Here is a 134,459-nt window from a genome sequence, read left to right on the forward strand (position 1 = left end):
GAAAGCTTGGATTTAGCCATTGGGTGTCACAAGGAGCAACATCAAAGGGATTTTCCAACATTGCTCCCCACATACAGCCTGGCCTGTCATTTGATCCTCAAGAATGCTGCAGCAGCCGGCGCTGAAGCACCCAGGCGGGGGAGCCACTGCACACATTCCAGTCAGCAGGGGAATGGGTACAAGCCAGACAAGGGAGGGGTGGCGCGCTCTAAGAGCAGACGGCCGCCTCCAGACAAAACTTGACGGCATAGCGTAGTGAATAATCCATAAGGGGGGGGATGCAATAAATAAAACCATTAATTTACAGAAATACCACAAAGCACCCAAAAGAGGCAATGACATAGATATATGCTTCTCTAACCCACTGGAAGTAGCATTTATTGCCTTCAGATGAAAGCCAGCTTCAGTGGTTCTCTGCTGTGCTGATGTTACAAAATATCATTTTGTATCTGTAGCGTGTCCTCCAGGCCTCTCCACAGCCCCCTGGTGAGCAGAGTGCCGCGCTCAGCGCACAGTGGGGTCATCAAGATCAGCAGTGTTGAGGCAACCCACTGAGGAAATGAATTTGTGGAGAAGGAATAGTATGTCTAGGGCAGAAATTCTTGGTTCTTGAATTTCAAATAGAACTGTTTCCTCACATCTGAGCTCACTTAGCCAGCAAAAGACCAAACATTCACCTCAGTTATGGGGAATTAAAAGCCTCTTGAAGGCTCATGGAATCACAGAAGGTTAGAAATGAAAGGTAGTTTAAAAATCTTCTAATATTCCATCACACGTAAGACACACATTCTTTATAAATGAGTAGACATAACAGAGAGGTTAGGAATTTTTCCTAGATCACACAGCCAGTAAATGGTAGAGTGGGGATTCAGACCCAGGTCTCCTGGCTGTCGGTTACCCTTGTTTCTATACTCCTCACACACCACAGTGTTTGCACGCTGCCAGGCCCTCACTACTACTGCTCCCCAGACATTCAAGAAGCAGTGCACATAACAGAAAGTGCTTTGGCGTCAGACGGGACTTTAAATCCTAACTGCATTCATTAGTGTGTGACCGCAGACAATACAGCTAATGTCTCTAAACTTTGGGCTCATCTGTAAAGCAAGATCCTAAACCCACCTCCACAGTGTGGTGGTAAGAATTAAATGAGATAACGCCCCTCAAGCACTGAACGGGGGCTGGTGTGCAATGAGAACTCAATGAGCCCTCTTTATTGTTACCGTCCTACCACTCAAAGCCCTGAGCTTTCCGCCTCAGCCTCGGAAGGAGAGTGCGGTCCAAAGACTTCATCCTTCCTCCCAAAAGCTGTATGGATGTCTCCGTCCTCAGCTCTGCCCAACCCAAATTAATCAAATCCAATCTGCACCACTTAGTGCTTGGCACCATTTTTAATACTAATCTCATGAGCATTCATTTTCACTTTCTAGTTTATCCACACAAGTCATTTTTAGAGGCTACTGACTTTAAACCAAAACTGGCAATAAAACAGGCTTATCTTGCAAACACCAGGACCCTTTTGAAGGGATGTAAATATAAACACATGCATTATTGGAAAATCTGATAGGAGTTCAGTCATTGGCTTGGATGCCAGCTCAACCCTAAACTTGGCCAGTACTATTTTGGGATATTAAAATCTATATGTGCTTCCTATCCCAGCCACACTGCCATCCATTAGGTTTGAATGTCCTTTATGGGATGAACTTGATCCTCCCTCCTTACTTTTGGTCGCTTTCCAGAGACACTAATGCGCTGGCATAGTTCTTCCATTTGTCAGCCAGAAGTCTGGTTACACATTTGCTCGTCAATCTAAACCTAACCTATTCTCATACGAGCACTTGGGGTTTCATGTAAATCAGCCAGACGCTCTGTCATTCACCAGCTATATCTCTCTATGGTATTCTACACCCATGCGCCTTCATGAAATATTTCACTAGGTTTGTGGAAGAAATATTCAAATGAATGTGCTTTTTCAGGAATGGTGACACCAGAATGTTATAAATCTGTTCGTTACCACAACAAGGATAAATGGTATTTCTGCCAAAGACTTTTGATAACGGGGGCAGTAATGCATCGCAGCACCTTCTGAAATTAAAGGTCTGCCCTGAAAGGTAAGTAGTATCATGCATGACTAACGAATGCAAACCCAAATTTTGGAGCTGCCTGTTTCCTTGTCAGTGTAATTGATCGTTCGGACAGATGCTGCCTTAGGAAGTTCGTCATGTATTTCTTCTGCTCTCTTGATATTAATGTCCAGGTGAGGCTGACCTCATGGTTTGTACAGGAGCAGTCCTTATTAACTTAGCATGCTTATTGGGATTTCTTATTTTGCATCCGAATTCACACATGCCTTTAACAGTTATACTTCAAAACTCTGCTATGGTTTAAGGACAATATTTCATTGAATCATTCATTATTCAGTAAAATACTTTAACATTCAGTTGAATCACCTCCTAAGAAGTTTTAAAGATATTTCTTTCTGGTTATCGTGATTAATTGTTGAATTTTTCTTAAAAAAGTGATTTGACTCTAGGCTTTACTAGCTCTTTTGGCCTTTGCAAGAGGCACAAAGGAACCAAGCAACTGGGAATTTAAACAAGAAGAATATCAATTCTCACTGACATGTGCCTGACACCGGGCCAGTTAACTTCAGTGTTTCTGGATTGTAAAATGGTGTTTTAATGTAGAACTAATTCATGAGAGCTATGGAGAAAATATACAGGGGAAGGTTTCCAATCTAGGATATCTGCAAAGCACACCTTTTATTCCTGCAAGTGTCTGAAAATGCCTAGTATAATTACTATTCCCTGGGTGCACTGGAAGTATGACTACCAGTGCTGTAGAGGAAAAAACAATGCACTATGTGCGACAGTTTGTTCATCCTAAGAATGTGTCCTCTAAAATTAAAGACTCACAGATAGAGTTATATCATGTTGACTCTCAAAATGCCTGAAGTTCTGGTCAGACAATAATGGTTTTCCTTTACTGTTTTGGATTCTAAACAGGCTCAGGAGATCATAGTTAAAGTTTTTTAATACTGGGTTTCAGACATAAAGTCACTTGGTCATAGCATAAAGATTAATGTCTGCCGCAGTAAAATTCTGTGCCTTAGGGAAGTGCGGAAATAGAAATGCTTTCCTCCCCGGCGTTCTCTCCGCGTTCCTTTTCCTTCTCGTGGTAACCCTTTTTCCTCCATCTGACTTACTCCCTCTAGTGCTTTCCTGGATGAAGTACAGGAACTAAAGCTCGATTTACAAATAAAAATTATTGTAGTCACATTATTTTCCCAATTAACCACATACAAAAGCAAATTTGCCACCAGATGAACTCTGACAAGCAAGAATTTTTTATCTGAGAGTCTCACACTTAAATTCTTCTGTTCCAACTTCAAACCCCAAAAGGAGGCATCGATTTCTAATCTGTTAGGATTAGATTCCTTCTCTGACTTTGAATCCTTATATTGTTATTTACTTTTATTGGGATATGCAGGAAGTGGAAAAGATTCCCTAATGAACCAAAGCATACAAGCAGGCAAATTTTCCAGGGGCAGAACTTAGACTTTGATTCTGCTTAAGGATACCCAAGAGGCTCAAGATATTTCGACCCGTAAGAAAAGTGATTGCTTTTTTCAATGGCCTTATGGAAACTGTTGGCATATTTTCTGCCATAGAAGCCCTCAATCAAACCAGGAAGAGTAGCTTCTTGGGAAATGTATTGTTTAGGGCACTTTCTCTTTACAAAGAATAAAACAAACTTCAAAGCTGTCAGCTGCCGTTGCTGCTACTTTGAAAACCAGCCAGAGCTGATTATGGGAGCTAACTATAGGCCAAGGCCATCTGGGGACCCACGGAGCCTGCTTACAGGGATGGCACCCCCACCCCGTTAGAGCACATGAGCTCGCCTGTCCCACCCGGAGAGCTATTTTCAGCTGGAGTTCCCACAGGAAGGTCCTTGACTGCCCTTCATGCTGTTGACATTCAGGTTTGTACTTAATCATTCAAACCACAACCTACTGTGTCCACGGACCACTTCTCTCCGTCACAGCAGCCTATGTAGCTATTTTGAGTCCCCTCTCCACGGGGGGTTGATAGATATGTCAAATTATAATATCAGAACCGATCTTTTAACCCAAAGCTCACCCACACATAAAGCTCTATGACATCTGGTTACTTCAACCATCTGAGCAGGAAACAGCAGGCTTATTTAGCTTTCTTCTTCACTATAGTCCTCCATCAACATCCAGTCCTGCCAGGCCTTGTCCATTCAGGTTCCTGAGGATCTATTATGGATCCCCGCCTCTCCCATGCCCACTGTTGTCACAGTGTATCCACTCTGCCATCTTAAACTGCTGTAACAACTTCCCAAGCAGTCTCCCTATCCCCGATTCACTGACATTCTGTCATTGGTTAGCTTACAAAATTGCGAACTGGAATGCATCACTCTCCCATTTAAAATCCTCCCATGGTGCCCATGACCTACAAGATACATTTCAAACTCCCTGGACTGTTAGTCAAGATTTTCAAGATCTGGAGACTCCTGCATAATTTTGCAGGCTCATGTCTTATCCTTCCCTTCCTGCCATCTTTTCATCCCTCCCTTCATCATGTAAATATACCATACACTTTGGCCAAACCAAGTATTTCACTCTGGCTAGCCTCCATATTGAAACTTCTCTTACTTTTGATCTCTACAGATTCCATTTTTTTACTGGTTCTTGAAAAAAGTTACTGAGCATTTATGTACCAGACCTGGTACATGCAGGCAGTGAATAAGACAAATACAGTCCTCCCCTTCCAAAGTTTCCCTTCTAGTTATCTACGTTGACCCTTGAAGCTGGCCTACACATAGCAACTTGTCTGTATGCATTGAATATGCTCCCACCTGCCATCCCTCTGCACCTCCTGGATTCTTATGTAGTTCATCAAGGTTCCATTCAAGTCTTCCTGTCAATGTCTGGTGTTGTCTCTCTCTTATAGCAAGGTGGATTATGGGCTGGTAAAGGACTATACCTAAGAATGCTGTGTAGAGAACCAATGCTGATTTTAAGGAGGCTTCTGGTAGTATGTGCAAAGGCTTTGTCATACCTACAACGTGACTCAATTGGAGGTCTTGATATACATAAAAAGGGCATGCTTAGTCCTTGTGTGAACATGAACCTGGATGGGCAAGAAAGAGAGCCAACCACAGAATCAGCTGTATTAGTTATCTCTTGCTATATAGCAAATCACACCAAAAATGAGTGGCTTAAAACAGTCAATGTTAATTATTTCACAGTATCTTTAGCTCAGAAACCCAGAAGCAGCTCAGCTGCATGCCTCTGGCTCAGGGACTCATGTAGTTGCAGTCAGTATGTGGGTCAGGGCTGCAGTCATCCGAAGGCTTGACTGGGGCTGGAGAATCCTCTTCAAATCTGGCTCACTTGCATGGCTGTGGGCAGGGACCTCAGTTCCTCGCCATGTGAACCTGTCCGTAGGCTGCATGCGCACAATCCAGTCATGGCAGCAGCCTCCCCCACAGAGAGCAGGCCAAGAGAGAGAAGAAAGTCACAGCACCTTTTATGTCCTTGTCTCTGAAATCACACATTCTCACTTCCATTTAACTCTGTCGGTTAGAAACAAGTTAGGGATCCAGTGCAGCAGGCATTGATTGGTAAGCCCCGATGTGCCATTGTTCTTCACTACCTGTATCATAGTTGCTAATATCTCAATGGTCAAAACAACTTTCATAGTCAAACTCAGAATCAAGGAGTGGAAAAATAGACTTTTTGATGGGAGGAATGGCAAAGAGGCCAGCACACAAGGAAAGAAGGTAGTTCTGGCCATTTTGCCATCTACTGCGGAGACCTTTCCCAGATTACCTGAATGATGTCTGGATGTCACTTTGGAGACCCTTATGCTCTCCCTGATAATCAAAACTCATGCATCGGCACATCACTCTACCTACCTTTGAGACGACTGCAGGAGGCTGTTCTTCCTGCCCTTGGTGAGCCCAGTGATGACACAGAGTAAGCGCTACCCAGCAGCCATGTGCAAAGAACTCAGTGCCCAAAAGAGGAAAAATCCTCAGCTTGCAGTGAGGAGCCTCCCATCCATTTGGGAGAAATGGGAGAACAAAACAAACCAAAAGAAATCTAAGAGACAGAAATGGCAACCTACTCACAACATGTTTGGAGAAGAGTGGTGTGTTTTAGAAGAATTTAAGGATATATTCTGGGCTCTCATTTTCACTCAGCAATAGGGCAACATGGCTCTTAGTAAGCAACTGTTCCCTTGTGAACACCTGCAAGCTCTCTCACTGGACACAGTCCCCACCCCTTCCTTGTAGTGCTTCTAAGTGTCTCAGCATGAACCCTGCATTGGTTGCCATTTGAATCGACGTTTTACCCTATTGTTGTCTCATAGAGGAATGACGAACACACCCTTGTCTCCATCAAAAATGTGAAAACTAAGGATAGACCAGCAAGGCTGTGATTTTGTGGAGGGAAGAATATCCCTGTGCATTAAAACCCAAAGAAAATGTATCTGGGTCAAAAAATAAATGAAAGAAAGAAAACAACCGTAAGATGCTATTATGAAACAGCCTCATTCCTTCACTCATTCATTCACATTGCCCACCTGCCCCCTGTAGCCACTTCAGTTTTCTGCTCTTGATGAACAAATAGTCACCTTATTTTTCAATCTGAGTCTTTAACAACTTATAAGATTTTACTTCTCACTACACCCTTCACTTGGTGCCAAATGGGATGCGGGAGATGCCAATAATAAGTATTTGATTAACTAATGGATAGCATGGGTCAAGTTTCTAGGAGAGGATAAATAGGAGGGAAAGGGACCCCCTTCCTCATTTAGATAGTGTTCTGTGGAACCCAAATGGCTGATTCATATTTAATCATTGTATTTTAAGCAAGGGCAGGTAGAGCTTACTGCTTGCATCCTGGCCGGTCTTTATTCTTAAATAAAGGCAGGAAACAGAAAGGTTCTGCGCAGAGCAGTCACGGGCACTCATCAGAAACAAACCACTGACATGCGAGCATAACAGAAAAAGGCTTGCTGGCCCAGCGTTGGGTTTCGGGAGCCCCATGCAGGCACAGGCGAAATAGCGCAGTCAGCAGCCATCTTCCTTCCTCCGTGGCGGGGGTGGGGCTGAAGAACAAGGGTCTCTCAGTTTTTCTAACAAATGACCTATTTCAGTGAAATAAGAAGGGGAGGGCAGTCATGCAGTCAGTCCATCAGTTATATGCCAAGTTGCAGCGATGCTAGCATTTCATGCCGGTCATTCTGTCTAACAGGAACTCACCCTGCCTCTTTTCCAGTCCTTGGAGTAAGAGGGCAGGCGTCAGTCAGCAGGCTGGCCTGGGGGCCGCCCCAGCTTGGCTGTCGGGAGCAGTCTGAGCAGAAGAGGCTTCAGAATAACTTAGAATATGAGTCGAGGAGGGAAGGTCAGTCTTGCTATTTAGAACAAGAGCACTATGCTAAACTTGGCTTTGAAGGGGTGCTCTAAATATCAGCCTTGGAATTTGAATTTAGAATATCTAAAAACACAATAATTCATACTTTTATCCCCAAAAGACTTAGGCTGGGTTCTCAGCTCTGGCCTCTGAGCATCCACTACCTTTGAGAGGCCACTTTAATAGTAATCCACTTTGGGCTCTAAGATCCCTTTTTTCTCATAAGAAGTTTCATCTGTAGTTTCAAGAGGATGATGGGGTGGGTGTTAGTCTGACCTGAAGAGTGTCAGGGACAGAAACTGGATTTGCTGGGAGCGTTCAGGTTCTGCTTTACCTATTCTTTTTTTACAACCTTCCCCTCTTTCCCTTACCCTCCTAGAAACCATTTTCTACTCTCTGTTTCTATGAGTTTCACTTTTTTTTTTTTAGATAAGTGCATGTAAGTGAAAGCACTGCATATAAGTGATACCATGTAGCATTTGTCTTTCTGTGTCTGGCTTATCTCACTTAGCTTCATGCCCCCAAGGTCCGTCCATGGGATCATCAATGGCAGGATGTCTTTCTTTCCCGTGGCTGAGTAGTATTCTGAAATACTATTTCAGACACACTTTCTTCGTTATCCATTCATCTACTGGTGGACAGTTAAGTAGTTTCCACATCATGGCTATTGTGAATAGTGCTGCAGTGGACACAAGAGTACAGAGGGCGCTTTCAGATCCCATTTTCATTTCCTTTGGATAAATACTCACAAGTGGGATTGCTGGATCACATGATAGTCCCATTTTTAATTTTGTGCTCCTAGTAGCTCTTAATAACAGTGTGCCCTTAGGCAAGTGCCTTGATCTCTCTGGACCTTTCCTTCTTTATCTCTAAAATTAAGAGACAGAGTTATTCAGAGGAATAAACGAGAAAGGCTTTTGTAACGCATGAGAAGGTTGAGTCAGAAACCATGGTGCAGGATGAAGAAAGGCCAGAGTCACTCAACCAGCAGCTGCCAGATCCAGGCTAGAACCTGTGTTTCATGGCTCAGTACTCAGCCTGTCACCAAGTGGCTTGTTAACTGAATGCATACATGTTTCCCTTCTGAACAAAGCATTGGATTGATATAAGCACAAATTCAAGAGAGCACAGCAGGTTGGACCTATCCATTTCCCAGGGCCTTGCTCTGTCTATACTGCAACATCTGTTGGATTTACCCAGCCCTCTGTCAAATCACAGACATCAGCAGGACTCTTCAGGCATTCTTTGAGGGAAAGAGTCTAGTGTAGGACTCAATTATGGCACCATTTTGGGGAACTATGTGTGAGAAGGACACAAAGGGATATGGCAACAATCCAGAGATGGGGACTTCACGGCGACCCCGGCCTACGGCGCTGAGCTCTGGCGCTCCCTGCATCCTCAACAGATCCACCTCTTCCTTGGGGGCCTGTGATGTCCCCCTCCTGCCCAGGAGAGTCACTGCTGCATTATGCCAAGGACACCTCTCACCCTATCATGATTTCTGCTGCACAATACCTCTAAAGGTTTAAAGAAGGACTCTCTCTGTGGACTTAAAGAGGAAGAACACAAACTCCTGGGAACTAACCCCCACCATAAGAACATTATTCTTGGCTAGTCCCTGTAGCTTCTCCTATCAGAAGCTGTTGGGAAAGAGAGAAACAGCTCAAGTAACATTGAACTCTGATCACACTGCTTTCTTTAATTATTAACATTTGGCAACCAAAGGAAACAACAGCCACTTAAGGAAAAAAAAGGAAGAGCTCATACCCTGGCCTTGTAAGGTACTTGAGCAGTCACTGGGGATGGGCACACGCAGTCTTCACACACACCAGCCAGCACTCCAAAGCGTGATATCTGAGTCACTCCCTCTGCAAATATTTATTGACCTGGCACAGTTCTAGGTGTTGGGAATACACCAGTGAAAGAAACAGGCAAGAATCCCTGTTCTTGTGGAGCTTATAGTCTAGTGGGAGGTGGAGGAGGCAAATATTTAACAATAAACATAAAAACTGAGGAGATCATATGGTGAGAGGGAGAAAAATCAGGGTAAGAGCAATGGAGAGTGTTGGGGGTGAGGGGTCCCATTCACGTGGGTGGTCAATGTCAGCCTCATTAAGAAGTTGACATTTTAGCAAAGTCCTAAAGGAAGAGAAGACAGGAACCAAGTGGATAACTGGAAAGTGGTGGTGGTGCTGTAGACGGAATAGCCAGTGCAAAGGTCCTGAGGTAGGAGCATGCCTGGAGTGTTGGTGGAACATCAAAGAAGCCAGAATGGAGTGGGTAAGGAGGAAAGTAGAGGAAATAAGGTCTTAACAGAAACAGTGACCAGATAGGTAGGACCCTGTAGGCTGATGTATAAACTTTGCTTTCCTTTAGCGCAGTGGAGCCAATGGAACCACCAGAGCAGAGGAGTAACATTTCTTACTAAGGTTCAATAGGATCCCATTCTGTCTTCTAGCTCTGGTTTCATTACATGCTCAGACGAGGCCACAGGGATGGGCCGACTGCCCTGAAAACAACCACTTCCCCTCCGTTTCCTCAAAGACGTTCAGAGTTGGTGGGCTTCCAGGCTGACACGTCAGCATCTCCCACTGAGCTGAATGAACTCCTCTGCGGCCCCGTAATGACTCTCTACCCCGGAAGCAGCGAAGCCCCATCCTGTTCCCTCCCAGCAACACAGGAGATGGACAGAGAAAGGGAAGACTCTTTCCTCTGTTTGCAGACTCTCCAATAATCCAGACTCCTCCTAGCAAGATCCATTAGAGCTAATTAACGACCCTCCTTTCGGTGTGTGTCTCTTCAGTATGATTAATTCTTGGTCAGAGACAGAAAGCCTGTTCCATTACAGTTCTTTAAAAAAATATATTATTATTCAGGCTTCCAATACTGGTATGAACTGTGGGTGAATTTCTGAAGTCAGGTTACTTAGCTATCACAAATGGTAATAGAAAAATTCAATTTATGAAGAATTAGGGGAGGCAAGAGAGGGTGCTCTTTGGTTTAGAACAAAGGAGATCAATCCTGACACAATGGCAGCATGACATTCGTGGACTTGGAAGATTCCAGGCTTCCTCTTCATTAATTAGAGAGAATCAAGAGTTCTGGTGGTTAATTATTTGCAGAAATTATACTCTGCCAAAAACAGATGCCGGTTCACTCTAGCCGCCTGCACCAGCGGCCCTTCGGGATAATTAAACTGTGTGTCAGTCCTAAGCTCCATCCGGGCTAGCAAATAAACCCTTGGAGAGCCACTGCCATCCGCCACCTCTCAGGTTTAGGCGGGGTCATGGGACTTCTTGCTCTGAATCAGCTGCCCTGGATAGGTAATGCTTTTAAAATCCACATCAAGAAGCGTAAGATCAAAGTCGCCAGCAGTCTGCTCTCACAAAGGGTCTGTTTGGTGAGGCTGGGGGTCTTTCTGGCAAGGTCAGTGGGTACTTGGGCTTTACTGCTACTCTTGTTGTTACAGCAGTAAGTAGTCAGTTTTCTTTAAAAACTTTGTTTTAACTGTTTTATTACAGAAGTAGTATATATCCTTTGTATCTAATTCAAGCAATGTAGAATAGGAGTGAAAACTAAAGGCTCCTCTGTGCCCCCTGCCAATCCCGCCCTCCTTCCAGACCCTTCCTACACTTCAGGTTGCCCTGTTTGGCTATTTTTCTGACCAGCCAGATATTGACCTTGTGACATGGCATCTGGGCATCCTGCTGCTTCTTCTGTGCACAGGAGATCCCCTGCTGCTCCTCTGCTCCCTTACCACTCAGGCCAGATTGAACCTAGGCCCTCCCCAGTTGGGGGGTCTTGCCTTTGGATTGGACCACAGAGCCTGGGACATTGCTCCTTAATTGTGTGATCCTGGCGTTGCCATACAGGAGACGAGGTTAATCTGACAACTGAGGTTAATCTGACAACTGCATTGTGGTGTCAGCCGTGCATTTGCAAGTAATGTTGAGCCCACTCTTTGATTTGACAACAGATATTGTTGGAAAGAAAGTAGAAGATCCTGCCCATTATAAAAGCCACCAGCTCTGTGGAAGTAAACAGATGCCTGTGGTCTGCTCACATCTGGGGGCCACAGGGGCCGGGAATAGGACTCAGCACTGCCCTTCCAGAAACAAGTGTTGCCGAAGTTAGCCCAGGGCCTCATGTACTGGAGGTAAGGCAGCAGACAGGTTGCACCTCTAACCTGCCCTCCCAACCATCAGTTTCTTCCAGGAGGTATCCAGATGACTTCAGATCTAAGGCAGAGCAGGCTGGGGGTATCTAACCTGCACTCAGGAAAAGCCCAGGGCGGCAGAACAAGAACGGCCACCTGGCAGGCCCTTCCCCAAATACCCAGGTCGCCTTGGGTGTTTTGACATTTGCTGACATTGAGACCCTGTGGCCACTTCAGTCCATTTATTTAAGGTATTTGAAACTCAGTGGAGCAGCTACGGTTGTAATATTAGCCTGGCAGACATGAAACCCTCTCTCTGATTACCAAGGTCATTCTGACCACTCAGAGGTTACCAACTGTAAGTAGTAATAAGCACCTTTTGTCCACATTTGATTAGAGTATTAATTATACCTGTTTGCAATTTTCTGTCTACCGGACCACCCCCCCACTCGAGAGTCATCTCCTTGAGGAGTGAATGTGTTAAGGATGTTGGTGCTGACGGTTCCACCTGGATGGAACTGGGGCACATGTTTTACTGGGCTTGAATTATGTCATATTCGCTTGGTGGCAGGTTTTTGTTGGTGGTGGCGGCTGTTCTATGAACAAAATTTGATACAGGATATGATGGTTGATTTCAACCCAGCTAGGCTATGGTACTTGTCTATTTAATCAAACACTAATCTAGGTGTTTCTGTGAAGGTATTTTGTAGATGTGGTTATTATCTACAATCAGTTGCCTTTAAATGAAGGAGATTACTTTCAATAATGTGGGTGGGCTTCATCCCATGGTTGAAGGCCCTAAATATAAAAACTGAAGTTTCCTGGAGAAGAAGAAGTTCTGACTCAAGACCTTAGCGTCATCTCCTACCTGAGTTCCCAGGTTGCTGGCCTGGCCTATAGATCCTGAAATTTCCTGCCCCTATAATTATGTGAGTCAGTTGCTTAATATATATACGTGGACTCTCCCACTGGCTCTGTTTCTCTGGTGAACACTGACTGATATACATAATATACATAAATCCATGTAAAATGCACCATTCATTCATTCACTCATTTATTCAGTTCACTTAACAATACTTTATGAGCGCCTGCCACATGCCAGGCATTGTACTAAGTGCCAGGAATAATGGTAGGAAGAGGGCAACCCCGATCGCCAAGGGAGGTTTGGTTCAGGGCAGGACCAGGGCAGTGCTGGAGGCTTTTTAAAGAAACAAATGCAGCCTAGACTCTGCAGGAACTAGACTTAGACATGAGTCACCTGCAGCTGCCTTGGCCTCAGGCAGGGGCAGCCCAGCTCGGCACCGAGCCAGGGCCAAGAGGGAATCAGACGCGCCCGCGCAGGCGTCCAGGCGGTGCGGGCTTCACAGCGCTGAACAAAAAGGGAAGAAAAAAGACAAAGTCTTGTGGGAGGGCAAGATGTTCAAGATGCTTTTTCTCACTTTAGGCAACCTAGAGGTTGAAAAAGCTTTTCCCCCCCAGATAACAGTTCCCAAGAATTCCCTTTCCTGGTGCGATGGGATGAACTCACGGTGACCTCATTTCCTCTCCAGGAGCCGTGGGGATTTCTCATCTGCCCAGAAGCTTCAGGGTGAGGCTGGCATTGGGCTTTGTCATTGCACTGCAAACCTTTGTCCCAGAAGCAAGGCATGTGGGAGGAGCAGGAAGAGCATTTGCTCTTTGCAGATTTAAAAGTGGGACTTTCTGACTCCACTTTTAAAGGCATATGTCATCCTGATGTTTGTAAATCTCAGTTGACTAGATGTAAGAGAAATTAGTGTGAAAACCAGACCGGAAGATTCAAAGACAAGGTGGTCAGAGGTTTGCCAGCTTCTGTATAAGCCCAATGCTGCCCTGAGCAGGGGACGGCCCTGCTGGCCCAGGGCTCCCTCCCTGAGCGACGCCCTGACCTCACCTTCCCTCCTTCAGGGCACACAGCACAGAGGCTCGCCCACCTACAGCCAAACCATTTTTTTACCTGACCCTCTCCCAGCGCATCCCCAAGAGTGTCCTGGTGACACCGACCCTGTGAGGGACTGTGAGGGAGAAAGGCCGCGGGTGTCAGGAAAAGCCAGGCTGGGAGGAACTTGGCGGAACTTGTTGGGAAGGACAAAAGTCGCATTGCACTGTATCAGCAGCACCCAAAGACAAAGCGGGCCATGGCTCAGCAGCCAGTGAGACCTCACAGTGAGGGGCACCAGAGGCCGAACTAGGGCCACTCAGCACTCGCTCCCAGCTCTGAGGCTGAGCACATACTGCACCCCGCACACCATCCCAGGCACGGAACGCCTGTGTGCCTGGGAGAGCCAGCATGCACACAGAGGGGCTCCCTGGGAAGGCCAAGGGAGAAGGAGCTTCAGGGGCCAGGGAGGGAAACGTGCTTCAGGCACAGAGGTGCTGGGGAAAGGCCTCAGGGAGGGTGCTCTTTGGGGTGAGCCTTGATGTATACGTCCAGTGGAGATGATGGGAAGCGCAGTCAGGTAGAAGATGTTCCCTGAGCACAAATGAAATAATACTACCTGGAGCTGGGGACAGGGGAACAGGGGATTTGATTAGAGTACCTGGGGACAGGTCAGGGACAGCCATGGGTTCAGGCTGGAGAGTATTGCCCAGACAAGACTGTGGGGAACCTTGAAGGCCACGTCTGCTAGCTTCATTCATTCATTTCATCAACAAATACACTGTAAGCACCCACTATACACCAGGCACTATTAAATTAGGGATGCTTAGGGATGAACAAGTGACAAAACAAAGCTCCCATCTTGTAGAGCTTATAATCCTGTAATGGAGAGAAGCAGCAAACAAATAAACATATAATACAACCTCAGGGAGCAATTGGTGCTATACAGCAAAGTACAGCAGTCTTGGAAAATAGAGAGCAAATGGGTGCTCTTTCAGATGAGGTGGCCAGGGGTGGGTGACAGGAGATGACACCTGAGCAGGGACCTGACCAAATTCCTGAATGAAGTGAGGGGTCAGCCGAGGTCATGTGCAGAGGCCCGTGTTCCCAGCAGAGAGTGTAGTCGGTGCCAAAGGCTGAGCCGGGGAGAGCGGCAGGGTGGGCTGTGCGAGGGCGACAGAGGGGCAGGGAAGTCAGAGAGGCACGGGGGACAGTGCCATGCCTTCGGGGCCACTGTAAGAACTCTGCATTTTATTCGAGGTGTAGTGGGAGTGTGGCAAAGAAGTGTTGGCTATTTGGCAGCAAGAAAGTGACAGAGCAACATGATGTGAGGTCTTATTTTAGGTCAGTGGTTTTCCAAGCTGAGGGGCCCAAAGAAGTCTTACATAGAGGCATACACTTAATTCTGAGAAACAAGGAATGCTCTGGCTGAAGTGGGGGTGTGAGTCCCGAGCCCCAGCCATTGCCTTCCTCCTCTCGCTTTCCCCAAGGCCCCCCCGGGGCCCTCAGAACCCTTGGTATCAGGGAGGGGGCAGGGCCAGGATGCCATATCTGAATGGGTGGTTTGCATGAAGATGTGAAATGCTGAAGAGTAACTTCTTCTTGACGGGAGAACGATATCAGCCGATTGGAAGGGACCCCTTTGCCCCGCCCCTCCACACAGTGCCCATGTAGCTGTGTCCCTGGGGGCACAATGACCACCATTTCCCCCTCACTCTACCAGTCTCACTGGCCTCCTGCATCTTCCTCACTACATCAGAAATGTTCTGGCCTCAGACCCTCGGCACCTGTTGTTGCTTCTGCCTTAAAGGCTCCCCTTCAGTTATCCACACGGCAGACCCTTCACTGCCCCAGGCCTTCTCGTGGTACCACCCCTCAGGGCTTCTGCAGCTGCCCACCTCCTTGTCAATTCTTAGCACCCTCCCTGATTTTTCTTTCCTCTTTAGCGCTATTTGCTACCTAATAAATTATATAGTTTTACTTTTTAATTATTGTTTATTGGCTCTCTCCTCCTCTTCATGATGTAAGCTCTTTGAGAGCAGGGACTTTGGCCTTTTTAATATCACCATCGCCTGCTGCAATAGTGCTTTTGGCTTGCTGGGGACCTCACAGGGCCTTGTGGAAGGAATGATGTTAGTTTTCCTTGCATGAGCAGCTATCACAGGGTCTAGGACCAGTTAAATAATTTAGTGCAGAGGATATGTTACACATAATTTTTAAAGCGGCAAAGCACATTTATTGTGGACCATGTGGTGATCTAAAAATAATTACTTTATGCCTTGATTTGTTAAAAACACAAAAGCATATGCTCAACAAGGAGTACTTTAGTCCACAAGAGGATATGAGATTCTTTTGACAAACATTTCTGCAGAAACTCCCAGTGACTGGTACTGTGCCAGGCACTGGGATGTGGCAATGGGTGAATTTGGTAAAACACGGCATTCCTGTCATCTTTTGCAATTTCTCGAAGCAACTCTAAGTTGCATAATCTACATCTGCAGCCCACTTCCCCAGTGTCACTGTCCTTACAGATGGCTGGCCCCCTGAACTGACAGCTTGTGTCCTTAAGACTCATTTTCAATTCAAGGAAACTTGGAACACCTTGTCTTATTCAAACTGCATGATAAATGCAGGAAAGTTTCTCTCAGGCTGGGCTACAAAAGTGCATGTAAGAATAATGCAATATCAACATACCACAACTTCAAGAGGAGAGACTGGAGGAAAGAATACTGTTGGACCACTGATACCCAACGAAATGGGAAATGAGTCAGAAAGTGTGTGTGTACCTCGGGTGACAAGCATTTGATGATGTTATGCAGGATCCTTCGATTCCTCAAGGGAAGCTGGAAATCTGGACCTCAAGCTGGTGACCTCCCAGTTAGTGTCCCATCCAGGCCAGCACCCTTACCAGCGTATCAGGAATTGTGGCAAATTCAGTACTCTTGGTTTTTGTTTGTTTTTGCTCATTTGATTTGTTTTTCAATGTTATAAAAATAATCCTTATGATTTAGGTCAGGGAGAAGGATCAGAATGGGTATGACGGTTTCTATCTGCTTTTGTCCACAGAATGTCTAAGGCAATGTAGAGATGTACTGTGCTTTGATGGGGGTCAACTCTTTTGGGGAATAGGAGCTAAAGATGTCTTAGATCCTCATTGCTTCAGATATAATAGAAAGAAACTTACATGGGGACCAGGAGGTACCTGTCATTACCAAGGTAAGTCATGGTGTCAGTCTCCTAGGGTTCCATGTCCTCCCCCTTAAAATGACAGTAAACCCATTCTTCCAATCTCCTTAGACTGTTGACAAAAACAAACTGCATGGTAAAAATGAAATTGCTCTTAAGACTTAAAACCCTAAAAGCCATGGTATTATATATTATTGAAAAGTTAACTCTGGCTGTTTCTGCCATGTTACCATGACCTGGATAATTTGGACAGCTCTGCCCTCTTCCTGCACCCAGGAAAGACCCAGGTTTTAAGTACGAAGGGTTGAAATCACTCAGAATCTGTTATTTGTTTTGGAACCATTGTCAATAACATAAGCAGGCAAGTGAAGTCTTAAGTGCTATAAAATGTATTTGCCAAAGGAGAGGCCAGAAGGAGCACAGCCGCACTGAGTATGCTAAATTGCAGACACACATTTTCCCTACTGACTGGGGCAGGCTGTTCACACTTTACAGTTGGGAAGAGGGTATAGGCATACTTGCAGAGTGTGACCCGGATGGAAATCTTTCTGCAGCAACTGCAGAATAAGGAACCTTTCTCTCTCTGGAGCCTGACTCAGGTGCCTAGAATGGACTTGGTTATAAATAACAGGACTATTCAGCATTGTGATTATTTTTCTCCACCTGGGTTGTTTGGGGATTTCAATGCTCCCCGGGTAAATGAGTAGTGTGTCCTTGTAGAATAATTGCTATGATGTGTGAGAGAGACTCACAAGGGACATTAACCATTTGTACTGTCCCCTTAGCCAGCCCGGAACCAGTGTGGGCACTGCATCTTTTGCTCGGAGACCCCCACACCTGGCAGTGTTTCCACCCATCAGGATCCTTTCTCAGAGGCAGACCCTGGGGCAGACAGAAGACACTGTCTGTTTTAACAGATTGGTGGGCAGAGAATCAGGTGCCCGACATTCTTGTCATGAGCAAGTGACAATGTGACTCTGTGTAAGCCACTTGTCCTCTTTGGGCATCAGTGTCCCAGGGAGAGGGCTCTTCAAACTCTACAAATGTTAAGAGACAAAGCCAATGTTATAAGCACTGCCTGTCCAGTTTGGCACCCATCTCACTAGGTGGGCCTCATACATAGGTAAATAAAGAGGTCCAAGTGGACCAAACAAAGCCCCAAATTTTATAGGGCCTTTATAATGTTTGTTAAAAGTTTTTATGTTGTTGCAAGTTTTGAAAATTGGGAGACATCATGTAAGAATCTAGATGGTTCTTGGAAAATCAAAAGTTCTGGCAACATTGGGCCCAATTTCCAATATAGCCACAATTAGTTAGAACTGGATGGTGGCTGTTCTCTGGATCAGGCATAGCTCTTCAATTCGCCACAATCCCCACCACTCCCAATTGCTACCTACACCCGGTCTACTGGTCTACTTTATGGTAGCCTCCTGATGCCTGGAGGTATTTGAAGTTATTATCCTTGCCCTAATATCTCTTTCCATCCCAGATGTATTAACCTTCACTTTCGGTACTTTTTCAAGTAGATTTTCTGCAGAGAGAGAGATCACTGACACTGTGACATGAGGTTGGTGAGCAGATCATTGCTCTCCAGACAGAAGGATCTCAGAAGCCTGGTGAGGAGGGAGGAGGGCTGAGAGGCCAGGAAACACCTGTGGAAGGGCACGGAGAGGTAGAGCCGCTCTGTACAACAGAAATATCATGCAAAGCACAAATGCGAGCCACACATGCAGCGCAAACATTTCTAGGAGCCACACTAGAAAGAACTGAAAAAAAAGGTGAACTACTTAATTAAACATACCCCCACAATTTTCCATTGTATCGTGTAATCAATTTAAAAATTATTAATGGGACACTTCATATTCCACACTAAGTCTCTGAAATCCAGCATGCATTTTATACTTGAAGAACTTCAACATTCAGTCCAGCCACTTTTCAAGAGCTCAAGCCACAGGTGGTGGTGGCCACCACAGGGGACAGCACAGGGGTAGAAAGCTAACTTAACAATGTCACCTAGAGTTCTTGCTACCTACCTAATAGGATTCCACAGGGAAGCACATTATTAGGGCTCGTGATACACTATATAAAATGCAAATACAATTTGTTTTCTTTTAGTTTGTGAGTCTCACAAAAAGATAGCTTAGGCAGAGGATAAAGACCATCAAAGCAGTATTTCACCTGGTGCCCCAACTATGTCCCTGGACTTAGTAGTCTTAAGCTATTGCTTTCTCATCTCCAAAGCTGGTAATGATTGTCTTTACTTTAAAAGGTATTAGAAATTTCTTGAGAATGCTTTGCAAACTATAAATAACAAAAAGAAAAATAGCTGTATTTTATTGAATGCCAGCCTCTGTGTTAGGCACTTTGCACATGTCTTAATCTTTATAATACCTCCACCAAGTGGTACTATTATGCAGATTTTAGAAGGAGAAAATGGAGGCTTGTATGAATTAAATGTCTGTGCAAAGTCACACAGGTGACAAATAGCAGAGCCAACCATGGTTTTGAAAATAGGTTGGATGATATCCATGACATTACTGTAGTTAGAGGGCAAATGAGAGAAAGAATGAATCTTACTTTTCACTTACTGAGACAATTTTGGTGACAGTTTTAAAGATGAAGAAACTGGGGCTTGATAATTATATCCAATCACATGAATAGCAAATTCATGGCCTGGTAAATTTAGAACTGGACCATCTCCAGAGTTGTTATTCTCGTTTAAGCCCATTGAACCCTCGGAGCCAAACAATCTCCTGACTCTTGAGATTATTTTTTAATTCCAAAAATGAAGAGCTAAACCTTCTGAGGTTGAACCTCTTCAATGCAGGGAATGAATGCACAGGCTCGGTAGGGAAATTCATTTCCATTTGGTGATTCTGCCCCCTCTTTGCTCAAGTAACTTCAATAAGTATTAGTTTATCCCAATTCTTCCTGTCTCCTGAAAGTGAGTTAGCACTTCTTTAATGAGATCATTTATCATCAACTTTTCTAGCTCCAGCCTGACTCATGCAAGTAGAGATAAGATTATTTGTGACCAAATTTCTCCACAGTTGCATGTAGACTCGGTGTGAGCTGCAGCATTACAGCTTCTAACAGGATATTGTTCCTATCGCAGTGACATTTTTTTCAGTGGTTCCCCGCCAAGCCTTCTCGTCGGGTGGGCCCCTCTCCTGCATGCACCCTAGACCTCCCAGGGCAGTGCCTCTGCATGTGCTGTCCCACTTCCTGGAGTGCCTTCCCCTCCCTTAGTCTCTCCCATCTAAATCATGTTTGACCTCCAAGGATCATTTCACTGAGGTCAGGACCTGACAATCTCAGGCTGCATAGTTTCCACCTCTTGACTTCCAAGCACATATTGTCTGTACCTCTCATGTTAGCCCATCTCAATGCTCCACCTTATTTTGTCATTGAACTAGTTCGTGTGTGTGTTTTTACCCAGTTAGATAAAGTTTCCTGGAATGTAGGGCCCTTGAATCTACAATGTTCTACACTTGAGCAGTACTTAAAATATTTTACTTACTAACTGCTTATATGTGCTTATTTTGTATAATGGGGATGTGTTTATAACAGGTGTGCATTAAATAAATATTAGATTTGACCATATAGAGTGGTTCTTCAAGAGGTAACAAAACTCTGCCATAATTTCAAGTTCTTAAATATCTCATTCTCCTTTTATCTCTGCCACATCTCCATCGACCTTGAATATGAGTCACTAAATCTTGCTGTATTTCCATTTTTACATACGTTTAAGAGTACTTTGATAATGCTACCCCCCACTTTTATTATGTGTTATTAATGTTCTCAAGCAAAAGACTGAATTCTCTTGTGAAACATGTGATCAGAGTAACATGGAAAGCAATAAAACTGGTCTGGATATAAAAACACTTTGCTTCAGGCAAAATTGAAAACTATGACTCAGCCATCTGTACTTTTCCTGGTGTAACAAGCAGCTCAAAATGTACAGTGGCCATGGATAAAATCTTACTGCTCTTCCAGGTAATGAGTAACTGTGTGTGACTAAGACAGAATTAGGGGAAAGTCTCAGACCTTGAAAAAGCAAAACAAAACCTCCCATGACTAGCTAGTCCTTGATACTCCCAGTTCTGGGAGAGGTTACTGTATCATAGGCTTGAGGGACATCATTTTTATTTGTCAATAAGAACCAGTAAGGAGCAGTTACTGTCTTTAATAAAAAAATAAGTACACTGATGAAATTCAGGGATCGGAAAATTCCTTGAGCTCCCAAAGGTCCCTAAATCACACATCTTCCCTTTTGCAGGGCTTTTCATATTGTGATCAGGATGTGTCTGTGAAGTCAGCAAACACCCGGATGCAGTGAATATCGGCAAGCAACATGTTTCCCTGGGGTGTGGGTTTTTGGGTGCCTGGAGACTAGATTGGACTGGCAGTTATCATGAGAACAGGCATTCAGGTTTACCTTTAAGTAAAACAAATTAAATTCCCATGTGAAGACTGTTATCACAAATCTCCAAGCCCAGCCCAGGTCCTGACCCCTCCCTCCCACTGCCATGGACATTTTAGCGGGTAAATATAACCACTGGCCACTGTAATGCACTCTACCTGCCTTGGGCTATTGTAAAGTTATTTGACTTTCTAGCCTGTGGAATTGACTATGGTTTAGTTTCAAATGCTGCTTTTAAAAAATACTTGAAACCAGTTGATTCCTCTAGCAGGCTTTCTGCATGTTTCTCCAGTAGCTGTACATGCGAGAGAGACAGAGAGAGGAGAGACAGAAAGGTGCCCCTTCCTCTTCTTGCAGAATAAGCCAGGATACTTTGATGACCACCTGCATTGAGGTCACCCACACTGTGAGCTGGTGAGGGGCTTGCTTTCCTCCCTTGCCAGTCAAGGAGTCCTTCTGGAGCCCCATTATTTCCCAACTTTCCACAGCCGATCAGTTACCCAGTCCCATCAGTTCTGCTTCCAAAGCCCCCCAATCTGGCTGTGCTCCCTGGGTCTGACACATTCACGTGATCACCATCCTGCTCTGTCTGTCCTGCTATATCAGACTCCTGCCTGGGGGTCCAGTGGCCTCTCTTGCCCCACTAAAATCTGTTCCTTCCACAGCAGCCTATGTTATCTTTTGAGAATGTAAATCAGAATATGTGGCTCCCCTGTTTCAACTCTAAATGCTTCCCATTATGCTTAAAGTGAAGAACCGGTACCTCTCCTGCCTTGCGAGCCCTCCGCCATGTGGGTGCTCTGGCGCCGACCCAGTGAGCTCTGCCCGCTGCCCTCCCCTTCCTGGACGCTCTGCGTTCCTCCCGTCAGCAGGGCACAGGGAGCTCACCCTGCCCCCTGCCTTTGCTCTTCCTCCGCCTGGAATCCTTTTTCCACCTGTCTTCACATGGATAACTCCTTCATTCCTACTTGAACTCGCTGTCACCTCCTCACAGAGGCCTTCCTTGGTGTCCCACTCCAAAGGTGCCGCCTCGTCACCCTCTACATCACCACCGATCAATTCTCTGCAGAAAACTTACTGCATTCTGCCATTTGCTTATTTCTTATTTTTAATTCATTTATTTAGCATTCATCTTTTCCCATTAGGGTATCTTTCTCTTACTAACCCAAATATCTCCAAAGTCCAGACCAGTGCCTGCCAAATAGTAGGTACTTAATGAATATTTTTTTAATGGTTGACCAGGCAAATAAGGAATGTCATGGTACGAGACATTCAGAAATGACATCTGTTGAGCATCCACAATATGCAGACTTCTAAACTTTTATTATAGGGACATGGCCAGTTTCAATTCAAGTATAACTGTCACCACATTTTCTCTTATGATCCTTGTGGGAAACTGGGAGGAAATTAAGGAAAAGGCACCAAAAGACTTTGCTGCTGAGCAGCTATAAGCTGCCTTCTGTCTAATGCCAGGAAAAAGGAATATGCGTGGTGGAGGCTTAATGCTTTTCTTGTAGGGAGACCAGCCGGGCACAAGCAGAGATCAGGCACATGAGGCCAGGGCCCGCCCATCGTTTCCAAGCATTTTTTCACATGGTTGATCTGCATCGTTTTTTCTGCAGAAGGAGCAAGGGAGACTTAAATGAATGGGGGATGGACACTAGGGGAGAAATGGAGTGGGTGCCCGGCGGGACGATGGAGGGAGGCCCGGCAGGGTTGAACGAGGCTGGAGCCAGAAGCTGAGGAGTGTGTGCCCAGGAGAATTTGGAGTCCCTGGGCACGAGCAGAGCAGCTCTGGGACTCAGAATACAGAAAACATCACTGGGTAGGCATGGGGAGGCTAGGGTCCCCACCTCTGCAGGGAGTGTGCTGTGGTCACAGCAAGTGAGGAGTGGCAGGGGACATGGGGCGCCCTGGCTCTGTGCAGGTGGCCGAGGGGCCACAGGGCAGCCCTGTAGTGCTGGAAGACAGGCCCCGCATGAGGGCAGCACCACCGTAAGAGCGTTTTCCGGGGAACATGGCAGGGCTCCACCTGAGCAGCACCCAAGTCCCAGGTCACAGCGCATCCCCAGGTGGCCAGACAGCTCCGCAGGGCCTCGGCACCGCAGCTCATGGAGGCTGGCCCGCTGCTCAGCCCCTGGGCCGCCGGAGCCAAGGCAGAGACTGGGGCCCGGCGCCCGGCAGCAGTTTCAAACGATCAACCAGCCGTGAACTTCCGAGACCGGCAAACTGTTTCTGAGCAGCCTTGACACCTCCTGAGGACTCACCCCAAGTAAGCAGAGAGCCTTTGAGAAGGGGGAGGCACGGAGGGCTAGTGTTACACAGGGGGAGCAATCAGCTCACAAACTGTGAGTGAAAATGTGATCTAATTGGCCTCCACAGGCTGGTGAGGCCTGGGGACATTTGGTTACAAGTGCCAAGGAGGCTCAGTAAACAGCCTCAGACCTACTCAGTTGGGAGGCAATTAAGTACCCATGCCAAGGGGGAGCCAGAGGTGTCAACGGTCAGAACAAGGGCCCTGGTGTGGCACCCAGCCTTCTGGGGGCTGCCGACAGTCTCACTTCTGAACTTAAATAGTCATAATTCACTGACAGGAGCTTATTGTAATTGCTTCTGCCCTATGGCCACAGTCTGCGTAAGTTTACAAAACATGGAACAGACTTTCCTTCCCTGTAATGACACTAACTCCAACAGGAAGTGGCCCTGAATTGCCGGAAGATCCATAGCAAAAGGGTTCCATTCAGATTGGGTCCATGAAGTTATCTATTTAGGAGTTAAATATAAACATATATACTTGTCTTCCATATCACTAGCAAAGACACTTAGTTTTGTTGCGGAACACAGACTGTAACTTATGCATTTCTTATATCCTCAAAAGTCTCTCTGGGATCTTGCACATAGTGGGTATTTAGCATCTGTTGCATCATTGAATTCGAACAAGAAATGAGGGTACTTTCTGACCTGGGAGCTCATCTCCAGAGGAAAAGCCCTGAAGTGTGGTAGGAAGGAGGCACGTTTCAAATGATCTGGAGAGAATCAGGGCTTTTCCCATTAACGCTCCTGGGAAAAAATGAAACAATTCTACCTAAATACAACAGAATTCAAGATAAAATAAGAAGTTAATGGAAAAATTCTACCCCTGTGGTAGTGTAGCCACCCTCACTCTAGAACAGAGTGGCACATTTGGTTTCATCCTGTTAATTGGAAATGTCTGTGTGTGTAAGTGTCGATATGGTCTGTGGGGTGTGTGCGCCCATGTGTGATTGTGGGATGTTAACAGAATGATGGAAAGGATCCAGTCTAAGGCAGCAATGGTGAGCAGTGAGGGTGCTACTGCTAAGCAGCTCATCAATGGGCAGAATGGAGACTTTGAAGCTGGCCTCAAAGCAGCGGGCTATTGCCCCTTGGGGCAGCTCAGTAAAAGAGCCAGTCCCACTGGTCCCACGTAGAGCCAGGCAGCATCACCACCAGCCCCGGGAAGCCTGCCTATCTCAGAGCTGACTTCACAAACATATCTCCCAGGGATTTCCAGGAGAGCCCAGAAGGCCCTGAGATGGCAGCCTCTCGGGGCCCTACGGTGTACTGTGACCATTACGGGTGCACCACTATGGCTGCCGTTACCAGGAAGACAACGTACCCTTTAGTAAAGGTATCAGTCCTTCAATGGTAGCTCCCCCTGTTAGAGGATTCAGGCTACCCCAAGGCCCTGACTTGAGGCTAACCCTAACCCTTCACATGGCATATGGCAGCTGTGCATGCAGGTTTCCTAGAATACCCTCCACCTCGGAGACCCCGCTCCCTGGTCCCATGAGGACCTTTCCGGGCAGCCCTTGTCGGGTTTAGTCTTGCTTTCAGCTGGGAATATGTAACGGCCCTAGTGAAGTAGCAAAACTGAGGTTCTTTCTGTCAACTGCTGCTTCTGAAATTGTGGTGACTCATTTGTCCCGCCCACCATCAGAGTGGAGGGTGAGTCACCAGGGGGGCCGGAGAAGGCTGTCCAGCCCCCGAGGGCCCGGGGTCGGGAGTGGAAGGGCCGAGTCAGACCTGACGGCAACCAGCCAGAAGTCCTTGACCACGCGCTCGGAGCTGAGCCATGTTGAGCTTTACATAAATTTAATCCAGTTTTTCTCCTACCACTTTTCATTTTTATTTATTACTGCCCATTGAGCCAGAAGCAAAACGGTCAAAACATTTCCAGTGAAGCCGAATTTTCAGGGTATTTACAGTCAGCCTGTAAGCAGCAGGAAGTGGGATTTATAGCTTTGTATTACCAGGCAGGCAATTTCCCAAGCCTCAGCATTTGGACTTGTTTTTAATTAAATAACTGTGAAGACTTTAACGGGACTAGATCTCTGGATCCCTGGAGGGTCTCCCAGTACATTGAGATGAGATCCTTAAACCAAAGGCATTTGCGTCCCTTACAGAACACGCAGTAGGTGGCCAGGGCCAGCGGGAAGGGTGATCCCGAGAGAAGTAAATCCCTGGGAGGCCAGAAGGTCTGGGCAGGTGTGCGGAGGACTGTTGCAGATACTGCTGGACGGGAAGGAGGTTCTCGCAGCAGGACGTGTCTGCTCGGCAGTGGAGGATCGGTAGTGAGAAAAAGCATGGCTCCCTGTGCTTGGGTTCCAGTCCCAGCTCCGGGTCCCCACTGGCTAACCCTAGGTAGGTTACTTGAACCCTCTGAGTGAAGCTCCCCTACTTTTAGGACAGGGATAACAATAGTTCCAGGGGCTGCTGTCTAAGAGCCTTTTTTGCATACATTAGACCCTTTGCTCGCAGCCCTGTACGGCTCCCATCTCAGTGAGAGGAAGGCCCAGATGCGCTCTGGGACCACAGGCCTCCCTTCGCTGCTGGCTCTCTCAGCCCGTCTGGTTCCCCCTGCTCACAGCTCCAGCCAGGGGCGGTGGGCAGGCCCCGGCACACACAGCAGCCTGACCTGCTCCGCCTTCAGGCCTTTGAACTTGAACTTGTTCCCTCCCCCTGAAGTGTCCCCTCACCCCACATCGGGATCCTCCTTTAGAGTCATTTGAAATACGATGTCACCTCCTTAGAGAGGACCGCCCTGACCACACTGGCTAAAACAGCCAACTACACTTTGCCCAACACTCCCTGAATATTTGGTGCATGAAAAAGAGGAGGATGCCCGCTTGCCCCAGATGTCTCCCAACTGTCTCTAGGTGGTTGTCTCCCAAGTCTTGGAGGTTTGTAGCTGTGCCTACAAGGAGTGGAGGGCTGCCACAGTCTCCAGTGAGGGTCTGTCAGCCTGCATGCCCACCAGTCCATGTTCCTCACTCACAATTTCCTTCTACAGAAGGGAAGAGGAGAAGCTCTTTGGCATCTAGTATGTATAGACACCAAGAGATGCAAACAGCAGTCAATAATGGGAGCATGTGCCTAAGGAAAGGGGGTCCACGTAGACTAGCAGTGCCCCTGTGGTGCCTTTATGCAAATAAGAAGACACTCCCTCTTCCAGACACTATCTCCATCTCCTAAAAATCTGTCATCATAAATAGACAAATCCACAATGTCAACAATGTGAACTGTGTTTACCCAAATGTCCTTCTATGCAAGTTATCAGAATTAAGTGGGTGGCTTCATTCTAGCACTTGGCACCGTGCAGGCAATCAGGAAACTTTGGCTTGTTCAATCAGTAACGTCTGTCAATATCAGGAGCACCCTGAGCCATCTGGCCCTTCCCCAATTCTTAGTCATTTGCAGTTGACCCTCCCAGCCTCTCTTTCTATGAAATCAGAGCAAGGACATTGTGAGTGACACGAGGATCCTGCCTGGTTCCCACACCACCCCAACCCCCCCTCGCCCAGAGCCAGCTGGAGTGGAAGGGGTGGGCATGAGGCAGAGGACAGGCCAGGGTAGGCCTGGTGCTGACCAAGGCTGGCAGCTTCCCTGTCTTCCACGCTCTGCTGAGGTACCAGCTCAGAGGGCTTAAGTCATGGTGCCCAGAATGCAGGGGGGGGAGCAGCCAGGCTGAAGGCGCCCTCCTCTCCCGTCCCACCAGGCCTAATCTCACCCAAGTGCAGGCCACCACTTTGGACCTGCAGAGAACCCCGAGGATGGACTATTGGCACTGTTGTGTTTGTTTTGTGTAAAGAAGGGCATTCCAGCTGTGGTGCTAAGCAAAACCACATGACACTGGGCAGGCTTTATTCATGGAGGGCCAAGGTTTACTACCTCTACTTCCTTCGAAACACAAACAGGCCCAAACACTGGGGAGCTCTGAGCAGATGCCGCTGCCTGCTGACTCCCACCAAGCCTGCTCTCCCCAGGCTGCCCTGCAGCCCCATCCCTGCCGCTGTCAGGAGAAGCTGAGTAAAGAGCTCTCAGCCAGGACTGCACCGCCCATGTGCAGGGCCTTCCACCCCGCACCCAGGGCATGGGGAGTCTGCCAAGAGGTGGCATACACTGAGACAAAGGAGAAGACCCTGACGGGGAGCACCGTCAGTGTGAGCCAGATCATGACTCAGAATGAAGTAGAGACGGGAGCAGCGGTGAGCCTGTCTGGAGTTAAAGGGGGAGGAATCGTGGCTTGAATGCACTCAGTGTCAGCATGACACTGGGCAAGTGGCTTAAGCTGTCTTGACCCTAAGCATCAGTCACCTTGTTTATGAAAAGAAAAGAATATCTACCTCACTGTACCGGTAATGGTCCCAGCAGGAGGCAGATATGACACCAGTTAGCTCAACAGAAAGAATTAAACACAGAGGATTGTTGACTGGGTACAAAGTTGTGAACTAGGCAACTGAAAGGGTGAAAAGATCCACCTAAGGTATCACTGAGGCCGCAGCTGCAGGAACAGCTACCGCCCTTAGGCCTGGGAGGGAAAAATGAAGGATCTGGAATGATAAACTCTCAGGAACTCCAGACGGGTTCCTGCAGGCCTGGGACGCAGACCTCTGAGGAGGGCACCGTTGGGCTGGCGCGGGGCTTTCTGAGTGGGCGTGAGGAGCCTGGCTCTGTGAGTGTCGGAAAAACAGCAAACTGGATTTGACTCTTGCTGCTGGAATGAACTCCGCAGCCAGGGTGAGGAGGCATTGCCCGGGAGACACCGGAACAGGAAGCAGGCAAGAAGCAGCAGGTCTCCAACCCCCGGCCCGATCCCTCAGCCCTACAGCCTCCCTCTCACCCCTGTTGGCAGAGCTTGACATGACACAGCTGGCAAATGCGGTCTGCAGAGTCCCAGCTTCAGCATCACGAAACAGGGTGCGGAGGGCTGGGCCTGGAGTTCAGAGGCTGTAACTTAACCAGCAGCCCATTCACAGCTGGGACTGGATGACCATCAGCTGCCGCTCCCTTTCATGTCCTACTGCACGTTCTCCTCAAGGTCAGGTGCAGCCAGGGGTCTGATGCTTGTATGCACAACCACACTGAGCGTCTACCCGTGTGCTCATCTTTGCTAGTGGTTCTTTTTGTCCACTCCCCGACTCTCTCTTTCTCAAGTTCAATTTCTTTACGAGTTGTCTCTGATAAGGAAAAATTCTGAAATGTCCTAAATTAAATGACATAAGGGCCAGAGAATGAGGGAGACAAGGGAAGGTGACCAGTCAATAGCCATGAGCCTTAGCCAACCAGAAACTCCACATTCCTGGATGGTCATTTCAACATTAAGCTAGAAGGTCCCCAGGACCATCATACCCCCTTGCTCATAACCAGTGTCTGACCATCACCAACAGCCATCCACGAGCCTTCACTAGGGACTAAACAGCCATTCCAGGGCTTACCCCACTTCGAGTTAGCCCGCCTTCCTTATCTGCAGCCAGTGTGAATTTAAAGAACTTTCTTTCCTTGAGGCCCCTCATAAATGTGCCCTATTTTTTGAGTCTGGCAGACAAGTTGCTGCTGTGAACTGGCCTTCCTGCTGGAGAAGCAGGAACTTCCTGTCCCAGAACTCAGTCCTTATCTGCCCAACATCTCTAAGGGCTCAATAAACCCTTTTATTTCAGCAATCTCTTGGTCCCTAGAATTTTTGATATGTCATCTCAGATCTCACCTTCACAAAAAATGTCCACGAATAACTTTCTTCTACTCTTTATGCTCCTGAAAATTCAGAATTATAGCTCTATGTTCTTGTTTTCTGTTTTCTGCTTCTAGAATCATTGCACATGACTGGGGGAAAACACCTTGGGGATTTTCTATTGTACACACACCACCTTCACTGGATTTAGGTTTGAGGAAATCTAGACCTAGGAAAAGAATGAGCAGAGAAGTCACTAATTTATTGAGAGACCAAGTTAGGAAGAGAATAAAGCATTCAGTCCTTGTTCTGATTCTTCCCCTGTATCAATTTGTCTCTTTTAATTTATATGTTTCTCCAAGTAGATGATAATCTGCTTCAGGATAGGGGTGCCTCATTATTATTATCTGTTACACAAGACCTTTGACATATATTATCTCTAATTCTAACAACCTTGCAAGGTAGCAATTATTCTTATTTTACCAACAAGAAAACTAAGGGTGAGATAAGTCATGTTATGGGCCCAAATAGTCAGTAAATGACAAAGCCAGGGTTTATTGAATGTCTACTGTGGGGCTGAAAATGTGCTAATTCTCACTTAAAAGAAATTAAAATACAGTTTACTTAAAAAATAAAAGCCTCAACTTTGACATTGTTCATGATAAATCCTAAGTGCATAATATATTCACAACTATAGAAATTCATGTAAAACAGGCATTGTGGCTGAGATACTGGGAAAGGCGGAACTTGAACTTAGCAATTAAGGATGCACAGGGTATGTATGGCCTAAGCAGATGTGGCGGGTGGTAGCAGGCATTTCTAACAAGGATAAGGGTTTGAGCAGAAACTGGTAAAAATGGGTCGTTGGTACGTGGGGGAAAACCTGTGCAGAAACCATAGTTTTCACAGGAGAGTTGTGCACTCTAAGTTGTAACAGTGGGTTGGGGCAAAGTCATGGGAGGCTTTGAATGCTGGGTTAAGCTTTTTGGATTTTGTTCCGCAGGTTATGGGGAATGGTCAGATGGTTGACTGATAAAAGACGTGGTTTAGCCAGTTGGGTAGCAGTGAGTGAAGGTAAAAGGACTGAGAGGTGAGGGAGAGCCCAGGGCGCGTGGGCTAAAGACCACGGAATCATCTGCTCTAAACTGAGAAGCTCGGCATGGGCGTGGCTAAGTTGGCGGTGGTGAAAACCATATTATTGGTAGGCACAAGAATTATTACTGTTGGTGGAGGGGGGAGATGAAAATTGAAAGGTAAATTTTTTTGTTTCTTGTCCAAACACAGTCCAGTTTTTCTGAAACTGTGTATGGTAGTTAAGGGTACAACAGCTAATGGAACCACTTCCTTGAGACAGGGGCGGGAGATTCTGTTCCCTGAAACTGAAAAAGCTTTATACCCCAATCCCATCCTACCCATTACATGGCCTCCAGTGGTGTACTTCTAATGGGTGCTCTTTACTTCACTCTTCTCTTTCATCAGTAAGTCCATAGGTTGGTGAGCATCCACATGAAGCTAAACATGTGCTCCTTTCAACCTGATGGCTTCCGAGTTTATGATATCTCTTCTTCTCATAAATATTATCCACATCTTCATTTTTTCTATTCAATTATTTGAAAAAAATAAAACGAAGCCAATGTGTTTAACAAAATATGCAATTTGTTGCCTCTAACAAAGATGGCACTGCTCCTGAGATGGCAGTTTGGCCCATCTAGACAGAGCTATATACATAGCTTACGTTAAAAATGTTGATTCATCAGCTGTTAAATGGAAATTCAAGTATGAATCACCACAGGTATTTAGACCCTTGTAGGCATAAGGGTGAAAACAGTACAGATTGAATAAAATTTGGATTTATGATATATGCATAATTCAATATATTAATCATAAGCACAAGATTCTTTAAACCTTTCCTTAACTTTTTCTTTTCAAACCTGGAATCATTGTTAGGACTCTTCTATGGTTCTTTTCAAAAGTCAGGGTCTCTTTTAATTTGGGAGTTCAGAAAGACCTGGAAGTATTGGCTTAACCAACATCAATGGTAATCAGAATTTAACATATAACTCCCCAATACAGTACAGTACCTTATTCTGGAGTCCCCAGATCATGTTTGTTTTACCTTCCACTGGGCCAACTTCTACATTTAATTGGGTTATACAGGAATAATGACGTGGCCTACATCTGTATGTCTGATGTCTCAATCTCATTTCAGGGATAAAAGGATGAAGAAGATTTCAGTGGGTTTTGGCAGGTCTAGAAAAAGGGTCTTTGGTCTGCATAACTAGTCTTTTCTTACTTAGGGGTTCTGAAATTTTTTTTTATGGCACAGACCCCTTTGAAACCTATGGATCCTTTTTCAGAAAAATATTTTTAAATTCCTAAAATAAAACACATAACGATTAGAAAAAGAGCCAATTAGATTGAAACACAGCTATCAAAATACTGAAAACCAAATTTATGTTGTAGTAACACATGTACCTCTTTATTAACACTTTAAATAACAAGGCTCAGTGGCAGGTCTAATGACTACTATGATTTTGCCACAGTGATAAGTGTTGACAACATTTTGAGGTATGTGCTATAGCTTATATAAAGTGGTAAGAAAAACGTGTGTGATTTCTTTTGGCAAGAGGAATATGACAGCGGTTTGTTGTCTACCTTCCTAATAGAAGGAAATGTTTAATTTCAGTCTGGAATCAGTGCAAATGAAATGCAAATTTTGCCCCTTCCAAAGTCACAGACCTCCTCCACCAAGTTCTGATAGTCAATAGACCTCAGGTTGAGAACATGTATATTAAAGATCGTTCCTAAAGTAAAAGGTAAGCTCTTAGTGCCTATCAGAGATCATGGGGACACCTATCCAGGCAATGGGGAGGTGACCCACTGTCACTCTGGTAAGCCACCCACGGAGGTTGCTCAGCCGCGTAACTGGCACCTGGCATCATGCCTTACTCAGAGTGGACACTTTCTGCATGTCTTCTGATTGGCTGTAGGAACAAAGAACTGGAGGGACAACGGCGTGGGGCTGGACTCAGCTCTGTACAGGCTCTTTCTGCCCGAACATTCTATGGCTGTCTGACAAATGCAGAAGGAATTCGCTGAAGCCAGCTCGGAGGCCGGTGGCTGCCAGGAAGTGACCGCAGGAGACAGTGTAGGCAGCAGGAGGTGGGGGGAGGAGCAGCAATACAATGCAGGGGGTGGAGCGGGATGGGGGTCGAAAGCTCAGGGGCAAATTGTAACTCTGTCCCTGAGATGAAGACCCTGATCAGAAAATGGAGCTGCTGCCTGCACCGACCGCAGAGGGTAACCAAAGGGCAGAGGAACAGCCGAAGCAGCCCAGCTGCTTTTTTTTGGTAGTATGTCTATCAGCACGGGCAACAGACAGGAAATTCATTCCATCAAGATCCTGGCTCATAATTCTCTTGATGAGGAGATTATTTGCAAGAGTCAAGCCTTTTTGTGTTTCTGATGAGTATCATTAGCCGAAAGGGTTGGCTTAGGGGGCTCCCTGCCCGTATCCCCTGCAAAAGGAAGAAGAGGCTGATTCACACAGCCTTGTAGCCTTCCCGGCTGGACTGTTTGAGAAACTAAGACCATAATATAAAGCAATTGTTAAAGTTAATAATTGTCAGATAAACTAGACACAGATGAATGAGTTCATTTCAAACCAGGCATTTACCCAGGTTAGCCCTTTTGTATCAGGGACCTTGTGTTGTACAAAAGAGTTCTATTTTTAAAACATACCTAAATGCATCAGGTACCTCGTGTAATTTTATGTCACATTATCCTCACAACGCCTCTGAGGGCATTCCTAGCCCCTGCAATGAGCTAAAGGTCGTGGGTCACACTGAACGATAGGCCACTGAGAATGTGACTTGTAGAATCTTATCTGGAAGAGGATTTTTGCAGATGAAATGAAGTTAAGGATCGTGAGTTGAGATCATCCAGATGATTTGGAAAGGACCTAAATCTAATTACAAGTGTCCCCGTCGGAAGAGGAGAAGATACAGAGAAGAGAATGAATGCACAGAGGAGAAGGCCCTGTGAAGAGGAGGCACTGGAGTGATGGGCCTACAGGTCAAGGATTGCCACGGACGGCTGGCAGCCCCCACCGCTGGGAGAGGCGCGGAGCGGATTCTCCCTCAGAGCCTCCGGAAGGCAGCGACTCTGCCAATCCCATGATTTCAGACTTGTGGCTCCTGAGCTGTGAGGGAATACATTTCTGTTGTCTCCAGCCACCTGGTTTCTTCCTGTATCAACTTAAGGCTCTGAGAACCAGGGAACTATTGTTCTATTACTGAAAACTGTGCATGTGACCAGTCACTGCCTGGAGAGGGGGACCTGGGTCAGGCATGCTCACCACTCTGCTGCCTGGACTGACAAGGATATGAAATAATCCCAGTTGAAGTAATACTCTTACAGTGGCAATAAATTTGCACAAAAGTTAACCATATGCCTGGAATCGTATTGCCTGGATTTGAGGCCAACTTTTCCACTTAGTAACTAAGAGATGGGTGGGCAGGCGATTGACCCTCCCCTGAGCCACATTTTTTTTCTCTTGTACAGTGAGGAGAATTCAAGAGCAGCCTAAGAAGATGTGACAACAGATAAAAAGTGCTTTCCCGGTCGGGATTCTTGGGCAGAAAAAAGACATTAACTAAAACCTAAGGAAATCTGAACAAAGTATGGACTACAGATAATAATAATGTATCAACATTAGTTTATTAATTGTGACAAATATACCATGTTAATATGTTACTCACAGGAAATAATAGGGAAGACTGAGTGTGGGGCATATGGGAACTCTCTGTACTGATCTAAAACTTCTAAAATGTTAAGCTAAACAGTATATTTAAAGTGGAGAAAATATCAGTACCTCACCTCGGTGCGACAAAGATTTAGAACAACACGGTACAGTGTAAGAGCCATTGTTTGCTATTACTAGGGCTACTATCGGGGCCAAGAAATTCATATTTGCTATGTTTCATGAAGCAAGCTCAATAATCTTTTTTCAAGTAAGATAATGCTGTATTTTAGAGTAAGTTTATCTGAAAGGTCATCGTGACTGCATTTGTCTCACTCCACAGCTACGTAAAGCCAAATGAGGTCACTAAACCAGCTCTCATCCCTCAGTATTTCTTGGTTTTTAGATTTTCAAACTGTGATTTCTGACAACCATCCTACTAGTTGTATGCAGTTCAAACCTAGCTTGCTTATCTGAGAAGCAAGGAAAAGAAATACTTGCAAATATCACTTTGAAACATGTCTTCATGCTTTTAAAAAATCTGCTACTGGGTACAGTTTTTAAAAACTCCTATATCCTATTTTACCCTTTTCTTGAAAAATCAAGCGGAGTGAGTTACAGTGACTCTTTCTTTGCTGTTTGACATCCCACAAGGTAGACAAATTACCCATTTCTTATACATTCATTTAGGTTCCCATCCCCCTGGAAGAATAACACTTTCATTGTTCAAGAATGACATAAAACTGACCATTGTGAGAACGGCGGCATCAAGCACAAGAGGAGACCCAGGTGCAGGCCGATTGCCCCACTTGCCTGAAGCCCTGTATCCTGAAGGCGTGGGAAAGCAGGAAAGAAAACAAGTTTGGAACAAAATTTTTGCACCTGTTCTCACCTGCGGAGATGCTTCCTACCCAAAGAAGAAAATGCCATTGTCTTAAGGGAACACCTCTCGACCTTTCGTAAGCAGGACGGGCTGGAAGACAGATGGCAGCTTGCGGTTGGGCTGCTGTGCCAAAGGGAACAAGCACAGGGCAAGCAGCAGGGGGGCCTCTCCCCAGGGGGTTGTCATAGGAGAGCAACGCACAGCAGGACGGCGTCCTTCCGCAAGAGAAGCCAGGCGAGGCCATTCAGTACTAAACCTGGAATACCCGAGCTTTTTCAGTAACCGCGGTCAAGGCCGGGGTTTGACTTTAGAGATGTATGAGTCACCACTACTCCAAGTACTTGATCTGAACTCTCATCTAAACAGAACTGCCCTCCGGACTGCCCTTACAAAGTGATTTTCTCCAGGAAAATCCACGTTAAAATGTCTTTTGGTTGGACGATGCATTCAAACTGCAGCAGGAAACAAATGTTTTCACACCTGGATTTTCTTAGGAAATCTGCTATACCATTTCTTTTAAATTTGGTTCTGGGTCTTCTTGACAGCAGGCTATGTAAAATTTCATAAAATTTTCAGTAGATATATCCTCTCTTCTAGCACTTCTGAAACTATATTAGGTGAACGTGGATCTAGCGGTGCTAATAAGTACATGGAGATAAAAGCCTTTCCTTAAGCAAATACTTTTTTTGTTGAATTGTTAAACAAAGGTAAGCAATTTCCTTCACTGTGGGGCTTCTTAAAGTGGTAATAGGTTAGTGTACACCTTGACTTTCTAGTAAGAGAAATCTGTATTAACTAAACTATAGGAACATTTCAATATCAGGGCAAGGACTAACAACTCTCATCAGAACGGATTTTGGAAAATAATATTGATACATTATTATTATCTAAAGTCCATACTTTATTCAGTGCTCTTCCTCCAGTGATAAAAGTAAATTGTTCTGTTGGTTAACATTTAATCCTATCTTCCTATAATCTCTGCTGAAAGTTTAGGCCCTAAGCCATTTCAAAATTAATTTACACCACGCAACAGATGTCAGATGATGCGCCAAGTCCTGGACTGAGAGCAGGCGGACAACTGCATTTTCCATGTTACTGGGCATTGCTTTAGTGAAGCCCAAGAGATCATAATTTCATCACTTTCTAAGGAATAGTTGCTCCTCCTGCTGTAAAAAAGCCCTCCCAAAATATCTACAACAGATAGTTTCTTCTATTAAAAGACAGGAAAACATTTTTTCATTATGCATATTTTTCTTGGAATTTTAAAACCTTGAGCTCCTGGGTATGAAGAAATTATTCACTATTTTTTAAAATGTTGGAACTACTGTTGAGTTGCACTATGCGTGGGTTGCCACCCTGTTACCCTTTCCCCTGCTACCTGGCAGGCTACCTGGAGGTTGGGCAGGGCCGACCTCCAAGCACAGCTGCACCCAGGGTAGTTCTGAGACAACAGGCTGCAGGGCAGGCGAGAGATTCTCATACTTCCTCAAATGAGTCCCTCACATCTGTCAGTTCACTGGAGCCAATTTTTGTCCAAAAGTCTCTATGCTCAACAATGTATAGATTCATTACTTGTCATATAAAAATCCCACATGCCATCTTTAATTAAATGACAGCTGAATTTGCTTTTAAAAGGCTATTCTTCTTTCTCCTCTTCCCATTCCTGAAACATCAGGTATTAGAATAATTGGTTGGTGAGCCTTTTTAATGAGTAGGATGTTTCCATGATGCTTATTCCTGTTTGATTTTGTGTCAATTTACTGATAGGATTCAGTTAGTGGCCATCAGCAACCATCAGGAAAGCTCCTAAAATGTAATAAATCCTCCACAGACCCCCTCAAGGAAATTCCTCAAACGTAATCACTGGCCACCATTTCTCCCAGCTTTTTAAAGAATAACAACCTTCCCTACTGCTGCAGTTGCATAAATTGCATCTTTAAGGTCAAAAGAAGTTTGAAATCTTTCCACTTTTTTAAAATTAAAATATGCCCATCTCACCTGCTTTCTTACAGTGGCTTAATGAGGACTATATTTTAAAACTCTGTTAGGGCAGATTCTTTTGCTACTGAAACACACCCCAGTAGCCTCCCGTGCAGACAGGGGGGACTGCAAGGCCATGGGGGCTTTTCCAGGGTTTCTTGTGCTCCCCGAATGCCAAGCCATGGAAATTCAAGAACAGAGATGCCAGCTAATCTGACTTTCACTGGACTGAAGGAATGTTAACAACACAAGCACGTAGACGGTCTCACCAGAGTGCACTTGCCTGCATAGTTCTAACCTTTTCTGTCCTGCCACGGAAGACCTTTTGCACAGTTATCACTCCACGGGTTACGTTGCGCTGATAGTATACGAAGTCTCTATGACATGTCTGGAGAAACCTGTTGGGGTTATCAGGCAGGGCCTCCATTTCCCCTGGAGTCAGCCTTGAGCCCTCAAATTCTGTCCTTCCCTACAAACAATCCCTTTGTAAATCCTGTCTATCTTGGAAATAGATCAAGAAACCAATCACTTCTTGCTATCTTCCTTGCCCCAGCTTTCATCATCTCTGACCTGGTAGACCTTCCTTCTTCTATCCTTGCAACTTCCAACAGAGGCTCAGTGATCCTTTCAAAACAGAAGCCACAGCACGTCCCCCCAGAACCCCATAAGCATTTGCCCTCTCACTCAGAATACAAGCCCAGAGTCCAGACCATGGGCCACAGAGCTGTCTTATGAGCTCCCCAGTGCCTGTCTGGCCTGCACGCTGTGACCTCTGTGCTCACCCACTCTCTCCACTCCAGCCTCACCAGCCACCTTGCTTGTCTCCAATCACTCCTGTGTGTGGCTCCCCCCTCACTTCCCTAGGGCACTGCCTCATGCCACCACAGCAGAGGTTTCTCTGTCCACACCACCTCGGCCACTCTCTGACTTCTTACCATTCTTTCTTTTTCTTAGCATTTATCACTGCCTGGCATCTTTATTGTTTGTGTGTTTATTGTCTGTCTCTTCCATAGGAATGGAAGTTCCATGAGGCAGAGACTTCGTTGGCTTTAACCAACACAGTGTTCCCAGGACAGTGCCTGGAACATAGTAGGACCCCAATAGGTATGGGCAGAATGAGTGAGCAAGTGAATGAATAAGTGAGAGTCATTCTTTACTACTAATGCCACTGCCCATTTCAGCCCAGAAATAGGAGATGGTGCTCATCAGAAGAAATATTTTCTTAAAACCAAGGAATACTAACTCTTGGTTAGACTACTTGAGTTATCTTTCAAAAATAAAAGAAAAATGAAGGTTGGGCAATTTTGTGAGCTATAAAAGAACTTTACAATCAATGCTCCTGTTTGTTCACATGAAATTCTTGACATGGCTTACCATTTGCTTCATAGATAAGAAAATTAGGGCATAAAGAGAAAGTCTAGTTCTGAGTCAAGTCAGAATGAACTCGTATTTGCTGATATGTCATGGAATATCTTGCCTTGGGATTTAGCCCACAAATGACAGGACAGAAGGAGCTCAGTTCTTTTAGATTTCAAAACAATTTCTGAAACCTGAGGTGAGTGAGTTTCTCAAGCAGGCCAATCATACAAGATTTACATAGGAAGTTGCTAATTGAGAAGTGACTTCTTTCAACTTAGCAGACTGGCTGATGACTGGGTTCCAAAGTGGGGTGGAGGGTTACTGCGACTGGAGGACCAGGAGTCACTCCTGGGTCATCCCCTCACCTCAGGAAGGCCCCGTTGCCACCCTCTCCTGGATTTAGTGCCGGGCTGGCTCCCCAGCCAGCCACCTTCCCTTGCAGGGCTGGGCAACATATTTGTTTTCATTTGGTTTTAAGAGCTCTGTACCAGACTTATATCAGAGAAGGAGTAAAAGAGGATTGTGCAATCCAGGGCCCCATTTTTGTCTCAGTTTTGGTGGTGAATGAGCTATGGGATGAACACTAACAAACTAAAGAGGAGACAACTGGGGGCAGAGCTAGAGCTGCAACAAGGGGCCTAGGGATCAAGACATGAACATATTTGAAGGTGCCTTGGAGAATTTCACTTCTTGCTGACAGCTACTTTATGGTTCTACAAGCAACTCTTCTCTACCAGGAGGCAGTCCGCATGGCGAACCTAAGCTTGGGTTGCAGGGAGCCGTCTGTCTCCAGGGCTACGGAGCAACCTTCGGTAGGTTACATAACTCCTCATACCTCAGTTTCCTCATCTGGCAAATAGCAAAATAGCCCCTACTTCATAGGGGTATTGTGAGAATGAAATAGGGTAATATTGAAATATTTCACAGTACCTGGCACAGGGATGTGCCCAATAAACACAAACCCTAGTGAAATCAGAGGGGGTTTTCCATGCAATGGATGAAGCCTCAGCCCAGGCTCCCAGCTTGTGCAGATGCCTAGGAGTAGCTGTGAGCTGCGGTGGCTCCAAACGGAGGTGGGAAGCCGGATTACCAGCAGGAAGCGTTTCTAGGTAGGCATTTCTGCTGAAGTGAGTAGGCAGATAGCAAAAAGAAATCTCCAAGACAGGAATGTCCAAGTCTTCGGTAATTTGTGGTCACGGTTTGGGTTTTTTCTTTCCCATTTTAAATAAATATTCACTTTGATGCCTAATTTATTTCCAATTTTGCATGCCTTTTCTTTAAGAGGACCTCTGCCCCCAAATCATATATTCATTAGGCCCCACAAATTCTGGATTCATTCCAAATAGTATAATTAAATCTTCATCATAATTGTGAAAAAAGGATATTATCACTATTTCACAGTCTGGAAACTAAAGTGCTGAGAGGTAAGTATGATCCCCAAGGATATACAGTAGGACCTGGCAGGACTGCAATTTGAACCCAGGTCTCTGGACATGCAAAACCTAAGTTCTTCCCACTACGCCTAACTTCCTCCCACTGTGGGTAATGTGAAGGCTTCAAAAAATGAGCCCCAGACTCAAACAGATACTTAACACCCATGTTCATAGCAGCATGATTCACTAACCAAAAGGCAGAAACAACCAAAATGTCCATTGAAAGGTGAAGAGATAAACAGGATGTGGTCTACCCACACAACAGAATATTATTTAGCCTTAAAAAGGGATGAAATTCAGATATGCACTACAGTGTGGGTGAACCTTGAAAGCATTAAGTAAGCCAGACACAAAAGGCTGTATTGTATGATTCTACTTATGTGACTTACATAGAAAGTCAAATTCATAGAGATAGAAAACAGAATGAATGGCGGTTGCCAGGAGCCAGGGAAATAGGAAGTTATTATTTAATGGGTACAAGGTTTTTATTTGGGATGATGAGAAAGGTCAGCAGATGGATGGTGGTGATCGTTGCACAACAATGTGAATGTACTTAGCGCCAACTGTACAATTAAAAATGGTTACAGTGACAAAGTTTATGTTAGGCATATTTTAGCACAATAAAAAAATAAAGCAAATCCCAGACTAGAATACAGCCTGGGTCACAAAATGTTTCTCTAGTTCTCATTGCATTGTGGGCTTTATGCACTAAGATGACGGAAAGCTGGTATACATCTTTCTTCTAAAGAATTTTTCTGACAGTCTTGAAATGTAAAACAAAGGTATCTATTTCCAGATCGCACACTTCCCAAGTTACACAAACCCGCAAGCCTGCCACCGTGTCCTGCCGACAGCCGGCTGTGCAGAGTCCCACGCCAGCACCATCAGGGCCAGACCCAAAGACAAAGCACCCATTTGCACCCATTCGCACTGTCCACTTTCAGTTACTCACTGTGAAATGTCATAGCAAGGCAGCTGGAGGCAGACTTGTCACTGGTACTTGAAATAAAGCAGGTGACATGGCCAGGCCCTCCTCAGAGCTGACAGCCGTCAGTGAAGTCCCCAGGGTTCAGGCTGGCTCCCAGCCAGGCTTACTCAGCGTTTACTGGCCCAGGAGTGTTTTGAGGCGCCCTGGGGCTGGCCGGGCTGGCCCTACATTGTCAGTCTTTGATGTGGGTGCGGATGGGGCTGGGAAAGAACCAAGCCAAATACAGCAAGTCGGGTGGATTCACATGGCCTCCCAAAGACCGGAGCCCCTTGCAGACAGCGCATGGCTGAATCTCAAAAGCAAAGGCTAGTGGAAAGGAGGTGCTGCTTCCCTGAGCTCTGAGATGCTCCGTTGCTGCATCTGCCCCCCAGCTCAGACACTTTGAAAAGGATCCGACCCTCCGAAGGCCTCAGAGCACCCAGCCTGGGCCTCTAAGCAACTGGGATGGTAGGATTCCATCCTCTGGTCCTGACCAGCCTGTTTGACTAAGTCATGGTGTGACTTAGGATCTCTCAATTGTAAGGAATATAGAGACTCCCTCAAGCACCCACAAGCAGTGGGAATTTGTTGAAAGAACACCCTAAAAGAGACAAGGTCCTTGGAAAACTCAGGCAGAGCTGGGCCTTGGAGAGACCCAAGGAAGGGCATTTGAAATTCATAGCACCTCTCGGCCTGGGCCCTGCTCCTTCCCCTGACAGAGTGAGGCTGCGGGTGTGACTCTCGCGTTCTCCAGTTCATGTGGCTCCGGGGCCCTTCTCTGCTGCTTTTCCTACTGACGCTCCCAACCCGTCACTCATCCTCTGCTCACCGGGGTTTCCCCCCACCCTGTGCACCTTTCTCCTGGGAGCCGTAATTCCCCTCACCCTGACTCACTCCTGAAGAATCCTGTTCCTTCCACCCTGGTGTCCTCCTCTGCTAGCTTCAGCTCCCATTACCAAACCCCCCGTCTTTAGTCTGTATTTCCAGCTCAAAATCCATACATGAAGAAACAGGGGTAATTATGGGGGGTATTTGGGCACTTATGAGCAGAATGCAAAGGGCTGTCTTGGGGAAAGTCTGCAGGAAGAGGCCTATAGACACCAAAAATGTGCCCCGTCAGGCGCTGATGTCTGTGCTGAGAACGGGCAGTGAGCCGAGGTAGCAGCAGTTAAACTGAGGGGGCACAGTTTTCATCTGGGACACTTTCATGGGCTGCTGGCCAGCTCATGGAACAACCAGGGCACCTGCCTCCCCAGGGGTGTGGGCAGGTCCTCTCCAGGAGAGGGCACCAGGCGCCACATCACCAGGTGGCAAGAACGTTCATCTAATGCCTCAGAACCTGGCACACATTATCTAGAGAGGTGCCGAGGTGAAAACCGAGTGGATGCCTGTTTTCAGGCAGCATTGTTCAACTTCTCATTTTCTCTGAAGTTCTGCTCCTTTTCTCTGTCCTGCCTTTTAAGCCTTTTCTCAGTTTCCATCAGAACCCAAGCAGGAAACACCTTTCCCTCTCCTAACTGCATTACGTACCTTCCAAAGCCATTCATTCATTTCACTCGTCTGTTTACTCCACATTCATGTGCTACCTGCTCTATAACAGGAAGGAATCGACATTGGAGGGGCTGCACGTGGGGACAGAGGACATAAAGCAGTGCAATTTGACTTTGGGGACTGGGAGGGAAGTCTGCACACGATGGAGTACGGGACTCTTGATTTATGCACGGGGTCAACCTAGGGTCTGGAGTTCCCCAGGACTGTGTTGCTCTGTCCACATTCAGTAGGCAGAAGGGCATGGAGATGATCTGGGAGTGGTATACACCACTCCCTCTCATATTCTATTGGCAAGAGCTAGTCATTGGGGTTCCCTTAACTGCAATCAGCTGGATGATGTAGTCTAAATGTATTTCCAGGAAGAAGAGATTTTTGGTGACCGCTAGAACCTCAGAGAAAGTTTCTAGGGAGTGGGCAAACCTAGAGTTGTGCGGGCATCCTTGATCCTAGTTCATCCACAGTGTCCGACAGTGATTGCCAGGGAGGTCAGCGAGCAGGCAGATAGCTCAGGGACCAGAGCAGCAACGGTCAGTTCACGGCCCTTCAGGCAGTCTTGTGCAAGGCAAGATATTATCTTCCAAAATGAGATTTGAAAATTGCATGCTCAATCTGTAGAAAAAGGTGGATTTCAAATAGGAGATTGTCAAAAACTATGAAGGGCCTGAGATTTTACTTGCAAGGTAACAAGTTAGCTCAACACAGATGCATGGCTGCTGATAGCAGCATGAGCTGCCTGGGTCAGAGGGAAAGGGCTGTGTAATTCACAGCAACAGCAGTGCCCAGAGGGTCAGTACTTTCTCATGCCAGCTCCTGAAGGCCAATCCCCATAGGGTGACACAAAGAGGCAAAGGTGGCATCTGCACTTGGGATGGGCTGTGTTACAAGAGAGGAACACTTGAGTTCAGGGAAACTGAATCTTTTAACGTGGACAGTAAGTGTGCCCTGCTCCTGGTTCTGGGGGCAGGTGACGCTATCTCTATCCTCCAAGGCTGGAAGTAATTTGCCCTTTGCCCTACAGATGGACCCTATCTCCGTCTTCAAAGGCTGTTCACTTAACAAACATCTTTGAAAAGATAATTCAGAACAAAGGCAGTGAGTGCCTCAGCTTGCAAGATGGGCAAGAAGACAAGCTCTTTGGAAAATTGTCTTCCAACAAAGAGGTTTCTTTTTAGTGAGGGGAGTTTTTTGGTGGCAGCTTTCTTTTCTGGGTCCCCTTCCTCCTGACCTCTAGAGACTGGCAGGCCCCAGGGCTCAGCCCTCAGAGGCCTTCCTTATCTACACTCCCTTCCTTGGGAATCTCATTTAGCTTCCTATCTTTAAATGCATACTGATGACCCCAAATTTACAGTTTATACTTCAACACTGCCTACACTTCCAGACTCACAGATCAAACTGCTCATGCAGCATCTTCACTTGGTTATCTTCTAGAAATCTCAAACCGAACACGTTCTTGAGTCCCATCCGCCACAGGAAACCTCATCCTTCCGCAGAGTAACCCTCTCAGGAAAGATGATCACACATTCAGTTGCTCAGGCCAAAATTCTGTTTCTTCCATATCCATGTCCAATCCATAAGCACGTTTGTCTTCAAATTATTTTCTGTATCTGACCAGCTCTATCCTCCTACATCCCTAACATCCTAGTCCCAATGACCTTGTCTTTGTCTGAGACAATAGACATGAATTTCTAATTGGCCTTCCACCTTCTAAACTTGCCCTGGGTATTCAACCTGTACTGTGGTCCGAGTGATTCTTCAAAAATACAAGTTAAATAATATTATTTGCCTGCTTTCAACCTTTCAATGACATTCCAAACACATTTGGAATAAAATTCAAGGTCAAGACTATGTATGATCTGACGTCTGCCTCTAAGTCTGCCCCGTGTTACCCTCCTTCTCCTTCTTGCACTGCACTGTCCTTGAAAACGCCTGGCAGGAGGCCATCTCAGAGCCTTTGCCCTTTGTTGCCCAAGTCATTTAGGGCTCTGTCAGATGTCAATTCACCAGAGAGATCCTCCCTGACTTCCCTAAATAAAACAACACACCCTCCCTACCCCTGTTCCTTTTACACAGCTTTATCATTTTAGATAGCCTTTATCTCTGCCTGATTTTAAGAATCAGCCTCCTCCCTCTGCTCTCCAGCCTAGAATATATGCTTCAATGAGTCAAGAGCCTGGCTTTGTTCACTGAAATATCCTTCTAGAACAATAGCTGGCCCAAAGTAGATGCTCAATAAATATTCATTGTTTGAATGACTGAATGAACAAACGACAGCCAATATTAGCTACAAAACTGAAGGCAATATTAGGATACCGATACTTTGTGCCTCAATCTTTCTTCTTCAAGCTAAATCAACTGATTTCATGTAATGTATTTTAAGGCATATCTTCCAACCCTTTAATAATTGTCATTTCTCTTTTTTGGGTTCTTGCCATGTTCTTTCAGCTTGTGTATGATTGAGTTCAAAATTGAAAATAGCCTCTGAGAAGCTGTACTGTCTATAATTAGTTTTCCTCTCTTTGCAGATTTCACATGCTTGCCTAGAAATACACCTTTATAAGATAATCTCCCAGGACATATGCCCAGCCACAGAGAAACCTGTCTAAAGTCAGAAAGTTTAGAAAGTAACAAAGTGATATTGATTCTTACTTGCTTGTAGTTTCTACAAATCCCCAATACTGTCCTGCATACACTGGCAAAAAATATATATAATCAATCTCATGAATTTAGCCACAGATTGCATATATTTAAAATTTGTTACTTTTTCATTCAACAAAGAAATACCTCCTCTGTGTGAAGTGGTTAGCTAGAAGCTGGGACAGTACGTGGGAAAGTGTACTTGGTCCCGATCTGGAGGAAAAGGGCACCATTATTTTTATTTCCATTATTGTTCATAGGCCTTCTAATTTGGGCCTAATTTACTTCTCAAATATTTTATTTATTTCCAATCTCTCTTTTTAATTTAGAATTCTGTGCTTACGGAAAAATCTTTCATCCAGTTTGAAAAACAAGGTAACACAATGTTTTCCCTCCCCTATCCTGCCTTCTAATTTGACTGTAAATTAATGATTTTATTTTTCAGAGTTCATTTCAAATCTCTGCAGAGGATTTAACAATGGAATACCAAAATCTCAGGTATTTTCCTTTAGCTCGTTTTTAAAAACCCTCCTTACATATAACTTATGTACTTGTGCTTTATCATATTTACTGTTGTTAAATGAAAATTATTTTGAAACAACTTTAGGTCATATTTCAATTGCTCTTTTGACATTTCATTGATCAATATTTCACTAAAGATATTAACTTTCTCTAGGATACAGAGAGACTAATAGAATTTACACAAAAATTTCTGCTGAATGAATTTCCCCACCTTCTTGGTGATTGTACACCTGCCTTCCTTATAAGGAAAACAAGGAAGTAAATCATGCTGAAGTTGCTTTTAAACACAGCTTTTCTTCTTTACCTGTCCAGGTAGCCTCTGTTTTCATTTCAGTCGTAATGAAAACTTTTTAATTTACATCTCAAGTTTCTTTTCAAAACAGTGTAAGTAGTATTTACAATTTTATACTTGAAGAAAAATAAAAGACTTTAACAATGTCCAGCTTCGGTCTTGTAACGTTGAAGGTAATTCATTTTTTGATCTGTCTGCACAGCGAGAACTGAACCGAATGGGGATTGAGCTGCTCTGCCTGTGCTTTCTATTTCTGGGAAGGCATGATCGCGCACAAGGTAAGCCCTAAGCTCTCTGATATACTGCTTTCCTGGCATATGCTTGACAAACCTGTCATTTGGTTCAGAAACTAGGGCCGAAGTCATTTTTTACTTGATCTGTTCAATTGCCCTTCTGCCATTGAGCCAACACTTTAACGAATCACAGGCAGAGACAGGGCTGTTCGCGCAGCAAATGCTCTAGGCTTAAGGTAAATAAATACAAAGGTTGCACGGGCATTTTGATGAGGAGAATTAAACAGTGTTACTGCACACTCGGACTTCTTAATACCTTAGGGGCAACCTTTTTGGTAACTTTTCTAGCTATTTCATTGTAAGGGTCTTTCACTTAGGAGTAATAATCTTGAGAGAGAGAAAAGATTAATTTTAAAAATAAAAACATAGTACATTTAAGAGAGAAGTATTTTTTAATGGATACAGATAACTTAAAAAAATTAAAGGGGATGACATTGAATGGGTATAATAAAGATAAAGCGTGGGTTTGTGAACATTGAGATTTTTTTATATTACGAGAAAGAAGAGAATGATCCTTTTGGGCTAATAAAACATACATGTTGTCAATGTGGTAGTACAAATACAAACATTTAATGAATTTCTAACATTTAGAGGACTGATCTTTGAAAACTAAAACTTCATTATTTTTTGCTTCATTCAAGTACTTTAAGAACTGTAAGTCTCGTACACTTGGTGGCCGGAGTGTGCTGAATTCCTTGTCTTGCTGGGTTTAAACATAGGTGGCTGTGCGTTGGGAGGTGTGGAAACCTGTGAAGACTGCTTGCTCATTGGCCCTCAGTGTGCCTGGTGCTCTCAGGAGGTAAAACAAGTGACTTCAGCATGTGTGTAAAAACTGCAGTTACACTTACGTTCATTCCATCAGAGATCATTCTATGTCCTGCTTTCTGTGAAGTTGTAGGAGTGGAATCTTATAGCAGAAGATCTAAGCTTTGGTAGATCAAAGTGTCAGTCATGGGATTACTTTTAAAAACAATGTGCGGAGGGAGTGAATGTCAAATTTTTCCGAAAAAGACTTAACTCAGGATCCTTTATTGAGCCTGATTCCTCCTATTTTAAAGCCATTTCCAACTGGCTACATGGAAAATGCCAAGGCTCAGAGATCGTGGAGATGATATTTTCTAGTGTTAAACACACATTTTGACTTCAGTATCAGAGTTGTATTCCACCTGGGAACCAAGATCCATTCAGAACCACGGCTCAGTGCTAAGAGAGGTGTTGTAGGTATGGGGTAAATTTTACTGTTCAGATATTATACAATTCCTTTAAAAATGAACGTTTTCATGAGCTTGTTGCCTCTGCCCCACAATCCATGACAAATCCCGAAACAGACATTCCTTATCTGATCGAACCGCAAACTATGCAAAAGCAGCGAAAGGGAGTGGGGAGATACACATCTTAAGTCACTGCGCCCTGTGACACTACAGAGCCATCTGTCAATGATTCTTGGTGAGAAAGACCTGCCTTAGCTCGTTCTGGATTTAAAACAGCTCTCTACTGCATCTGGTAAGGAGAACCTAACTACAAATCAAAGCATGCAAATGCTAAGCATACAAGTGCTTACATGAGGAACATGTTCGAAGGGGAACAAACCTGGATACCCTACTCAGGACCAGGCTGTAACTGTTGAAACTCAGATTCCAAGTTGAATCTGTTATTCGTGCAGGAAGGCCTCACAGACAACAGAGCACAAACCCGGCTTGCTCCGCCACTACGGCCCCAAATGATGGGGCACAAATAAAAGTGTGACAGAATGTTATGCTTTTTTGAGCTCATGTGTCGAAAGCAGGTTTGAGAATGAAGAAGAAAAAGCCCACATTTTTTTTTGACAGTGACTCCCTGACAAAGACAAGTGTTAGCTTCATGCCACAGACAAAAATCACTCTAATGCCCATCTCTAGACTTTTGATTTAAATGCCTTTTTTAGCATTCATTTAAGAGAGCATCTTAAGTTACTTCTGAGAGCTTTAATTACATAAAGTAATGCTGTAATATACAGATCAGGATAATCCTTGGTATCCAAATTATTGTCAAATTTTAAGGCCAGATTATTTTAAGAGGTCAGTCTAAGAGTAGAAATAATCATATCAGTTGAGGCAAATAGAGCAAAAAATAAATGTGGCTTCTCCTTAGAGCAGATAAAAAAAGGTCCTATGTAACATCCCCTCTGAGAGTTTGACAAAGACTGTGACTCTAGGTGATGCTGTGTTGAGGGATTCTGAGGTTTTGTCAAACCACTGTTTGCCTTGGATACATCACAGGAAGTTACGGAGTCCTGCCACCCATAGTGCAGCACCTCAAACATCTATAGCCTCGTTGATAAATAACAAATTATATCCTTAAAAACCAAATGCAGAAGAAATATAACTTTCCTAGCTGGTGAAAAAGCAGGTGTAGTTTAGAATTCTAAGGGATGTGGAAAAACGATATGAGTTTGCTTTTCTCCAAGTATGACAGTCATTGGGCCTCACATTCAACTGTGCCTAGAGCCTCCCCAGATCTAGAGCAGCCTCGGCTCTCAGATAAGACAGGTATTTATCTCTTGGCTCTGTTCCGAGTGCCACAAGGCTGCAGCGGCCACAGCTCTGCCTGGAAACCTTCACGTCACTGGCTCCTGCTACCCAGGTAGATCAGAAGGGGACTTGGAAACTCCGAGGTCCCGCACAGAAGGGCAGTCTTCTGTACCATATTCTTTTTCACTTCCCTTCCCCATCTCCAAGTCTTGGAGAAACTTTTAAAGACCTTGAACTGGAATAATTTAAGATACTGAGTTTGAAGTCCCCAAGAGGTCAACGTTAGTGAAGTGACACCGTAATGTAAGGATAATGCATCCATGAATTCAACCAGGACAGAACTAGGTAGGAATCTGTCACAATCCATGCTCTCTGGGTGGACATAGAAAAGGCTCTTTTTGTCACTGGATTTGATATCAGACACACTGAGCATGTGGTTAGTCCTAGAATTCCATGAACCTGCAGGTCATACCGAAGAGGTAAGGTCAAGAGATGACGTTGATTCTATGATCTAACTGTTTGCAAAGATCTGGTCATGGCCTAGAAAAAGCTTTAAGGATGTGAGCACTTACCAACAACAACCGTTGTTAGGTGAAGTCAGTTGAATATAATTAAAAGGAGAATCCTATTTTACTCAGAATTTTACTGGCAGAATTCTCTGGTTATTCTGCCCTAATTTAACTTTAGATCTACAGTCAGCGTCAGACATGTCAGGATATGATACATTGAGTAGGGCGAGATGACTAACTGGCAAAGCAAGTAAAAAACATTAACTTGTAAAGCAATGCAGATTTGTCTTTTTTCTTTTCCTTTTTAGAATTTTACCCATCCATCTGGAGTTGGAGAAAGGTGTGATACCTCAGCAAATCTTCTAGCTAAAGGATGTCAACTATCCTTCATCGAAAACCCTGTCTCCCAAGTAGAAATACTTAAAAATAAGCCTCTCAGTGTAGGCAGACAGAACAATAGTTCCGACATTGTTCAGATTGCACCTCAAAGCTTGACTCTTAAATTGAGACCAGGTATGTTATGATTTACACGAGCGTTGGTTCTTATAATAAACCTAATGTCACATATGATAATACCCCTATTCCGCTACTACACCCTGTACCTTATCACATGTCACTGGTTATTATGACTCAGATTTCCCATTCTTAAGGAAACAGAGAATTGCTTGGCTAACACTTTTCTTAATTCACATTGGTCACTTACACTCCAAATGTATTACTAAAAAAGCCTTACCTAATAGCGACCATTTAAACTACTCAAATGTTAAGGCTCACCTCACATTTCTTCAAGCGTTGTAAGGTAGCTTTAAATTCCCCTTCATTTTGTTCTCTTTCTGTAAAACCACATACAAAAAATTCAGCTTATCTTCCATCTAAATGGATGCTATTTCTCCCAAGGAGATATAAAATACCCTAACTTTAACCTCCTTCGGTAGCTCTAAACTCACTGTGGAAAGATTTTCACGGGCTCATTCATTTACAAACTTTATCGCATAGTTTACAAAATCCTAAATGTCTCCAGTCAGTTCTTATTGACATGAAACAGACGGCCATCCCAGTTATTGGCTAGTCACACATAAGTCTTGATGTGTTTGTATGAATGTGCTTTTCTTGTGGGGGCTTTGCAGGCGGTGAACAGACTCTGCAGGTGCAAGTTCGCCAGACGGAGGATTACCCGGTGGACTTGTATTACCTCATGGACCTCTCAGCCTCCATGGATGACGACCTCAACACAATCAAAGAGCTGGGATCCCTGCTTTCCAAGGAGATGTCGAAACTAACCAGCAACTTCAGACTGGGCTTCGGCTCTTTTGTTGAAAAACCTGTCTCCCCTTTTATGAAAACAACACCGGAAGAAATTGCCAACCCTTGCAGGTAAGTAAACGATTCTCTGGCATCTTTGGACACTGAGTTTTCTGGAGAGATAGTCATTCTGAGCTGCAGTTGGCAATAGCTTGCTAACTCCCTGGTATTTCCTGCCTATCTGGTTGGAGCTCAGCAGCTCTCTGTTGCCTGGCTTGTTCAGAACTGAGGTGACGTTATCTTAACATGTGATCCTAGTTTGAGTCCTTGCAACATCTGCAGGATCCGTTTCTCTGTGTAGGTCAGGATGTGGCACACTTGGCTTTGTGTTCTGCAGACAGGGGGACCAAGTTCCCATGGGCTTGGACCATCCACAGCCCTTCAGAGACCTTCTGTCCTCAATGACCACCACTTTCTGGGGCTATTCGACAGTGACGCACACTTTTTCAGAGTTTCTCCATTACAATCTCTTCTTCTACAAGAAAAACATTTTTTGCAGCTTCTTCTGACATACACTGGGAAGTTTGGATTCCTCTTCTTGCTTGGAGAAGGCATTTGCAAGCTTCACCTCTATCAAATTCAGTTGGAAATTAGGGAGTGACTCCATCAGAATCTGCTATCATTAGCCATTTAAACCACGTACTACCCAGGTGATGGTCAAGGGCAAGTGGTGCTTGTGATGGCTTGCCTGTACAGTCATAACATGTTCATAATCAAATTATCCATTATTCTTCATTGAAAAACACCCACTATTTGCTCTTTGACGGACCTTATGCTGAAGGTTTCATATACATGATCTCACTCACACTTCGTAACAGCAGGTCAAAGCAGGTTTCTTCATCCCTGTACTAAGAGGAAGTAACAGAGGCTCTAAGAGGCTAATAATTTGCCCAAGGCCACATGACTAATCAGTAATCTGTGCCAAGATGTAGGCTGGTCCAAAACAAAGCCCTTTACTACTATGAATCTGGTGTGTATGAAATGACTTCCCAAATATATATTGACTTTTAATGTCATATACACCCACAGCATCAATCTTCAGAAAATACAGCTTTTATAATATCATTTTAAAACATTTCAGTGGGGTTCCCAACTAGAATTGAACATAGCCAGAAATAACTTGACCATGAAAGGAATTTAACACCGATTGTAAATCCTAGGAATTGTGTTTGGTTGCAAGTGTCAGAGATAATGGCTTAGAAAGGGAGAGATTTTTTTTCTCCTTTTCACAAAAAATAAGTCTAAAGAAAGGCAATTCAGGGCTGGTATGGCAGCTCCACAGACATCAAGGATCCAGGTCTCTTCTTCTTCCTGCTGTACTGTGATTGGCTCTTGGATTTTATCTTTATGATCCAAGGAAGCTTCTGGGCTGCTACATCACTTCTTCATTCCAAGCAGAAGAAAAGGAGGACAGAGGGGCAGATCAATAAAGGGCACTGTGTGACTCCCCTCACCTCATTTTGTTGAGCTATAATTGGCAGTGTACTAAAGTGCATACATCAGAAATGCTCAGTTCATTAAGTTTTGACAATCAAACATATCAAATGTAGTCACCGCCTAAAACATGATGCAGCACATTTCCATCACCTCAGAGAGTTCCATTATGCCCCATTATAGTCAGTTCCACTCCCCCAGAAGCCACCACTTTCTGATTTCTGTGTGATTGGTTTTACCTTTTCTTGGATTTCATGTAAGTGGAATAATGTAGTACTTACCTTTTGTATCTGGTTTCTTTTGCTCAACATGTTTTGGAAATTCATCCATGACTTTGAGTTCATCAACAATTTGTTGATGTTTGTTTTAAGTAATAGTCCATTGATAGATGTACTGTACTTTGTTTATTCATTCTTCCACTGATGGGCATTTGGGTTGTTTCCCATTTTTTGACCATCATGAAAAATTCTGCTATGATCACTTGCATATATCTTTGTGTGGGTGTATGCTTTTATTTTTCTTGGATTGAAGCCTGCAAATGGAATTGCTGAATTGTATGATAAGGGTAGTTTTAATTTTTAAAGAAACTATCTAATTGTTTTCCAAAGTAGACGTGCCATTTTGCGTTTTCATCATCAATGTGAAAGGGTTCCAGTTATTCCAAATCCTGTCTAACACTTGGCATTGTCAGTCTTTTTAATTTTAGCCATTCTCATAGGTGTGTGTCTCACTGTAGCTTTCATTTGTATTTTTCTTAATGACAAAAGATGTTGAGCATCTTTTCATGTGTTTTTATGCCATGCTCATATCTTATTTCATGAAGTATCTTTTCCAATATTTTGCCCATTTTTAAAAATTGGGCTTTCTTCTTAAAATTCGGCTTTCTTCTTACTATTGTATTGTATCAGCTCTTTGTATTTTCTGGATGAAAGTTCTGTGTCAAATATATGTTTGCAATTATTTCTCCCAAATAAAATCTATGGATTTTATTTTTATTTTTCTAGCAATGTCTTTGGCCAAGCAAAAGTTTTTAATTTTGATGAAGGCCAATTTATCAATTTTTAATTTGTGCCTAGTGTATTTTTTTGTCCTAAGAAATTTTTGTTGATCCTAATGTCACAAATATTCCCCCAAGTTTTCTTCTATAAGCTTTATAGTCGAAGTCCTTACATTTACGTCTATGACCTCAAATTAGTTTTTGTATTTGGAATTTGGAAAAAAGTTCATTTTCTGTCTTCATGCAACTATCCAATTCTTCCAGCACTATTTGTTAAGCAAGCTTTTCCCTTCCCCATTGAATTACCTCAATGACTTTGTTAAAAAGCAATTGACTATGTAAGTGTGAGTCTAATTATAGACACTCTATTCTGTTCCATTGATCCATTGAATATAAAGCTTACAGTCTTAATTACTGTAGCTTTATAAAAAGTCTTGAAATTGGGAGTGTAAGTTCCTCCAACTTTCTTTTGTTTTTGGCTATCCAAATTCTTTGCACTTCCAAAGAAATTTTAGAATTGGCTTATCAATTTCTTCAAAAAATATGCTGATAATTTGATTAGAATTGCATTGAAACCATAGGTTGATCTGGAAAGAATAGCCATCTTATAAATGTTGAATCTACCAATCATTGCCCATGAAATATATTTCTATTTATTTAGATTTTGTCTTCTTTCTTTCAGCAATGTTTTGTCATTTTCATGGTAGACAGACTATTCATCCTTTATTTGATTTATACTTAGGGTCTTTTAAAATGCTGTTGTTAATAGTATTTTTTACATTTTCATTTTCTAATTGTTGATAACATGCAGAAATGAAATTAATTTTGCATATTCACTTTGTATCTTGTTACCTTGATAAAATTTCTGATTAGCTCTAGTCTGATTTTTTTGTAGATTCCTTAGTAATTTCTGTGTACTTGGTTATGTCATCTGTGAATAACAACTTCTTCTTTTCCAATATTTTTGCCTTTTCTCTCTTTTTCTTGCCTTATTGTGCTGGCTATAATCTCTGGTACAATTTTAAATAGAAATGGGGAGAGAGAGAGCATTTTTCTTGCTTGTGATGTTAAGAATATAGTTTCAACCATTAAGTATATCATTAGTTGGTGGATTTGTGAATTTCTTTTGTTAGATTGAATAAGTTCCCTTCTATTCCTTGTTTGGTAAGATATTTTTAAAAAGTTATAAATGGATGTTGAATTTTATTTCCTCACCTTAGGAGTTTTATCAGAAATTTTATGTAACAATTTATACTTGCATCTTACTGGCCAGGACTTAGGTGCATGGCCATAGCTAGCTGCAAAGGAAGCACATTGCCACTCCAAATAAAATCAGGATTCTGTTAGTAGGGGAGAAAGAAAGAACAGATACTTAGTGGCATTTAGTAGTTCTTGCAACACTGAACAAATGGATTTCTGGAGAGGTATAATGATTTGTATCCTGAAAAATGTTGCATAATTAATTTAAGGTATGATTATTGTTATCAATTGTTTGATTCACTTGTAAGGGGAAATAGGCTCCATGCTAACAGCCTCCTAACTTTTTAACATAAAAGCATTTTTAATACTTCTGGCCAGAGAATGTTGTACCTGACTAAAATCTGTATTTGGATCTTTGGTATGTTTTGTGTCTTCCTCCTGCAACAAGCTTCAGCAGAGGCTCATAGAACATTTCCATCTAGGATTACAACGTGCAACTTCTGCCCCAGGGGGGTTTGTTTAAAATCCTTTCTGTCACAGACCAGATAAGATGTTGTAACATGAAGCACAATAATGACTATAGGAAACAATGACTATGGAAAGTTACCAGAGAAAACAATTAAAATTAACAAACTTAGGTGGCCCAGCTAAGACTGCAGCCCAGCATCTAACAGTAAGACCCCGTCCTTAATCAGGTGTCTAGAAAATGAAAGGAGTTTGGCTTTCTATAGCTCTGACTGTATTTCATTCAAGCATTCATTCATTCACTCGCTCAGCAAAAGCTTACTGAGCTCCAACTATGTACTAAGCATTGTGCTAGGCATGGAGATATCTGCAAGAAAAAGACCTGGGCCCAGCCCTCACAAAGCTGAAATTCTTTGGGCAGCAGACACACAGTGTAGCATGGATTCATCTACTCACACATAATGTCACCCTTAGGTGAATCAGTTCACCTCTTAGAGCTTCAATTTGGAATAACAATGCCAATCACACAGAGTGGTTGTAAGGATCGGGTGAGACGATGAATGCAAGTATTTCATCCTGGGCTTGATCCAGAAGTTCTCAATAAATCGTAGCTGCTCTCAACACCAATAGAATGAAGTTAAGGAGAGACCAGATTGCTGTACACGATGTGGTGAAAGGGGACCCAAAGGAGGATCACATATTTGATCTCTAGAAAGGTAACTATTTTCCTATTTTCTAAAGATGTGGCTTTTATTCTTATTGGCAAATTTTCCATTAAAGTTATTAGTAAGTTTTTTCTGGTTTCCCATTATATCCTTAATTCTCTGTCTGTCTGTCCAGATAACACCCCATACACAAATTCACACCAAGAATTCAAACACCAAACACAAGAATCAATCCTTTGATCAATTCAAACCTTAAAATTATGGAATAAAATGTTCTTTAGTAGGAAGGCAGTAAGAGGTAAGAGGACAGGGCATGGAGTTTTTCAGACCTGGGTTTAAATCATAACCTTGGACAAGCAGCTTACTCTGTTCACCTATAAATAGGGATAATAATATTCACCTCCTAAAGTGCTTGTGAGAACTGAATGAACTCAGAACATAACGAACATTCAAAACAAGTATTAATTTTCTTCCTCTCATAAATACTTAGTATCTCTTGTTATTTTAATTGAGTGGTCCTCAAACTTTTAGATCTCAGGACTCACACTCTTAAAAAGTAAGATACCAAAGACCTTTAATTTATGTGGGTATCTATCAGTATTCACCATATTAGAAAGAAAAACTGAAAAAATTTAAGAATAATTACTTATTGATTCATTTTAACAATTACTATAAGAAACACTACATATTATAATAATGCATCTTTATGAAAAATAGTCATATTTTCCAAAACAAAACATATTAGCAAGAAGAGGTCACTGTTTTACATTTTTAAAAATCTCTTAAAAACTGGCTTAATAGAAGTCAACCAGATTCTCATATCTGCTTCTGCATTTAATCTGATGCAATAGTTTGTTTTGGTTGAATTCCATGAAGAAAGTCAAACCTCATATATAATTGGAAAAGGAGACACATTTAATAGCTTTTTTCAATTATGGTGGACATTCTTCTATGATATTACATTCAAACCAGACAAGAGGTCTAATTTACTTTCAATGTGGAATCTGAAACAATATAATTTAACATTTCATATTGTTACATTAAAAGCTATTGCTCTGTCTTATACTTTGAATGACTCTTTTAGCCCATGTGTGTGATTTTGTAATATAATTCTTTGGCTGTTTGGAAAATATTATTTCCCTGAATTACGTACATCTTCCAAATTTTATGGTATAATATCAAAAAGTTACATTTGTTAATATCACCATAAATCTCATCACATAAGTCTTGAAGCATTGAGAGCTATTCATCTCATAAATGGCAGATTAAAGCTTTCTGCAATTCTAATTTTCTAGTTACCTAGAATTCTACCACTGGCAACAAATACTGACAGTTGCTCTCTTTGAAGTGACAGGCTTGCTTTCTTCATTTTTAAGAACTTGTCTGCCAAATGCCCAAGTTGGGATAATAGTTTTTCAAGCATTCTTTCAGGTAAAAGTGATGTTTTATAAAAAAGAGGACAGTTAGCTCAAACAATCACAAAAGTTCTTTTCCACTATAACATTATACTTGGGTGTGCAGCAGAAACTCACATGGCCACACAGAAATGATTTTAAAAAAACATGTATGTGAAGGTATAAACAATAAAATTAATAACTTTCACTACCTCATCAAGGACATTCAAGTGAAACTAGCAAGTTTTAAAAAATTATTATGGTAAATGCTTGCTGGTAAAAAGTATAAGGACTATTAGTGTCATGCCACTGCCTTGATCTATGCTAAAGCACCAGCAAGTTTTACTCACCACTGCTTTTGCATCATCAGGGCAAATGTCAACACAATGAAAAACACAAATAATATCTTTTATTATTCTGAACAGAGATTGACCTTAAGGACTCTCTGAAAAGATGTCAGGGATCTCTGTGAGCCTGTGCATCCACTTTCAAACCCTCTTTTTAAATCTAATCTCTATTGCTCTTTGGAGTAACCTACTTTCTTTATCTTCATTGAATGGAGGGTCACTAAAAATTTAGTTCACCATATAAGAATGCTGAAGTAGTTTACAGTTTTGAAAGAAGTTTCCCTGCTGTTGTCTAAAATAGAGCAACAAAGAACATACTTTACCCATGTTTATATTTGCAAATGAGTTGTAATGTGCAATTAAAATATTTCATAGGGCGAAGGTCAAATTTTCTCCCTCTATAAAACATTTTGGGAGATTTCTTTTTAAATCTTATTCCATATATGCTATGCTGTTTTTCGTTTGGTTTTGTTTTTGAATTTGACACCAAAGTGAAGAATTCATTGTAGTTTTGCAAAGGAGGAAACTGGCGCATGGCATGCTTAGATTTCCTACTTGTGCACACACATAAACATATATGGGTAAACAATATAGTCTCTTATTGCAGAGGTGATAACAAGCTCATGTGAGAACAGAAATAAAAAGAAGAAAACGGAAGTCATTTCTAATCCCATTCAAAAAAGGTGGCATTAACTTTTTGATATATTTTATTATAGTCTTATTTTTATGAATATCTATTTTAAATGTTAACAAAAATATAAATAGTACATTTTAAACTGTGTTTCATAATTATCCTGCATTTTAAATGCAAAGCTGTTGTTGTCTAGGTACTCAAAATCAAGTTATTTGGTGATAAGTATATATTTCTTTCAATTGCTATGCTAAGAAAATAACAACCAAACATGAGCATTTGTTAGAGGAAGAACTCTGACCAAATCAGGGCCAGTCTCCACCCAAATTTCCTGCCATGACCCAGCTCTGACATTCTGCTTTGCTGAGCTACATTGGCCTCCCTGCACATGAATCTAAAAAGATTGAAATTTCATTCCACTTTCCACAAGCATAGAGTTCTAGTAAAATACACAGCAAATAATTCTGGCCAACAAAGATGCACATTTCCTACAAAAAGATAGGAATGCTAGTTCTTTGGTTTCAGAAGATGTTCAAATGCCATTTTGGTACAGTGTCAACCAACAGCCCTGCATGAAAGATAAAACTAAGAGCTGCTAAGAGTAGTAGGTCCCAGGGACAGTAGTATACCTCAATACCTCATCTGGTTACATACTTTTTATCTCATGTAATCCTCACAAGAACCTTGCACAGGAGGTACTACCATTTTCATTGTACAAGTGAGGATACTGAGGCACAGTAGTGTTCATACCTCATCCAAGGACAGACAACTACACAGTCTCAGTATTTTTATTCTAAACTAATGTAAATCTAATTCATTTCCTTCCACCCTTCCACTACTTCAAATACTACATGAGCAATTAGAACAAATTGCTAAATTGTTGTCATTTAATAGGGTAACTATTAAACAAATTAGATCTCTTCCTCATATAACTCTTTAAAATACATCTCATTATTTGAAGGTAGGAAAAAACCTGACTACATAAAAAGTTTTAAGGTTCATAGCCAAATATATCATAAACAAATGTTTTATTAAAAGACAAACTACAAAGACAAAAGTTAATATTCTTAAAAGATAAGAGTTCTTAAAATTAAGTTAAGAGCAAAAAAAATCCCCAAAAGAAAATGAGTACAGAATACAAGCTGGCAATTGACAAAAGAAGAAATACAATATAGGGAAAATGGAAATTAAAAATTAAATCCTCTTTTTAACTAATAAACTGGTACAATTGTTTCTGTTATTTTTTTTAATGATGCAATTGTCACAAACATTTTGGAAAGGTGTTTGCTAATATGGATCAAAGGGTTACCTAGCAATTCAAAGAATCAATTCTAAGCAAAGATCTAGCATATTTGCAAAGATGTATATAGAAAGATCACTACATTATTTACACAAAGATTTATGAAATAGAATTACAGTAATGGAGGCATGATCAAATGAACTATTATACCTCTCATTACTATTAAAATTTGTGTTTTCATATTCTTCTTTCCAGTCTTTATATAAAATCTTTATTTTTCTTCAATGAACATGCATTATTATTTTAATCAGGAAACAACATGATTCTAGAGATATCCTTAGGTACATCCATATCTATCCTCAGGTCTGTGCTAGACTCTGTGAAGTGATTTATGTGAGAAATGACACTAATGTTAAGTGAGAGCTATGTTTACTTTCTCTGAAAAACTCATTGTGCTGCGTGCCTTGCATACTTGATCTCTTTCAAGCCTTACAACAATCCTGCCAGGCAGACACTATGTGTGGTCAGCACATCAGTTTCAGTGAAAGCTGATGCAAGATATTAAAAATAAGAGAGTATGATTGTCTTCCAAGAGTTAAAGTTAAATATAATAAATCAGAAAGGAGATATGCAAAATTCTCTAGAAGCAACTGGCTCCTGGGCCCGTCAGACCAGGTGTCATGACCTAGCTGAAAGAATGAACAGCCCTGGTAGGTCGTTGAATGCTGACCTACCAGATCACAGAGCAAGAAGGGCCACATCCATCCAAGAACCTTCGTCAAGCAACTTCCAGAGTCCCCAGTCCTGTTGGCTGCAAGAGCTTCCCAAACTTCTGTTAGTGGAAGAAACTAACCACAGACTGGGGAGGAGCCAGGTGTGACCAAGAACATTTTTCTGGCGATGGCCACCTTGGGACATCTCACACTGTACCATTCAATACTGGGGTCTTCTAACTCTCCTTGTTCTGAAGCCTGAGGAACATCAGATTTTAACCTTCCATGAAAGTTTACTGACAGGAGGAAAATGACTACGTTTTCAGACACCAGCATTCTGATCCTAGTAGTGTTCCATTTATCAGTGTGAATGAATCCATAGTCATTCTGGTTTGTAGAGCTGATTTTTGCCATTCACAGGAGTCTTGTTCTATAAAATCTCCTCAAACACTGAATTAACCAATACTGAACTGGTGCTCCTAGAGGAAACACAGGGTTAGGTTCCTGTGAGTCTCTGGTCACTTTTCACCAATGGATCAATATATAACCTTGTTTTCTGCACATTTCTGTTTAAGGACACCTTAGTTAATGTATACTGTTGATTCATTAATATTGAACTCACAGCCAACAGCACCATAATTCATGCCAGAACAAAGCTTATCTAACTCATATTTCCCCTGTAAGGCACATCATGGCCTTCTTGCTCTTAGGAACATAGCGCTTCAGCACTACACGTGGGGGTCGTTCTAAACAGCAAAATCACCAACAAAAAGCACAAGAATTAAAGAACATGGAACCATATGGGCCATGAAAAGGACACTTGTTTACAGTCTGAGAGCTCAAGCAAGAAGGCAGAGCCTTGTTTGACCTCATCTGGGAATGTGTGTTTCAAGGGACTCAAGTTTGTTGCTGCTCTGTACTTGTCTCATACACAAATACTAACTGGCTTTCAGAATAAGAAGTGGCTGAATTCCTGATCAACTCTTCTGCTCAGTTGCAATATCTTTGGAGCAGATCTCATCCTAACATGGCATTTTGCTCATATGTTAATGGATTTAAGTGGTGGTTTTAGTTCTAGGCTGATCCACACCAATCTATTCATAGACACTGAGAAGTGACTACTGGTTACCAAAGGGGAGGGGAGTGGATAGGGGTGCAGAGGATTTGGGGGGACTGTTGAACCACTGTAATGTACATTTGATAATTTTAAAAAATCATAGTAGGAGTCTTGCTTCTACAGCCCATTGCTACTATGCCTGAATAGACTGTGATTAGTGATATGGAGCATCTTTTCATGTGCCTGCTGGCCATCTGTATTTCTTCTTTGCAGAAATGTCTGCTCAGGTCCTCTGCCCATTTTTTGATGGGGTTATTTGTTTTTTGGGTGTTGAGGTGTATGACTTCTTTATATATTTTGTGTGTTAGCCCCTGCCCCTTATCAGATGAGTAGTTTACAAATATATTCTCCCATACTGTAGAATGCATTTTTGTTCTGCTGATGTTGTCCTTTGCTGTACAGAAGCTTTTTAGTTTGATGTAGTCTTACTTGTTCATTTTTGCTTTTGTTTCCCTTGCCTGAGGAGATGTGCTCAGGAAAAAAATTCTCATGCTTACATTCAAGAGATTATTGCCTGTTTCTTTGAAGAGTTTTATGGTTTCATGCCTTACATTCAGGTCTTTGATCTATTTCAAGTTTATTTAGACAATAATCCAGTTTCATTTTCTTGCATATAGCTGTCCAGTTTTGCCAACACCAGTTGTCAAAGAGATTGTCTTTTCCCCATTGTATATTCATGGCTCCTTTATTATATATTAATTGACCATAGATGTGTGGATTTGCATCTGGGCTCTCTAATCTGTTCCATTGATCTATGGGTCTGTTCTTGTGCCAGTACCAAATTGTTTTGATTACTGTAGCTTTGTAGTAGAGCTTGAATAGGGAGCACAATTCCCCCAGCTTTGTTCTTCTTTCTCAGGGTTGCTTTGGCTATTTTGGGTTGTTTTGTGATTCCGTATGAATTTTAGAACTTTCTGTTCTAGGTTATTGAAGAATGTTTTTGGTATTTTGATAGGGATTGCATTCACTCTGTAAATTTCTTTGGGAAGGGTGGCCATTTTGACAATATTAATTCTTCCTATCCATGAGCATGGTATAGATTTCATTTTTTTGGTGTCTTCTTTAATTTATCTCGTGAATGTCTTGTAATTTTCAAAGTATAGGATTTCATCTCCTTGGTTAGGCTTATTCCTAGGTATTTTATTCTTTTTGATGCAATTGTAAATAGAGTTATTTTCCTGATTTGTCTTTCTGCTAGTTCATTGTTAGTATATAGGAATGCAATAGATTTCTGTTTATTAATTTTGTATCCTGCAACTTTGCTGAATTTAGTTATTAGTTCTAGTAGTTTTTTGGTGAATTCTTTAGGGTTTTCTATGTATAATATCATGTCATCTGTGCTACTATGATTTTTCTTCTTGGCAGATAGGACTTGAGGGAGCTGAGAAGGAAAAGACAGGTTCCTCTCTCAATCTTGCTACAGAGTGACTCATACTTGACAGCTTAAGCTATCAGAATACAAAGGAATTGTTATCATCATGTACATTTAATAGTGGATTTTGGTTGAGAGACAATAGAAGGTAGTGATCACACACATACATGGAGGAGTGGGGAATTTGATCACATGATTAACTGTTATCTGAGCTTGAGCCAGTGTAAGACAAACAGTGAGTTCTAAGTGTTAGTTACTAATATGGTCAATTTGGAAGGGGTAGGTGGAAAATGATGAAAGAGCCTTAACAGTAAGACTCAGCCAAATTACAGAGTCAGGCCCTTTAGAAAAATTCATCTTCACTTAAGATGAAGTTTCTAGGCTATTAGATCTATTTTGTGTTGTATCATATTTCATGAAGAATATTTTCACATCTTACTTTTGCAGTAGTATTCCATACTTCTGCTTACCTACTTTTGGATTCAAGCACATTTTGCCATTGACAAATGATGCGGAAAAATTCAATGAAATTGTGAAGAATCAGAAAATTTCTGCTAATATCGACACACCAGAAGGTGGATTTGATGCAATTATGCAAGCTGCTGTGTGTAAGGTATGTTGAGAGGAGTAGTGTTTCACTCTATTAACACAAATTTCATCTCTTATTAACATACTAAAATCTTAGCCAACTTTATCTTTTGTTTAATCACCATATTTCTATATTCAATATGTTAAAGAAACCTTTTGTAATATTTTTAATTTAATCTTGTTGAAACGGGAACTTTTTTTTATACCTAATATTTAAATGATCTAATAAAATTGTAGTCGTGCTAAGAAACATTGGTTAAAACAATAATTATGATTAGTTTTAGAGAATCAAGATCAGATCATAGGTGTACCTTGTTTTATTGTACTTTATTGTGCTTTGCAGATATTGAAGTTTTTTTTAACAAATTGAAGGTTTATGTCAACCCTAGTTAAAGCAAGTCTCTTGGTGACATTTTCCCAACCCCATTTACTCAGTTCACGACTGTGTCACATCTTGATAATTCACAAAATATTTCAAAATTTTTCATTATTTGTTATGGCAATCTGTGATTAGTGATCCAATTTGATTTTACTATCCTAATTGTTTTGGGGGTACCACAAACCTCTCCCATATAAGAAATCAAACTTAATAAATGTATGTGTTCTGATTGCCCCACTGGCCAGCCATTCCCCATCTCTCTCCCTCTTCTTGGGCCTCTCTATTCCTTGAGATGCAACAGTATTGAAACTAGGCTAGTTAATAGCCCCACAAAGGCCTCTAAGTGTTCAAATGGAAGGGAGAGTTATATGTCTCTCACTTCAAATCAAAAGCAAGAAAGTATTAATCCTAGTGAAGAAGGTATGTTGAAAGCTGAGATATTTTGCTGAATGCTAGGTCCCTTACACCAAACAGTCAAGTTGTGAATGCAAAAGTAGAGTTCTTGAAGGAAATTAAAAGTATTACTCCATTGATCATCTGAATGGTAAGAAAGTGAAACAGCCTTATTGCTGATATGGAGAAAGTTTTAACAGTCTGGAAAGAAGATCAAACCAACTACAACGTTCCCTTAAGCCAAAGTCTACTCCAGAATAAGGCCCTAGTATCTGCAATTATATGAAGTCTGAGAGAGGTGAGGAAACTGCAGAAGAAAAGTTTGAAGCTAGCAGAAATTGACTCATGAGATTTAAGGAAAGAGGTTGCCTGTATAACATAAAAGTGTAGGAGAAGCAGCAAGTGCTGATGTAGAAGCTACAGCAGGTTATCCAGAAGATCTAGATCAGGACATTAATGAAGGTGGCTACACTAAACGACAGATTTTCAAGGTAGACAAAACAGCCTTCTATTGGAAGAAGATACCATCCAGGCCTGTAATAGCTAGAAAAAAAGTCAATGCCTGGTTGCAAAGGACAGACTTACTCTCATATTAGGAGCCAGTGCAGCTGGTGACTTTAAGTTGAAGCCAATGCTCATTGACCATTCCAAAAATCTTAAGGCCCGTAAGAATTATGCAAAATCTACTCTGCCTGTGTTCTATAAATGGAACAACAAAGCCTGAATGACAGCATGTCAGTTTACAACGTGGTTTACTGAATATTTCAAGCCCACTATTGAGACCTACTGCTCAGAACAAAAGATTCCCTCAAAATGTTACAGCTCATTGACAGTGCACCTGGTCACCCAAGAGCTCTGATGGAGAACAGCGAGAATAATGTTGTTTTCATGCCTATTAACAGTGTCCAATCTGCAGCCCTTGAATCAAAGAGTAAGTTTGGCCTTCAAGTTTTATTATTGAAGAAGAACATTTCATAAGATTGTAGCTGCCATAGACGGTGATTCTTCTGATGGATCTGGGCAAAGTCAGTTGAAACCCTTCTGGAAAAGAGCCACCATTCTAGATGCTGTTAAGCATTTGTGATTCATGGGAAGAGGTCAAAAATCAATATCAAGAGGGTTTGGAAAAACTTTATTCCAGTCCTCATGGATGATTTGGAGGGCTTCAAAACTAAAGTGGAGGAAGTAACTTCCAGTGGTGGGAAGAGCATGAGAACTAGAATTACAAGTAGAGCCTGAAGATGTGACTGAATTGCTGCAATCTTATGATAAAAGTTAAAGGAACGAGGAGTTGCGTCTTATGGATGAGCAAAAAACACGGTACTTGAGATGGAATCTACTGGTGAAAATACTGTGGAGATTGTTGAAATGGCAATAAAGGATTTAAATATTACATGAACTTAGTTGTTAAATCCATAGCAGGGTTTGAGAGGATTGACTCCAATTTTTTAAAAAGTTCTGTTGTGGATACAATATCATCAAAGAGCATCTCACGCTACAGAGAAGTCATTCATGAAAGTAAAAGTCAAAATGTGGTAGATTTCACTGCCTTGTTTCCAGAAACTGCCACAGCCGCCTCAGCCTTCCGCAACCATCACCCTGGTCAGCCGGTAGCCATCGACATCCAGGCGAGGTCTGCCACCAGAAAAATGGTTATGACCCGCTGAAAGCTCAGATAATGTTTAGTGTTTTTTAGCAATAAAGTAATTTTTATTTTTTAGACATAATACTATTACACATTTAATAAACTATAGTGTAGTGTAAACATAACTTTTCTATGCACTGAGAAACCAAAAACTCATTTGACTCACTTTATTGTGATACTTAATTTATTACAGTGGTCTGGAACCCAAGCCACAATATTTCTGAGGTATTCCTGTGATTTGTTTTTGAATTAATCACGGTGAACAAAATCAAAAGCAGAAATTACTGAAAAAGTAGAAATGCTATGACTCAGTATAAACCACTACCTATGATTAGGTATCTATTGCTTTGAACAAACCAAGTAGGCGTCAGGAGGCACACGGTCTCTACAACAGTGTGGGGACGCGGCTCCTCTTTGATAATCAGACTCATACCCATGGAAATGATTCCTATATTCAGATGACAGCTCTTCATGGAAAATATCACAAACAGATGTGGCTGAAGCTTCTAGAAGGTGGGCGGACCAAGAAACTCTGGAAGGAAGGAAACTTTTCCTTTCCTTAAGGTGGGATGATGCAGCCAGGGTGAACTTTTGCCCAACTAGCCCCTGGACGAATGTTACTTAAAGAGGAGAGCTCTGCTAGGACAGTCAGCAGACCATCCTTAATTGGCCAGATCTTGGGGTCTTACTTTGATAAGCAGCTCTTATCCTTGCATTACATTTATCATTTCCAGATGATACCTGTAGAAAGAAAAATAAGTGCCTGAATGTTGGGTGCCATTTTAACAAAACAGACTTACTTTGAGTCCATTTTGTATTACATTCTTACTAGTTTTGCTTCAGCTTAGATTTGAGATCATCTATGACCTCCCTTTCTCCCTCACCACATTTTTCTGGTAAGTTGAAAGTGGGGTAGTAAAAATAACTATGTAAAAGCAAGATCAACTGGAAACTGGTTGTAATGGAACTGTTTTTTTCTGAAGCATAAATCACCTGACAGTGTTATCCTGGAAAAAGCAAATGCCACAGAATTTCATGTTTTTAAATACATGAAATGACCAACTCACAGTAGATGAAAAAGGCTGAAACAGATAGACCAGCAATGTATTTTTTAATAATCTGAATGTGTCCAATCATAACTGATCCACTCTAATAAATGCCTGCCTCTACCCCATACAATCCTAGTGCTTCTCTTCCACTGCAGGAAAAGATTGGCTGGCGGAACCACTCCCTCCATCTCCTGGTCTTTGTGAGTGATGCGGACTCTCATTTTGGAATGGACAGCAAACTGGCAGGCATTGTCATTCCTAACGATGGGCTCTGTCATTTGGACAACAAGAATGAATATTCCATGTCAACTGTCTTGGTGGGTAACCTGCACTCTATCACGTTGTCAGGGCTACAAGGAGGCAAATGAAGCAACAACCACTGGCATACACTGACGAAAAACCCACACTTGGTGAAAACAGTGCACCTTTTCTGATCTGAGATTAACAGATGGCCCTCTCTCGGTCCCCAGAAACTCCCCAATTTTTCAAAGAGCCCAAGGTGGGCAAACCATAGTACAGTCGGCTTGTTTGTTCTCAATCACAGCTACAGAAAGGGGGGCTCAGATCAAAACAGTAGTCACGTGGGAGTTGCTGGGATTGATGTCCCAGAGCCACGCCCCTCACAATGTCATAGCTTCATGCACTGGGGGCTCCATGGGAAACAATTCATCAGGTACTGCTTAGCTGGTGCTTTTTTTTTTTTTTTTCATTTAAAAAATGCTGGTGACATTTTTGGTGACAAAGGAAAAAAAGAAATACTGAACCTCCACAAAACAAGGAAAAATTTTCAGAGCTCTTTTGATGTACATGATCTTGTTTGATCCTCTGTGTATCTCACTGCTTCCCTTGTACAGACCGTAAGGCTGCCGTGCTTGTGCACATGTTATTCCCTCTGTCTAGAATGCTCTTCCTTCCCCGAGGCTGCTGAGAAACTTTCAATTATCCTTTAAATCCCTGCCCCCATCATGACTGTTCCCAGAGAGCCCTCTTTCGACTACGCTGGGCCCTGAAGCGGTCACCCCTCCCACTCACGCTCACCCAGAGGGGTTGCCTCTCCCGTCACTGTATGGTGGTGCGTTTGCACCTGTCTGTCTGTCCGACTCTAATGGGTGCTCCTCTTTGTCTGTCATCCACATTTGCCTTCACACAACAGGCAAATGTGCTGCATGTTTTCAGCCCTGGAAAGTAAGGCCATCTTCAAATTTAATAAGTAATGACTTCTTTAATTTTAAAGTATTCCTATCACTTGGAAATGACCATGTCAATGGATCAGAAATACAATGTGTTTTCAATTGTTCTGCGAAGAACCTGCAGGACCCCATAAAACCACTTAGTAGCATCAAAAAGGCAGTACAACTGAACCCAAGAACCATCCAGGAAAGCCTCAAATTGGAGGGACATAGGAATGGTTGCAGGACAGCCACCAGCAGGCTATCCCTTCCCCGGCTCTCATCCTGTCTCGTTCAATTCCACAAAGAGTGGCAGATCTACAAGAGTCCCTCTAGTCACATCCATCACAGTCTAACTACTCCGCCCTCGACTCCAGCATTTCCCTAACCTGAGCCTGCTGGCAAGTGGCACTTAGAAGAAATGTGTCTCTTCCCTTGAAAATATGACACTCTATTACAAGTCCTTAAATAAATTTCAAGTGATCTCCTTAGGAGTGACAGAGCGTCATACCCCACATTGACAGGCACTGACTCTTAGGAGTTAATTGGATCTGCAAGATTTGGGAAACAATTATTAAACCAATTAAGTGACTAATACTAATTGTGCATTTGCTTACTTAGAGCAATAGACAACAATGCCTATAAACATTGAAATGCCAAATTCAGTAAGACTTTGAAAGGAATATTCCTTTCTTTATGTACTTTTCAAAAGATACTTAACATTTATGTGTTAATTTTAGGAATATCCAACAATTGGACAACTCATTGATAAGCTGGTGCAGAACAACGTATTATTGATCTTTGCTGTGACCCAAGAACAAGTTCATTTGTATGAGGTGAGCAGGTGCGATGTGGGAAGCTCCTTTGGGGTGATTACTTGACATGACTCTGTATCATTAACTCCGTGAGTTTAATGCACGGATGCCATTAGAAAACCACTAGCACGTGCCAAATATACTGGACACTTGGCAAAGTGGATTCAGTTATTGTTTTCAATTTGAATTATAAACACAGAGGTGCAGTAGGGAGTCGTGGACAGATAAGGTGAGACAAGGCAGAGAGTTGTGGAAACGTGAAGGTAGGTTGGAATCAAGTGCCGATAAACATAGGACCACTTACCTAACAGAAAATTAGTCTTTCTTCCCTTGGACTATTTCATCTGATGAGCAGGGAGTTAATAGAGAAAATTAGGAGAATGGGAGAAAAACTGACTTTAAATTATCTGACACTTCCAAATTAGAGGCATAGAAAAAAATAGAAGGAGAGACAGAACTCAAGCTATTGAGAAGTGATAAGTTGAAGGAAAAAACTTGTTAAATTGGGCCAAAAATTAATTTCTCCCTTAAAGTAGCTGGGTTTGCCATGCAAGTTGTTGGATGGAAGAACCAACAGTCAAAAAGGAACTAACTGTTCCACTCAGTGGAATGATGTTTGTAAATGCCCACAGGAACGGTAAAAGGCATGTGCAAAGGCAGAGAATTTCTGTGGTTTCTTTCCAGCCTAAGAAAACAATATGTCAAAATGCCATGACTTGGAGTGCTAGCAAATGATCTATTCCTAATCAGTAGTTTCACAGAGAAGTCAGGAGTTTCTAGCCTGGGCCCTAGAAAATATAGAGAAAAGAGACATACATTAAGTTGCCTATGTCTTCTTTACAGAAGCTTTAAATACTCCTAAATTCGGAGTCTGATCTCCCATTCCTTTTGAAAGGACATCTTAACTCTCTTGGTGACTTACAGGGCTCACGAACTCTGAGATTATTTCACAGAAGGCTTTGATTAAATGCCACTCACTGCTAAGCAAGGTGCAGCCCGTGAACTTGCACTGCGTTCTGTAGAAAGGATCCGGGAGGCGATCCTATCGTGCATTTTTAAAGAGAGGAGGGTATTGTGCTCCAGGTGAGATTGCCTTCTGCTGAAAACCAAGGAAGTCCCTTGCAATCAAACTGCATACTTGAGGCCTTTGTTCAACTCAAGAGACCAGTAGGTTCACCTGATCTGGGCATTTTCTTAAGGCTCTTTAGTATGGGATACTTGCTTCCAGTGGTTTTAAGTAGTAGAGTTGCAGTAAAGATTTTTTTTTTAAATACCCCCAGTACAATAGTGAATCTATTCTGCCTTTGATCCTTAAGGCTAGAGTAAGAGGACCCCTGCGGTCACATCACCTCCTCCACAGCAGGGCTCCTGTTAGCAGGGGGCGGGGGGGAGCCACAGAACTTCTCTGACAAGGGGTCTGAGAAACACAGTTGATGCTCATGAACATAGACTCCCATAACTCAGTTCACTAATAGTCTGCAAGACTCACAGCTCATTTATACGGCTCCTCAAAACTGCTGTTAACAAGACAGAAGAAGATGAAACATAACTACGTGGCAAAACAGAACCTGTTGGACTGAAGCTTGTTGCATCCACGGTTCCCCTGTTGCAAAGGAAATGATAATTTCCAAGGAAAACACGACATTAGAGCCTGCCTCTAATGCAACAGCAGGACATTTATTTTGCCTGCCTACTAATCTCATTATGAGGCGAATTTATGTTCTGTCATGGTCTGTGGTCTTTACCATCCAGGCTTCGCCAAATTCAAAGAGACATTATCAGGGAGCCACGCAGCGGATCAGGTCCACAGCCCCACTCTATGACTCTGATCCATTGGTGATTTTATTTTTATTCTGATGGACTCATCATTCCATCTGCATTAGTGGAGGCAGGAGGCAGCCTGGTCTAAAAATAATGAAAGCAACATTGCACTTCCCTGAAGGCTTCACACAGCATGAAAATGCTGATCTCTTGTTTTATTGACGATGAAAACTGAAAATAGACCAATAATGGTTTGTGTTGCCTTTCCATTTAAATCTCTTAGAAGTTGCGCTGTGTGTGCACAAGCCCCATGCAGACTGATGTTTGGGTAGCTGTGGTAGGAGGAACACAGTACCAAAGAGTCACTGAAAAATAAAACCAGCCAGAGGATAAATAAAGCAACTAAGTGGTTGGATCTAATGGAAATTCCAGAAGGCTAAATGCTTGCCCCAGCGCTGCGTTAGGCATAGTTATGTGCTCACACTCCAACCAGGAACGGGTCAGGTTCAGGGGCAGCCCATCTTGCAGCAAATAAGATTTATGTTGCCCATGCGTGGGATGCAGGAAAAATGACTGTTTTTCAGGAATTTTCATAGGATGCTTTGGACAGCACAGGTGTGTAGTGTTGCTGCACTTCGTGGCAACAGAGATGAACAGTGGAAAGGATAAAGTAAACGATTTTGCCTCCAGTTTACTGTGACTGCAGTGTGCACCTCAGGCTCCAGCAAACACATCATTTTGAACAAACTTATTATTATGAATAATTTCCTGTTTGTCCAATTAGAGGGTTCAAAAGATAATGATAGATAATAGACCAAGCATTAGGTAGTATACTACATTCTAGTGCTAAACACCATTTTGAGCCAGGATTCAATTACCTAGCTTAAAAAAAATGTTTATCTCCTCTGTTGTTGTCAAATGTTTACCATTAATTTACATTAAGATAGTATCAGACTACTAACCCCCAACTGTCTAATTTGACTAGTCTTTTCTTCCTAGTGAGATACTGACATAAAAGCAATTAAATCAGTGTTCTGAACTATGTTGTCAAATCATATTATTAATCATGTGGGATTATTTACAAGACTTTAAAATGTCCTATGACTTTCAAAATATCTACATCTGACTAGAAAAGATGAGTTTTGTGACGTTCATAACAATAATTATTATATGACCAGGTGTTTATGATGTAGTGTAGTCCAACAGCAGTTAGACAAGATATATTGGTAACAGACACTTCCAGTTTAGTCACTGTATCTATGCCCACTAATTAATGTCCCTGTGGTTGTTAGGATAGAGTGGTGTGTCTAAAGCACGGGGGATAGGGGCCCAAGCAGGTCGTCAGATTATCAGAGCAAAGTTATCAGAAGTATTTTCCAGACTAATTGATAAATCACAACCATGGAAAGTCATTAGTAGTTACCCCTTAGATTACACATAGTACTTTTCTTTTAAAGAACTCAAATACTCATAATATGGAAAATTAACATACAGAAAAAAAAAAGATACAGATTTAAAGTAGGGTATTAAGGAGATGGCCTATTAGGCCAACCCATGAAGAAATATAAAATGGGATTTCATCAATACAAGTCCTAAATATTTCAAGTTTTACACAATCGCCAGAATGTCTAGGGGATCACTTGGACCAAGATGCCATTGACTTCATTCATTCATTCACTCATTCATTCATTCATTCATTCATCAAACATTTCATGATCACCTCCTATAAGCCAAGCCAGCGTTTGTGACTATGGAGAATAAGACAGTGCTTGCCTCAAGAAGTGTCATAGAGCCTTAAGAGACTTGTAGAGCAATATTTTGTCTAAAGAACAGTATGAGGATATTTTAGAGGTTGTGTTCTAGAAAGAGCACTGAAGACAGAATTTTGCTGAAGGGCCAGAGTTTTCCTATCTGTCAATGTTTTTACTCTTTTCTCTTTACCATCTTTCTTAGGAGGTGCAGCAAATTAATTGGCAATCATAAAACTACCTTGGCTGCTAACAGTATCATAGTGCTGGACTAAGCCCTTCACTATATATCTGTGGAAACCGAGGAACAGAGATGATATGCAACCATGACTATGAGAATCATAGGGACGGTTTGTTGAGGGCTTCTTGGGTGGCAGTGAGGGGTCATTTTAACTCAGTTTATCATTTAATCTCTGTGTTATGGCTATAGAACCCAAATAACAAAGCCAGCTGCATGTGAGAAAAGACATTTGGATTCTGCCTCGTGGGCTATTTAAGCTCTGAGTGGTAAGCACAGGTCACACGGTTTGTTGGAGCATTATGCCGTTGGCCAACACATCAAAACAGCTCCAACCTGGGGGAAAAGGAGACACAGTCTGACAAAGGCTACACATTTCTTATCATACTATAGTCCAAGCATATTGAAAAAATAGAGTAATATAAGAAACACCAACATACCTACTACCCAGTTTTCTCAAATCTTAACAATGTGCCACCAAATTTGCTTCAGATATTTTTAAAGAAATAAAACCTTCCAGATGTAGTTGCCTGCTATGTAACTGCTCAGTCCTGACCCCACCTCCCCTCTTCCCTTCCACAGAAATAATCAGTATCCTGAACTAACTATTTATCATGATTCCATGTTTACTTTTTATCACATTAAAAAAACATATATCCATAAATAACTACATCGTTTGAGCTAGGTTTAATTTCATATTGTACATAGTATGTCTACAATTTCCTTTTTTATCCAATGTTATGTTTCAGGGTCTTTTTTTTTTATTAAGATAAAATACATATAACCTAAAATTTACCATTTAAGCCATGTTTAAGCATATGGTTTTGTGGCATTGAGCACATTCACGCTGTTGTTCTCAATGTTACTTTTGAGGCTTATCCCTGGAGATACATGAACTCCAGCTTACCATGTTCCACTGCTATGCATATTCCATTAAGTGTATATACTGGCATCGGAGCGCTTCCAACTGGGCAGCATCACAAATGCTGCCTCCATGCAAATCTTTGCACGCATTCTCTACTGAGGATCCATGTCTAGAAGGGGAGTCCCTGGGCCCCAAGGGGATAGCATCTTCAACTCTCTTGAGTGCATCCAAGTTGCTTTCCAAAGTGCTTGTATCAGCCAAAGTGCTTCTACCAACAATGAACATGTGGTCAAAAAATAAAAACCACCACACACTTTTTCTGATGATAAAATTTATACATGTTATTTGCATGGGAAGAAAAACAAGGGGATACAGAAGAGCACAAAGAAAATCAAGATCACTCATAAACTCACCACTTAGACATAGCTAACCATTCTTGACATGTTAGAATAAGTTTTCTCTTTTTTCTTTGCATTCATTTACATATTTTAACATATTCGGCATCATATTATACATCTGAAGTAGGTTCAGATTTTTTGAATGAGTTTATATATTTACAGTTTTATAAAGGCATAAAAGTTGAATTGCATTTAGTTATATGTTGAATGATCACTTTTATTGACAGGAATAACATTAGATGAAATCATGGTCATTCTACAAAATTCAGAATCTGTGGTTGCCATACTATAGGGTGTCTGCTTTAAAATAAAAACAAACTTGTGCTCACCTCCCACCAGGAGCCCCAGAACACCCACAATTATGACATTTTTATGTACTTGGTTACTTTGCCCATAGTAACCAATGATACTTGGTTAGGTTTTTACACATTCATGTGGTAAGTTTAACAGAACCAACAAATTATTTCGGGCATCTGTTTCCTTATCCCTGAGAATGCCCCATAGGTGAGCGCTCAACAGCTGTGAGCCAGATGGGTTTCTTCGCTCTCCTCCCTGTACAGCAGTGGCTCCAAGCTGTGTAATTACCCTTCCCTGTGCTTTCTCAGAGCCCCAGGGAATTCTGGGATTCTGTTACCCCTCCACCCCTGAAGTCTTTTCTGGGGTGCAAAGGGATGGACTGGGAAAGGTTGGTTAGAACCAGAGCCCTCAGCCTTGAACGCTAAGGGAGGTAAATGTGCTGCTGTTCCATAGGCAGCAAGCATTTGAAACACCACTTTTGTTTTTGAGTAGACAACAGATGTCACAGGTGAATGACAGACTGAGGATCCCTTATAAATTATGGGTGTGCGGGTTTAAAAACCCAATGCCTCTATTTTCCAGCCCTTCCTGGAAGCATCTACTTGACAACATGAATTATGCAGACAGACTTCTATGCCAGCCATTTTTACATTTTGGTGCTCCTTAGAATTGTTTGGGGAGCTTTCTACAACACCTAATGCCAGGTCACACCCTGATCTAATTAAATCACTATCTCTGGGATCAGTGGTTTTTTAAAGCTCCTCAGGTGTCTCTAATCACCAAGGGATCTTCTTAAAATTCAAACTCCAATTCAGGAGGTCTGGGCTGGGGCCTGAGATTTTGCATTTCTTTCTTTTTTTTTAATGTTTTTCTGAGATGTAATTGACATGTAACACACTGATTTCAGGTGTAATTCATAATGATTTAATATTTGCATGCACTGAAAAATGATCACCATAATAAGTCTGTCACCATATATAGCTATAAAATTTTCTTTTCTTGAGATGAGAACTTTAAAGATTTACTCTCTTAGCAACTTTCAAAATATGCACTACAGTATTATAACTATAGTCACCATTCTGTCCATTGCATCCCCATGACCTATTTATTTTATAACTAGAAATTTGTACCTTATGACTCCCTTCATCCATTTCATCAACCTTCCACCCATCCCTTCTCTGGCAGCTACCAATCTGTTCTCTGAATCTATGAGCTTGGCTTCGTTGTTCTGATTTGTTTGTTTTGTTGGTTTCTAGATTCCACATATAAGTAAAATAATACGGTATTTGTCTTTCTCTGTCTGACTTCTTTCACTTAGCCTAATGTCCCCAAGGTCCATCCATGTTGTCACAAATGGCAAGATTCCTTTCTTTGTTATGGCTAAATAATATTCCATCTTCTTTATCCATTTATCTATTGTGGACACTTACGTCATTTCTGTATCTTGGCTATTGTAAATAATGTTGCAATGAACATGGAGGTACATATGTCTTTTCAAATTAGTGTTTTCATTTTTTTTGGATAAATACTGAGAAGTGGAACTGCTGAATCAATTGGTAGAAATAAACCCATACATATATGGTCAATTAACCTACAGCAAAGGAGGAATATGCAATGAGGAAAGGACAGTCTCTTCAATAAATGGTGTTTGGAAAACTGGACAGCCACATGCAAAAGAATGACCTGGACTAACTTACACCATATACAAGAATTAATGCAAAGTGGATTACTTGAACATAAAACCTGAAACCACAAGTCTCCTAGAAGAAAACATGTGAAAAGCTCCTTGACATCAGGCTTGGCAATGGTTTTTTGGATCTTAATCCAAAAACAAAAGCAAAAATAAACAAGAGGGACTACCTACACTAAACCAAAACACTTCAGTGCAGCAAAGGAAATCACTAACAAAGACAACCTACTGAACGGAAGAAAATATCTGCAAATCATATATCCCATAGGGGTTAATATCTAAAATATATTAAGAACTCATGCAACTCAAAGCAAAAAAACTGAACAATTCAATTAAAAAATAGGCAGAGGGTCTCAATAGACATTTTCCCAAAGACCTGCAGATGATCAAAAGGCACATGGAAAGACCATCAACATTGCTAATCATCAGGGAAATGCAAATCAAAATGGCAATGAGATAAAACTTCACAACAGTCAGAATGGGATCATCAAAAAGACAAGTGATAACAAGTGCTGGCGAGGCCATGGAGAAAGGGAACCCTCATACCCCGTTGGTGGGAATGCAAATTGGTGCAGCCATCAAGGAAAAACAGAATGGCACGTTTCCTCAGCATATTAAAAATGAGATTTTGCCTCCCTCACAAGCTTCCAGATGCTGCTGTGGCTGGTCCACACCCCTCATTTCAGCAGTAAGGGCGCAACTTCCTTAGCAGTCCTTGTACGCACACCTGTGTTCGATTTTCTGGCCCCCTTCATTGTGTTCCTCCTCGGCATCCTTCGAAGTTTTATTACCTGCCATTTGGTCTGCAAAGTGCAGAGGTGGCTACTGCATCCAACATCCCTTCCCATTTTAAAAGAGCTTTCTAAAAGATTTGGGACTTGCATTCACAGGCAAAGGTTGGCTGTCCCTCTCAAAAGGCAGGGTAATCTTATTAAGAGAAGATCTGAAAAGTATATCCTTAGGAACCAGTCCTCAATACGGCCTCTTTGTTCTCTAAGTCCCCATCCTCCCGTGCCTCTCTGTGCATTTGTTTGTCTCAGAACAGTCATGCACGGTGGGTCCATTCGTCTTCCCTTATCACTCGGTCACTGCTGCCGAGCACTCTTCAGCTGTGCGCTACGGCTTCTTGGCTGACAAGATAATTACATTCTGGGCCAGACTGGGAGACGGACAGGTAATGCTCCAAAGTTCCGAAGCCGATTACCTCGTCGTCGTTGCTGGTGCACGCGTCAAGATCAAGCACCTGATCTAATTAGCACACTCCCAGCGCCGCCTGCCTGGCTGTGGAATGCTGACCATTGAAAGCCTGAAGGCAAAGCAGATACCACGCAACCCAGAGGCAGACATTCCCGTTACCTTGTGCCAGCCACAATTACATATTCTTTCTGGAATCTTGGGTGTCCTAGTAACACCGGGGAGCCTGGGGGTAAACTTTTGCATAATATTGGAGCCCTGCATTTACTGATAATGAACATGGGAACCAGTAGAATAAAACCCCACAGAATGAAAGATCTCACGGGAAGAAAGATCAGGTTGGCTTCAGAAACAGGACTTATTTCAGCAAACCCAGCCCACTCCCAGCTCTGGAAGAAGCACGCTGTCCATGAAAGCCTCGCATCACCAGCAAAGAGCTGTTTTCCTTTGACCAGATAAATAGCACAATGTAGTCCCCCAGGGGCAAAAAAATTTTGCCTCTTTTCTTTTGCTCTTTGTTACATTTCTTTCAAGATGTAGCCTTCAGTCTGAAAGTGATTATAGCCACAACCCTTTTTCTTCCTTTCTTTTTGATTTGGATAAGAAAGTGTTCTATAATCTTCTAAGCCCCTATATATAAATACAATCTCATTAATTTTCTAATAAGCCTCGCCCTCAATGACAGTTGGCTTTTGTGTCAGTCCCTGGCGCAGCACAGCCGGGACCTGATGGAGCCGAGTGGGCCGTAGCCTTGAAGTCAAGACCTGTTTTTACCACTTATTAGCTCTGTGACCTGGCAGGGTACTCACATCTCCAGCTAAAACTGAGTTTAAAGGTGAAAGAAATCAAAAGAACCCTACCAAAATGTTTTGAGTTGAATTGTGTCCCCCAAAAGATATATTAAAGTCCTAGCACCTAGTGCCTCAGAATGTGACCTTATTTGGAAATAGGGCCTTGTGGATGTAATTAATATGAGGTCATACATGAGCAAGGTAGACCCTTAATCCAATGAGTGGCATCAGAGGAGAAGAGAAGAATCCAGTGGTGACACAGGATGGAGAATGCCATGTGATGCTGGAGGCAGAGATCGGAGCAAAGCAACTAGAAACCAAAGAACCTCAAACACTGGCAGCAACCCCCAGAAGCTAGGAAGAAGCAAGGACAGATTTTTTTCCCCTACAAGTTTCAGTGGGAGCATGAAGGTTTCAGACTTCTGGCCTCTAGAACTGTGAGACAAATTTGTGTTGGTTGAAGCCACGCACTTTGTGCTACTTAGTTCCAGCAGCCCCAGGCAATGAATACACTCCATAATTTAGGCTTACTCATTACCTGTCTCAGGCTCACACGTGGCATCACCAGATGAGGATAGCCATTGGCAGGCACCCCCCCCTCAGTGGCCTGGTTAAGAGACCTGGCTCCAGGGCAGAGAGGGCAGGTGGGTCCTGCTCTACTGCTTCCTAGCTGGATAACCCTGAGCAAGTTAATGAAATTCTCCAGGCCTCGGTATTTTGGCAGTAAAACAGGGATAATGATGGCACCTAAATAATAGTGTTCTGTGAAGAATGAGAGATGGCACTGCCAGATACAAATGTTTTCTCTAGCTATTCTTCCCCAGATTGCAGTAGGAGGCCGGTTCTAGGCACCTTTAGCCCTGCCTACAGCATGGACTCATTGCACCAGACCAGTGAGCTGTATGGAACCGGGGAGATAAAGAACAATGTGGTCCCCTCCCCATGCATTCCCGCCACTTCCTTGAGGCATCCCCGAGTCACCACAACAACAGATGCTCCAAGAACTTTGGGTTTCTGAGGATGCCAACGTTAAAAGGCAGGAGGTGTGTGGGGAATTCCTGGAGGCCTGGGAGGACCTCTCTTGTCTTGTTCTGTGGCCCCTAAATTGGTACCTGCAGCTCATGAGGACTTGGTCCTAGAACCAGCTCCTGAGAAAGGAGAGAAATCCGGAAGGGGGCAGATTGTGCTGTGAGGTCTATCCCCAGGTAGAAGCAGTCCAGGAAGGAACTGATTACTCTTTGTGGGCAAACACCTGCGAGATCTGAGACGCTTGAAGAATTACCTGCCCTTTCTCTGATTTAGGTAACGTCTTGATGAACCAGAAACATCCTCTTGACAACAGTAAGAACGAATGCCTCTCTACGCATTTGTTTGTCTCAGAGCAGTTGCACATTATGGGTTCATTTCTGCTGTGTGCATGTACCTAGGAGTGGAACTGCTAGGACGTGGGCTCGGGTTCTGCATTCACAGCTACCGCCAGTTTTCCAAAGTACGTGTACCAATTTAGGCTCCAACTAGAAGTGTGTGAGAGCATCATCAGTTTTTAAAATTTTAGCCATTCTAGTGGGTACACACTGGCAGCTCATTGTAGTCTTGATTTATATTGCTCTTGCAATTAAAGACGTTAAGCACTTTTCCAAAACTCTTGCCACTTGCCTATCTTTTTTTTATCCAGATGTCTTTTCCTGGTGGATATGTAGGAGTTGTTTAGGTAATCTGGCACTGAGTCAGATGCATATATTATAGATATTTTCTCCCACTCAATGGCTCCTTCTTATTCTTTAAAGGCATATTTTTAGAACTGAAATTCTTAATTTTAAGTCCTATTTATCAATCTTTTCCTTTACATATAGTGCTTTTGGTGTCCTACATAAGACATTTTTGTTATTCCTAAGGCCACAAAGATCTCTCCCCTGACTTCTGAAGTGATAAATTTCAAAATCATGGGTAGGCTTTTAGGAGAGGATAATGACAGGGAGGCAGTCCAAGGGAGGGCTCCAAAGGGCTGATTATGTTTTATTTCTTGATCTTGGTGGTGGTTACACATGCTTGTTTACTCTCTAAATATTCATTTAACTATGTACTTATTACTTGTACACTGTGCATGTGTGTTATACTGCCATTAAGCTTTCCGAGAGAGAAAGAAAATGCGCAAACAGGAGTCACTTAACTGAAGAGATACAAGGTAATGACAAAAAAGAAGAAATACATGAAAGATTAGAGAAAATACCCTTGAAAAGATTATATGACATCGTGGGTTCTCAATCTATACAAACCAACCTTTTAGGAAAAGTACTTTGTAAGAAGTATTTAACAAGTAGAGTTTAAGACCAGAAACACTGACAAGAAATAATTAAGTGTCAGCAAAGATATGGAGGAAAGGGAACCCCCCTACACTGTTGGTGGGAATGTAAATTGGTCCAGCCACTATAGAAAACAATATGGAGATTCCTCAGAAAGCTAAAATTAGAAATACCATATGACCCAGCAATTCCGCCTCTAGGAATTTACCCAAAGAAAACAAAATCACTAATTTGAAAAGATATATGCACACCTATGTTCATTGCAGCATCACTTACAATAGCAAAGATATGGAAGCAACCCAAATTCCCATCAATAGAAGAATGGATAAAGAAGATGTGGTACATATATGCAATGGAGTATTACCCAGCCACGATAAAGAAGGAAATCTTGCTTTCTGTGACTCCATGAATGGATCTAGAGGGTATCATGCTGAGTGAAATAGGCCAAGCAGAGAAAGACAAATACCATATGATTTCACTTATATGTGGAATCTAAAAAACAAAATAAATAAACAAAAAAGAAATAGATCCATAAATAATGACAATAGACTGTTGGTTACTGTAGGGAAGAGACTGGGGGGGGATGGGTGAAATAGGTGACGGGAATAAAGAGGTACAAACTGTAAGTTGTAAAATAAGTTAGTCATAGGAATGAACGTATAACATATATAATATAATCAATAATATTGTTATATCTTGGTATGGTAATGGAGGTAACTACATTTACTATGGCAAGCATCTAGTAATGTATATAATTATCAAGTCACTATGCTGTACTTCTGAAACCAAAATAATATTGTATATCAGCTTTATTCCAGTTTAAAAAATCCATTAAAAAAAAAGACAAGAACCACTGACATTGCTTAATGGTATAAATAAACACTGCTGAGTATAAAATCCCTCCATATTAGTGAGATTTCACAGAAAGAGTTAAGCAGGCACAGAATCTAAGGAGAAGCAGCAGGTTGCTCTAAATATTTGGTTTTACAAATTCTTTATTAAAATGCCACTAGCCGATATATGGCAAGTCAACTTCTGACTTCCCACTCTGACGAGGGGCATGAGTAGTGTGGTCCCAATAAAATGGTGGCTAAAGAGTTTGAGTGGTGAGGGGTCTTTGAGACTCCACCAGATAGGTCACAAAGGTGGTCCAGAGAGTCACCACCCAAGGCAGAAACCCGATCAAGGTGCCCAGCAAGAATGCAGTTAACACTATGTCCCAGACCACAGCCAGACTGGGAACCTGAAGAGGAGAGTGAACCCAGCAGGAAGTGCAGTTAAAGCAGGAGCAAAGGGCACGTCAGGAGCTGTCCCTTCCATCCAGGAGGAAGCCAAGATAGCACCCCAAGTATCTGGGGGTTGGCCGAGGTCCTCAACATCAGTCTCTCGGAAAAACAAGCCAACCACCAGCCCGCCCACAGCTGGCTGGGGTGGTGGGTGTACATCTGCACATTCCTCTGCCTCAGCCAAGCAGGAGGTGCGCCTGGCAGCTGGTCCTGGCAGCCAGATGCCAAGAGGCCCTGAACTTGGAGGTACTCTCTGAGAGGAGCCCAAAATGTGCGGGGTGAATTCAGGCACTTTCTGCGGTATCCTTTCATGCCTGCCCACTAAGTGATCCCCTGTCCATCTCTCATTCTCCCACTTTGACAAGCAGGAGGTTTCCAGAAAACAAATGCAGACTGTTGGACAAATAAGAAATCTTATGAGATGAGGGCAGAGTGAATAAATAGGGCTTGATGAAGAAAGGTAAGGAAACTGAGGCAATCAGAAGAGGCCAACCTTGCAAACATGAGAAAAGCACCCTCAGGAGCTCCCGGGTGGCGTGGTGGGAAGGAGAGGAGGAAAATCTGTAACACAGGTAATCCACGGACAGATAACAGGGAATTCAAGTTCAAGTATAAGAGTTTCCATTTCTAATCAGCCCATGCAACACTGCGTTTTCAGAGTTCACCATTTCTAATATCCAAGAGTTATCTTTTACAGTCACGGTACTGTAATTTATCACATCCAGACATGCGAGAATCATCCTTTTCCTAATGTTAAACATGTTCAATCAGGACAACTTACAATAGCACTACAGGGCTTTAATCAAAGAAAGGCATTTGACACATGATATTTACAGTAATCATAATACTACAAGATTTAAAATATAATTTTTTACGGTGATAGATCAGGAAGCCAAATTGTCCATGTTTTTAACTAGTTATTTGTGATGCTTTTGGGGGGAATCAGCATCCAGAAATTAATTAATAGTTTTCCTCTACACAGTTGTCAGTGTTACCACTGGGTACTGCTGCTGGCTGCTGGCTCTTTTATGCCCTCGCTCTAGTGGCAGTTGGCAAATGTGATTACTGTTAAACCACTTGTCCTAATAGCCAAACACCGAATGTCACACCCCATGCAGGATCATAATTATGCTTTAGGAAGTAGATGGATTTGGCTTTGTTAACCACGAATTAACCCAAAGTCTGGAGGCCACTTAAACTAGCACATATGGAAAATACCCATTATACCTCAGCCTTGGGGATACCAGGATATTTTTCCAGAACAGTAGTTTCATGCAAAGCTAAGAGCCTTGAAATTCTTTTCCCAAAGGATCTAAACCATTCTTTGTCAAGCTCTAAAGGTTCCCTTTGCCTCCTCTTCTGAGACCCAGTTAAATTTACACACATTCCAGCTCCACTTGAGTGAAATTCAAGTTCCTATTTGGGTGTTCACTGTTAACCGCAGGTCTCATGCTTCAGGGCCCTTCTGACATGTGTTTATTTGGAAAGGTAAGGCGGTGACCTGGTACCGTCCTCATATTTGACAAGTTTACCTGACTCAGGGAAACCAAGTAGGGCCAACACTCAACGGGCCGTGAAATGGGGCACGAGTGATGGGAGGACTGGTACCCAGATGACTGCCCACAGCCCCTTCACTAATAAAGCACAGTGTCGAGGCACAAGGACAACTGACACTTACGAGTTCAGATTTCCATCCACTTCCAACTTAAACACAGTTATGAACGCTGGAGTAAGTGGAACTTTACAAAACCCACGAATTAAAGCCAAAGCACATTCTTCCATACAAGAGGTGTAGAGAGCTTGGACCTAACCCAGGACCCACCTCTAGCACGTGCCCCTGGACCTCCTAGACCATGCTGGCATTCTAATGTCATCCTGCCTTCATTTATTCCCCTTCTTAGGTCCCCTTGTCCTGATTTATTTACTTAGTATCACAATTACAATTAATGATAATTATTTATTCTAGTTTAGTTTTGTGCATTTTCTAAACTACCTATAGCTTCTTTGTCATAAAATAGGCTATCATTCTGTTTGAACTATTTGAAATGCTCTAAATCCTTCACTCAAAGCTTATTTCTCTTTTCTACGTACGATTTTCATGAATTCAATCATCTGATTTCACAGCCACAGCAACTTAGAAGACCGCAGCTGGCAGAAAGGGTGGTTGTCTCTTCGCGCTAAAGCAGAGCGTATGAAGCCCTACTTAATAGATGTTGGTGAATGTACCAGTAAAGCAATAAATGAGTAAATTGGTAAGCGAGCAGGACCTTACAGTGTAATAAGGAGAAGACAGAAACTATTTGAAAGCAAAGGAAAGAAGCACAAACAGAACAGTTGGGGCCGCTTGGTGTGGGTGTGATCTACCCAAGGATTTCAGAAGCCTTTGATGATTACAGAGCTCTGGTTATTTAAATAAGTATGACCTTATTTCTTCAAGGAAAAGAGTCAAAGTATGCCTGCAAGTCTTTATATAAGAAGACAAGAATGTGTATTGTACACTTTGGGACACTTTTTGTTTGAAAAATCAAGTTTTAAAACATAAAACTTAAGGGATGGGTAACTTTCAGCTGTCTAGAAAATGTCTTTCTTTGCAATGTCTCATTTCCTGGCCGTGCTGGGTACCTGGATGTTGATGAACTAATGCAGTGGGTTCTCGGGTGGGAACGCTGTCTCAGGAGAGGCGATGTAGGTGGAGGAAGCCGCCTGTTTAGAGCTGGGTGCTGACTCAGTCGCGAGGAGTGGGGAGCGATGCCAACCAACCCAGCTGGCATCCCTAGGAGAGGGCCTCCTCATTACTGCTAGGAAATGGATGACTGACAGCAAGCTCCAAGGAGTTCACGCCTTTTCTCCACCGAGCAGCTGGTAATTCAGAGCCCTGGGCTGAATGACTTGCAGAGCGACCCGCTGTCCATGAGGGCCTGTGTGTGCCAACCTTGGTTCCCACGACGATGTAAGAAGAGAAGGTAGTTCCTGGAAGTATGCTCAGAATTTCCTGAACAAAGGGATAATCCGCGAATGGAAGACATTGTATAAGTGTTACTGTTGTTTGACATTTGATTCCCACCCTGAGGTAAATCACAGCCCAAGTCTAAGGCAAACGCAGACCCCGGATTTCCCTGGCGGCGACTCTGGCTGGTCTATTTCCCACCTGAGAGCAACAAGGGCAACTGATAGTGGCAGGACAAACACCCATCGATTATTTCCCCCCCACCAGTGAAACAGGCGTTCGCAACCAGCAGGAAGAACCCCACACTTCACCGCTTCTCAGTTAGAGTGAAACTGACTTACTCTTTTTTTTTGTTTACAGAATTATGCAAAACTCATTCCTGGAGCTACAGTAGGGCTACTTCAGAAGGACTCCGGAAACATTCTCCAGCTGATCATCTCAGCTTATGAAGTATGACATTTTACAACTGGCTTTTTACTTATTTATTTCTGTGGTATTCATAAAACTAAGATGTGTTTTTGGCAATTAAGCACACTCTCATTAGTTGGCAGAGAGAGTGCTTATCCAAAGAAAATCTCTTTGCACTAATGAAGCCAAAATATAAATTTTGTTCATTTGCAGATGTTCTTCCTGAAAAGTGGGGCAGAAGGTAGGAAAAGCATAAGCCTGATCATAAAGTTCAGGTTGTTCTTATAACAACCAAGAGCAGAGCTGTCACCTGCAAAATTTTAATTCTAATGAAAAATCTCCAGGAGTCATACAATTAAGCTCCCCTCTTCTCTGCCTGAAATAATCAAGTTTAAATTGCTAGTGAATAAGAGAGTCATGTGGAGATCTAACTTCACAGGCTTACTGGAACACATCGTAACTCCAGGAAAAAAATACCAGGAACACGGCTTTGTGGATTCTCTACTTTGAGGAACCAGGGAAGTTTCCCACTGGTCTTATGGTTTTCTATGTATATGTAATTTTTTACTGTGACTTTGTAAATTAGTACCTGAGGATAGAATTCCTCCTTTAAAATAAGACCTATACATACAGGACCACTATGTTCTCTTTTGTCCCCATTTCATAACTCAGTCAACAGTGGATGGCCACTTGCCCCCCCTTTTTTTTCTTTTTTTGGGTTCCTAAATATCACCCCTGCCCACTGCCCCCAACCCTGCTGGTTTGTCTTTCTTTACTAAGAAAAAATACACACACACACACACACACATATATGCATAGACAAAGATGTAGCTCTAAATTAGGACAGGAATGAAAAAGTAAAATTTTATAAAGCTCTAATATTTGCTCTGAACAGCAATTATATAATAACAAATGAATAACATTCTGACTTCTGATGTTTTAAAATTATGAATATATTACCCATATGTGCTCAATGCCAATACTTAGGATATGCTGAACTAGTGTTCCTTAACTAAATGACATTTCAGAATGATTTGGGAAGCTTTTTAAAAAATAAATGTATTCAGGTTCCTCTCACAAACCTCTTAGGAGAAGTTTAAGGGAAGGAAGAGCTAGAAACTTTGAAAAAACTCCCCAGTGATTTTGACCACCAACTTTGAAACTCATCTTAAGGGGGAAAAGCAAGATATGGCTTTTCAACTCTATTACCTCAGAGGATAAAATGCAGATGTGTCAAGTAAAATTGTAGGTTAAAGTTTTTTTCACTCACATCCTCAGAAACTTCAGTTTTCTTAGCTCATATCAAAAATCACCACATTAGATCATGCTTGAAATTCTTCCAGACAGGAAAGCTTGTCAACAAAATACTATAAACATCTTCCTTCTTCTCATGCACTAATTAAAGTTTTAGTGCATAGAATCAAATCACATAGCAATCCTTCACTGAATCGAACACACTCAATTGTCTTTAACTCAGCACTCTTAGAATTGTTGGCCACTAACATCTTCAAAGGAATTGAGTAAATTAGAAAACAGGAAATTGTCAAAATATTTCCCCCTCCATACCCCTGCTTGCTCTGTCAGACGTTATATCTCCCTGTACGGTCCCAAATCACTCACGTAACTTACAGGGTTTGTTGAAATCAAGACATCAAACATTTGAAGTGAATCTTGTGTCCTTAATTTTGCTGTCTCAAAAATACAAAGACATGTCTGTTATTCTCATACCAAACAATCTTGCTCTGGAGTTATTATTCAAACTTTATGATCCACAGGGTGAAGTATGCAACAGATCTTCTTGGCACTAGTTCAAATTTCTATTCCATTATTTTCAAATGTATTACAAAAGAACTTTAAAACATGTGGATTCATAGACTGGATTTCTTTCCAGTCTATAAAAAGAGAGAAGGAAAGAGAATACATTGAGAGAGAAAAAAACATAAAATGCTTCTGACTGACTTCTCTTCAGGCAAAGGCAGATAATTTGTGTTTCTAATCTGTGATCACAAACTTCAGTATTTGACAGTGCCATACTGACTTAAAAAAAACCTTAAACACGAGATATGTAATCATCTGACCACCCTTCACTAATTTCCTTCCTTCCCCAACCACGTGATAAAAGCTATGGAAACATTAGTGTTCCCAAAAGTCAGCTCCTCTACTGGCATTTAAGCTCCAAAGCAGAAGGGGCTCTGTTTTTTGTGTTTTTTTTTTTGCCTGGTTCACAGTAGATGCTCAATAATCAAATGAATGAGATGATGAAACAGACAAACATTTGTGAAATTTGCAATGTGACAGTCCAATGATATCAATGCTGAGATAGACCTCATTTTGGTCAGATGATGTCATCCACTGCTCCTAATTGCTGTCATCTACAGACCTTCAGGTCATTTCCCTCATTTCTCATTCAGCTCCTGGCCCACTGTGCCACTGCCTCCAACACTACTCCTCCCTCATTCTTGATGTTTTCAGTTTAAGTATATGTATATAATTCTTCTCATACCCTGGCCTCTTCAGTTTCTTGAACTCTGATTCTAAAATGATCTCGTTCTCTTTCCGCTTACCCACCTTCCCAAACCGTTCCTCTCCTAACTTAGACCTCGTTGCTGCCAACAAACTGCTCCTTAATTTCAGCTGCATGCAGCCCATTGCCTGCTCACCCCTTCCTATCTTCTCAGCCCACCCCGGCTTGTTCCCCTAATGCTTCCTCCAGTCCAAGATCTCAGCAACTCGACCTCACCCTCGCTTTACAGTTGCTCATCCCCTTGATATCCTCTCTTGCCTGGGACCCAGCTTCAATCAGTCATTCTGATCGCCCCTTAGACCCACTCGCAGCTCCCCTGCCCCTTAGTGTTCCTCTGAGGCTGCTGGGCCAACCTTGGTCCTGGTTAAATCCAACTGTCCATCCACTCCGCACGGCTGAATGGCAGTGGGAAAACCATACACTCATGTTGACCAGTGTCACTTTAAATTCATGATCGGGCATCTCCAAGTGGCCCTCAGTGCTGCCCAGCAACCATGCTGTATTTCCCCAGCAGACATCCAAGAGTAAATGTCTAGGAACTCGGTTGATTCGTTAGCTGGCAGCTCAGGAGAGGAAACCTGACTCACTCAAACATGCTTCACCAATAGTTTTCTCCTTCTCTAGCTAATTTCTTCTTTCCCGTTGCTAGAGACAGAAAGCTTGAAACAGCCCTTGACTCCCCCACCTTTTCCTTTACACTGCACATTTAATCCGTCAGAAAGTCTCATTGGCTCTTCTTCAAAATTATTAATGATTTGACCTAGTCACTGCTTCCATTGCCCTCACCCCAGTCACATCCAGGACTTGGACTCCCCTGAACTACTGCAAAAGCCTCCCAAATGCGGTTTCACCTTCCTACCTTTGGTTTCCTACATTCTGTTTTCAAAAGAACAGCTAGAATTTTCTAAGTCAGCTCATATCACCCTCCTGTAGGAAAGCCCAATTGTTTTCTAGTTTAACTTAGAGTAAAAGCTGGACTCTCTATACTGGCTCACTACTAACACCTTCCAGATCTCCTCCCCTGTCTCACTCCCCTCACCTCCTAGCCCTCGGCTCTAACTTCCTTCTCCAGCGTAGCCACCCTTGCCCTCTTGCTGCTCTGTTCCCAGAGCAAGTCTGACATATTCCTGCCTCTGCACGGATTTGAACACTCTTTGCACAAATATCTGCATGGCCGGTTTCTCCTCACTTCCTTGAAATGTCCCTCTCTTAAGGACTCCTACCCTGACTACTTTTTAAAAATTGCAGCCCTTGCCGACTGCACACTCTGTCAATCTTCATTGCCCCACACTTTTTTCTATAGCATTTACCACCTTCTAGTGTGCTATATAATTTTCTTATTTACTATATTGTTTTCTTTCTGTCTTCCTACACTGAAATTTAAACTACAAGAGTTCAGCTATTTTAGTGGTTTTTGTTTCCCAAGCACCTAGAACAGGGTCTGACCTCAAGATGCCTACTTCATAGGCACTCAATATATATTTTCTGAATGAATAAATATGTAACGTAACTAGTTGAAATAAAACATATTAAGAGTAATTTTAATGCTTAATTGGCAGATTTGAAATCTTAAGACATACTAGGAATAACACAATGGGGGGAAGTGAAACTGCAGTATCTGATAAAGACCATGCTCTGAAAAGTCAGCCTGTGTCATCCACTGAGGAGTGATGACACGGGGCAAGTAGGAAAGCAAGGCAGAGGAGAGACAGAATTCCGTCAGCAGCATAGATTTGGAGGAAGACAAGGTCATCTGACTGTGCCATTGGCAAAATTATGCACAAGGAAAATTTGACTGCATATGCTTTTAAAATTCCAGCAATGAAATGGGTATAGGGATACAAATGGTTTTAGGTGAACTGAAGTTTACCTTAATTCATAACCTTTTTTCAATTTGTATTATTATTTTATTTTTAATAATTCAGTTTTGTCCCCCGAATAGAGACTTTTGTGTTATAAAAGAAAGAGGGATAGAGAAAGTCTGAATAATAACACGAGCTTTCCCCCCAAACAAATGGCTGTCCCTTCCTCCTTTCTTGACATTCTTCCTCCTGGAAAACCTTACCTTTATCTCCCCTTCTACCATGACCACATGCCTCATGTCTAGTCTTCCCCCCTGCAGTGTGCGTCATCACCAATTCCAGAACCCCCAGTTCTCAGTACTCGTGCATCGGGCCAAAGCGAGCGCTGCAACATCCCAGCTTTCTTGACTCAAGGCTTCTTATCCCCCCTCCACTAGGTTGTCCTGTAAATGCCTCCCAGACAACATCCCTGCAGCTGATCTTAAGTAGATTGACCCCTGCTTAAAAAGTTTCAGGAGATGTTGCCCGTGGGTCTTAACTCATCTCTCCAAACTTCAGGGCGCCTTGTTGTCCAGTGTCTCCTGGGACAGTAGCAATGCCAGCTTCCTCTGAGCCCCACTTGTCTCATCCTATTCCACTCTCTGCCCTGAGCTTTCTCTCTTCCAGTCCTCTTGCCTGAAATACCATTGCTATCCCCCCAACACATCTAAATCCAAAACAGCCATTAAGGACCAGTCTTCTAATACTTCAGCCTTCACTGACCACCCTCTTTTCTTTACTGTACCAAACCCTCATCTGTATTATACAATGGTTTCTTTTTTTTTTCAGCTAACTGATTCATTGGTTGATATTGTATGTTAACTGCTTCACTGGGTTCCATCTTGTTTTTCTCAGCAAGATGCTAGTCATTTTAACAGCAGAAATCCAGTCTTATACTCACTCCCCCAGACCTGACTCTACACTAAACAGAAAATATGTACTCTACACATTCCAATATTGATTTCCAGGCACATTTTCTCCCACATTTTATCATCTCTGAAATTGGGATACTTATAATCAATGTTTGTTATAAATGCTATCATCCAGGCAGAAGTCAAGATGTAGTTTTCATTGCCTACACACGTATGAACTTGGCTGTAACTGTACATGTTGTTGACACTTCAATTATCTCAATGCACCATTGGTGCTCTAAGTGTTCAGTGTAATTGTCACTTTAAAATACCCTCAAAAAGTTTGCACAGTGATTCATATTAAAATGAAAAGTTGTGGTATATGCATAAATGTGCCAAAATGGAGCAGCAGGGTAGGTACAAATTTGGTATCAATGAAGCAAATATTCATATTGAAGGAATGACTGCAATTCTGTATTCCTTGCAAAACAACAACCAGCTGCTTTATGAGACCTAGGAGATGATGATAGTTACAAGTAAAAGAAGCTGTTTTTATATTTTGTCACTGCACTACTTGGGAAAGAATTGCCTTTTATTTGCCAACCAATGAAACTCACGGCTGGAGAATTTGCCAAATCTCTCAGAATGGATCGAATGATTTTCTAAGCAAGGTTAGACTGATGGGACTGATTCATATGTTGCATAGTAGGATCCTGAAGTATTCTATCACAGTTTAATTGTCGTAAAATAATGGTATATTTTATAATTGATGGCATCTTAGATTCAATAAAATACGTGTGTGTGTATATATGTGTGTGTGTGTGTGTGTGTGTGTGTGTATCTACTTGCTTTCTTGCTTCATTAATGATATGGTGAATTTCTTTTAGACCCAATTTAATTGTATTCATTTGTAGTTAAATGCACATGATTCACAGATTCTTCTTCTGCTCTATTTTTTGGTTGTCACTTTAATTCTTTATGTCTTAACTAAAGGAACTGCGGTCTGAGGTGGAACTGGAAGTACTGGGAGACACCGAAGGACTCAACCTGTCCTTCACAGCTGTGTGCAACAATGGGACTGTCTTTCCACACCAGAAGAAATGCTCTCACATGAAGGTGGGAGACACAGTAAGTACCTGGCCAATAGATCATCTGAAAACACATTCAGATAAGTCAGAAGTTCCCTCAGTGCATTGGAGCTGGCCTTTTTCTTTCAAGAATTTCAAAAGCAATTTTCACAAATCTCTTAATAAATGCTTTTGGCAAAGCTGATCCCTGGGCAGCTTTGCTTCTTCCGTGCATTTTGGTGGATAGAAAAAGAAGATAATTAGTATTTTCTCTTTCAGGCTTTATTCAACGTGACTGTGAGTATACCAAACTGTGAGAGAAGCAGGAGTGTTGTCATAAAGCCTGTGGGGCTGGGGGACGCCCTGGAAATACTTGTCAGTCCACAGTGCAGCTGTGACTGTCAGAAGGAAGCAGAAGCGAACAGCCCCAAGTGCCACAACGGCAGCGGCTCCTTCCAGTGTGGGGTGTGTGCCTGCAACCCTGGCCACATGGGTCCCCACTGCGAGTGCGGGGAGGACATGCTGAGCACAGACTCCTGCAAAGAGACCCCGGGCCACCCCTCGTGCAGTGGAAGAGGCGATTGCTACTGTGGGCAGTGCATCTGCCATTTGTCTCCCTACGGAAACATTTATGGGCCTTACTGCCAGTGTGACAATTTCTCCTGTGTGAGACACAAAGGACTGCTCTGTGCAGGTAGGCTATGTCTCCACCCACCTCATGCTGTGGCTGTGCAAATACTGAGAGGGGGCTTTGCATCCTTTGCACCTTCCACAATTGCCTGGCCATAGTAGGTGCTCAATAAATATTTGCTTATCATTTGCTTAACTGAATGAGTTATTCTTTAGATGTAAGGTAACTGGTCTTCTCTTGTGTTTTTCTGGCTCTCATGTTAGCTTGGGGTGACATCTGCCAACTGAACTTACATCTCTATTATCTTTTTCAACGAGTAGGTAGGTAAAGGATAGAAGTATCTTCCTTTATTTTATCACCCAGATTCCACAACACTGCATGTACTCTGAATCCCATTATCTTCTAGACTTTTCAGGATCAAACTGCTGGGTATCTGACCCATTCCTTAAATGACTATTACTCGGAAAAATAAAAAGCTAGACTGTTCAAGGAACATACTGCCAAGGATGAGGGACACAGAAATACTAAATGGGCTTCCTGGGCCTCCATTCATTCCACAGATATTTATTATACACCTATTGTGTGACAGTACTAGGTTAGGCACAGGGTATGATAAAGATGAATAAGGACATAGTGTGAAGAAGTCTATGGAAAGGCTGAAAATAAAAACTGCTTGGAATTTTTTAAAATCGAGGAAAATTTTAAGTGCAGAAGTATTTATTGTTTAATATCCTTCTATATAAAATCACTGTATTTAAGAATCTATTGCATGACTATTATAAAATGATTCTGATATATATACATATATATTTAAGCATAACCTATTCAGACAAGAAGTACAATTGTGTTAACATACTTTAAAATGACATAAATCTGTGTTACAGTTGAAATATTAACTGACTGCTGAATGTAAGCGCTCCTCTCTCCCTTTTTCACAGCGTGTGAGCAGCTTTTCAAAACAGAAAGCCATTACCTTTAGAGAAAACTAAGCAAGTTATGTTTTCAAACCACAGTGTTGGGAACACATAAAAGGGACTGATTTTCAGGAATAAAAGGGGCTGAGAAAAGAAGCCTCAAAGAACTGTAGGTTCTTTGAAAACCATTTGATACCCTTAGAAGTACACCTACGTTTCATTTCTTTGTCTCTGCTGTTGTTACCTATAGATGCCTCTGAGAATGCCTTCTTTCTTCTCCCGAGAGCTGAAAAATTTAGGGTCTGTCCAGACTGAAACACATTTCTCTCCCCTTTTATTCAAAGGGGCAACTCCTTATTTGATGGGTGTGTTTCGACATCCACATCAGTCCTCTTTTCACAAGAGGCAGACAGGACACGCTCTGAAGCCAGAGGTTGGAAAGAATGTATTCGGCAGTATTCCAGGTTGCATTTCTGATAGAAATCCTTTAACAAAATCTGTGCTTAAAACATTTGAAATTACCTTAAAAAAAAAAAGCCTAAATGTAATCTAATGCAATATAATTGCAATACTAGCCCCACTTTCATTTTGCCCTTTAAATCCTTAAAGAGGATCTGGGACACTGCAAATTGCTGAACTGTGTTCGGCAACACAGTTCTTCTGGTTGTTTGATGTTCTTTCCCTTTATTTTGTATCATGCATGCAAACAGAAAGAAACAAAAGACTTGACCTGTACATTGTAGTTCAGAAATTCTGACAACAATGTCTCTCTTCAGATAAGATACATGATTGCTCAAGAAATGTATTTTCCACTAAGAAAATACAATTATTTCTTCAGTTGGACTCAGAGAACTTCCCCAATGCCAATTGCCTTCATACTTTGGGGTACTTTTCCACTTCAACCATTACTGTTTCTCAAAAGCTATTTTATTTTTTAGTAACATAGCAAAGAATATTACTTTATTAGTAGTAACTTTCTCCTTAAAAAGGTATAATAAAAGTAAAGACAATTATTCAAAGTCAGCAAAAGTTGTGGAGCACCTACTATGTGCCTGGCATTGTGCTTAGTGCAGGGCTAAAAACTGTTCCTGGCCTTGTGAACAGACACTCTGTGGTTGCTGTTTTTGCAACAGAGGCCCTAGTATGCTGCATCTTCAGTTCTTGAATAGATCTAACTTATTTTACAACTAATATCTCTGCACTGTGCCTCTTCTCTGATAGGCCATTATCACAACCTTCTTCATGTACCTTCTCTCATTCATCTGTAAGCACTCACAGATGCAGGGCTTCATCGACATTTTTTCCCTTGCCCAAATTCCATTAGCCTTTTATATTTGATTCTGAGAGACTGGAAACTCTTAATAGGAAAATAGTATTACAGAAAAACCCTGCCTGCCATTGTGCACTTACAGTTATCATTCCGTGGCATTCCAGAAAGATCTATCCCTTTTAAAAGAGTTTGATTAATTTTTCTTGATCTCTGTTTATCATCTTACTGCTGCAGGAAGCCATTAGGAAGGTTTTGCTGTTGTTATAGGAACAGGTAATTTAGATAATTGGTTGTTTGTGGATAGCAATTAGCAACTTTTGTGACCAGGTGGATGGTTCTGGAAGGCCCTCAGAAAGGAGGGTTTCAAAATCTGAAAGGAGCTCTTGGAAAGGCTTTCTAAGTTTCTGCCAAGTAATTTTTACATTCAGTGATATACTTGGCCATTCTCAAAGCATTTGGAAATGCACATTTCATTTGATAGTTTTTATAAATTATATTAATGTTTCAGAGTAAACTGCAATATAGAAGTCTTTCCCTATCATGAAAGTAAGTTTCCCTTTTGCTGAGGAAGAAATGGAAAGCAATTGTAGTTTAGAGACTAACTTACATATAAAAATTAAGTTAATGGTTTTTGACCTGAATCACCTAACTATTCTTAGCTTTGAATTAATTAGTTCAATTATGAATTAACTAGGTTATGAAATGCAGTTGGAATATGTCTTCATGTTGTGCATCCTGATAAACTGTCAACTCTTATCTTTCATTAGAGAAATATATGACTCTACAGTATGTATATATATATAATACATACTAAATTACTCTATGTATATATTAGGAGCCATCAGACTCCAGCTTTGAGATCTTTGTGGTTACCTCCTTTGTTCTGTGATTGCCTACTCCATGTCTTGTAAGGCCAGGTGATGAAGACAGAAAAGTAACCCCTATAGACCCAAGTTTACAAGAGGAAACCCAAAATGACTGTCTTTCTCCGGTGAATGTGGCAGTGTCTCCTACAGGTGGACACCTGCCTCACTTGTCATTTCTTTTACATCGGTTGGATTTTCAGTACAATTATAGGAGTTTCATACTAATGGATGATTTTGCTTTCAAATTCTTCCTACTGGATAGTTTTTGGGAATGGTGGTAATAATTTATACTTTTATACTGCTTACTTATGGACCAGGCACTGTCCTTAACATTGTTATATGTTATCTCATGTAATCTTCATAATAATTCTATAAAACAGCTAACCATCCCTCCTGACAGATGAGGAAACTGAGGCACAAAAGATTAAGTAGGTTCCCCGACTTCACCCAGATAGGAAGTACTGGAGCTAGGATTTGGATCTTGCTTCTGGAACCAGATCAGAGTGCTCCCGCACTTTGGCCTTCCCCCTGTACCTTCACAGTAGGTACTGGAAGAGCAAACCTAATGAGGCAGTGCCTGGGATACATTTCTTTTTCTGAAGGAAAGTTTCAGTTAAGGAAGTTTGTAAATAAATGGTATTTGTTTGGAACATCCCATGCCTCTTTTAGTATCTTGGCTGTGGTAGGCACCCAAAAGATATTATGGAAAGAGCACTAGGCTATTATCACAAGCACTCAGTCATCTTACAGTATTTCACACCCCACTATGTGGCCAGGTCCCGAGGGGCTCTTCAGGACTGGATGAGATGCTCGTGGGTAGCAGCTGTCCACCCACCGCCTCCTCCTAGCGGCCTCTGCCCGAGGCTCCCACAACATCACTCTCATAATCTCCTACTTCTCAGTCTCTTCTGTAAGGGCCCTTTTTTTCTGACCACATTTTAAACGCTGATATTCTCCAGGGCTTTTCTCACTATGCTTCCTCTAGTCTAGATGATGGGATCCCCCACAGTCTCAGTGGCCACCTGTCCCTGATGGACCCCACCCCCCAAACTACAGGTCTATCTGTGCCCACATTCACGTACCTACTAACACATCCACAGGCTCCGCAAGCTCTTCCCCACTCACAGCTGCTCTTCCTCCTCTGCCTCAGAGCAATCTCTTTGCTCCAAACTGTAGCACTACTTTGCGCCCAGCACTGGGGACAAGGTACTGAGCATGAGCTAGCTTCCAGCACAGGTCAGTGAAAATGCCCAGCCACCCACCTGGTCACCTGAGGTTGATTCCCTCCCTGTCTGCCCACCTACGCGGGCACCTGTTGCACTCACACCCACAGTATTCCAGCCCGGAACTGTGACCCTTTCCTCTCCATTCCACGGTTCCTGCTTCTACTGCTGCAAGAACCTCCTAACCAATCTTCCTGTCTCTAGTTTGACCCTCTCTATTGATGTCCGGATATTTCAAGACACCTGTTTGTTCAGGTCTCTCCCCTACTTAAAATTCCATAACTCTCAGGATAAAAGTTCTTTTTTTGGCCACAGAGCTTTCATGATGTGATTTCTGACTTTCTGCTAATCTTCCCATCCTCCCCTCATGCCACACCCCACATGTAGCTTTGACTCTATCCATATGAACCTACTGTGGGTATTAAGCAGGTCACACAATTACACACTTCTGTCATTTACCAATGATTTTTTCTCTGCTTAGAATGCATGTAACCCTCTTCTATCTTCTATCTTGATCCTCCAACCTCGGCTCAAGCCTCACTTACTTCAGAAACTTCCCCAAATCTCTAATTTGCAAACTCTTCCCCTGTGCACTTAGTATGCATCATATCGTATTGTATTTGTTATTCATAGTATTTGTTTTACTTGTCTTCTACTCTAGACTATCAGCTCAGTGACCTTATCTTATTTAATTTCGTATCCCTGTGCCTAATACAATCTTTGGCATAGGGTACATGCTCCATCCAAGTTTGTTAAATAAATGCATTTTTTGAGCATTCACTATATGCCTGCAGGACATCTAAGTGGTGAACGCCAAGCTAGGAGATTCACACATCATCGCATCTGACTGCAACTATTAGAAGGAAATTTTATTTCCTGTCTTTTATAGATGAGGCAGTTATGATTACTCAGCTAGGGTGACATAGAGGTGGGATATTATCCAGGTCTGTCTTGCATCCCTATCCCATGACAGCTTAATCAAAATTTAAAAAGTTACAAACCATTTTAAATATACATATGTATTTATAGACACACACACACCAGCAGCTATTGTAGGCTTCTGGATTGTCTCATTTCATGTGACTATAAATTCTGTTTGATATAACATCAGGTAATCAAGTTAATCTTCAGTTAAGAGACCAGATCAATAAACATACCCAGCAAAACGCATCCCATAAAACATACCTACACTCAATCCCTTCCCTCCCCGCACCCGCCCGCTCCCTTCTTCCTCATCTTTTCTGCTTGCATCTTTTCGGTGGCGTCTGAGGGCAGAGAGGAAAGGTGGCCCCAGAACACTGGGAATGGCTTTGGCCCTGAGCAACCCAGACGTTTTGTTCCCCCAGGCAACGGCGACTGCGCGTGCGGCGAGTGCGAGTGCCGGAGCGGCTGGACGGGCGAGTACTGCAACTGCTCGGGCCGCACGGAGCCCTGCGTCTCCGAGGACGGCGCGCTCTGCGGCGGCCGCGGGGACTGCGTGTGCGGCAAGTGTGTCTGCACGAACCCTGGGGCCTCGGGACCCAACTGCGAACGTTGCCCTACCTGCGGCGATCCCTGTAACTCTAGACGGTAACATCTCTCCCTTCTTCCGTGCCTTTGTCTCTAGGTTTCACGATGATCGAAGTTAGGGCATTTTATAAGCTCGGACCTCAGATGGCTTTTGCTGGGGTGGGTCTCCCAGCCTCCATCAAAGCGCTCAAGCCCAAGGCCTCTGTGCTCATCAGCCTCCAAAGGCTGGCTGCCTGTCACTTGCCTTTTTCTCAGCCCTGATTACCCAGGACCACAAATGTCACATTTCTGCTGGAGACCAGCCCCAGGAAGCTGAGCTGACGTCCCACACTGATAACATCAGATCGCCTCTCTGTGACGATATCAGCCACACATAAGGAAGGTCCTGGAGGTAGACTGGCAACACCCACACAGAACCTCTTCACGGGTACCAGACAAGCTTCTTTCTTATCTGGAAGTTTACAGCCGCCCTTACTCATTCATTCCTGTCCACAGACTCCTGGAAACAAAGAGAGAGAAAGACGATCCTGACTCTTTCCTTCCCTCCTCTTACCACTTACGCCCTTTGACACCTTTCTCTGGTCGTCATTCCACACAGCTCTTGTGAGCTGTATTTTCTTTTATACCATATGAACAACAATGACAAAAACACATTTTCCTATTTTCCAGTTAGAAAAATCTATTTCTTTGGTAGGCAGCTAACTTCTTGATGGAAGTGGGGTGACGTTTGTAGGTCAAGTGAGGCAAGTCTCCAAACTGGCCGTGTTATGACATCACAGGGTATAATGGGTGAGGCAGCAAGCACGCTTTAGCAGTTGGTATTTTCATTAACTCTGGTACCCAAAGTGGTGACCTTTGCATTTACCATGTAAATGAAGAAAGAAAATCAATATTCGGTCAGTTGTTACTCACCATTCAGGTGTCAAAACTTCTCTGTCGCTGTGCCTGGGAAGATACCAAGAAAAGCATGGGGACGTGGTTAGACTTGTTTGAATAGAATTTAACAGAAAATGTTTCTTTTATTATGCTTCTGTGTCATCTCTGTAAAAATGATTTGATCTTCAATCTGGTTTATGAGATAGGAAATTAACAATTCAAACTAGTTCATATTTGAGGAATCAGGTAGAGTGATCTCCTTGGTGTTTATGTGACTTTTGAGATGAGTCCATTCTTCCATTTATTTTTTCATGCATTCATTTATCAAATAGGTAGTAGTAGGTACCTACTACATGCCAGGAATCACTTTAACAGGCTATGAGCATGCAGTGATGAATGAAACGGTTACAGTTCCTGCCATGGCAGGTGCTGAGAATCTAGTGGGAAAGGTTGATATTTTTAAAAGTGATTATAATGACATCTGGGCAGACAGTTATAACAGGGGCTAAAAGGGTGCTGTGGCAGTATATGGCAAGAGATAGGGCTACCAGACTACCTTGAGCGTCCACAGATAAGATGCACAGAGGCAGAGGTGTTCTTTTTTTAAGGACTTTGAGAATCTCCGACAGTCCCCTACAAAGCCGCTCCAAGTAAATATATGACCTAGATCATGCAATATGCTTGCAAGGCAAAGGCAACTTCCAGACAGGCTTCTATCCCCACTCCCATAGGCTTCTAGGAGATTGCTGCTCTGAGCCCCTCCTGCAGAGGAATTCAAAGGCTTCCGCCACAAGGGAGCTAACGGGTAACATTCAGGAAAGGCTTGCCTCCAGAAATGCAGTTTCAGCTGAAATTTGATGAGGCATGAGTGGCGGTAGGGAATATTTCCTAGAACTTAGGAGGGTGTACATTTTCATGGCCAGAGAAAGAGAAGAGGCAGCATGATGCGGGCACACAGTAAGAAAACTTCTGCTGTTTGGGGTTACTCCAGACACTGTCTGTAAAGTGATTTGCAATGCAAGATGAGTTCAGGGTCTAAGTTTTACTGTGCTGTATAGAAATCACTAGAGAAGCTTAATTCCTGGGCTATGTTCTTGGAAATACACTTTTCTGACAGTAGCAATCTTTTATTAAAAAGCCTGCATTAATGAGGATCCAGGCTGTAATCCTCAGTTTTTGAAAATACCCCTAGCAAGGCTTGGACTCATTTAAAGGAGTTACAGAAAAGTGAATATTTATAATAGTCATTCACGACATATGTGGATTCCTAGAATTCTTGTTAAGATACAGACTATTTCTGTTAAGAAATTCAGAATTTGTCTAGTCAGAATTCATATTTAAGCACCACAAACCCTTCTGAGGAAAATTTAAAATGAAAACAGCTAAATCAAATACCAAAATAATTTTTGTTAACAACCAATTAGAAGCAATCGTTACAGATAAATGATAGGAGCTATTATCAAGGACGGCTCAGGGGAACATTGATCACTGAGTACAATTCGGAGAAAGACAGTTTCCTCTTGGACATCACCCAACTATCCTTCTGAAAGTAACAAAAGGCAACATCCTCTATGAGACACTCATATCACACAGACCACAGTAACCGCATTAAAGCCGTATCCCAGCTACATATCTATGTTCCACCGTTACGACTGATCACCTCTGTTGAATAATGTTTACAGGAGCTGCATCGAGTGCCACCTGTCTGCAGATGGCCGGGCCCGGGACGAGTGTGTTGACAAATGCAAACTGGCTGGTGCGACCATCAATGAAGAAGAAGGTTCTGCTTGTCTGAAATTGCTTTCCTTCCCTTTACATAAAAGTTCCTGGGAGGCAGAAACTCAGTGAAGGGTTTTTCAGGAGCTTGATCTCATTTGTACCAGGGCATTCAGTACACTCGCATTACTTTTTAAGAGTAAATGCATTCCATTAAGTTTAAAATTTGATAGTTTGGGATACAAGCAATTTAAAGTCATGGCTATTCTATCTGACTTCAGCTCTGTCAGCAAGGTCACCTCTGTTTAGTAAATGCAATTGTACAGAATTGTAGAATGCATATGTCCTTAATTAGAAGAGAATTGAAGAAATAGCTAAATATTAACCCCTAAACCAGAAATTTTCCTCTAATATCTGAGCCTTATTTCAAGATAGGACAAAGCGTGCTGTGTCATGAGTTCCTGAGACAGCCCTCAGACACGGGCACTCCCTGGTTTGTGGCCATTTTTCCTTCTCTCCCCTTTGTACTTTTACTCTCAACCTTCTAAACAGGGACATGACTCTCCTTAATTCACTGTAGCCTCACCTCCAAAATACAAGAAGGGCCTGTTACCTTTAACTGCTAAGCAACCTCTGCTCTTGTTGCTACCTGGCTTTGTGAAATTAATTACTTGAAATCAGATTCTAATGGCAAAATGTCATCTCAAATATTTAAATAGGCTGTATTTTAGCTGGGAAGGCCATTTAAAAATAATCTGTGAACTCTCAAACATAGGAAATAACTGGCTCCTCCTAAAGGGACAATCTGGGGGAACTTGTTTTTCCATCATCGCGAACTCTGCATTATGCTGCTCAGATGCAATGGGCTGCTCTGTGGGCATTAGAGACACGATCGAGATGTATCTCAGGCAAAGTGGAATAATCAAATGATAATTTATGACACTCTAGAATGTGTATTTTGAATAGATGGAATTAGAATACAGAAATTAGTCCATTTCCAAAGTGGAATAAGTTAGTGACATTTATATTGCTCTGCAAATGTCTTACATTGTTTCAAACCTGGGATTTCTGACTGTGCACAGTTAAATAACCCTATAGGGAGGGGCATGATTAGTCTTCATAAAGCCCCTCAGCTGTGCTTTTCTGATGACTGAAGATAAATATGCCAAATAGCCATAAATTGGACAAGATGGTGTGTACCTTACACTAATACTGAAGGTAAGATGCAGGAAAAGCACTTAGTAAAGCGGCATCTGTGGACCATTCACATTAGTAACTAATATGGAGTCTTAGCAGATCCTTCTGGCTTCATTTCCCAGCAAACAGATAGGATATTTACCAGGTGTATCCAAGAAATGACTAAAAATTGCAGAAAATGCCCTGCAAATTACTAGAATTCAATCACTAACGGCGTGGGAAATCTAACGTGCTGTTGGAAAAAGAGGAGTGAAACTTAGAAGCATGCAGGGAGTCACTGTATTTATATATGCAGTTTTCTGAGTAGATGGCCATAAATGCCTGGATTTGAAAGAAAGAGTAGGCTAGGTCTCAAATGGCATTTAAAATATTTGCAGGATTCTTCTTGTGTAATTGACTAAATTATCTTGAAAATAAGGGAATACAACTATTTCTAACTCAAAAGTTGCATATAATAAATTGCTAATGCCATTGAAAGCACTAATCTTTATGAATCTGAAAAAAAAGTCAGCCTATGAATTAAAAAGCCACTTTTTGAATGAGCCTTTTTATAAGTCCTATTTCAATTTATTCACCCACTTATGTTATTGATCATATCATCTTGAAATTATCACAGCATATTTGCTCTTACACAGGGTCTTTTATCAGCCCTCCTTCCCCCAGCAAGGACATGGAGAAAAAGTAAAATAAGCAAAACTTCCTAATATGAATAAATTGTTCCTCAACTGTGCTGTCTTGACTTGTCCAAGCACATCTAAGGACATGTGGTTTAACTTTATTCATTGCATTTAACTGAAAGGGACATTTTTAATTTACCCCAGTATTCATGTACTCAGAGCATTGTTACTCAAAGTGTGCTCCATGGAACACTAGCTCTAAAAGTGTTAAATGGAGAAAAGCACCCGTGGTCATATAAATTTTGGAACTGAAAAGCTATGCCTTTAATTTTCTTTGCAGGACTTTTGAGAGTTGTTATGCACATGAAGTTAAATGTGCATTGTGAATTTTCAAGAGAGGCACAGGGAAGAATTAGGGTAAAGAGGAATTCCCAAACTTATTTGACCACAGAACCCTTTTTATTCCTGAAAGACTGTTTTTCTCTGAGAACTATTGACTTGGCCCCAGAGTGGAGGTTTTAAACGCATAGGGATGGTACAGACAGTCTATATTTTCCACATCCTTCCTGGACTTTCCTATACCTGGCCTCCTCACCCCCATTTTCATATTTCTTCCTTTTCTAAGTATGATTTCATGAGCCACCTGAGATCTTTTTTTTTTTCATTGTATTATTCTAGAACCACACTGCTGACACTCAGAAAGGTGAGTAAAAAAGAAAGGTCCATTTCTTATGAACAGCAAAAGAAAACCTTAGCAACTAATTATGCAAATCTCCAGCCCAAGCTGGATCCTTTCATTGCACATTCAATAACACCACTTTAATTCCCAAACACTACAAAACAGGCTCAGTCTAGAGTCCCACAGTCATGAAAAGGAGTGGTGAAGTAATTAAAGCAAGAAGGGAGTCATGACTCAAAGGTCATATTAGCAGTTCCATTAAAACTTAAGTAATCCTGGCCAAGTAAATTAAGCCTCCCTGTGCTTCAGAGTAGCTATTTAAAAGAAAATAACAAAGCAGGATTAATATTACTGAAAGGAGTATTATAAGCCGTGCACATATTTCCTGAGAATAAAATGTTCCATTAAGTAAGTTCGACAGGAACAGAGTGGGTGTGTGCTGCCATGTTGGAGAGGGAGAGGGAGGGAATAAAATCACTCAGACAAGAAAAGGCATGTTCCCCAAGACTTAGTGAATCCTAGTTAACTGGAGTAGTGTGATAAAGGAAGTGCGGTAAAGCCCTCCTGTTACTCCATCTAAAACTGACCAAAGTATGAATTACATAAGCAGTGCTGTGAAATAACACAAATTTTACCAGTCAAGAGTTGCCCAGAGGTTCCCAAACCTCTTAATCAGTTACCTTATTAAAAAACTATGAAACAACTCACTAAAATACAAGCTCCCGGGCATACCACTGACCTCTCGAATCAGAACACCCAAGGCTGGGTTCCTGCAATCCATACTTTCAAAGATGGATTTCAAAGGTGATTCAGTTGATCGTGAACATTTGGAAATGACCAGATAAGAATGATTTATAATTAGAATTCTTGGTATACTTATATATGTAGATGTTTCTAATGAATTCAGAAATAATTTGTTCCCTTGAATCTGTCATCTGAAATCTTACTAATAATGCTAAATGTTTCATTAGCCCCCATTTTCATAGATAATACGGGCATATCTAACAGATCCTGACATGCAAAAAAACAACTTAATATTTCTATCTGTCCATGGCTGTGGCCTGGTTGAACTAAAAATAGACTATAACTTAATTTTTCTTTGTTAGAATCAAAGGAACACGTGTAGATTCTGTCTTATTAAAACCATTTTATTTTTAAGCTAATGAGAAAAGTTAGAGGTCTAGCAAAAGTAATAATCCACTAGCAATCTAGTAATGTCTAAGATTATCTGGGACAGTCCCAGTTTTAATATTCTAGCCCAATGTGTCATAGTACATGAATATTGGATTACATATTTAAAAATTTTAGGTTGAGAGCAAACAGATTCCTGAAAAAAAGAGTTTGTAAGAGTATCATTAAAAAGCCTCCCACTTTGAAGATAAGAAAACTTTAAGCAAGTTTTTTTTTAATTAGGAAAATGCTACATAATTTTAGTACAGGTGTCAGAGCGCTGAAATTCCTGAAAAACAGTATTAACATCTCAGATTGATGGTTTTACTATATTTTTACTTCCTGTCATGACATTCATTTTCTGCCTCTTGAATAAGCTCAGCGAGAAAAAAGTTCTATTTAAAAGAAAACTGGATTATGTTTCCTTAAAAATCAAGAAATTATACCAAATGGTAGGCAACTGTCATTCTGAGTTCCTTTTAATCTAGGATTTACATTCACCCTGCTGGTCCCTGAGCTACAGAACACTTCAACCTCTGTTTCCTAATATTAATGTATCCTTACTGTCTTGACAGTGCACGGCCAGCCATCGTGACTCTGCTGCTGTGGGAAAGGCCCCTTTAAAAGTATCGGTATCAGACTGGAGCATGTAGTGTCTTTCTGGAATGTAATCCATGCTTCCTCCCAGATGCTCAGCCAAGAAGAACATATGGGCCCCTCCATTACCATAATCAGGGCCATTCTGTTCCCCAAACAACTGAGTTTACTGGCCTTAAAGTACTTCCACTCTGTTGAAATCCTGCCCCCATCAGTCCGATAGTTGCATCTGATGGTCGGTCCTGATTGACCACACCTGGAATTGTTCTTCTGGTATCTGACTAGAAACTGAAACCTCATTTGGTGGGGAAAATCCTGTCTTTTCTATTCCCATTTGCATATTCAAACTCATTACTACTTTGCTTTAAAAATAATCTCTTCTGAAGTCTCATTTAACCTAATGAATGACTCTTTTACTCTGCAGATTTTTCAAAGGATGGTTCTATTTCCTGTTCTCTGCAAGGAGAAAATGAATGTCTTATTACATTCCTAATAGCTACAGATGGTGAAGGGAAAACCATCATTCACGGCATCAGCGAGCAAGGTGGGTGGCATGCCTTCCATTGCCATTGGTAAGTGATACTACATGGGAGTGGAGATACCAACCAGAAAACACTTTGGGTAGCTTGCTGGGAAAGACATTTCCAAATTTTTGAGGAGTGCTTCTACTTTCCCATTGATTGAACAATACCTGTCGAAAAGTCTGACACGTTCCAATGTCTCTTATAAAAACAAAGGAACAAATGAGCGTATTTGTACCCATCTCCCCAAAAGCTGGCTGGTGAACTGTAGAGAGGTAGACCAATTAAATGCAAAATAAGCAAAAGCTGTATCCTTCGGAGAGGCTAACAGGGAGGCGCATAACCGTCTAAGGGAATGGATTTTGAATCAGAAAATCCTTGGCTCAAATTCTGCTCCACCACTTACTAACTGTTAGACATTCTGCAACATCTCGCCTGTGTCTCTATCTCCTCATCTGTAAAATGGGAAAAATAATAGTACTTTCTTCTAAAAGTTGACTGAAGGGCTAAGTGGAATAATATATATAAAACATGTGCCAGATCATAACCTTTAGTGGTGGGTCCTGAAATATTACTGAATCCACAAAAACATGGAGTAGCAAGTGAAGAAGGAAGTGACTGTCTCTCCTGAGGTGGGCTGCCCCCAGGCAAGTTCACTCTGGATTCAGTGAGGCTGAATAACAACAATGGATGGTTAGGGGTAAAAGGTTTTATACCAACCTTTATTCTCCCAGTGGCAGGCGGAGGGCTGGAATCTGGTCTGCCTTCTGGGGCAATCACAGGTCTCTCCACCACTGCAAAGTGCTGGGCAGAGCTCTTTATACAGAGTCAGTGATAGCTCACTGCCAACATGTGTGCGAGCCTGCACCTGCAAGCACTGCTCATGCACAGCAGGCAAGCAGACCAGGGGCAGGTGAGGATCCTGGCCATGGAACTTCCATTTTCCCTTCAGTGACCTATAAAGACAATGAGTCCATTGCTTCTGTGGATTTTCATCCATACCAACTCATAGAGTCAGCTTGGGACTCAGAAAGCTCTCTAATAAAAATATCATCTTTAGTGAAGGGGAGAGAGAAGTTTATATTAGGTAAAAGGAAAATAGTGGAAAAGGTACTTTTGTCAGTAAGCTTTTTAGTGAGTATCAGACTCTCCTAGGGAGTTTGTTAAAATGCCTCCATTCAGAGTCAACAGGCCTGGTGTGTGGCCCAGGATTCAGCATTTTAACACTACTCCAGGTGACTGTGATACAGGTGACTGTGAGCCCCCTGTCTGCATTCTTAGATACCCACCAGTCCCTCACATTTTCTGTCTTCAATTAATGTTGTGTCCCTACACCTTTCTGGCAGGAATCACAGCTGCATTAAATCAGACCTCTTCAGACCTTATTAGCAACCTCCACCTCCACCCCCCAAAAGCTTGGAACTGAGTTCTGCCCAGACAATAGCAGCAAGAGCAGGCTAGAAGGCAAATGTGTTTTGTTGTGTATGCTTGCTTATCAATGTGCTGACAAAATATTAAATCCTGAATTTCAAACCAAGAGTATCAAACTGCTGTTACTTAAGAGTGTAAAAAGCAAAGCAATCCAAAGGTAAGTTCAAGACATTGTAAACCAACCAAGAAAACATGAATAAAAAAGTATCACTTGCAGTGCTGAGTCAGGGAGAGGTAGTGACAGCTCAATACAAGGTTCAAGGTATGATTTTGTTCATGGCCTTGGTGGGCTGAGTGCACCTGGAGACTTGCTCTTGAAAATCTGTAAATCAGCTTCTTTGAAATGCATATATAAAATGCACTCTAGAGACCACTGGTTCAGGGAACTTATGGTGCATCCTGCTGTACAATGAAGAATTACTTGATGCAAAATACTTGTCTCCTCATTATCTGCTTTATAAAGTCAAATCCTTCAACGACTCCCCCAGCCCTCTGTTTGTGAGCATGGCGGTGGGTGGCTTTAGCAAGTTCTCCTGAAATCAAAGTCTTTCCTTATTATAACATCAGTTCCATTAGAAAAACGAGTTCCAAACAACAAAAGTGAATTCCAGAATAGGGTCTGTTTTTAATTCAGGGGCTTTTGTATCTAGTTGGTTTCATTTAGATTTTTTATTTTTTTCCTTGGTGAAACATGCCTTTGGCTGACAAATGCTTCCTCACTGCTGAACTGTTGGGGTTTTTTATTCTTTTATTCTTTCACACCCCGTGGGTGACATATCAACATGCCATCCTTCTGAGAGCACTCAGATGCCCTGATGCCTTTTTATTACAGCTTTTTATTCTCCCTGTGTTTTTGTACAAGGGAAAAATTACCTCCCTGAGGCTCAACAGAAGTCACCTGATGGCTCTAAGGCTGCTTCTTTCCCAGCAAATGTTCACATCCATGTGGAGCTCCCAGGGGCTGTCAGGGCAGAGCCCGCCACACCCCAGGAGTCCAAGCCCCTCCCGCAGCAGGAACACCAGAGAACCGGGGAGGCTGGAGGCATGGATAGAAAAGAGGCAAAATGTGAAAGGAGGAGGCAGAGATTAAGGATCTCCGGGCCCTCCAAAGAAGTTGAAAAAGAAACCAGGGAAGAGTGACCTTTGGGGGTACGCAGGAGTAGGGAGAGCTGCGCTCATCTTTTTTCTCACATCTGGAGAAATTTTCAGCGGGTAGGAGCCACATGCGTAAGTGCCGTGGTCAAGGAATGATAGTGGGTGAGGCTTCCTGGCAGGAATGCGGGCATGGGTGTTACACCCACAGGTTCCAGTTTGGAGGTTCAGGGCCCTTGAGGTCTTGGGAATAGAAAAGGGGGAAGAGTGTATTTGTTGTAAAAAATTTAAATAATAACAATAATAATGTAATAGCAGCTCTCATTTATTGAGCCCTAGCTTATACTATATCCCAGGTGTTGTCTTGTATGTTTTATATGTATTAATTTAATACCCTCAACAACCATAAGCAGGTATCGCTATTATTGCCATTTCACAGGTGAGGAAGTTGATGTATAGAGGAGTTAATTTGCTAGGTCTTGCAGCAGTTAGGTAGCAGCGCAGGTTGGGAAACTCTTGGTAGTCTGGCTTGGAGCCCAGGCTCTTAACTACTAGGCTGCACTGCCTCCCACTGGCTGTATGATCACAATAAATCTCTGAATCCCAAAAACATGTTCGATCAGCATGTCCAATGGAAGTGCCATGCAAATCATGTAATTTTAAATTTCACATTAAAAAGCAAAACACGGGTGAAATGAATTTTATCAATGTTTTATTTAATCCATCATATCCAAAATACTGTCCTTTCAACGTGTAATCAACATAACAATTACTAATGAGATATTTTACATTTTTTTCACAAGTCTTTGAAATCAATGTGTATTTTACACCTAGTATGCAACCTAATTTGGAAGAGTCACATTTCTAATGCTCAGCGGCCACACTGACAGACGTACCAGGTTGGCAGTGTTAGAAACTCAGGACCTTAGAATTAGGTGTGGCACTAGCAGGGACTTGGGCAACTCAGGGCTGCACATAGAGATGGGACCCACATTCCTCTCCCACCTAGAAATATGGCTTCAGTCTGAGCATCTCAAGAAATGCTCAAGGGGGTATGAAAAGTGGAGATTTCTCTTGTATAATAACTGCTCTTCGGATATTTGGGCCAAAATCTTTTATGAGAAATGTATCATTCCCAATGACTCAAAGTTCTTAAAATAATTATCTCTGCCAGCCCATCATACTTGTTTCTCTTGTTCCTCCTTTATTTCTTCCCTACTGGAGAACCCTCCTAATTCACATTCTGGCTGCAGGGTCCTAGCAAGCTTCATCTTGCTTTGAGCAAGAACATGCAGTCAAGGTTGTAGGCAGTATATATTCTCAGCGGCATGCACCTGCCACTTTCTTTGAGGAAGTGTTGCTAACCTGTTAGAAGCAGCCATTGTTCATTTGCTATGCAAGAAATAGTCTTTAGATCTTCATACTGTAATAGATATTTCATTAGCTCCTTTACTTATTTCTGTATAATTTCCTTACATGTTTTATATGTCCAAAAAACAGAAGTGTGCAAGGCCAGGCATCATACTGCTAAGGGGCCCTTAGTCTGCTCAAAATCAGATCAGCCATAGATGCTTACCTTGAAAGCAGTATGACTAGTCCTGTGTGTATAACTCTCCTTATTAAATATCTGAAAGCAATAAGAGTTAGGATAAACTAGGCATGATTCATTTCCTCCCCAGATACCACAGATTTGCCTCACTTCTTAAAGAGGGAGGCAGATATTTAATGATAATTTTAGGTGGGATTTTTTTTTTCTACAAGAGCAAGGAAAAAGCTTAATTATAATGTTTCATTGTAAAATTTATCATCTCCCAGGCATATTGCAAGGATTATTAGTCATTCTGCTGTCAATGAGGGAAGGTACTGTATAATTGTGAAATTATATTAATATCATCAATAAAATCAAAATAACATTGCACAGGATGTTCAAGTTGAAAGGACTATACAAAACATCTAGTTTCCCAACTTCTCTGAAGATTAGAATCTATTGGGATGCTTTTAATAGTAAAAATGTGTGGCTCCATCCAAGACCCTGATTCCAAGACACTAATTCTTGGGGGAGGGGGTTTAGGAAGCTGTGGGTTTAAAAAGCATGAACACCAGGGCTTAATCTTATCAGAGGGGAAATTAAGGGAACATGCCTTTGGTTTGAGGGCTCTGGGGCTCAGAGGAATCAAGGGACTTGATGGATTTCAGACAACTACTGTACATCGGACAGGAACCAAGCCCATTTCTCCTGAACCCAGTCCAGGAACTTTCCAGAACACCAGGGCACTGCTTCAGAATGAAAATAAAACTGAAAGCAATGCCTGTTTTCTGTGTGTATATATATGTATGTATGTGTGTGTATATATATATATATATATATAGCAACAGCAAGCAGTAAACTTTTCAGAGGGTATGTCTAGATGGTCCATGTTTCAAGAAAATCCATGCAAAAGTAATTATGTATGTGTGTATGTATATGCATGCACCTTCCATTTCTACTTTACCATATGCCCAGAAGAGACCATCTTTTGTGATTAAACTATAGTCTCCTTCATGGTATTAACTATTGTATGTGCAGTAATGATCACTCTTTTGGAGTCTGACCCTTCCTTAGTAAGCCATTCAAGCATATGTCCATTTGCTTTGAATAACCAACCTCTATTCTATCTTTTGGTCTCCTTTGAAGGAGAACAGCTATCCTTTAACAAATAACTCAATTTTTTTTTAATTCAGTAAAACAAAAGATGTTACTATTTTCCCTCCACTGTAGAAAAAGTATGGTCATAAATTTTAATGAGAAATGTTTTCTCTCTCTACATCAAAACATTAATTGTACCATCTTCTTAATCTAATTTCATTTCCACAGACTGTCCAAAACCTCCCAACATTGCCATGATCATGTTGGGCGTTTCCCTGGCTATTCTTCTCATTGGCGTTGTCCTCTTGTGTATTTGGAAGCTGCTGGTGTCATTTCATGATCGGAAAGAAGTTGCCAAATTTGAAGCGGAGCGGTCGAAGGCCAAGTGGCAGACGGTATGTGAACACTTAGGGACCAGTTCTTGTTTAGGGGAGAACGTGCCTGTGGCAGTGATGGAAAGTCTGCTTTCTTCTGCCTGTCGTTTTCCTTCTCTAGTCCTTTCACCATGTCCCCAGCGGCTTTGGTTTCTGTTCTGCTCTGAAGACCAAGGAAGCTCCGTCCACTCTCTGCGGCGCAGATGGCCCTCCTGGCAGACATTCACCTCTCAGTGCAGTGGGGATGGCCCCCACTCTGAAGAGTCTCAGGAGACTCCTTATACAGCTCCTTTGGGACCCCCAGGAAGTACACTTAATCCTTACCACCACAAGCATCCCTCAGGCCCCATTTGATAAAGCACAGGTGCTGTATCTAAACATTCCCCCAAATCAGTTAGCTTATAGCTCATGGAATAATGTTCATGAGTCGTATGACAGTTCATGCCAGTTTCCAAGGAAATCCTCATTCCTCATCATAGGTCACAAAGCCAAGCTGAGGAGACTTTCTAAATGCCATCCAGTTAGTTTTCCTGAAAAACGTGAATTTTAAACAGCTACCTGAAAAAGAGAGGCCCCAAAGTATCGACCTTTAAATATATGTTCAATAAAATGTATGTGTCTCCTTTTCACAGCAGGCAAACACAAAACAGGATTCTGTTTCTTTTCCACAGGAGAGATAATTACATTTCTAGAAGCACATAGAAACAGTTTCATGGTTTTAATTTCATCTTCTCTATCTCTAATGGGGTGTCCAGCTATCTAATAGCAATTATCTTACCCTGCTGATTCTAAAAACAGTGACATCGCTGGAGAGAAGAGAGGAAACACAGGCCCCTTCGGTTTCATCTGCCCCAATAAGTTGATGTTAACACTTTCTCCCTAAGTCTATAGTGACATCTTCAATTCCTAAAGCACATGAAATTTATCTTTATCTTGATAAGGGATGTTTATCTCTTATACTGTTATTTTGAAGTAACCTTAATATATGGTGCAGGATAATGGACAATGAAATTTTCCATCTACTTTATATTCTCATTAAAAATGCCTTTAGATACAACAACCAAATGCAATGTATGGATCTTGTTTTGATCCTGATTCGCATGGTCCAACTGTAAAAATACATTTTTTTGACAACTGGAAAAAGGCTAATATTGACTGGGTATTAGAATGATAACAAGGAATTATGGTTATTTGTATTAGGTATGATAGAGGCATGATGGCTCTCCTAGAAAATACCCATATTTTGTAGTGAAAGGAAATGAAGGCTGGTTTGCTTTGAAATAATTCAGCTGAGAGAGAAGAATAGCTGAAGCAAGTGTGGCAAAGTCTTGATATTTGTTGAATCTGGGTGATGGGTGCACAGATGTTGATTATACAGTTTTCCTCTTTCATGTATGTTGGATTTTTCATGATTAAACAAAACCCTGTAGGAAAGTAAATTATGGATTTGCAATGGGGATATAATTTGTCTATCTCTAACAAGGTGAAATGTAACATGACTGACTAATTTGGTTACTTAGAGCATAGTACCCAGTCCAAAGTGTTGGGGTAGTTAACTTCCCCTGAATCCCCCAGCCACAGATGTTGTTTTTAATTCTCACCAACCATCAAGCAAATGCCTGACAGTGGTCCTAAGGGCACCCAGGCAGAAGAATGTGTTTAAGTTGGCACACACAGAAAAACAAACAGCAGAAGTTATTTTAACAACTACCAGCCCTATGAAGTAGTCTTGATACTCGCATTTTGAATGTAAGAAAACTGAGGCTCAGAGAGGTTAAGAGACTTCCCACTGCTGGTCCATGGTGGACCGAGATCCTAATCTCAGCCTCTTCTTCCAGGCACAGCCTTGGCCTTCCTAGAAATAATAGGCAGGTATTCCTCAAACAAGCATGTGGCGATTATGTGATTTGTATCTACTAAGTAGTACACTGTAATGTGCTCATACAAAGGCACGAATACTGACAAATGATTAATATCTTTAAAATAACATTTCAATTAACAGTTAACGTCCCCAAAACATGAACTGTTTTCCCTCAGGATGTAGAACATGACTGAAATTCAAATGCAGAATTTTTGCTGTTTCTTCTTCTAAAATGGATAAAAAATATGCATTAAACAGACAAAAGCATAAGTGAAAAGTATTATTGTTAAACTGAGTTTCTTTGAATAACAAATGTTTGATGTTCTTTACTAAATAATAAGTGGATAGTAATTATTCACTTGGATGCAAAAGAGGTTTAATTCAAATTAGTCAATTCAAATTTCACTAATATAGCCTTTCAGGAAAAAAAAAATGTTGCTCAGAGCATCCATTTTGGTGTCTGCAGTTTGGTTCAGTTTTTATTTAAAACCTATTTCTTCTTAAAAAGCTGAATTTGATTGGTCTTCAAACCCTGGGGACCGCCAGAGCCGATAGGAGTAGTTGGATCTCCTGACCCACAACCCCCCATTGGGACTCTAAAGGTGACAGAGCTCAGGACAGAAAAGAGCTTCATTCTTGCCTCTGAAATATTTTATCATAGCCATAAAGATAGGTTATCTTCTATTACACTTTTAAAAATAATTTCCCCATCCATATTATATATGAAAACACAAAGGGAAGATATTTCAATTCATCTTTGATTGGATATTTTTTTTAGGATGACAAGTCATTAACTAGAGGCAAAAAAACATTCAGTCTGACATTTCTCACAGTCTTGGATTGATTTTGTACTGCGCTAAGCACATCAGGTCAGCTTTGGGCAGTGAGGCAATCATTAAGAGGGCTGTAGGTCGTGACAGAGAGCTTTCTTATCGCCACTTTTTCAAGCGTTAAAAATGTGCCATTGCATTTACAGAATTCACAGCCTAAATTAGCACCAGCAGACACCTGGTCACCCCAGATGATCGGGGGAAACCCAACCATGCCCAGAGGACCACATACTTAGGTCTAAAGACGCCGGACCCAAGCCTGTGTCCCAGCAGTAAATCCTCTGCAGGGTGGGTGCTGCTTGCATGGCACTAGAGGAGGCAATGCTGGACATTGCCGCATTTTCTCCTGCAAGCTAAACCTGGGTTGAGCCTATAGGCAGGAAACACTACTGCCTCCCAAGAATATATACTTGCTCTTTCTCCACCTTTAAACTCCTATCTTATTACCCTCCTATCATGGTAGAGTATGCTTCAACCATTGCCCTCTATTAGCATGCCCAGGCCCTACAACTAGCTTTGCAAGAGAACCCCCATATCCCAAACATCATAGACCTGAATAAATGAAATGGTTTCAAAGTACAGAATGAAAACTGCCCAAAATTAAATATTCAACAAATGTCAATGACATAACGTTGTGTTCAGTGAGCTGCAACTCCTTTACAGTGCATACAAATCATATTTAGTGTGGGATGGGTTTGACATGACATGGCATGGGGCCCTTAAGAGTTCCTGGTCCTGTGAAGGTCTGACCTGGTCCTGCTCACACCCCGTTTACTCTTTCAGTGTCTTTTCTGTTACCTAAGTCTCCCTCTTCCTCTAAGACAGTGTCCCTCCCATCACCCCCAGGCTGCACTTCTCATTTTTCCCATCTTTCCTCTTGCATTCCTTATTCTTCTGTAACCAACTTTAAGTTAGTAGCCTGTCATCTCTTAAACTTAATAGAATTCCATACATGGTTTTTGTTTGCCAATGAGCCTCCACCTGCTTCTAAGACCATGTCGGTCTGCCCCTCACTCTCTAGTTCTTATTGCAGAAGGACTAAATAAGGACGGAGGGTCCTCGGGATGATCTAGGCTGACCTCAGGAGTCAATATGGTGACTTGGCCTTCATTTATCATCCACACCAAGGAACCTCTTTTCTATTGGTCCTCGCTACTCAGATAAAATCTCTCTCTAAAGGCACATGAACAAGGGTAACATGTTACTCAGCCAGAGGCCAGGCCACTGGCTCTGGGAAAAATGGAAACAGGTGCAGGGGGGAGTCCTCACAGTGAGGACACCAGGGCAAATCTAAGAGCAAACATGTGAGAGGCCAGAGAATGTTTTTCAATTTTATTTACTTTTTCTGAGAGCTGAGAGAAATGTACTAAGAAGGCAAATACAATTACGTTTTTGCAAATCTGTGCTTAGAAATTGCTACCATCTCTACAATTCATGGGGTAAGGAGATCAAAGTATAATTCTAATACTTTGGAGGGCCAGAGATGGTACCTAGATTCCCTGCATACTCAGAAATGGGCTTAGAGATGTTAAGAGTACCAAAAACCTGGGGAAAATATCTTTACAACTCTCTCCAGGACCAAAAAGAAAAGGAATTGCAAACGTGAAGAAAAGTTGGAAATAAAAACTAATAAGATGGGGCAGCCTTTATTGAGCATGTACTATGTGTCAGGCACTGTGTATGTCATCTCAAGGACAGGGTAGGCCCTTCAGTAATCCCTCTGATAGATGAGGATGCCAAGGCTTGGACTTGCCTAAGTAAGGTCACATGGTGGAGCTGCATTTGAAACAAGCTGTTGGAAGCCAAAGTAGGTGAGGTCAACCCTGGAAAGCGGGAGAGAACAAACTGCACCTTATGCATTTGTCTTGTGTCTGCCTGGAACAATTAAACCAAAGGAGAGAGATTGGAGGATCAAGCTTGGTGTTTCTTCAAACACCTACAGAGCCATGGCCTTTCTGGTGCTGGTGACAGTGCCTAGAGACACGTCTATAGCCCAGACAGCACAACTGCATTACCCAGGCATTGCCACAACCTTCCCACCACCCCAGAAGCAAAGCCATCCTGCCAGACCTGCCTTGGGACCTGCCGTCCTGCATGAGCCTGGCGTCCCATTCATCAGGGGCTTGTGCCTCTGTTATTCTGTAGTAAGCAGAAGGCACCTAATTCTTATTCTATCCAGAGCAGGTGTTTGCTGTCCTGGGGATCCTTCCTGCCTCTCACAAGCAGCTAGTTGTCACTGCTTCTAAATTGCGATCTCACCTTAGCAAGATGATTTGTGTGGTTGAATGCCTCTCACCAGCAGCATGCTTCTTAAACGCAGACACTCTGTTATTCATCTTTGTAGGTTTCTACCAGTTCACTTTTTCCATGTTTTACTTTCTACTTTATACATTTCACTTTGGGTCTCCTATTGGCTCTTCTGTTCATTCAATAAATGCCGTGTGCCTACTATGGGCTAGGCACTATCTTTGGCAAAGATAGCCGTGAACAAAACAGCCAAAGTCTTGTTTTCCATCTGTCAATTAGTGCCTTTCCGAAAAAGGTAAGATTTTTAGGATATACATTTGGGACTGGTTCTGTTTATTAAAAAACATTAAATGAAGATATATAAAGTTTAAATTGCTAAAAGTAGAACATATCAAATCAATCAGAATTATTCAAATGGCTTTCAAGTTTGAGCTTGACTCTTCTTCCAATTTGTAGCGTACAATTATTTAGATATATTAAAATCATGTCATGACAAAATGTACATACTTTCATTTGATCCTTTTTTGTTTTTTTAGGGAACCAATCCACTGTACAGAGGCTCCACCAGTACCTTTAAAAATATAACCTACAAACACAGGGAAAAACAAAAGGTGGACCTCTCCACGGATGGATAGAGCTACTTCAAGCATGGGAAAATGTCTGCTTCACTGATATGAAATGTTAATGCACTATTTAATTTTTCTTTCTTTGTTGCTTCAAAATGAGGTTGGTTTAAGATAATAATAGGTCATTTGGAGATCAGTCATTCTCTGTTTGAAGGTTAGAGACTGTGTTGGCAGGTTCAAAATAATCAAGAAGAGAAATATCCTTAGCAAAAGGGTGACTTTGGGGATCACTAGAGGAATACTAACTCTGTTGGATTAATGCCTCAAAAAAAAAATCACCAAAATGATTCATGGGTGCCTGATTTGCATTTGAAAAATGTTTGGAATTAGAACCTCATTTGTTACAGGAATACAGCTACCTGGAGTCTTTGTCTCAGCAAAGTCACAAAGTCCACGTGCTTATATTACATACTCTCACTTCACAATTAATTCTAAATTTTTAGCAAATCTACCCTTTCCTAAAGGAGGATTTTTTTTTAATCTATGAAAAATGAAATGTTGACTTTTATTTCAGCTGAGAGGATGAAATTCTTCCAAAGATGTCCTAAATGTAAGAATGAAAATGAAGTGTTAAAATTTCTGTGGATTTGTATGTATTGAAAAGTATGGTACACAAACAAGTATTTTATTTGTTTTGCATATAAAGAAGAAATAGTTTATAAATTAGGACGTCACCAGTAGAAAAATAAAAAATAAAAAATTGCTTAGATTATTAATTAGCTAAAAAATAAATTTCTATACTCAATTTCCCTCTTGACCCTGACTTTTCAAACTACTACTTCTCCCATATTTCTCAACCCATTTTTACTCAGTTTCACAGTTGTCTAAACCCTGTGACATATGAAAGTTCTGATTTCTTATTAAAGTTACTGTAAATGGTTAATTTATTCAAAAAGAGCTCCAATAATACAAAAGGAATGTGGGTTGAACAAAAAAAAACTTTTACATGGTTTTAAATGAAACCCATCCAGAGTACACAAGTCTGTCAAGAGTAATAGGCTGTTAAAATCTACATTCTTCTTCCATTTGCATTACCTAGCTGGCACATTTCAGTTGCATATGGCAAATATACAACACATACTTACTTTAAAAAGTAGGCTTTTACTTGTAAAATACATGTGGGTAATTAGGGAGCCGTAGGTTGATTGAAGAGATGGACTGTATAGAATATTATTTCTTATAGTCAATACTGCTTTATAAAGAAGCATTTTCATCTCATTGATCCTCAAAAAGAAACAGCCTCAGAGGGTGTGTAAAACTGGCCCAGCACTAGGTCTTCCGGCTCCTTGCCATTTCTTCTACCCACAGGATGAGGCTGATTCTTTTGTCAGTGAAATGACTGAAGGATTTTGTAAGTTAAGGGATAACGATCATTCACTTGAAAATGTACTGACACTAAACAGATAACATTTAAACGACTGGAACACAGGTGAGGCTTTGTACTTCTGTGCAACGTTTCAGTACCTTTGGGTAAATTGTAACGTGAAGCCTTTTCCTAGGTGAATGGTTCCTTATGTAGGGCAGGCTTCACGTTTATCCACGGAAATGGCACGGAGTAATCTGTGATAAGTTTCTTTGATGCTACTGGATAGATCTGTACCCACTTGGTCACTTGGAGACTTTTGTCTTCTGGTGTCTCAATAACTCAGGTAAATCCGACACTGGGGGAGTACACAGCTATACTAAAAGAATTACTCAATAAGCACGTTGGAAACCTGAAGGGCTGATGTACCCAATGTCCATGCTCCTGGCCGAAGCCCGGCGTCTGGAGCAAACCTAGAGCAAAAAGGAAGTTGCAGTACTGAAGACACAACAGTAGTATTCACCTCCATGTGGGATATTTTTGTATTGTTACTGGAATGGGATTTTTAGAAAATGTAAGTTTCCTTTGTGTGTATATTGGGGAAAGTAGAGAAGAATCTGCTATTTCTCTGAATTCTGTTTTGACCCAAGGCTGGACCTTGAAAAGGCCAAAACATTAATGGTAGTACTTCTGTTCACTGAAGTTATGTTACTTGGAGTTAAAATGGATTTTTTTTTGTAAATTGTTTTAATGTGTTTTGTGTTGACGTAAATAAACAAGGTAATTTAAACAATGATCCTTAGATGGATGATAATTCCTTTTATTTACTTGCTACAAAACCCTCTTCTTGGATTTCTGGGTCCCTGTGTGACCTGCTCTGACCCCCTTGCTGGTCTCAGTGCGGGCCCAAGGAGAAGGGCAGGAAGGGGCAGCTCCCCGAGGCAGCAGACAGCAGGGAAAAGGCTGCAATTTGCCGCATCGCTACACACATTGCAAGGCCTTTTAAAACAGGCCTGGACATTACCCTATATTTTGTAAAATCAGGGGTGGTGCTATGGCCTGATCTGTGGTCCCCACCCTAAAATTCGTGTACTCAAGTCCTGACCCCTAGTACCTCAGAATGTGACTGCGTTTGGAGATAAGGGCTTGAAAGAGTTAATTAAGTTAAAATGAGGTCATTAGGTTGGGCCCTAATCTACTATGTCATGTGTCCTTGTAAGAAGAGGAGATTAGGAAACAGACGTGCCCCAAGGGAGGACTGTGTAACCCCAGGAGAAGCAGACACCTACAGACCAAAGGGAGAGGCCTCACAAAAGCCAGCCCTGCCAGCACCTTGACCTGGGACTTCACCTCCAGAGAGTGAGAAGATGAATTCCTGCTGTTTACGCCCCCGCCGGCGGTCCTTTGTTGCGGCTGCCCTGGCAAACTAACCTGGTCGGGTGGTGCAGGTCCTCTGGACATCCATTCAGTAGACGTCATGGTGCCACACATTTTCCAAGTCAGGAAAATGAAGCAGAGGGAAACCAAACACTCACAGGAGTCAGCTTAGAAAAGTCCTTTTCTTAGGAAAACCCTTTCCTTTAAGAACGACAAGGAAAGTCAAATCAAGGAAATCTGAGACAAACTGTTTCTTGTAGTCCAAAGGCCAGATATCTGGAAATCCAGCAACAGTGCCTATTTTGAATAGCGCTGCGAAACTTCTAAAGTTTTCCGTCTGCAAGATGGAAGCAATGCCTGTCTCTTCAAACACCGTTAACAATCCCTGACACAAAGTAGGGGCTCAAACATTCCTTCAATCGCTACTTTTGAGTACCTAGAATATGCCAGACACTGCTCTTACGATAGTGGAGACAAAAATGAACAAAATCATCAGTTTCTGTGCTCCCAAGGTCCTGTGCATCTCTCCAGGGAGAGAAGATAACGAACCAATCAATCCACAGTGTCAGGTACTGGACCCAGGGTGCGCCCATGCCAGCTGCAGCCAGCCCTCCCGTCTCCCAGGTCTAGGCTGGGAGTCACCCCAGCACTGACTCATACGTTCCCCTTGTAGCAAAGCCCCAGCATCCACCTAACTCTTCGGGGGTCGGGGCCACAGCAAGTCCTGTGCTCGGGTCCAGAGCGGCGGTTGGATCCAGGTGATGAAGGAAGCAGAAGTTTATAAGGGGAATGCCAGGTTCAGTTGGTCTGGGTGGTCACACACTGAGCCAGTAAGGGGAGGGGAGAGGAGCAAACAGCTGACCTGGCTGGGCTTGGGGGAGAGCCAGGGCAGATTGGGAAGGTCGAGAAGAGGGAGAAAATAGTCCTTGGGCAGCAACTAGGTGTGGGCGATACTGAGAATGAGATCTGCGGGGGCGGTGGGGGTGCGGATTGGCTGTTCATCCTAATGTACTGGTCCTTTCGAGCCCTTGGGGCCCGCTCAGCCCTGGCTAAGGCGGCCTGCAGGGCTTCCAGGCGAGAGCAAGCAGGCCCAGCGCCACAGAGGTTTCTGCTGAGGGCCCACGGGCGGGTTTCAGCTGGTTCAGGTTTCCCCTTTAAGACTGTTCACCGCTGCGCTGTAGGGCAAACCCTCACCTTCTGCTCTGCCCCTTCCTCTGTTTGCGAAGGAAGGTGCCACTCTGGCCTGCCCCTGGCAGGGTATGTCTTAGAGTTGCTTTCTCGGACATAGTAATGAATTTGTGCAGAGTCACGTAGGCTCAGCTGCAGGGTTATGATGAAATCCAGCTCTAAGGAAAGGTCCTTTTGGGGGCATTGGACTCCAACGAACCAAGAGGGTGACCCTGAGAACTGGGGTGGGGCACGTCCGGCTCCGCTCTCATTCCACAGGCAGGTCGGCCACCGTCTCAGTCAGATGCCCCAGAGCGCTGCCTCAGTGCGCACGAGTCATGTCCAACACCATGAGCTCTGAGGGGAAGTCAAGGGTGTTTGGAGGCAGGCTCCTTGCCTGCCAAGGAATCTCCGCTCAGCAGTGAAGACTTCCACCATCCCACAGGCACTTCCAGGAGCCCTGCCGCTTCATGCTGGTGGGTGGAGCTGGCTGTCTGACAGGGACGCTCCATCCTCCCACAGTGTCCCCGCTGAGGGCGCACATTGCTGTCCTCAGGGCTCCCCAGCCACCTTCTGGGCTGGTACCACTGAAGCAAGCGCCTGCAGGCCTCGTTCAGCGACCAGAGGGGTCCACCTGCTTGACAAGAGAGAACTTGGAGGGAAAGTGGATAAGTGTCCCCCCTTTTCTAGCTGATTAACTAGAAGAGGCAGACGGGTGGGGATGGGGTGATGGTGCTGGCAAAGTAGCCACAAACGATGATGACTGTGGCATGGAAGTCCCCCTGGCGTGGCTAATTCTGAGGCCCCTGCTTCTTCCCGAGCTGGTGGAGATAACAAGTCATGATTAATCTTTTTAAAATTAAAGATGGTGATTGCCATTTACTTAAAAATTTTGTTAAAGTTCTGCTTGGGCTACATTGTATAAAGTGCCCCAAATTCAAGTTATAATCTTCTTTATAGAATGTCTTACCAAAATAAAAACAAAACCCTCGGTTTAGTCCCACTAATAAACTTAATTGTTTTCCCTTTGATTAATAACTATTTTGTTACCTACTTTCCTTATTAAACAAAAACTTTGACTCTTATTTTATTTATCTCCTTGTGTAATAAATGACTATATTCTACATTTACTACAGAATACTACTAGTTTTTTAAGTACTGCAGTGGGGTAAGGAAATTTTAAATTAAGTAGAGAAGCTGTTAAATGCATTTTGCATAGTTTTAGTACATTAAATGTTTATTTCATTGATTTCAAGAAGTGAATTCCAAGATTTTGGAAACTTTTTTATTAAGAGATATAATTGGAGAAGAAAAATATAAATAAAAGAAGATTGAAAACACCAGGCATAATAAAACATATGAATTTATTATATAGGCAAAAAAGAAAATATACAGTGGTTTTCTCTGAGGCTTCCTTTGTCATGTGTAGGCATTGTTTGATTTAATGAAATCTACTATTCATTTTAAAAGATGCCCAATCCATGCTTTAATACAATTCCATGATTCACTCAAAAACCTGAAAAGGCTTCAGTTCCAGGTGGACACAGGAAAGCATACATTAGCATTTTTATCCTGTAGTTGCAGAGCGACTTTCTCTGAACAGGAAGTTACCTGTTAATATCCTAGGCTTAGAGTCAGGCAGTAAGAGAATATAAATATTTCATTGTGTCTTAACTTCACACACTAAGAAATTCACAGAGAAAGGACAAGCATCTGATGGATTCCTGGACTCCTGTTCTCAACCTGGTTCTGGGTTATTTTAATATTGCATGTATTTCCCCCTATTTCCTAGGGTTCTTGTGAGAATTAAATGAAATGATATCTTTAAGTATTTGACATATATGCTCAATAAATGCTCACTACAGGCATACCTCGTTTTATTGTACTTCCCAAATATTGCATTTTTCACAAATTGAAGGTTTGTGGCCACCCTGTGTCCAGCAAGTCTATCGGCACCATTTTTCCTATTGTATTTGTTCACTTTGTGTCTCTGTGTTACATTTTGGTAATTCTTGTAATACTTCAAACTTTTTAATTATTATGATGTTTGTTACAGTGATCTGTGATTGGTAATTACAACTTGCTGGAAGCTAAGATGATGATTAGCAGTAAGTATTTTTTAATTGAGCTATGTACATTTTTCAAGACATAATGCTATAGCACACTTAATAGACTACAGTATGCTATAAATACAACTTTTATGTGCACTGGGAAACCAAAATTCCTTTGACTTGCTTTATTGCTATATTCACCTCTATTACACTGGTCTGGAATCGAGCCTGTGACATCTCTAGGTACGCCTGTCGGTGGTGGCTGTTTTTATTGACTCAGTGCCTCCAATAATCATCCTCTTGGAAAGAGAAAAGTATCCTAGGTTGGATCCAGGTATGACTGGAGAACTGGGGAAAGAAAGAAGCAAATCAGAAGACAAATTTTAAGAACCATAAAGTGCGTGAACAAAGATAACATGGAAAAATGTCTGATGTGATGAGTTAGCTAACTCAGAACAAAGGTCATAGTGTATGAGGAGAATGCTGGTTCTAGATAAAGACAACTTCTTCAACCCGCCAGTGAAAGAATTCTGTATAAACTGAAGTCTGACCTATTAAACTCTGGAGGTCCAAACAATTCTATTGTGGGCCCTTTGCAAAGAGTGGAATGCAGAAGAGAAGAGCTGCTTGCAAATGGCAAAAGAAAGATGTGCCCAGCTGGTTCTGTTGTTCTGAAGGCAGAGGTTCGTGCTGCACAGTGCAGGTGAGCAGCAGCCGCCGAGTAGCTCCCTGCCAGGGCTGCAGGTTGAGCAGAAGCCTAGACAGGCAGCAGCAGGGAACCCGTGGGTGACAGGAGCCTCAGGTGGGGCCTGGGGCAGGTGCTCGGCTCAGGCAGTGGAATGAGGAGCAGTGTTCTGGGCCTGAGCTTGATGCCCAGTTACGGAGGTGAGTGCGAACCTCAGAAACTGTCCCTGAAGTACCACAGTAAGGAATATAGCCAGCAAAATTCAGGTCTGAATATTAAAGACAGTTCATTCATACCCACTGGGTGCTGACACTTGAAAAAGTTTGGGACCCACTGGATAAGATATATTTGACATGGATGTAGGCAAAGGAAAGACAATTCAAAGCAAAATTCATCAGATTAACATTTGTGCCCATTTAGAGGTCATTGCTCAGTTCTGAGAACACTTTCACAGTAATGTATCTTACTCAGTCCTTTCCCTGGCCAGTCCTCCCAGAGAAAAATCACAGTTTTTTGAGAAATAGGAAGGCAGCAGGGAAAACGTGGGGAAGAAATGGAGGAACAATGTAGGTCAGGAGGACCTACAGGCAAAATTAAAAATATTAATGGAAATAACACAGCCACAACTATTTATGATACAAGAGAAATAACAAACAAACATAAGTGACAGACTTCAGAGTCTGTTTTTTCAGAAATGAGCTAACAGGCCAAGACTAGTTCAAATTTGGGGTTAGCCTTTCTTGAAAATAATTGCTCTCACTAACAAACAAGAATTTAGCTGAATAGAAAGTGCAAGTCAAAACATAAAAAGATCTAGGAGAAAGAAATGTAGCTCACATAAGTGAGTCATACAACCCCCTCAGGCGATACAGTGAAAGGCAAAGGAGAGAGAACAATCTAGAAGGCAGAGTAGTCATCACAATGCAGAGTGAGATGGTATGGAAGCACTGCCGCTGCCTGGGAGCTCTGGCTCATCCATGGCACACCTCCACCCAGCCCACAGAGCGGAGGTGTGCTGCCCCAGAGCTCAGGACTAAACCACTCTGGAAATGAATGTAGTGAAAGTTGGCTGGAATAGAAATGATTAACCCCTTGTAGAAATAACTCAAGAGACCATCTTCGGATAAGTGATTCAGGGAGATTTGGATATCCACAAATAGAAGGCAACCAGAGAAGGGAGGAACATTATTTCTCCAGGAAAGCCACAAGACAGTCGGTGGTATTTTCTACCATCAAAGACAGTGCTAATGGAAGGCAAATGGTCTTCATGAAAGACCTGAGAGAAGAAAAGTGAAGGAAAGACCTGGTCACTGTTTCTCTGACACTCCCTACACCACAGGCATGCACTGGCCAGAAAGGGAGGCCGTGGGAGCACACGGACCATTCACCAGGCGGCTCCGCATGGATGCCTGAGTGCAGCCCCTTGTCCTGCAGATATCATTTCTGTGAAATTGAATTAAAAGCTGATATCCCAATGGTAGAATCATTCATAATATAAGAGTACTGTCTGGAATGTTCTTCTTAAATAAAACACAGACATCTTAGCCCAGAGACTTCAGTAACATGCTTCTAAGATTTTACATCAAATTCGGCTGCTCAGATTTGGTTGGTTGGTTGGTTTTTCCAGTTTACTCCCTGGTTCTGAAAATGTGTTCTAGCTAAGCATGAGATTCATTCCTGTACTAACGCCACCCACACGCGTACACACACATCCCACAAACACTCCTTGTGAAAAACTAAGCAGTGTCATAAGCCATTGGAAAAAGTGTTATCATACAGATTTCTACAGTTTCTTATGCTAATCTTTATTTCCTGCCTCCTCCTCTTTCTCATTTAAAGCCAGTTTGAAGGTCAATTGCAGACGTGAGAAAAATATCCCTAAAAAAGGGATATGATTTTTGCTTCCAAAAAAATGTAGTAACTGGGACCAGATTTACCCTTCTACCCAAAACAACAACAAAGTACATGAAACTGTGACCTTAAAAAACAAAGGAGCCAGTTATTTTACAAGCAACGTGAGTTTATTCAGGAATAGCAGAGGAATTGCCACTTGGGACAAGCAAACAAAAAACACTGCCATATGGGGCACGTCCAGAGAACAGAGAGGAGATCTTGATTATATAGGGGAAAGGGGGAAGCTGGGAGGAGCTGCTTTGCTGAGTTCTCATTGGCAGGGGTATTGCTGGGCAAGGGGAAATTCTTCCTTCCTCCTCTTGAGGTGTGTACATGAAGTTTCTTCCTGTCAGAGAATGCAAGGTTTGCTCCTTGCCAGGAGCAGTAATGCAGGAGAGCTTCCCTTTCAGGGCTTCCCAGCTCCATTTTAAATGAGGTTTCCCTTACTTATTTTTGCAAGACACTGGGCATCAGGCATTTAAGGTCAGTGATCCCTGAGAGACAGGAAGCAAACAGCGTGAGTCCTAATAGCCTCAGCTTACTTAGTTGACATTTGTAAAATACTCTACCCAACAACGGCAGGAGACATGATCTTTTTAAGCACATATGAAATATTTGCAAAATAGACCATAAAGAAACTCAGTAAATTTAAAAGCATGCAAGGCATACAGACTATATTCTTTAACTGCAATGGAATTTCATTAGAAATCAGTAACAAAAAGATATCTGAGCAATCCCCAAATATTTGGAAACTAAATCACATACTTTTAAGTTTCCGAAAATAAGCTATAGACTGGGAGAAAATACTTGCAAATTATGCTTCTGATAAGGAACTTGTATCCAGACTATATAAAGAACTCTCAGAACTCAGTAATAAGAAAACAATCCAATTTTTTAAATATATCAGCATATGTGTGATGCCACTATGGGGGAAATTTATAGCAATTAATAGCAATAAATGCCTATATTAGAAAATACGAAAGGTCTCAGATCAATGACTTCAGTTTCTACTTTAAGAAATCAGAAAAAAAGACAATAAAACCCAAGTAAGCAGAAGAAAAGAAATAATAAATAACAAAGTGAAAATCAATGAAATAGAAAACAGAAAAACAATGGAGAAAGTCTGTGACAACAAAAGATTCTTTAAGATAAATAAAATTGGCAAGCCTTTAGCTAGATTGACCAAAAAAAATAAAGGAGAGAGAAAACACAAGTTATCAAAATCAGGAATGAAACAGGTGACATCACTATAAATTCTACAGATATTAAGTGAGTAAGTAAGGGAATATTATGAACAACTTCATGCCTTTCAATTTGAAAGCTTATATGAAATGGACAAGTTCTTGAACAATAAGAGTTACCGAAGGTTTTGCAAGAAAAAGAAAAAGGATAATCTGAATTTCCCTGTATCTGAAAAAGAAATTGAAGTTATAGTTAAAAACCTTCCCGCAAAGAAAACTCGAGGCCTAGATGTCTACACAGATAAATTCTATCAGATGCTTCAGGAAGAAAAAACACCTGCCAATTCTATACAAACTCTTTCAGAAAATTGAGGAGAAGCAAATGCTTCCCAATGCATTATTTGAGGTCATTGATCTGATACCAAAACCAGACAACATTACAAGAAAACAGAACTAAAGGCCAACGTCTCTCATGAACATAGATGAAACAATTCTAAACAGTGTTAGCAAATCAAATACAACAATCTGTAAAAAGAAAATATATCATAACTAAATGGTGTTTATTCCAGTAATGCAGAGTTTAACATACAAAAATCAATAAAGTAATTCATCATATTAATAAACTAAAAAGAAAATCATGATCATCTCATAAATGCAGAAAAAGTACTTGATGAAATGCAACATCCATTCCTGACAAACCTCTCACCAAATTAAAAATAGAAGGGAGCCTCCTTAAGCTGATAAAAACACCTCCTAAAACCCTAGAGTTCACATCATATTTATTGGTGTAAGACTGAATGCTTTCCCCCTAAGATCAGGAACAAGACAAGGATGACCACTCTCACCACTTCTATTCAACATACACTTCTAGTACTGGAGTTTCCAGTTAGTGCAATCAGGCATGAAATGAAATAAGAGGCATTTAGATTAGAAAGGAAGTATTAAATCTGTTTTTATTCACAGATGACATCATCATCTATGCAGAAAAACCAATGGAACCTATGAAAAGCTAGTAAAACTAATAAGTGAGTTTAGCAAGTTTACAAGATCAACATATAAAAACCAATTGCATTTCTATATATTGGCAACACATGATTGGAAATTTAAAAAATATTTAAATGCTCTTTACAGCAGCATCAAAAAGTATGAGATACTTGGGAATAGATCTGATGAATGATATAAAAGACCTCAACATGAACAACTATAAGACATTGCTGAAAAAAATTAAAGATCTAAATAGATGGATAGATGTTTTTTGTCCACAGGTCAGAAGACTCAATATTATTAAGATGTCCATTCTCCTAAAATTTATTTACAGATTCAAGGGAATTTCAATCAAAATCCCAGCAGGATTTTTGTAGAAGTTAACAAATTGGTTCTAAAATTACATGAGCATGCGAAGTATCATAATAGCCAAACTACTCTGAAAAACAAAATTGGAGGACTAATACGATCTGATTTCAAGACTTATAACACTACCATAATCAATGCAGTGTAATACTGGTGTAAAGACAAATAATTAATTAGAACAAAAGAGAGCATCTAGAGATAGACATATATAGACAAGATGCAAAGGCAATTCAGTGGAAAAAGGATAGTCTGTTCAATAAATGTGCTGGAAAAATTGGATATCTGTATGTAAAAAAACGACCCTCACAGCTTAAACAAATATTAACTCTAAATGGACCATAGACCTAAAAGTAAAATCTTAAAATATGAAACAGTTAGAAGAAAACATACGATATTGTTGCAACCTTAGGTTAGGCACAGATTCCTAGATTTCAAAAGCACAATCCATAAAAGAACAAATTAACAAAGTGGACTTCACCAAAATCTAAAACTTCTGCTCTTCAAAACACAGTATTAAGAGAAAGAAAAAAATAAGCTCTTGACTGGGAGAAAATACTTGCAAATTATGCTTCTGATAAGGAACTTGTGTCCAGACTATATAAAGAACTCTCAGAACTCAGTAATAAGAAAACAATCCAATTTTTTAAATGGGCAAAAGATTTGAACAGATATTCCACCAAAGGAGTATAAATCAAGTGCATGAAAAGATTTTCAGCATCATCAGTCAATGCGGAAATGCAAATTTTTTTGTGTGGAAGTATAATGGTCAAATAAAATTGTATCTATTTAAAGTGTACAGTGTGATGGTTTGATCTACATGTACATTATGTAATGATTACCACAATCAATTTAATTAATATATCCATCACCTCACAGTTACATTTATTCTTTTTTTCTTTCTAGTGCGATCGCTTAAAATCTACTCTCCCAGCAAATTTCAAGTACGCAATACATATGTTTATTGACTTTCGTCACCATGCTGGATGAATGCAAATTTATTAAGTGCAAATTTCAACCACAACGAAATACCAGTATATTCTACGGAAATGCCTAAAACTTAAAAGAATGACCACACCAAGCATTGGCCAGCATATTAGTTTTCTAGGACTCCCACAACAAAGTACTACAGTTAGGAGGCTTAAACAACAGAAATGTATTGCCTCACAGTTCTGGAAGGTGGAAGCCCAAAATCCAAGTACTGGAAGGGCTAGTTCCTTCTGAGGGCTGTGAGGGAAAGATCTGTTCCAGGCTTCCCTCCAAGTTTCTGGGGGTTTTCTGGGGATCTCTGGTGTTCCTTAGCCTGCAGATGCTCACCCCAGTCTCTGCCTTTATCTTCACATGTTGTTCATCTGGTGTGGGTGTCTATCTGTGTCCGGGTGTCCACATTTCAAAGGACACCAGTCATGATGGCCTCATACCAATCATCTGCAAAGACCTTATTTCTAAATAAGGTCTCATTCACAAGTACTGGGGTTTAGGATTTTAAAATCTCTTAGGAGGATACAATTCAACCCCTAAAAGGACATAGAGGAAGTGGAACTGTCACATACTACTTGTAGGAATATAAAATGGTACAACCACTTTGGAAAACAATTGGGTGGTTTCTTTAAAAGTTAAACGTACAGCTATAGTACCACCCAGTTATTCTACTTATAGGTAATTACTCCCCGCAAAAATGAAAAGATATGTCTACACAAGGATTTGTACATAAATATTCATAGCAAATTTATTTATAATAGCATAAAACTGGAAAAAAACACAAGTATCCATCAACAGGTAAATGAATAAAGAAATTATGGTATAGCCATACAATGGGATATTACTCAGCAATTGTTTTAAAGATGAACTATTTATGCATGCAACAGCATGGCTCTATTTCAAAATAATTATTCTGAGAGACAGAAGCTAGATAAAAAAGGAATATATACTATATGATTTCACTTACATAAGATTCTGGGAATTGCAAACTAATCTATAGAGACAGAAGGCAGATCCACAGCTGACTGGGGAGGGATAGGAGAAAGGGTTTGCCAAGGAACATAGTGAAATTTGTAGGGATGATGGATGTGTTCACTCTCTTGAGTATAATAATGATTTCATGGGTGTACATATGTCAAAAATCTCAAACTGTACATTTAACATTTTTGCTTTTGTTTGTCAATTTTACCTTAATAAAGCTACAACAAAGACCTCTTATAATTGTGTAATTCACTATATTCACTAGGAATATATTCAAAATGTTATTTAACCCATCAATCTTAGGTTAAAAGGCTGAGATTTCAGGACGTATGTTAATAAATTGCCTTTTTTCTGGTCACAAAATGTAAATAAAGCCATTATGCAGGAATAAAACTGTATATTGATTAATAAATACAATGCAGGAAAATATTGTTACGTTCATAGAATCCTGGTCATTTGGCCATCCCTATCTTCCCCTTCTATCAAATCCATAGATTTGACAACATTTGATTTGATTTGTTTTTACTTCAACACGAAAAAGGTTGAACTGTGGAAAAGCTAAGTAGCCCACCTTGGGTGATTCCTGGGGGGACCAGCCACCTTACACAGGGGTCTTAGTGTTCTATTCACTGAGTTTTTCAAACCACCTCAGAAAGCTCCACTGAGTTCTAATATTTAACTACTTTAACCTAAGAAGGGTAAACTTTGTCTACAAGTTCCTAATAGCCCTATGACCATCCCACGTCTCTCCTCATTATCTCTTCTACTGAGCTTTTTAGTGTTTTGAATTGGCTTAGAAATGAAACTTGACAGACTCCAACCCTGAGTGTGCACGATAAGACAAGAAAGAACACACCAGAGGCCTTTGTCCCTGATCCATTCGGTTCACTTTCCCTCCCTCAGAATGGCTGTGGCTATCATACTCTGGAGGCCCTGCTTACTAAGCTGGCATTTGGCTCACATGATATCTCATCTTACAAGAATCCTGCAAGGTAGGATTTTATTGTTCCACACACAGAGAGGAAACTTAACAAGTTTATAAAATCTGACCAAAGTAACACAGTTAAGAAATAATGGGAGAAGGGTTTGTAACCCACCTGTTCTGCCCAGCTGTCTATCTGCCCCCTCCTTCTCTCCTACGGGACTCCTTCAAGAAGCACACGCTCCCACAGATTCCACCTGGACTTACTGGGGAGTCTTGGGATGAAATCACGAGGTGCTGCCACCCCTCTATTTTGTTCTCATTTTTATGTAAAAGGAGCGTTGGTGACTGCAAAAGCTATGCTACATACTTTTCTGGATACTGAGTAGGACAGAGTATCTAAATCACTAGAAAATAATTAATAGATTTTAGATAAATATTAATCACTTCCCAACCTTACTGCTTACGTCCTAGGAAGGGTATAGCCAGCTGGGTGACAACCAGAGATGCAAGGTCTCAGAGGTCTCCTCGGTAGCTCTGGTTCCCAAGAGCGGCCTCCTGGAGTCAGGAGGGGACAGTTCCCTCCCCCACCCCCACCCCGCATAGCACACCTCTTTCTCCGCCTTGCTCCTCCCTCCCTTTGTAACTGCAACACCGCCAAATGCAATTGTTACTTCTAAAACCAGCCACCTTTCCCCTAACTGGGAAGTATACTTCTTATTTGTATTTTAAACATTACCTCTGCACCCCCGCACTGTATGTGGGTTCTGAACACAGATCCAGAAGTTCTCTACCCTAGCTGCACATTACAGTAAGCTTGGAGGTTTAAAAAAAATACTGAGGCCAGAATGTCACCCCAGACCACTTGAATCAGCATTTCTGGGGTTGGCGGCCTCCACGTTGATTTTTCAAAGCTCTCTGGGTGACCCTGCCCGCAGTGAGGGCTGAGCGCTCCCGGGACAGCTGGGATTCAGAAAACACATGGTGCTGGTGGACATTCTCTCCAGAGGGTTCTCCTCTTTCTTCTACAGATGTGTCTCTTTGCCTGCTTCGTCTGCACATCCTCTACGGGGCGCATATGGGGCGCATATGGGGAGCAGAAGGGAAGCGTGAGCATGCAGAGACTAGCCTACGCCCTGACACCACAGGCCAACAAAGACACAGACTCTGCTTAACTTCCGACATCGCGGAACCACCTTTCTGGCTAAATACCGCACACTGGGAAAGACATTAACTGAATTAAACTGATACAAATTGCCGCCTGGACTAGTGTGAAAAACTAGTTCATTAACTCGTTACTGAAACTGGCCCTTAGCCCAGTGATTTTTCACTTGTTTTCACCCCTTAATACTTCAGCCACTTAGTTAAAATACCACAGTGCTGCTAAATCACAACATAAAGTTGTATTATGAACACATCCTGAAGTGCTTCAGAAACGGCTAGGGAAAAGCTGTTAAAAATACATGTTAAATAGGTTCGAAACTCACAGCTTATATAAACCAATATTCTTTGTTACCTGCAGTACAGCTTCCTCTTAATGAGACAGCTTATTATATGAAGCTAATTCGTATCTCAGGGCAGGGTTTTAACAATAAGTCACTTTAACTCTCTCGGTGGCCTCCTCAGTTCATATGGCTGCCATGGGGTAACTGTTGTGGGTATTATCTAACAATCGTAGTGACATTTCAGGAGCACTCACTGCTTCCAGGTTATGGGTACTTCCCCTGCATTATGCTATGGGGTGGTCACTCTTATTATTCCATTTTACAGAAAGGAAACTGAGTCCGGGTGAGGGGTAAGGACTTGGCATGGAGCAGATTTCCACCCATGCAGTCTGTGTGTAAAGTAATAGCAAGCACTGTAAACCACAGCTACTTGGAAGAAACAAGGACAAGACTAGGGTTTCTCCATCCAGCAAGAAACCAAATCAATACTCATTCTGTGTTTGCCCCCTATTAAAATATTGTTTATATGTTTTAAGTAACAAGTACCTTTTCCCAGTATTCACTAGGTATGCCACTGTTTTAAGCACTTTCCAGGTGTTAACTCATTGAATCTCTGTAACAAGCCAATGAAATGGCACTGTTATTACGCCCACCGTGCAGATGAGGCCACCAAGCCCGTGGAGGTCATGCCCCTCACCGGGTCCAGTACCCCCCAGATGTGGTGCTTTGTTTGGCAGCTCCAGGAAACTAAGTGGTTGTATGGTGTTTTTACTTCGCCAAAGTGAGAGTTTCTCCTCACGCTTATGAACACTTAAGCATGGTTGGCCTTCTTAATTTTAACCATCCTAATAGGTGTAGGAAGTAAATCATTGAGGTTTAAATTTGCATTTTCCTAATGCCTCGTGGTCTTGAAAATCATTTCACGTGTTTATTTGCCATTCTATATCTTTTTTAGGTGAAGTGTCTGTTCAAATCTTTTGCCCATTTGTTATTTGGGTTGTTCGTTTTCTTATTACTTAATTTGAGAGTTCTTTCTATATTCTAGATACAAGTTCTCTATCAGATAATATGATTTGCAAATATTTTGTCCCAATTGGTGGCTTTTCTTTTCATTCTCTTAACCTACCTTTTGAAGTCAACTAAGTATTTGAGATGCCAGTTTTTTTTTGGAAGCTTTCTCTGAGCCTCAGGCCTCGATAAGTGGCCTAAGTACTTCCTGAATTTCAGGTATGAGGTCCATCCTCATAGTACGACATGCATTGTCCTCTGTTATAATTGCTTGGTTACCTGCTTGTTTCTCCCCATAGACTCTGAACTCTGATCATGGACAAGAAATCATTGTGGCCTGTTCTTTGTTTTATCCTTCCCCACCAGTCCAAAGATTGACAGAAGGTGCTTGCACAGGATACTGTCTGCTTGTCTCTAGACTCGCTGTCCATAGTTGTCCAACCTACTCTGTAGCTTGGGTAACTGACTTCTGGGGACTCCTTACCTACTGACCTCCAGTGGGGTTCAGCCAATGGGAAGAGATCAAGAGCAGGAGAAGACGGAGAGGCTGTCTATTCTTCCAGCTTCTACTCTACAGCCTTCAGTTTGGTGGTAGGTGCTGTTCTGCTGCCCTGGCAGGGGTTCCCCGTCCCACAGGTACAGCTTTATGAGGCTCCTCTACCTGTCGTTGTTCCTCCAGGCCCTGGTGCAGGAAGGGCAGCTTCAGTACTGGCTAGAAATTTGGTCTTCCCCATCCTGTTTTGGTTCCCTTCACTCTGCCCATACCTTTGTAAATAGTTCTTTCATTAAACCTTCACTAGAAATCAGGAAAAAATACAAAGAACTTTGAGACCCTGATTCCTACACTGCTTAAAACATATTTGTTCGTTTTGACCCTCATCATGACCCATACAGTGAGTTTTAAATCCCTGCATTTTCTTCACTGTTTTCATTCATTACAAATTTAAATTTCTAATATTCTTCTTGAGTTTCAAATGACTCCAAACACTATATTCCTTTTCAATCCCATTCCTTCCTTCACTCATTCAGCAGTTGTTGAGAACTTATTAAGCGCTAGGAACTGTGCTGCTTTGGACTCACAAAGAAGGGAAATATAGTTGTTTCCTCAAACTACTCACATTCAAGTGAGACATTTAATTAAATAACTAACGCAAATTCAAAATGATACATTGAGCAGAGGAGAGATGTACAAAGGCCTGCAGGCACAGGGTTCCCACAGGCCCATGCTCTGCAGCCCTCGCTCCTGAGCTCTTTTGTTCTTCTCTTTGATGCCCCACACCCCCACTCCCTAACTGACAGCGTGTCAGGCTCTGTGTGAAGCGCTGCATATACTTATCTCATTTAACACAGCAACCCTCCAAAGCAAATACTATCATCTCCATTTTACACAGAAGGAAACTGAGGCTGGCGGAGATTAAGCAACCTGCTGGTAAGGGGCAGAGCGCCTCTTTTAACCATTACATTACATTACCTGCCTCATCAGTCGGAAACATACACAACACCAGGGGAGGGGAAGGCTCATTTTCTTGCAGGCTAAAAGGCTCTGGGCCACAGATAACCACCTCAAAGCTGCAATGCTTCAGGAAGTCTCCTAATTGTTGAATAGGAAATGGGTGTCTGTAGGCCAGGAAGCCGTCACCACCACCACCCTTCATTACACTAATTGCTCTGAGGATGAAATATGGCTGGTTTCCCCTCTTCATGCTGCTCATAGTCATAGTTCTGTGGCTTTGGGATATTCTCTGCTGTGTGTCAGGGAGGGCGTTTCCTTTTTTTCATTATACAGAGGATAAAACTGAAGCCTAAAGCAGGTGACTGTCTCACCCAGATCCCATAGCCAGTGGGAGGAAGTTAACATCCCAGTGGCTGACGTCATTTGACAGGGTGTCTGAATAGCTGTCTTTGCCCCAGCCAGGCCCACCTACCTGCTGTCTCCCATACAACATTTCTGACCCAGCCTTTGTATTTTTTCCCACAATTTCTTCCCACCCTAGAAGAGCCTCTTCCTCCCAATTCCCTCCACCCTATCTGAACACACCTAAGCCAGCCTGATCACTTCCGCTCCTCCTGGTCTCTGTCCCTTTTACTCTCACTGCCCTGCACGTCACTGATTAGTGTTGTGTGTCACTACTTAATTATACCTCACGGGTTGTGGCTGCCACAATAGATGCCAGCCCACTCTAACAGGACTGAATCATCTACTTTGGGGATATTCCAGTTGCACACAATGTGGCTGCTGAGGCCACAGGACAGATCAGTAATACTTCGCCATCGAAGTCTGTAGAGTCTGGTGTGTGGAATGCGTCCCTTTCCTGCATGTTTTCAGGCAGGGTAGCTAACTTATATAATGATATGCTTTTGCCACGGTACACACAATGGAACCTCTCAGCCCACCGCATGCTTTGCCCACCTCTGCAGCAGCCGGCCCTGCACAGGCTTCCCCCAGGTTCCCTCCGGGGCAACATGACAGCACACCGCCACTAGCCATGCACCTATTGCTGACTGCTCCAGGCTGCTTGCGTGCCATTGCATGGGACCACACTTAAAAGCTCACTGCTGCTGTTGAAGTGTACAGAGGAGCTAATAACCCCAGGATCACTAGAGGGATGGTAAGCCTGTGGATAAATTCTTTCCCCTTTTTGTCCCCAGGGTAGACAATTGTGAGGCCTTCGGCGATTCTTGCAAGACTGAGCCCATGTTGCTATCACAGTGGCCACGACAATGGCTTCCCTTCCTCTGTATTTCACTCTGATCCTCAAGCCTACTCTCTGCTAGGGATCTCATCCTAGCTCAGCTTTCTGGGGAGCCAGGCTGACAGTGTTTTAGTCTGCTTGGGCTGCCATAACAAAATATCCTTGACTGGATGGTTTAAACAAGAGAAACTTATTTCTCACTATTCTAGAGGCTGGGGAGTCCAAGATCAAGGTCCACCAGATTTCTGTTGTGAAACTGAATAAAGGAAACTTCATTCAAAATGGATATGGGAGGCCAGAGAGTGGGCTCCCACACTTATCGCTCCCAGCCAATGGCAGACCCCAGCAGGAAGAACCCTACTTCACTACTGCAGCAGGAAGAAGGAAGAATTTTCCCTAGCCCAGCAACAAGCTCAGCCAATAAGAAAATACCATAACTCAGCCACTGATAAATCATTACCTGAACTCTCCCTTTCCTCCAATGGTCTTCCTTCAAAGCAGCCCCTTCCAACTTCCTCCTTTTCTCTATAAAGTAACATTCCTTTCCTTTGATCTCCAACTCGCCTCTGCTTTACCCTAGCTTGCATGTCCCAAAGAGCAATCTGTCTGCTATTCCCAAATAACCCCATTTGCTCATAAAATAACTGGCTGCTTCGCTTTGCAGGTTGACTCTATTTAT

The 134,459-nt window shown here is 42.0% G+C and overlaps 1 protein-coding gene across 4 annotated transcripts; it reads left to right on the top strand.

The window, feature by feature from the left end:
- The first annotated feature begins 1,848 nt into the window (after window positions 1–1,848).
- Window positions 1,849–116,845, top strand: ITGB6 (integrin subunit beta 6). 4 transcript variants are annotated; one of them, XM_057505500.1, is made up of 19 exons: window positions 1,864–1,894; window positions 1,974–2,108; window positions 45,069–45,121; window positions 45,300–45,529; window positions 45,640–45,715; window positions 46,450–46,529; window positions 49,058–49,262; window positions 49,877–50,123; window positions 62,074–62,239; window positions 65,836–65,997; window positions 67,590–67,685; window positions 83,543–83,632; window positions 89,800–89,934; window positions 90,153–90,567; window positions 96,124–96,346; window positions 98,845–98,942; window positions 103,563–103,682; window positions 109,037–109,203; window positions 109,304–111,363. In XM_057505500.1, exons 5-19 carry the CDS (start codon window positions 45,655–45,657, stop codon window positions 109,730–109,732), a joined length of 2,694 nt encoding a protein of 897 aa, XP_057361483.1. In that variant the 5' UTR covers window positions 1,864–1,894; window positions 1,974–2,108; window positions 45,069–45,121; window positions 45,300–45,529; window positions 45,640–45,654; the 3' UTR covers window positions 109,733–111,363. The 4 variants fall into 4 exon arrangements, with proteins under 4 accessions (XP_057361484.1, XP_036740146.2, XP_057361483.1 ...); XM_057505501.1 differs by having other exon boundaries at window positions 1,849–2,108; window positions 45,300–45,457; XM_036884251.2 differs by lacking the exon at window positions 109,304–111,363 and adding an exon at window positions 114,657–116,845 and having other exon boundaries at window positions 1,853–2,108.
- Window positions 116,846–134,459: the final 17,614 nt, after the last annotated feature.

This window comes from Manis pentadactyla, chromosome 8 (genome assembly GCF_030020395.1).
Source record: "Manis pentadactyla isolate mManPen7 chromosome 8, mManPen7.hap1, whole genome shotgun sequence".
Taxonomy (NCBI): Eukaryota; Metazoa; Chordata; class Mammalia; order Pholidota; family Manidae; genus Manis; species Manis pentadactyla.

Excerpts from the sequence above, each read along its gene's own strand:
- ITGB6 (XM_057505501.1), top strand. The coding sequence starts at position 45,655 with ATGGGGATTGAGCTGCTCTGCCTGTGCTTTCTATTTCTGGGAAGGCAT. Across the intron at positions 45,716-46,449 it reads AAGGCATGATCGCGCACAAG|GTGGCTGTGCGTTGGGAGGT; the intron begins GTAAGCCCTAAG and ends GTTTAAACATAG. Across the intron at positions 62,240-65,835 it reads TGCAAGCTGCTGTGTGTAAG|GAAAAGATTGGCTGGCGGAA; the intron begins GTATGTTGAGAG and ends CTTCCACTGCAG.